The sequence below is a fragment of the Peromyscus maniculatus genome, chromosome 3 (genome assembly GCF_049852395.1).
Source record: "Peromyscus maniculatus bairdii isolate BWxNUB_F1_BW_parent chromosome 3, HU_Pman_BW_mat_3.1, whole genome shotgun sequence".
NCBI lineage: Eukaryota > Metazoa > Chordata > Mammalia > Rodentia > Cricetidae > Peromyscus > Peromyscus maniculatus.
Window position 1 is genome coordinate 165,184,351 of NC_134854.1, and position 144,179 is coordinate 165,328,529.

Sequence of the window (144,179 nt, forward strand, 5' to 3'; positions counted from 1 at the left end):
AGACCAATATTCAGGCAAATACCTGTGCACGTAAAATAAAAATTTTAAATTACTAAAAATTAAATTCACTTCTTGAATGTCCCTATTATATTCTATATTTCCCTCTGTGAGTATAGAAAAATTTAATGAATTTGGGGTAAGTACTGGTAGTATTTTTTAAATCTAAGTATTTTATTTTAAAAATTATTGTACAAAAAGTACATATATTTGTACTCAGATATGAATGTATAAAAGTAGTCATTTCAACATAAAAACAAGCTCTTGATGGTGACAAACAGCAAACCACACAATTATTCATATTAAGAGGAACGATCAAACAGATGGCGGCACATTTATGGTGAGAAATGCAGCACACCAGTTTGGTTTCCCCATTGTATCGGGAAGGAAGATCTGTATGTGCTGACATTTAACGAACTCCTGGTGGAAAAAAACCAAACTGCAGAACGGTATTACCATATTTATGAGAAAGACGATCTCATTTAAATATCTGTGTGCATGCACATATACAAACACGCATGTATCCATGGAAAGGGTATGCCCACAGTATCAGCCACGGTTCCCCTGAGGAAGAGAAGTGAGGATAGGTTCGAGAGAGGATGAGGTGGTTGGGAGTGGGAGTGACAGAGTTCTTTTTTAGTCTAAACATTCCTGTGTATTTTAATTTCTTCTAACATGCACATGTTTTCATCGCGTATTTAAATTTAAACCATACATCGGTTGCCAACATCTGAAATCTGATGCACAATCTTCTTGCTGTCACATTTCATCCATTGCTTTTGCTCCAACCTCTACTAGGAAAGTCACATTCACATGGAAGCTTCAACAAATATTGTAGCTGGCTTGGCAGGGATGGGGACATCCAGGGGACTACTGCGGCCTCCCTTTGGCTTTCAGACTATCATTGAAACAATGGACCCCAAAACTGGAATTCCCTCAGGAGTCTCATGCTGGGAAAATAGAATGCCTAAAGCCTGGGCCAGCTGGAGGGAAACTTTTATCTGGGGGAAAAAATTATAACTTGTTGGATCATCTTACTGCTGTGGATATTGTTCTGTATAAATAAAACACTGATTGACCAGTGGCCAGGCAGGAAGTATGGGTGGGACAAGGAGAGAGAAGAATTCTGGGAAGTGGAAGACTGAGTGAGGGAGACACTGCCAGCCGCCACCATGACAAGAAGCAAGTGAAGATGCTGGTAAGCCACAAGCCATGTGACAAGGTATAGATTTATAGAAATGGGTTAATTTAAGATATAAGAACATTTAGCAAGAAGCCTGCCACGGCCATACAGTTTGTAAATAATATAAGCGTCTGTGTGTTTATTTTATAAGTGGGCTGTCAGACTGCCGGGGTTGGTGGGACTCAGAGAGAAAAAACTCCAGCTACATCTTACAGAAGAAATAATGACCTGGGGCTGCTTAGATATGCATAACTGGGGCCTTTTCCCTTCATCTCACTCAGAACCCCCAGGTGGGCTTGGGATCTCACTGGATCTCACTCAGAACCCCTGACTGAGGTAGACTTGGGGACCTCTCTTGATCTCACTCAGAACCCCTGAGGTAGACTTGGGGCCTCTCTGGGTCTCACTCAGAACCCCTGAGGTGGACTTGGGGCCTCTCTGGATCTCACTCAGAACCCCCAAGGGGGGCTTGGGTCATCTCTGGATCTCACTCAGAACCCCCGAGGTGGGCTTGGAGCCTCTCTCGAGCTCTGACCTTCTTCTGCACGTGGCCACACCGGATGTATCTCCTTTGCTCTTTCTTGTTAACTTGGCTGTTTGAATCAGCTTATGGAGTAGGCAACCTGGCTTGTTGGGACACAGGCTGAGACCCTAAGTCCAGTGACAATACTAAAGAGCTTCGTGAGTGAGGCCCAGTTAGAGCACTGAGTCTCACGTATTTCCATCATCAGACCTTGGAGTGTCCTTAGAAACAATGTATGATGTCATTTTTCAGCTTCCAAGAAGATGTCATAAATACCCAGTGACCTTCATTTATGGTTAAGAACTGCTCAACTGTTTTACTCAGAGAGATTGTTGCTTATAAAAATTATGATTGGATTTCTATGAGTTTATTCTGTCTTTACCTAATAAATTTTAATTGTCTCCATTATTAACTGAACTGGTGTGCTTTCTTGTGATATATGACTCATTTGCCCAACTTTCAAAAAGTGAGAAAGGGAAGAGGGGAGCACATCCAGAACACGGGTTCGGATGACAATCAATGCAAACACCTCATGGATGAACTAAAGGCCTCGGTGTTTCATTGTCTAAAGAGACCCTGAACAAGTATACCTGGAGTGTACAAAACTGTGAAGTTCAACACTCCATATCTTGCCCAGAAATACTGATGCTCGGAGTACTGGATGCATTATGTCACCATGAGTAGTCATTGCTGCCAGTGACTGATAAACTGGGTCAACCTAACTCTAATCCCAGGAATGGCATGGACTTCATATCTAAGGATAGTTAATAAATTACATCCCTCACTCAAAAGTCTCCTTGCTTCTGGACACATATTTGTAGTTTACATGCCTGGCGCCTACAGTGCAGCCCTGTCTGCTTAAACAGCAGGAGCTTTACTCAGAATCAGAACCACCCTTGAGCGTCTCGGTCAGATCTCCCCCAGTTCAAACTCAATTTGGATGCTCTCCACTGCCGGGCTCTGTACCAGTTTCAGCTCAGTATGGGAGCCAAGGGCTTCTTCATCTGCAGGCACTTTATTGTGTCTCAGAGTGGCGTGAGGGTCCCGAAGAGCTGACCCAGAACCAAGTTCTGGGGAGGCACAGAACTCCACGGAAACCTGAAAGCAGTTTTCATCATTAAAGCTGGAGGTGTGACAATGGGATCCCCGCTTCTTTTAAGAGCCGCCCCTGGAACACCCACTGGCAGTGAACGTCGGGTATTGAAGGTTTGTCTCCCTTTTAACAAAGGTCACCTCCTTTATCTAACTGCCTTTTTGTTGGTAAGACAAAACTCAACTCAGCTCACATGAGATTTCCTTTATGTTTCTCTTGAATAACAGAGTTTAATGTCCACGACCGCGGCCAGGACAAATGACTGTGTGGATTTTGAAGCTGTTCTGGCTTCACCAACAGGAAGGAGAAGATAGAAGGCTTTGCACATTATGGTGTATTTCACCTAGAACTGACAAGTTCACTTTTGTGGTTGTGAGACTTGGGCTTTTTACAACCATGCAGTGATTGTCAATATGCACTAATTTGGTAAGCACATTCTGAGGTTTGGAGATTAAGCATACTTTCTGATATCAAGTGAGAGCAACTGGAAATTTGAAAAGAAAGCTCTGTGTTGGTGTCTTTAGTCAACAATGATGAGTGAGAGTGAGTTGCGGAGGGGGGGGCAGGCGGGGCAGGAGGCTACAATGATTAAACAATAGAGATCCGGTTAAGGGAAAGACACTTTCTTCACAGGCTGGCAAACCCACAGGATCTGCCAATACTAAGGTGTAAGCAACTGCTTGCTGCAAAGGGTCACAGAGACTTCTGTGAGCGGGAGACTGGCAAAATTAATTTTCCTAAAGGATAGGAAGATACCCATCTGGCCTGGATTTATGTTGTACAAGCCAGGAGCACTTGACCTTGGTGAGTTTATTCGGAGAACTCTCAGTTCTGCTGTGGGTAGCATGATCAAATAACATTTTCTCAGCTAATTAGTCAAACAACAATAGCATGCTATTTCACCCTCAGCCTTTACATGAAGACTGTGTGTTATAGTTAGACACTAAGAAACACGCCGTCACCACTTGCCCGAGTTAGCTCTTTTGTTGCCATGATAAAACATGAACCAAAGCCAACTTGGGGAGGAAAGGGTTTATTTCACCCTCAGGTTGCAGACCATTACTGAGGGAAGCCAAGGTAGGAGCTTAAAGCAGACACTACAGAGGAATGCTGTTCACTGGCTTTCTCAGCTACGTTTCTTATACAGCCCAGGCCCACCTGCCTAAGGATGACACCACCCACAGCTAGCCAGACACTCTACATCAATTAGCCATCAAGAAAATGGGCCAGCCTGACAGAAGCAGTTCCTCAGCTGAGGGTCTGTCTTCCCAGGTGACTTTAGGCCTGCGTCAGGCTGACGGGGGACACGATGACAGCACTCTGATACCTTAAGGTTAGAGTGGGAATCCAGACTCACTTTCAGGAGTAACACCACCATCTCCCTTCCCAGCTGATGGCAAACTTGCTCAGCCTGACTTTAATGGTCTCTTCTAACCTCAGAGTGACCTGCTGGTTTGCTATGGCGATGTTAAATGCTTTAAATATGAAAAAAAAACTGAGATCCCCAAAGTTTCAGATTCCCTAGGATTTGAACTCACTCACACCAGATTTTAACACCTATGCTCCTATCCCCTCGGTATAGACCGAGATTTAAGCAGCTCTTGCCTCCTAACTCAGAAACTCTACCGCTGAGACCCTAGAAGTCAGTAGCAATTGGGAAGGGGTGAAATGGCTTCGTTCTGAAAGATCTGTAGGTCCATTCCCCCTACCCCCGACCTGATGCAAAGAGACTTCCGGCATTGGCAAGGCAGCCTCAGCCCAGCCTCTGAGATGAGTCTCCTTCAGAGAGACTGCCAATGCTGTTCAGAACCTGAGCAGAGAAAGAGACGCAGCTGCAGGCCGGCAGAAAAGGAGAGACTGACACTGAGCAAAAGCCATGAGTCTGCTAGGCCAGGAGGGTTTGGGGACCCCTGAAAATACAGAGATTGTGCAGAAGGAACAGGAGAGTGTTTGGTGTTTGAGAATAGAGGAGAGAATAAACCATGATGACAAATATGAGCCAGTCCTTCATGTTGTTTATGTGTGCATGTGAGTATGTGTATGCATGTGCGTGCATACGTGTGCGTGCATACGTGTGTGTGTGTGTGTGTGTGTGTGTGTGTGTGTATGCGTGCATACGTGTGTGTGTGTGTGTGTGTGTGTGTGTGTGTGTGGTGTATATGCACATATACCCATACAGGTAGAGGCCAAAGCAAGGAGTAGGGGTATCCTGGTCTATCACTGTCCACCTTATTCCATTGAGACAGGGCCTCTCACTAATCCTGGAGGTCCACTGGCAGCCAGCAAGCCCCAGAAATTCTGTCTCTTCAACCTCCCATGCTCAGGATAGGCACACCTGGCCATATGCACATGGTGGCTGGAGATTTGAACTCAGATCCTCAAGTTTGCCTAGCAAGTTTATCTTATCTGATGAGCCATCCCCGAATTGTCTAGATCAGTCCTTTTAGGTGACTACAAAGAGCATGATTCTTTAGTTTTGCTTCATTTGGTTTTGGATTTGTTTTGTTGTTGGTGGTGGTGGTTTTTAACATAATTCAAGAGCATGATTCTTAGGGTATCAGTATCAAGATGGCAAGATGCTAGGGCCCAGCTGCTCTCCAGACCTATTCAACCTGAGTCTTGGAGGAAGAATGGCTATCCGGACTGTAGCAGGTCTGTGTAGGATTACATTCGAGAAACACTACCTCCATGGACATGGATGAAGATTGGGATGGCTTTCTGATGGATGCTGCCATGTGCAGCATCTGTGGATTTGGACTCTCACTGTGCACAGCTGTAGAACCACGCTACCTGACAGACAGGTGGAGAGTGTTATAGTTCCAGCCCCTCCCCTAAGTGCGTCCCATCACCAGTCAGAAACCAAACTACCCAACTGAGCATGTCTGTGGTGGTTTGAAAGAAAATGGCCCCCATAGGCCCATAGGGAGTGTTACTATTACGTTGGAGGAAGTGGGTCACTGTAGAGGGGGCTTTGGGGTCTCATATATGCTCAAGCCACACCCAGTGTCTCAGTTCACTTCCTGTTGCCTGCAGGTCAAGATGTGGGACTCTCAGCTCCTTCTTCATTACCATGCCTGCCTGCATGGCTGCCATGCTCCCCGTCATGACAATTGACTAAATATCTGAAATTGTAAGTGAGCCACCTCAATTAAATGCTGTCCTTTGTAAGAGTTGCTGTGGTCATGGAGTCTTTTCACGGCAATAGAACCCTGACCAAGTCAGTGTGGAGGGTTGAGCAGGTGGTGTGATACCTCCTGAATGAAATATAATAGAACCATTAAAATGGGTTTGATCACATTCTAAGAGAAAAGGGTGAACAAAATCTTATTGTATTCATTTATAGGACATGGAAACGGCAGAGCAAAAGGCCCCAGCAAAACATTTTGAAACAACCACATTTGTCCTTTTACAGATATAGACACTGTGCTTCTCCACCTGCGGTTTTTTCTTTTTTCTTGTTTTATTCCTAGGTTTCTTGTGTTTTGTAGAATGAGCACCCACTAATTTTTCATTCATTGAGTCCAGTCTCGGGCAGTTTCACACGTGTGTGCAGGATGTTCCCATCACTGCCACTCGACTCTCAGTTTTCCCCATCCTCATCAATCCCCTCCTCCCTACACATCCCTTACCTACACTCGTGAATCTTGTCTTATGACCCACTGAATTTAATCATGACCACTGGTTTAGAACTATCCAGTGGAGTCTGGAAGGCTTAACAATGGGCACACAGCTGAAAACAAGGACTCCTCAGCTCCCAGAATCTACCCATAGTTCGTAGTTCAGCAGTAAGGAGTGCAGCCCCACCTGTCCTGCCCACATCTATGACTGACTGTTGGCAGGGCCAATCTTGTGCAAGCCCAGAGGTAACATTTATATTAATTCAATTAACATACATAATAACTTTGTTTCTATCAGGAAGAGTTACATCCTTTCCTTGTGATCAATTCAAAACAGGGCCTGGAAAGCTCTGATGGGATGAGAGAAAGCTGTGGGCTGAAGAGGGTTGCTGGGAATTTCCCAGGAGCCAGACGCAGGCTCTGCTCTTACACTCCTAGAATTTCCTTATAATCATGAGGCCATATTGCATCATCAGGATGAAGCCCACTACACAGAATGCAAACTTCAAATAGTAGTGATTGTACACTGTGAGTATGTATGGCTCTCACTGGTTAATAAAAAGCTGACAGGCCAGTAGCTGGGCAGGAAGTGTACGTGGGACAGCCAGACACAGAGGACTCTGGGAGGAAGAATGGCGGAATCAAGAGACACCAGCCACTGAAGAAGCAGGACATATAGAAAATTAGGTAACAATCTATGAGCAACATGGCGAAACATAGATAAGAAATATGGGTTAATTTAAGTGTAAGAGTTAGCTAGTAACAAGTCTGAGCTATTGGCCAAGCATTTATAACTATAAAGCCTCTGTGTCTATTATTTGGGAGCAGGCAGTCAGGACAGGAAAACTCCACCTACAACCAAGCTTCATGCACTCAGCACCCAGTTACAGCAGACCACTTCAAAATATAGCTTTATTTGCCAGCCTAGGGAGAGGGCTGTCAGTCAAGTGCTCAGTATATGAAAGCAAGGGCCTGCCAGAGTCCACTAAAAGAGTTGTCATGAGGATGTGTGTAGCAGGAATCTTAGAGAGTCTTAATAAAATCAAACCTGGAGCCAAGTATTGGGGTGAACACTGGAAGATCAGAGAAACAGAACAAGCCACAGCTAACCTCACCTGGCCAACTTCTCAGCTGATCTTGTTTCCTCAGACTGGAAGCCTCTGTGTCCTCATCCCAATGGCTCTCAGCTGAACTGTGCTGCTCCAAACCTAAAAGCTTAACCAGCCAAATGCTTAACCAGCCAAATGCTTCTTGTTTCTGGTCTTCACGCCTTATATATCTTTCTGCTTTCAGCTATCACTCTGGGATTAAAGGCTCACTTTCTGGGATTAAAGGTGTGAGTCACCATTCCTTGAACAGATGGATTTCTGCCTCTGGAATGCTAGGAATAAAGGCGTGTGCTACCACTGCCTATCCTAAGTATCTAGTGGCTTTTCTGTTCTCTGACCCCAGATAAGTTTATTAGGATACACAATATTTTGGGGAACACAATACCACCACAGATGTTTGCCTCTAATCCAACACAGGAGAAAGAGACAGGAGGCCACCTGGGGCTCACTGACCAGTCAGTTGAAATGAGTTCTTGAGTTCCAGGCTCATCTAGAGACCCCATTTCAAAAAAATAAAAACTTCACTTAAGATTTATTTTTATTAATGTTTATGAGTGTGGGTATCTGTACATGGGTATATGAACCTGCTTGCAGGTACCCACAGAGGCCAGAAGAGGGCATCATATACCTGGGAGTTGGAGCAACAGGCAGTTGTGAACTTTTGTCTGGGTGCTGAGAACCGAATTCAGATTCTCTACAAGAGCAGTAAATGCTCTTGACCACTGTGCCATCTCTACCGCCCATTAATAAAATAAATTTTTAAAATGAACCTCTCAATTCCAAGATGTGAACCTGCATCTTAAGTAGGTTCACGGCAGGAAGTGACAAAAGGCAGGAACAATCTAAAGGTCGGGGGCCCTTTCCTGTGGGTCTCCGCCCCTGAGCACTGCATGTGAAGTAGCTAAGTTCACTACAGAACTTGGGTTTTTAGGATAACTTTTAGAAATTTCCATATTTCCCCGAAACTTCTCTAGGACTTTCAAAGGGTCATGACCCCAATTTTGGATTAAACGACTTTAGTCATTATTCCAAATAGAACCCTGGTGGCCCATCCTTCACCTAGTGAGAACTTCAATTATAAAGATTAAACCGTGAAGAAGAAATCCACGTGGAACAATGGACACGGCAGGACTTATCATTTTTTTTGAGACGATACCATCGCCTCGCTAGAGTAAAATATAAAGGCTAGTGCTGAAGAGGAGTATCTTCCCTGAAGGAAAAATAGAAATAAGTTCAATGAAAATTCTAAAATATTTCCCAGACATTATTTAGAATGTCACCAAAAACAAGAAGGGATTCAATAATTGAAGAAGACACATGGAATTTTCTCATGGATTAAGAAAATAATTTGTATGTCTTATGTGGCCAAGGAGATAAAATGAATAAATGTTGAACATGGTTAAAAGTGGTATCCATAGCCTGAAATTATGTGAAACTAATCATTTTGTGAATTTTACGAATTTCAATTGCCCTGATATCATCAAATGATTTCAAGACATTGTGCCAAGAATCAGCAAAGAGGCAAACGGCGGGCACTGTGGCTAAGGCATCTGCCCGTGCAGGGTGCCACCCTGACCATTGCCTTAGTGCACCTTCCGCCTTTGCTTAAGACAGTCTGGGACAGGCATGGTTGGAGAGACCGAGTGGATAAGACTGTGCACTGCTCTTTCAGGGGACCAGGTTTTGATTCCCAGCACCCATGTCAGGGGGGCTCAAAGCCACTCCTGTCTCCAGCTCCAGGAGATCCAGTGCCTCCCTCTGGCCTCTTCAAGTTACCTCAAGTACACACACACACACACACACACACACTTTAAAAATTATATATATATATATATGATTGCACATATTTAAGTCCCAGGGTCTGGAAAGAGGATTCTGAGTAAGGCACTTGCCACACACTCGTGAAGACTGAAGTCTGTTTCCAAAGAAGCTGTGTAAAGACCAGATGACAGACATGGCAGGCCTGAAATACCAGATGACAGACACGGTAGGCCTCTAGTGGAAACACATGAACTGTGAACCAATGGCTGAGGAGCCCCCATGGAACTGGACCAGGCCCTCTGGATAAGTGAGACAGTTGATGAGCTTGAACTATTTAGGAGGCCCCCAGGCAGTGGAATCAGGACCTGTCCTTGGTGCATGGGCTGGCTTTTTGGAACCTAGGGCCTATGCTGAGACATTTTGCTCAGCCTTGGTGTAGGGAGGAGGAGACTGGACCTGCCCCAACTGAATCTACCAGGCTGAGCTGAATCCCCAGGGGAGACCTTGCCTTGGAGGAGGTGAGAATGGGGAGAGGATTGGGGTTGGGGGAAGGCTGGGGAGTGGGAGGAGGGAGGACAGGGGAATCCGTGGCTGATATGTAAAATTAAATTAATTATAAAATTAAAAAATTAAAAAAAAAGACAGACATGATAGGCCTATAGCACCAGATGATAGGTAGGCCTGTAATACCAGTGCTGAGGAGGCAGAGAGAGAGGATCCCCACGAAAGCTAACCAGACAGAGTAGCCCATTCGGGTAGCTCTGGTTTCAATTGGGACGCCTTGCCTTAGTACATAAAGTGAAAAGCAATCGAGAACAACGTGTCTGTGTCTTTTGTCTCCACCCACCCACACATGCAAACATATTTACATATGCACACCAACCGCACACACTAGACAAAACCAAATATACAACTGGTTCCAGCAAAGCAGTCCCTACCACTCTTCTCGGCACACCATGCTGGAGTGGAATCCAGAGGCTTGTCTGAAGGTAAAGTGAGTTTCCCTGTTATCACAGATGGAGCTGTGCAAGCCAGGTCTGTGCGACTGTAGAAGGAAACGAAGGAAAAGTTTGTGCCATCAGGTTAGGTAGACAGCTCTTGGTAGAGACATTAAAATCACAATTCATAAGAGGAACAAATCAATAACTGGAATTACACCAAAGTTTAAATCTTCACTAATTGAAAGGTGTGTGTTAACCTAGGTGAGAAGGAAAGGCAGAACTAAGAGGAACATTTACAGAACACAAAATCCTTACACCAAGCACTGGGGAGCTGGCATGTGGATGAGAGCACTTCCAGAGGATGTTTCCTCACAACCACCTCCAGCTCTAGGGGATCTGACACCCTCTTCTGGCCTCCATGGGTACTGCACTCACAGGTACATACTCATACACAGAGATACACATATGTGAACATAATTAAACACAATTTTAAATGATTTTTTTAAAACATAAAAAATCTTTACATGTAGAATGCATAAAGAGTTGGTATACTAAAAATAAGAAAACAAAAGTAACAGAAATAAATGCCAAAAAATCAGTTGCTTGCATCACAAAAACATGATACACAGATAGCAAAGGAGAGAAAGAAAGATGCTTTGGTCATTGATTCCTAGAGGAACGCACAAGGAACAATGAAACACCGTTACATTCTCATTCTGATGGATGAATCAGAAAGATGGGCCACACCAAGTGCTGACAACACAGAGGAATGTAAGTTTCATGAACCCTCTGGAAAAAGTTGCATAGTCAGGTTTTCTTTTTTAACTGTATATGTGTGTGTATCTGTGTGTGGGTATGTGCATGTGAGTGCAACTGTCCCCAGAGAGCAAAGAGGGTGTTGGATCCTTGGGAGCTGAAGTCACAGGCTGCTGTGAACTAACTGATATGGGTGCTGGGATCTTAATTTGGGTCCTCTGGAAGAGCAGTGTGTACTCTCAGCTACTGGGCTAGCTCTCCAGCCCCCACACAGTGTTTTGACGTCTTCACCCAGTCATTCTGCTCTTAGATATCCGTCCAAGCAAATGCAAGCACACATGCAAATGAAAGTGTGTACATGTTGTGCACAGCGCTGTTTACTTATTATAGCCAAAATGACCCAGGCGTTCATGAACAGGTAAATACTAAACTGATAAATGGTCATTTGATAAAATACTACTCTGCAATAAAAATGAACTACAGAAACAGGCTATCATGTGAACCAACTATCAATCGATTATACCGAGTGAGTTGATTCTGGAGGGGAAGGAATGCATGGGAGTTACGGAAAACAAAAGCTAATTTGTAGTGGCGGTAAGTGAGTGGGTGGTTGCCTAGAGATGGGGACAGAGTGGGAGGGGTGGACACAGTGACCATGGAGCTCAGGAGAAAATGAGGTGATGGCCAGTGCATTACTTTCTATGGTGATATTTTATTTGTATTAAAATGTTATTTGTATATTAATAAATAAAGTTGCCCGGGGGTCAGAGCTATTAGCAAGCCATAGGAAAGCAGGGCAGTGGTGGCGTACACTTGTAATCCCAGCACTTGGTAGGCAGAGCTAGGTAAGTCTCTGTGTGTTCAAGGATACAGCCAGTATTGGATACACATGCCTTTAATCTCAATACCAACCATAGAAAACCTGGAGGTCTATACAGACAGGCCGTGATGAGGCAGTCATGTGAGAAGGCAGAACAGAAACTCTATATAAAGACTTTAACACAGGAAGTAGCTCTGGTTCGGAGAGGTAGGACCAACCGCAAGAGGAAGGGTAAGGTTTAAGCTCTTAGCTCTGATCTCTTGGCTTTCTTCTTTGCATTGGTTCTGTGTTTCTTATTTAATAAGACGGTTGGATACATCTACAACTTTCCTTGGGAATGATGATGCTTTCACAGATGTGGGGGTGTGTGGAGTAGAGCAAACATGTCAAGGCACACGTTCATGATGTGGTGTCACTGTAACAGCCATTGAGAAACACGGCAACTTCTTCCTGCCTGATGCCTCTACCAGTTTGTATTTTTTCAGTATTTGTTGATATTCAATCTTACACGGGTTTTCTTTTTCTTTCTCATCTCAAGTGCAGTTTCCCCTCTCCACTCCTCCCAGTCCCTACCCAACCTCGCTCTCCCCCACATCCACTCCTCCCTTCAGAAAAAAGAGCAGGCATCCCAGGAATATCCACCAACCAGGGCATAGCAAGTTATCATAAGAATAGGCACAAACGCTCAAATCAAGGCTGAACTGCAACCCAGTAGGAGGAAAAGGTCCCAAGCACAGGCAAAGGAGTCAGAGACATTCCTCCCACTGTTGGGAGTCCCACAAGGACACCAAGCTACACAACCGTAAGGTATATGCAGAGAGCCTAGCTCAGACCCACACAAGGTCCATATTTGTTGCTTCATTCTCTGTGAGCCCCTCTGAGCCCTTACATAGTTGATTCTGTGGCCTGTGTTCTTGTTGCACAGGTTTTCAATATTAAATTATCAGCACTCTGGTCTCTCTTCAGGTCATATCTTTTTTTCCCCCGTTTAAAATTACTGTAAGTTTTTCAAAGTTAACTTATTTTTAAAAAAACTGCCCAGGTATTTAAATTTTTTAATGTATTTTTCTTTTACGGATATGGGTGTTTTGCCTGCATGTGTGTATATGCATCACATGTATGTCTGGTGCCTGCAGAGCTCAGAGGGCATCAGCTCCTCAGAACCAGAGTTACAGATGGCTGGGAGCACCAGTGGGTGCTGGGAATAGAACCTGGGTCCTCTACAAGAGCAGCCAATGCTCTTAACCACTGAGTCATCTCTCCAGCCCCAAGAACTCTAATTTTTACATGATGTCCCTTGAATTGGTTCTACCATCCAAATAAGAATTGGTTCATCCTTTCTCCATGACCTTAAGGCAATTTGATTCTGTTCCTCTCCTATGAAGTGAAAGAAACTGCCTTTTACACAGGCCTCTGAGGATTAAATGAGATTTTTTAAATGCTAATGTATTATGCAAATGAGAAATTCTATTATCATGACTACAGCTAATGGTGGCCAGTGTGACTATTATCCTCTCTAGCTTCTAGAGAGCCATGGGCTTTCTACAATCAACAGCAACAGTGCAATAAAATCTGCAGGAACTGGGCTGGTAAGATAGCTCAGCTGGGTAAGGGTGCTTCTTGCCAAACTTGACCACCTGAGTTTGATCCCCAAAATGCACAAGATGGAGGGAGAAAAGTGACCCCTACAGGTTTTTCTATGACACACACTCACAATAAATAAATAAATAAACCACCCTGCAGAATTATACTTTTATTGCTCTCTCTCTCTGATAAATCTCAGTATATAATAAAGATTCAATGAATGCCTGGGTCATTAATGTTTTCTCCTCCTACTATACATAAGTGAAATATTGCAGGAGACAATAGAAGACTTCATTATTACAATTTTTATTTTTTGCCCTGGAAAAAAAATCTACTAAATACTGCATAAAGCTTAAGAATACTAGGGTGGGAATCATACCTGGATTGTCTGTCTGACAATGAACTTGGTGGCATTTCATGGAATCCCACTGTGCAGTTTGAATCTCAAATCATGACCTGAAAGTGTTCAGTCCGCTGAACTCAGCGCACATGTTTGCCATCGACACAAACACTGGTGGAGGGGACGGGTGGAGTGTTAGTTTTATGACCATTTTCCCTCCCTCAGTTCTACCCAATTCCATATTCATAGGGTGCTAGCAGAAGTGGAATTTTCAAAGTAAGAAAAAAAAGTAAGTACATTTTGGAAAGATTTTTATAGCAGATATATATTTTTTTTAAGATTCAGATGCATATCACAGGGAAAGAGTGAGTTTCCCTTCCTTTGTCTTGTGTCGTTTGTTTTATTTGAATGTAACACTTTAAAAATCTCTAGAGTGTGGATCTGAGAAGAGGGTCACTTTAAACCTTATGACTCCTGGGATCTTTGTTGACTGGAAGACCGTGTACAGACAGGAACCATCTTGTCAAGGCAGCAAGTGAGCTACCTGTGCAGACATGTCAACAGTTCTCACCGCCTCTGAGAGCAGACCTCTCTCCTACTGTAGCCGCCTGCTGGGTGCAGCATTAATCATATCAGGATACCCCTGGACTGTTTTCTACCAAGATTGGCAAGTATAAAACAGCCTTATGCAAAAGTCTCAATATAACAACAAAAAAAGTTAAATTAAGTGGTGTAACAATAAATGCCCACGCGTGGGTTGGAGATATAGCTCAACGGTAGAGAATGAGTCTGGAATGATCCAGACTCTGAGTTCAAGTCCTAGAAACACACACACAAAATATGTCCTAACATTTCAGGCTTGGTAAAGACCCAGCTATGCAGATTTGAAGAGCCTTATGACTTCATTTGCTACTTTAAACACTTCTAGACTGCAGCTCAGTCGATATTCATGGAACACTTAATATGGGCTGAGAATTATGGGTACAGAAATGAATGCTGAATATACAGAAAAGAGTGCTAAATAAAGGTAATAAAACCTAATGAAAGCCATGATCTCACACGGCCTAGTGTGCATGTGTGTGCATGTGTGTGCACGTGTGTGTACATGTTGCTATAGCTAAACATGTGCGTGCATGCGTACGAGTGTGGAAGCCGGAGGTCAATGTCTGTTGTCTTCCTCAATCACTCTCTAGCTCAATTTTTGAGACAGGATTTCTCTCAAAATCCAGAGCTCACCAACTGACTAGTCTAGCTGGCTACCAAGACCCTAACACCCTCCTCCTGTCTCCCCTCCCTCCCCAGTGCTGGGGTCACAGGCAGGAGCCATCACACCAGGTTTTTTATGTGGTAATGGCAATTCAAATGCATGCAGGAAGACACATGCTCACGTGGCAAGCACCTCACAGACCGAGCCACCTTCTCAGCCCCACAAACCATCCTCCTAAAGTAAATTAACATGTATGTCCCCAAATCTAAAATGAAGAATAACCTTTCAAAAGTCCCTATGCTCTCCCACCCTTTGTCCCAAATCCAGGAACATTTTCCTCCCCTCCTGGGTTTCTGCACTAGAACCCAACTCTATGTATTCACTTCGAAACATCCTTGTCACCAGGTTCTGTAACAAGCCCATCTAAGAAAATGTGTGCAGTGAGGAAAGCACCACATGTCGGGGGGACGGGTCCCCACGTTCATTTATCCCAGGAACTCTTGAGGAGTGAGGGGTAAGAGACTTAGAAATCGAGAGGGAGAAACAGAGAGAAAACACAGGCTAGACTCGGGTGGGCCCAGAACTTTATTCCAAAGGTCTATTTATAACAATGCCAAGGGGTGGTGCCGAAGACCTCCCCCTTGCTAGTTACAGTCACCAGGCCCACGGCCCAATCAACCTCCCATGCAGTCCTGCTGGGTACAGCGACGGAAACCTAGCGACGGAAACCTAGCGGTCTACAACACACATGTAGCCAGGATGGTCTTCTCTTCAGCAGCCAGAGTGGAGGGACGCCTGGGATTACCTTCCTGCTCTCTGTCTTCTTTCAGGTGCTGGGGACCAAACCCAGTATGTCACAGGCAGGACAAGCACCTCCCACTGAGTGCCAAGACTGAGCTAACTGTCACCTCACCCAGCAGTCTCAGGTGAAGTGAGAGCCCATGCTTGGGGCTCATGGGCACCCATGGAGATGGGCACCAGAGGGAACACAGAGACTATTCCATGAAACCCAGGCCCCTCGGGTGTTGATTGGTCATAAGTTTCTGAGGCAGGTGAGGAAGGTTAAAAATCTCTGGGGACCAGGAGGACTAATTTCATGTGTGTGAATCTTTAGAGTTAGGTAAACTAGGAAGAGTGGATAAATAAAAGACCTTGACAACAACCCATTTCTTCCAGTGGGAAGTTCCCTTCCTGCGAAGGGCGGGGAGAGACAGCGTCAGAGAGAAGTGAGGCATTTCCTTCCACACAAAGCGTGGTGATGCAAAGAGGTTTTGAACATAACAGGATGAAAACGAAAAACATGAAACACTAAAGCTCTCTCTAATTTCCATGTTATTTTCATTTCTGTGATTCCAAATGTCATTTTCATGCACATCGCTGCTGGGGAGATCAAATGCTGTGGTACTGAGACGCTTCAATTATCGCGGGAGCTCCTGGGAAAATCACCCTGTTAAAAGTGGGATGCTGGATAAATTCCTGGCCTGCCTGCTGACAGTGTCATTTTGCAGAAACAGGGGGTAGTAACAGAGGGAGTTGTGTCTCCAAAACTAATTCTGAATATGAGGGAAAACTGTCCTCAGTCAGCTGAGAAACAGGGAATTCGGACAAGCTAATTATGCCATGTTAGCAACCTCTAAGAAAGGACTGTAACGTATCTATATCCTCAGAAAATGACTGTGCTGCTTCAAGAATGAAAACAAGCACCTACTGAGTGCTCTACTTATGATTTAGGAGAGAGAGAGAGAGAGAGAGAGAGAGAGAGAGAGAGAGAGAGAGAGAGAGAGAGAGAGAGAGAACTCTGGGGTTCTTGTATGCTATGCAAATGCTCTGTCATTGAGTCAAATCCTCTGGCCCTTATAGTAAGTCTTCATTTCTGAAGACTTTCAGTAAGACCAAAGGAAAAACAAAACCATGATCCCCCTGACACGTGTGCATGCTACACACACACACACACACACACACACACACACACACAAGTCACCGTGCTGGGAACTGAAGCACGTTAATGATAATGGCTCACAAGTGCTGGCTCAGGCTTACAGGAGAGTTGAGCCTCTGCCATGCCATCCCCCAATGCCTTCCTTCTCTTCCTTTCCATACCTTTCCTTCCCAACTCCTCCCCTCCCTCTCCCTCTCTTCCCTTCTCTCCTCTCCTCTCTCTAGTGGCAGCCAGCACCCTCTGATGCACAGAATCAGTCTCTCCCCCACCCCTTCCCCTTCTAAGTAGACTTCATCCCACCAGAAATCTTGGACCAAGCTGTGATGACTAGTTCCTCCTGTTAGGTCCTGTTCCCTCCCAAGCCCTCCTGTGCCCCTCACTAAGTAGATGGACAGCAGGGCAGCCATAACAGCTCCTGAGATTTGTCCTAGTGGCCGCTTTAAGCCCAGGACAGGGACTCTACCACAAAGAAATTGATCTCTAGGGCTCAGATTGGCAGAGGTGGGGCATGCTCACATACAAGATCTTGGAGTTAATTTTAAATTATCTAAACACAGCCAAAGAGGGGGAGGGAGCTGAGGGCAGCAGAATGCTTGGGGCAATCAAAGGGCGTGCTCAAGAAGAATGCGGACAGAGAAAACCCACAGAATAGAATGTCAGACTACAGGAAAAGCAAGCCACATTCAATCAAGAACATTGAATTAGTTTGGTTTTGAAAAAAAGTCAAAAATTGGGTAGAAAAACTTTTCGAACTACCTGGGAGTGAAGGGGAGAAAGAAAAATAAGTGAAGTGTTTGATTTTCCTCTTATTATGCTAAATAAGATTACAGAAAGAAAAAAAAGAACCACTCAGCTCCTAATTTGCTTCTATTTTCTCGATCTAGGAAAATGATCTTCAAGCTGAAGGAGTAGAGCAAACACGGCTGAGAGGGAAATAAACTCCAGGAGGGTGAAGAGAGGACGAGAGCTCCTGGCTGCTTCAAGTGAGTTCAAGTCCCCAGATTAAGGGAAATTACTCCCGGGGAGAGGGTGAGACAGCACAGGTGCCTGTCAGCAGCAGCCATGAGTGGAGCGGGGCGGGCTGCGGTGGCAGAGCTGGGGGTGGGGGCTGGAGCTCATGGCACTCTACCATGGGGCACACCAGGAAACAGCTAAGTGCTGTGTTCGGCATCTACCTGTGGAAAAAAACATCAGAGAATTGTGCTAAATCGCTGTTTTGAAAGTTACACAGGAAAAAAAAAAATCAATCCTTGAGAATCCTCCTGCATCCTCTGAGACCAGAGTGAACCAAGATGACATTCAGACATCGTCAAGATGAGTGGGGACAACAGGATGGATGGACTGACGGACTCACTGACTGAAAGAAACAACCTATTTGAAAAGATGGGTTAGATGTGGGAAGCCGGACTGGTGTGTGCCTCTGTGTTTTATACATCTGCTTGCTAAAGGCAGAGTTGGAATAAGAGTTGGGAAAAAATAATAAAAAGTAATAATAAAAATGAACTCTGAAGCAAGCAGCCAAGTCCCGGGATGGAAGAGAAGCAGGCTAACATTAGCAACAAATGCTAAAATAGGCACAAGTATGGCTCGCACCCGACTGGAAACAGCGGGTCTGTGTGGAAGGATGGGCTAAGGCGTGCACGCTCCCCACGGCCATCATTGTGTGCTGATGATGAGGAAGAGTGCACATTTTCTGTATTGGGAAGAGGCACTGATTAATGACACCAGAGCAAAAAATTATCTCCTCCCACAATTTTTGTGCTAAAGCAATCTTTGCACCCCACAAAGTAGCAAAATTTGACTGGTGCCCAGGAAGAGCCACAGGCTGCACACTAAGCTCAGTCTGGTTTGGTCTGCTTGTCCGGTGAGGTGCAGCTGTTGCTGGAACTGTATTTCAAGAGGCCATTTAACAGATTTCTCATGCTGACCATTTATAAAGTGTCATTTTTCTGGGTCTCCTGTGTGTCATGCACTGTAGTGGTCCTTAGAGCTAGCACACTAATTCCTGCAGGAGCCCTAGGAAGAGAGGATGTCCTCAAATGACAGATAATGAAAACAAGTGTCTAGGAAGCTGCGTCATTTGCTGCCATTTCCAGCTATAAGCAGTGGAGGGGGTCTTTTAATCAGATCTGCCTGTGTTAAAGCTTCTCCCATGAGCCACATCTGTGCATTTACATTAGGAGGTTGCTACCTTGTCAATACATTCTCTAGACAAGTGAAGGCTAGCCAAAGGTGAAGGCTCTGGGGGTGCTCTGGGGAGGACTGTGCTCATGTGAGTGGGTGGGTGTGGGTTAGACAAACCTGGAGCCTGTGAGTTCTATGCATGTGTCATCTGGACTGTCCTGCCTTCAGCCTGGGGACAGCACAGCAGAATCCCTAGCCAGACACTAGCCCCCGGATAGTGGACTTCCCAGTCTCCAAAACTATAGGAAAGAATCATTTCTTTATAAGTTACTTTGTCTGTTCAGTGAAGCAGCACAAAACAGACTACAAAGATTTCTAAACAAATAATTATACTAAAAGAGCTTTGACAAATTTCACATATTAAAAAAACCAAAACAAAACAAGGCCAGTGTTCTTGAGTCCATTCAGTGTCACTGTCAAGAACTTGGGTAAAAAGCATACAGCACGAAGTCATAATATAAATGCTTCAAGTGAAAAACTAATCCATGTTTTAAAATGTGTACAGAGTACAACAATGGACCTCAGACTGGCTATGGAAAATTAAATAGGGATTAAGCAGTAAATCCTCCATTTAGAGTAAGTAATTATGATTTTTCTCAATATATCATGAAAATGTTTTAGTCCTGTAGAAATATATTTGAAAAACTAAGGCTTTGGGTTGAAGTATACATACTGCTCTTGCAGAAGAACTGAGTCTAGTTCCCAGCACCCACATCAGATGACTCACAGTCCTCTGCAACTCCAGCTCCAAAGGATCTGATGCCCTATTTTTGGAAGCTGAGCTTTGCACTCACAAGTGCACATACCCACATACAGACACACACATGTACATGTAACTAAAAATAAAATAAATCTTTAAAATAAATAAGGATTTTAATCAACCACACTTCAGTAGAACAGCCAGTGGCCTGTGACTGAAAATTTTAAGGTTACATTAATAATTATTCTTACTGTTTATTGTGTACTAATAAAAACAATTACGTTCTTAATGCCACACCCGCTACATGAATGACAATGTTAGATGTTGAACAGTTTCAAACCAACTCTTAGACATTTGTAATGTGACTAAGGATGGATGTGTCTTGGAGGAAGGATGAAAGAAAGGGTGGAAATCAAGTCCACTAAGAAAAAAAACACATGAATTCAGAATGCTGAGCTGGAAACCTCAGGTATTTGAAGGGAACAGATTCCATTAACTGGGTTGTTCATTCTGAATTCATTCAATGTATCTGCAGCTTTGACTTCAGGCTTATGCTAGGCACTGACCTTAGCAATGAGAAGAAAAAAAAGCCATTAAAGACATGGGTCGGCTTCCACTCTAAAAGGTGTTTTAGCCCAGTGAGGGGCAGACCAAAATGACCAGGCATCTGACCCTGTGGTGTTAGAAGTGTCTTGAGACCCATGTGGACCAGCGGGAAGCTTTCTCCCTGCAAGCTCATTTTCACAGTACCAGAAGGAGCTATGCAAGCTGATGTGGGTTAAGAACTCATCTGTAGGGAGCCGGGACAATCGCCATTATAAGATGGCGCTGACTTCTTTGCATTCTGAAGATTTATTACTTCTAAGACAATGCTTTGGACGAAATACGCGCCTCTGCTTTGCACATGCGCAAGCTATATATTGGTCCCCCACCAATCCTGTGGTGCCTGGTGGTGGCAGGCTAAGTTCAGCCAGCGATTCGTGCCTCTTTTTCCTATATAAAGCAGCCGCTTTTACTGCTCCCTCCCCTCGCTTCCAGCTCTCCCTTAACTAAAGGCTCTCCAATAAAAGTGTGATCCGAGAAGAATCCTTGTGTGGTGGTCGTTCTTCCTTGCTGGTCGAGAGGAGCGCGCCGCACTCATCAACAGTCTTACCCAGCTGTGAACTCTGTGAACTATAATAACAGAGGTGCTAAGCTATACCCATCGGTGTAATAGTGGCGTGAATATTATGGGGGTAACCAATCCCCTTTTGATTAAATTTAATGCCCACCCTACAGGAAGAAAGGCATATATGCCTGGTACTCTGAATCTGGCCAAGAACCCATGGTTGGGGAGCTCACAGGCCCCAGGGATGAACCTACTACTACTGTTTTGCTAAATTGATGTATTGTCAAAATACCCTCTAAAACTCAATCTATGAATCCATTCATTAGTGTAGAGTCATGATGATTTGATTCTTCCCTGAAAGGCTCCATCTTCCATGACATCCAATGAGGCTTAGGAGCCACTGTGACTTAGAGAAGGAACACACTCACACTGCAATGAAGACGATGTGGTGCCTTGTTCACCATAAGGGAGAGAGCAGGAAGAACAGACTAGGATCAAACCAAAAAGACAAGCTTGAGAAACCATCCGCTCGAGGAACCTGTCTAAAAAAAGACATACAAGCACAGAACTGAACCACCAGGCTCAGCTCTCAGAGTACTCCAAGTTAGAGACGAAGGATAGGGAATATTTTACTTATGTGATGCATATAGGACATGTATCTGCATGGAGAAACCATGTGACCAAGGAAGAAGGCAGAAAGTACTTGATGGGCAAATTAAGGGAAAGAAGAAGAAAAGGGAAAGTTGACAGGAAATAACAATTGATGCATAGAGGCTGAGGGGAGGTAGAGTTCTTCTTCGGTTTTTTTTATTTGTGTTTTGAGACAGGGTCTCACTATATGTACTTGCAGCAATCTTCCTACCCTTGCCTCGGAAGACACCACTAAACCCACCTGAGAGAAGACACAATTCTCAGGGCTGTTTTTGTCATGATAATCAAGTTACAGGAAAGTCACATAAACAAAGGACAAGGAAGGTCCTGGAGGGGAGAGGTACTTTTCTCTGCAAGGGGAATCACCTAATGGTGTGAGGAGCACAAACAGCAGGGTTTCCTTACAGGATGGCGCACACCACATCATGGGAAGCCTGGGGACTTCCACTCATCTATAACCAATCCTAAGACAACATGGGACAGAAGAGGTGGAGTAGAGCTTAGGCCGGAGGTCCTCCTGAAGACAATGAGGATTCAGTATTCCACTCGGATTTCCTGAAGACATCCTCAGGGTTCATGTGTGTGGCCGAGAAATTGGATGCTGTGATGGTCAAAGAGGAAATGAGGTCAGGATGCTAGAACTTCTTAGGTACAGTGTAGAATGAGAGGTTGTTTGAATGGCCTAAGATGCAAATCCTGAGACGTACCTCACATCTTGGCTGTGCACCTGAGACTAGCCAGGGTACACACACAGCAGTAGGCAGCAAGGTCCCTTGACCTAACATTGGATCCTCTCCTCTGCATCCCTCTGCACATGCCTAACTTCCTATCTCTGTAAATACACTTGACTGTAAAGTAGCAGCAGTGAGCGTCTCCCTTCTGGGGAGTCCATCCCATAGTAGTTTTTTTTTTTTTTTTGGTTTTTCAAGACAGGGTTTTTCTTGTGTAGCTTTGCGCCTTTCCTGGAACTCACTTGGTAGCCCAGGCTGGCCTCGAACTCACAGAGATCAGCCTGCCTCTGCCTCCCGAGTGCTGGGATTAAAGGCGTGCGCCACCACCGCCCGGCCTTTTTTTTTTTTTTTTTTTTTTTTTTTTTTTTTTTTTTTTTTTTAAAGATTTATTTATTTATTTTGTATACAGCATGTATGACCAGAAGAGGGCACCAGATCTCATTACAGATGGTTGTGAGCCACCATGTGGTTGCTGGGAATTGAACTCAGGACCTCTAGAAGAGCAGTCAGTGCTCTTAACCTCTGAGCCATCTCTCCAGCCCCTAGTAGTTTTATTATATGTATATTCTCAAGGGAAAAAATCCTTTCTTAGGATCCATAGATATGAAAGAATTAGCCTGTACCAACGTCTCATCCCACGCCCTCGTTTGGTTCCCTTTAGACGGTTATTCATGGTCCCCAGATAGAAGATAACTTTTCACTTGACTTGTCTCGCCCCCACGGGCATTTTCAGAGGATGTGTCAGTATTTTTGTTGGTATTATCCAGAAAGTTCCAAATTGAGCCTTGAGTTGATTTCCTGGCATTACTGCCTGCACCCTGGGATCTTTTGTGACATATCTCTTCCTTAACTGGAGTTTGCAGCGCCTTCCAATTTTGCATTGTCTGACAACTAAATAAATGTGAGCGAGGTCGAACTCAAACAGCTGTGTGTATTTAACTACAAGGTCGGATGCCCAATTCGGGCACTGCTCAGGCAACCACCAGGAGAATTCTGAAAGGAAAATCTGCGAAGCTTCCAGCATATTTTATTAATGACCAGCCAGACATCATAACCCACACCAGGGAAATGAGGACCTAATTAATTAGGCAGAATACTACTTAGCACTTAGCATTTTCAATAAATATTACTACATGAATGAAAGAATCCTCAAAAGACTCCTGGGAAGCAGGAAATGTTAATCCTCTTTTATAGCCAGGGAAACAGAAACAGAATGGTTCTCAGCCTTTCTCAGAGCCACAGAGTGCTACTGGAATCAGTTTCCAACCTGGCTTTCTCAGAGCTGGCTCCCTACGCTATGTTTAGAACACAGTCAAGGGGCAGTAGAAGGCCTTGGATGTGGTTCAGTTGGTAGAGTTCTAGCCTGGTATTTGTGGGACCTGGTTTTGATGCCCAGCACCGCATCCATCAGGTTCAGTGGCAGACTCCTGTAATTCCAGTCAGCAAAAGATGTATTCCAAGGCTACATAATGAGTCCAAGGCCAGCCTAGGATGAGTGACATTCTGTCACACACACACACACACACACACACACAAACACACACAGAGCACTGTACTAGATGTTAGAGAATTTACATGGAAGCCTCACACTTGCCTCTACTACTTCCTTTGAGGGCAGGCGATATGTATCACATATATGTGCTAGCTAGGAAATGTTTCTCTATCCATACTTTAAACAAAACATTTAACAAATCCCTGCTGTACTGTAGGCATATCTCCTCGCTCTTGTGGTGATAAGAGACTAGTGACCAAGAACGTATGATAAACTAGTAACTAAAATGTGTAGACCAATAATTATAAACAGACTAACAGTGATGTAAGCCATGGAGCCATCAAGAACAGAGGACTAAGCAGGGTGGGCGCATGGACACCTGTAACCCCAGAACTTGGGAGAGAAAGCTGAGGCAGGAGCACTGAGGTCATCTTGGATCCATAGGGAGTTCCAAGACAGCGTGGCCTGCAGCGCAAGATCCTGCCTCAGGAGACACAAACAAAACAGCATACTTCAGCTAGAAGGGACATCGTGTGCAAGCTCCTGAGTCAGGAGAGTCCACAGCAGCTCAGTGCAGGAAGAACAGGAGAGAGGTCCCAGGGAGTGAGGGAGGGTGTGGAGGAAGGCACAGCTGGAGGTCCTCCTGCCCCAAGCCTGCGGGTGTGTGCACCCCTGATACAAGCTGTCCTGCTTCACAACTAGGAGGCCGGAGAGTACCACAGAGTGCTATGGCCTCGGGCGAGTGGCTTACATCTTAATGAAATCATTCTTGCCACAGAGCTAGCAAGTGTGAGGCAGGAAAGTTGGGAAATTGTTTCAATAGTTTTGAGGAATAGTGGTGATTTACTTCAGAACCACAGTGATAGAGCCTGGTCCCAAGTGTATTTCTAAGGTGTATGTAAAATGGGATTGGATTTAATGAATTAGACAGACTCTCTGGTTATGAAGAGGGATGGGAGTCAAGATGTCTTCGTTCTTTAGACTGATTTATTAATTAATTGTGTGTGTGCATACCGTGGCACCTGTGTAAGACAGAGGTTACCTTTCTGGGTCAGTTCTCTCCTTCCACCATGTGGGTTCTGGAAATCAAACTCAGGTGACAAATGAGCCACCTCAGTAACCCATCAAGCTTTCTTCTAAAGTTTTATCTGGGGAAAGCATGAAGAATTTGCTTCTACCTACTAAGATGAAAAAAAAAAATCTCAGGAAACAGATCAGTGCGGGTAGCAATGTGTTGAGTTTGAGAAGTGTTTACACTTTACACTGTCTGGGAGAGACACTGAATGGAGGACGGCATGTCCTGGATAAAGGAAACTATCTCAGAGAAGGAAAGGGATCTGCAGGGCCTAAAGTTCCTGACAGGAAGGAGGCAATGGGGGGGGATTTGAACATGGGACTCAGAAAATAGAAGGGTGTTACTACAGCTAAAGACAATGAGAGTGCTGGTGTGAACCAACCTTAGTTCCCTTTCCATTGCTGAACGCCTGAGGCATCGACTTATAAAAGGTTGTATGTGGCTCTCACAGCTCCCATATTCCTACTTGCCAAGCATTGTGCTGAAGCTGCCCCTTCCTTTCTCTCTCGTTCCCGCCCCCTGCTGCCTGACAGAACGTCTGTGAGAACTTTCATCCTTTTCTTGTTCTCTTTATTATTGTTGTTTTGGAAAATATTTCTCAAGATCTCCAGCAAAATGAGAAGTAGAAGCAGGTGGCAGGGTGGCTTTCCTGCTGAACGAGGCTGTCACTTGCTCCTCCCAGTTTAACGATGCTAGGCCACTCTGCTCTGTGTCTCAGAGTGGAGAGGGGTCCCCTCTTTCCTCTCCGGCACATTCAGTGATTCTTGCCTCCTGCCCTCTAAAGCGCTGTGGTTACCTGAGGCTCAGTGCACAACAATGGCCCCCACTTGGGGATGCTGTTTGGAAAGGCTGCGCAACCTTTTGGGGTGACACATGGCTGGAGGAAGTGGACCACTGGGGGTGGCTTCGAGGCTCGATAGGCTGACCCACTTTCTGTTCACTCTCTGCTTCCTGACTGCGGACATGATGTGACCGGCTGCCTCGTGTCCCTCATGCCATGAATTTCCCACCATGATACTCATTGTCTCCTCAAACAATGAGCCAGGATAAAGATGTCCCCACTCAAGTGGCTTCTTGTCTGGTGTTTGTCATAGCAAGGAGAAAATTAATGAATATAAAGAGCCAAAGACATTGCCTTAGCTTTCTGATAGAGACTGATTTAAATACCTAAAAATCTCACCAAGAAGTGCTACTGCCCCAACCTGGGACGGATGAGAGCTGGAGATCGGCACCTCAGTTGTTTCCCTCGTTTTGCCTGCATTTGTTCTTGTTTTCTCTGTCCCATGGTCCGTTCTTGGCAGAAAACTCAAGCCTTAGAAATCTCGGTCTATTCATAAATGTACTGTGTTCAGTTACTATGGCAATGTTGAAGGAATCCGTCATGGCCAAACAGGATCACAAAAGGATCATTTTTATTTTTATTCTCAGTGTTTCCAGCAACAAACAAATAAATAAAGGCTGCCAGCAGCCAGAGTCACATTTGCTACTTGGGAAACAACTCACGCGGGCTGATTCCATACTTCTTTTTTTTTCTGCTTTGTTTCCTCTTTTCATGGAGTTCTTGTTTTCCCAGATATTTCCTTAGAAAAGACCACTCCGAGTGGCATTTTCTGAATCCTGATGATCTTTTTTCTCTTACCTCTTCACTGTTAATAAAGCAGCTTAAGTTGCAATGACTTTGAAGCAGTCTAGATCCCCAGATGAGTGCTGAAGATTCATTCAATAAACACACACCTTGAATCATCTCAGAAGCAAGGCTAACTCTCCCCCAGAAAGCTGCTGTGTTGTCTACACGTCTCACCTCTGTGCTTCTGTGACACAGGGAATAAAGGAATCCCTCAGTGTAAGCTACTGAAGCGAGATGGTCGCCCTGCCTCATCCCTCAGGTACAGGTGACATCTCAGTTGACACCAAAGCTGACAGATGAGCCCTTAGCCACTTTGCAAGTCATGGCTCCTGCACAGAGTCTGCCCAGCAACACATTTGCTCTGAACAACCTCTAATCTGTCAACTTCCATAGCAGCTTCCAAGAAAGGATGGGTTCTTGGTCTTTAGGGGCTATACAATGCTGCTGTGGAGATTGCTCTATATAAATAAAACACTGATTGCCAGTGACCAGACAGGAAGTATAGGCAGGACAAGGAGAGAGGAGAATTGGGGAAACAGGAAGAAGGAGGGAGAGACACTGCAGCCACCGCCAGGACAAGCCGCATGTGAAGACACCGGTAAGCCACCAGCCACGTGGCAAGGTATAGATTTATAGAAATGGGTTAATTTAAGATATAAGAACAGTTAGCAAGAAGCCTGCCACGGCCATACAGTTTGTATGCAATATAAGTCTCTGTGTTTACTTGGTTGGGTCTGAGCAGCTGTGGGACTGGCGGGTGACAAAGATTTGTCCTGACTGTGGGCAAGGCAGGAAAACTCTAGCAACAAATGGCGCCCAATGGCTCAAGTTTCTACCTTAAACCTGAAAATATTTAATAACCAATTCTAAACAGAGTCAAAACCAGGTTCCTGCTTCTTGTCTCATATGGGCAGCTAGATGCAGCAAAACGCAGGTTTGAACACTGGCGGGTTCCTAGCGTTTGCGTTTGACCAGCAGTATGGCGGTAATGAGGTGTCTGCCAGCGGCACATTACGCTGTGTGGTAGATTTAGTCTTTACTAGTATTAAAAAAAGAGAGAGAGAGAGGTTTCTGAGCTACACGCTGCTTTGATAAAAGTGTAGACCCACTATTTCTGAGAATTGATGGCTCCCAGAGCTGGCAGAAAACGTACCACTGCCATGTTAAAAAGCTGAAGTGGGCAGAGCCAGCAGCCACAGCACTGTTTCAGGCTTAGAAGGCTACAGTTTAAAGCAATAGGTTCGCAATAGGACTGATTCAGATAAAATAGTTTATAATACATATAAAAATGTACGTAGGCTTAAAAGACAAAAAAAAAATACCGTTATATAAACAAATAGTATCTAAAAATAAAGTGTTTTTTTTAAAAAAAAAAAAATAAGTAAAGGTAATAAGCCAGGTAAAGATGGCTATCACACACAAAATCTGGATTATGTTGTCTTTGATATTCATAACTAAAGAAAAACATTTGATTGTAAAAGCTGTTCAGTTATGCCAAAATGTAAATTTTAAAGGTACCTTGACTTGAAATTTTGGATATAAGGATATGTTACTTTAGGAAAGAGGTTCTGCTTTTGTTTCCACAGAAAGCCAGAGGCTATGGATTTGTTCCAGATTAAGATACATCAGGTTTCACCAGCCAAGACCCCCTGAAAGGTCTCCAATGACACCATGGCCCAGATGATCCAACATCCAGAGCGGTTTCAAGGCAACTGGTTCACACAATACAGCCTCAAGGACTACACTATAGGCCTAAAATTTTCTTTGCGTCCCCATAAGATACAGTGCCCCCCTCCAGCAGGAAGTAGTAAGAGATACTACACCCAAATTCCCAAATATACCAAGCTGGCTTTAGAGGTGGAATTGGCTCACTCCCCCTCTAAACCCAGACATATTGCTTTAAAAAAAAATAGTTAAGAGATTCTTGTGTCCCAAATCAGAAGAGCCCTCTGGTGTGGGACAGAAAAAAAACAATATTTTTATTTAAAACAGGTTGATTATAAATGTGATCTCTTTCTAAAAAAGAAAAGGGGATATGATATAGATATATAGGAGGATATAGAGATGATAAGATAAAAGGGTAGATTAATGAACCTACTTTTAAAGAACAACTTGTTTAAAATGTTTTACATTGGTATGGATTTTAGTTTATGTTTAAAATGTTTTACATTGGTATAAGTTTTAGTTTATTGATACAAACTTTAAGTTAATTTTGTTATACTGTACATATATATTTCTATTCTTGTTTGAGGTATTATGTTATGTAACTCATTTAAAATTGTAATGGATAATTAAAAATAGATTAATAATTAGTCATCTATGATAATCATATTTGTAACCATGTTAGTTAAGTCTTCTAGGTATACATAGATATATTTCAGATAGATAGGTAATCTTCAAACACTTCATAGACCTAGAGAATATGGCATTTAAATAACTTAGAATTCTGTTGACTTGAGACACAATTGATCCTGGCTGCACCAATTCTCTCTGATCCCGAGAGAATGTTGGGCTTCTAAGACATTTCCATTTGGAAGTTTGTCTTTTTGGCACAAAATGGCCTACTGGGCAAAGAACTGCCCTTGCCTTGATGGCTGACAGTATGAATACAATGCTGTCCTTCCTGGACAAGCGGGACACAAGAAAAACGACCACTGTACTCTGCCAAGACAGGGTAAGATGGTCTTTCAGAATTCCTGCTTATGAAAATGGTCTGTCAGATACTCTAGGCCTGTAGCCAATTTGATTGCACCAACAATGCTGAGAAACATGAGGTGGCTGTCCAGGCTACCAGCTGTCTTGGTCTACTCTTGCAAGATTCCCGAAAGTTGCTTGCATCCATCTACCATTTCTCAGGTACCATTAAGTTCCTTCTCAGGTCTTTGATGTGGTTAAAAACTAGATAGTTATAATTTCCTCAGTTATGATAAAAGATAAGTTAGATATAAAACCTTAAACTCACAAATATAAGATAGATAGGACATCTTCTTTAATATTGTAACTGTAATTCTTGCTCGGTAATTGTTTTGTTATATGTAATTTTACCATGTTAAAATTAAAACCTTCCTTTTAAAAAAAGAAAAAAAGGGGGAAGTGCTGTGGAGATTGCCCTATATAAATAAAACACTGATGGCCAGACAGGAAGTATAGGCGGGACAAGGAGAGAGGAGAATTGGGGAAACAGGAAGAAGGAGGGAGAGACACTGCAGCCAGGGCCAGAATAAGCAGCATGTAAAGATGCCAGTAAGCCACCAGCCACATGGCAAGGTACAGATTTATAGAAATGGGTTAATTTAAGATATAAGAACAGTTAGCAAGAAGCCTGCCACGGCCATACAGTTTGTAAGCAATATAAGTCTCTGTGTTTACTTGGTTGGGTCTGAGCGGCTGTGGGACTGGCGGGTGACAAAGATTTGTCCTGACTGTGGGCAAGGAAGGAAAACTCTAGCAACACAATGCTTTACAGGTTGCAAGACAAAGGGAAGCCTTTTGAACCCAGTATGGGGGCAAGATCCCCAGATTATCAGAAAGAGGTCATGGAATGGCACAGCCTGCCTACATTTGTAGGTGTAGAAGGAAGACCCTGCTTGACAGAGGAGGGAAGAAGGTTCCCACTGGGACCAATCGGGTGTCCTGGGGTTGGACCTTCTACTGGTCACACTGTGCTTGTCCAACTGTACACACAAATATGGTGGTCACAGAACAAAAGAAAAGAGTAAGACATTGAAAATTATCTTGTCTATCCTTGCTCCTAACAGCCACTCATCACCTCCTCTGGGTGTGACTTAACATCCTGGTAACTGTTAGGAAAACCCCTTGGAATGTTTGAAGAGACCTCCATCTTCCACTAATGCAAACACTGAGATGCCATCTGGTGGCCTCTGATGCCTAGAGCGGATGCTTGCCCTGCTTACTATAACCACCTACCTGATCTGAGAAGTATCTTGATTTATTGTTCTCTTTGTCACTATAAAAACCTCATGAAACTGTTACCACATTTACATGGTATTTGTGGCAACCTGAATCTGTGTCCCCGAGTCATGGTCACTCATATATGACTATGGAAAAATCCTCTTACTCTCTCAACAAAGTAATGTTGATACTAAATGAGATACGGCTGTGCCTGAATCCTCCTTATCTGTCACTTTGAACATGATGCTACTTAATATCTGCAATCTTGTGTTATTATCCCAGGGGAAAGGGCTAATAATAACACCTGCAGGAAAGGGAGGCTGCTGGCATTGAGCTGGGAAAAGCATACAATGTCCTTAGCATGGTGCAGTCTCAACAACCCTGAGTTCTAAATAAATACTGATGATTATTAGGTTTGTTACTATAATTTTAACAGAAGAATGCATACTCAAGCCTCTTTCTACACATATATTTTATATTTGTTATTTATTATATAGATACATTTATTTATATTTTAGCAGTTCTTATGGTGCTCTGGATTATTGTGAAAATACAGAAAGCTGTTCTTTCCTTCACCCTATGTGGTGTCTTGGAAGTAGCTCCTTACCCCTCCCATGCTGTGGACATACTAAACAAAAGGCAGCCTGCTCCCTACCGGCTCCCATGCCATGCATATACTGGGCAGGATGTAGATTGTTCATTTTACACATCAGAGAATTGGTACTAAAGCTGAGTCCACTTGACTAAATCTAGAAATATGAATGAAAACATTTCCAATAACATTTTTATCAATCAAAAAGCACCATGAGGGAATGCCAGGAGCTGGTAGAATATGCATCCATTCTACCCTTCTTTTTTTCATGATGAAAACATGAGCAAAGTCACATTTGTTTTCTGCAATCACAGGTCAGGGAAGGTTTGCTGCTGTAGCTAGGATGGATGGAAAGTCACAAACACTGTGAGAAAAGCTAATAGTGCACGAGCAAGAATCAGGATATGGTGCTATTAATATTAATCCCATTGTGCCCTATGACTCAGGTTGTGTATGTGGGAAGTAACTTCAACTTGCAACATTCAGTGTTATTTCAACTTCCACATAGATCAGCTTTAGCATACTAAATACGAACACCAAGGAGCAGCTAGAAATCAGGTGCTCAAAATCATTTTCTGAACATGTGTGTGGATAGTATGTGTGTGTGTGTGTGTGTGTGTGTGTGTGTGTGTGTGTGTGTATGCATATGCATGTGGGTACACATATGCACAGGTACGTGCACATGTGGTGTCTCCACTTCGTTTACTGAGGCAGGCTCTTTCACTGAACCCAGAGCTAGTCTATTTCACTAGTCTTGTAGCCAGCTTGCCTAAAGTCACCAATTCCCCAGCACTGATATTACAGGCAGGCCACCATACCCACCTGTTTTGTATGTGGTTGTTAGGGGCCCAGACTCTGTTCCTTATACTTGCACAGGAAGCCTGTGGTGGTTTGAAGGAGAATGGTCCCTATAGGCTCATATATTAGAATAACTGGTCCCCAGTTGGTAGAACTGTTTGGGAAGGATTACGAGGTGAGGTCCTGTTGGAGAAGGTGTGTCTCTTTCTCTGGGGATGGGATTTGAAGTTTTAAAAAGGCTATGCCATTTGCAGTCTCTCTCTCTCTCTCTCTCTCTCTCTCTCTCTCTCTCTCTCTCTCTCTCACACACACACACACACACACACACACACACACACACACACACACACCATTGCCACCTCACACTTATGGATCATACATTAACTCTCAGCTGTTTCCCCAGGGCCATGCCAGCCTGCCTTCTGCCATGCTCCCCAACAAGATGGCCATGGACTCACCCTCTAAAAATGTAAGCAAGCCCCCAGTTAAATGCTTTCTGCTGTAAGTTGTCTTGGTCATGGTTTCTCTTCACAGCTATCGACCAGTAACTAAGACAAAGCACGTTATCTCCTGAGCTATCTCCCTGGGCCAGTGACAAGCATATGTTTCCCACAAGGAAAAGCAACAAATGACGGGAACAGCCAACTTCAGAGCCCGGTGCCAAGTTCGCTCAGATCAGTTGTGCTGCTGTTCATGCTCAATGCTCCATGCATTCTCTACAAAAATTTAATTTTGAAGTTACTTTTTATATTTAAGGGGGAAAATCGTGGAAAGTTGACATTTATCTAAATAAAAATGTGAAGCACAATGAGTCCATGGCACCCTAATCTGCCATCTGGGGTTTTGAGTTAATCTGTCGACTTTAGGAATAAGATAAGCATGAAGAGCTCTTTGTGGAGAAGGGGGCGGGTCTGAGGGCTTGCTTGTGAGCAGGGGACAATCTGCAGCCACTCTCTGTCCCCACATCAGAGAGAAGAGCTGGAATCACACACACACACACACACACACACACACACACACACACGCCCAGGTGTGTTTTCCAAAGTGGAAGTTTTATCCCATCTGCCACCAGGCAAACCCAACAATATCATTTGGAAATGTCATAATGTGGGTTTCTGTAGGAGAGTCATAAAAGCACAGACCAACACATCCACCAGTTGATCTGTCCTAAACTGCTCTGAAGCTCTGGTACTGTTCACATGTTCTCACTAGCTCTATGAAGCTTTCTTTGCCCACCTCTGCTGTGGGATGTTCTGTATGTTAAATGTGTTGCTCTGATTGGTTAATAAATAAAACACTGATTGGCCAGTTGCCAGGCAGGAAGTATAGGCAGGACAAGGAGAGAGGAGAATGTTAGGAAGTGGAAGGCTGAGGCAGAGAGATGCTGCCAGCCGCCGCCATGACAAGCAAGATGTAAGGTACTGGTAAGCCACAAGCCATGTGGCAACTTATAGACTAATAGAAATGGGTTGATTTAAGATATAAAAACTAGATAATAAGAAGCCTGCTGCAGCCACATAGTTTGTAAGCGATATAAGTCTCTGAGTGTTTACTTGGTTGGGTCTGAGTGGCTGTAGGACTGGTGAGTGACAGAGATTTGTCCTGACCATGGGCCAGGCAGGACTAGAAAAACTCTAGCTACACACCTCCCCATGACCTTGAGAACTGTATAAGATCGGAACTCAGAAAATTTGGTTCTGGTTTAAGAATTTGCACATGCACATATGAATGCACACAAACACTGCCCATGCACCAGGGAGACTTAGACCAGTTTATTGAGAGTTCAGGCAAAGGCTGAAGAGAAGATTCCTGGGTGGAGATAAGACTAGCCGAAGCCTACAGGCCCGGTGGCTCTGCCAGACCGAGCACCCCAATGACTTCTTCCTCTTCCCACACAGAGCCTTGGGGACAGAGGACATTGAAATACATGTTAGAAAAAGGGGGGTTCACAGATATAGAGTCCCTTAAATCAGTAATGTGCGTACAGCTTTGGATGGGAAGTAATGGGTGTCGTTAGGCCCTCGGGAAATACTGAAGCCAACAATGCCATACGTAGGAAGTGCTTATACTCCTTCTGAAGCGGGAGATCACAATTCTAACAACTCAGATCACATATGCTAATGAAAGATCTTTTGTCTAATTTGTGTTCAGCACTTTGGCAGAAATGTATGGAATTTGGGTTGCAGTTGTATAATTCCATACAGGGTTTGTGACTGTCTAGGCACCACCTGCTCTTCATGAACACTGTGACTGACATGGGGTTCGTCTCCATCTGGTGATAACATCTTTGATCATTATTTGTCTTCTTACATTTTAATGGTGATTTGACTTAACATAGTTTGAAGTTTGTTTCCCTACCACTTCATATAACTAAACAGTATTGTTGATGTATTTTGAGTCAACGCTAATTTTTTTTTTTTAAGAAACTAGCTGCAGAACATTAGCACTGAAGGCCTGAATGAGTCATTTTTCAGTTGTGAGTAAAAATCAAGAATAGAATCAATATGAGCACCTCTGTAATTGAAAACCAGTGGGTGATAATTCTGCACCGAAAACAAGATAATAAGAATAAAGATGAGCTATTGGTGGGAGAAAATAAGATTAGAGATGTGATCTCAATTAAATATCAACTACTACTAATGCTGAAAAAACAACTTCCACTTCTCATTTGTCCTGATTTTTCATTTTTGGAGTGTAATTATGAAAGTATATAAAAATATTTAAGCAAATCAGAGTTGAATCAATTTAATTTATTACTATTTCTCCTAATTTAATATTTAAGGCATCATTAATAGTCAAATATTTCGGTAAGCAGAAATCATTGGGTTTCTTTGGTGTGTCAAGATTTATTTCACTGGCTTTCTGGTTTGTTACTCAGTGAACAAGGTCTCAACAACCAAAGGCAGTGCAAAGCACCTGCCATTGAGAGCTGCAAGGGAAGAAAAAGTCGGTTTCCCTTACCTCCACCCCTGACTGTGGTTTTCTTTTTTCTGTTGGCTAAAAAACTATATGTTTGTGTATTTAAAAGAAAAACACTCATAAGAAAGTAAGCACATTCCTGTTTCTGCTAAGTCTCCATTTTCCTTAGTCACAAGCTGCCTAATTAACATCCATCCATCGGTTTGATGCTGAGAAACTCAAAAACAGCTGTTCCCTGCCCTTGGTTTTGAGGAACTCTGTACATATTCTTAGTGTCTTTAGTTTCCTGAATTTATGCTACCAAACTCCAAATTCATTTCCTACTCAGATCCACAAGCTTTTGACATGATGTTTAGGTGAAGAGCCAACGAGAATCATCGAGCTAGGGCAACAGAAACAAAGGCCTTGCTTTCTTGGTACTTGTGTTGGGAAATAAACACTAGGGAGTTTGATTTCACAAGGAAATATGTGTTTTCACACATGGTAAGGGATGCAAGTTGGGTCTTCCTTACCTGATATGACTAATTGTATTAAGTAACTGGAAATTCAGGCCAAAAGATCTTTAAAATAAGCCAGAGTACACAGTCCTGCTCAAACCTACTTAATTCCCAACGGACTCTATAACTCTATTGATTATTCCCAAAATGTGTTTGCATTAATAATATGCATTCTAGTTTTTAAATTTTGGCATATTCAGAAATGAAGAATGTTTAGCTTCTTACTACAGATTATTTCTTCTTCTTCTTCTTCTCCTCCTCCTCCTCCTCCTCCTCCTCCTCCTCCTCCTTCTTCTTCTTCTTCTTCTTCTTCTTTTCTGTTTTTCAAGACAGGGTTTCTCCATACAGTTTTGGTGTCTGCCCTGGATTTCGCTCTGTAGACCAAGCTGGCCTCAAACTCACAGAAGCTCTGCCTCCTAAGTGCTGAGATTAAAGGTGTGCACCACCACTGCCCAGCCTTTACTACAGATTCTTATGGGTGGCTATCTGAAAAAAAAACTTTGTGGCCACCTACTGGGTAGATTTGGTTGCGCCTGGCATGGGTGGCCAGGGAGACGGTCAATATGACCATAGCGGCGGCTTTGTAAAGATAGCTTCCATGTAAATCTATTTGGCTAAGTTCTGGCCAAACACACACAGTGACACCCATGATTATGTTTGCATCAGCCCCGTGACTCTCTCTTAGAAATGGACACCTCCTGATGTGCCAAGAAGAATTCTTCAAACCGGTACCCTGTGGTGGCACTCGCAGGAAAGCAGAGACAGGCCATCCGAAATTTCACCGGGGACTTTCCAAATTTCAGTTCTTTATACAGTGAGCTTTAATCCTCACCCCAATCACAGAACAAAATCATGTCAAACCTTTTTTAAACATTTCCCATGTGTAGCTCAAGGACTTTACTTGAGGTGAGAATTCATGTTGGTAGACTAAGCAGCAAATTGAGGTTTTCACAAGTTATAGAACAGGTGTGTATTAATGAAGAGGAAAGCATCTTATACAAAAGACATATGGAAATGAATTGTTACAATTCTATGGAAGTCATATAATGAAACAAGTAAGCAGCTGCGACAATATTTTGGCTGCCTGTCCAACACAGTGGTAGCTCGATGCAGCCTTGCTTGCCTTGTTAAGAGGGACAACCAGACGGCAAAGCTGACTTGTCCCAATACAAAAAAATAACAGAGAAAGAGCAACCATGCTGAATGGATCCACATCTTTCATGTCTGTGTCTAATAACTTTGGTGATCTCAGAAGTATGTGTTTTACCTATTGAAAAACTACAGATGATAAATCGAGTTATAGAGAGGTTTTCAATGTGTCAAAGATTATGCACAGACCAATCACACTATGCCTAGCACACAGATTCATCCACTGGACACACGTTGCATGAGTCAATATTCAAGCAAATTCATGGTGAAGAATACTGGCTCTGACATTTTTTCTGTGTTCACATATAAAACTAACTTGGATTATTCAGTATATGGTTCTGAGAAGTTGGTGAGAAATTCAAGGAAAGCATCATAGCTTTTCTATGGGAGAAACATCATTCCTTGTACAAACCCAAATTTCTGCTGGGTGTACTAGTCTCAGAGTGAAGCCCCAAAACAGCTCACACCGACAGCAGCAAGCTCTAGACAGTTCAGCTCTGCCAGATAATAATTCCCCTGGGTTTGACCAAGAGCTTGTAAGCCAACAGTTTCCCAACTCACAGGAAATGTGCTAAGACCAGGCTAAAGAGATAAGAAGGAATGGAGTGAAAACAAGGAAGCAGCAACTGTGTTCTGAGCACCTTGTGCAGCAACCGTGTTCTGAGCACCTCACGTTCTTTTCCTTTCTTTTTTTTTTTTCAGCTCATGTTCTTAACATTGGTACTTGCAAAGAGCAATCAGGAACTGATGGTCAGGCATCTTTGTGCCCTCCTTTCTCTTCAGCCTCCAACAGACATCTCCTGAAGTTTCTAAACTCAATCCAAACATTACCTGTCATTAGAAAGGCTCCTATGGGACAACCAATTTTCTCCTTTCCTTTTTCTTGACTCCACTGCATTTTATAAAGAACTCAGTCATGATTTTCCCCATCTGCTCAAGTCAGTGGCTCATTTCATCTCTCTGACATGATATCATATATGAATTGTCACATGTAAGAGGATGCTCAACACAAAACTCAAAGCTAGTAAATCTTTACAGAAGGAATGAGTGGACTGGATGGATATAATATTGGTAATAGCACTGAAAAGAAACTGCTGACCTAAGAGCTGTAGAGATGTCTCAGTGCTGTAGAGGACCCTGGTTCAGTTCCCAGCACCCACGCCAGGCAGCTGTATCTCCAAAGGGACCCAACACCTGCTGCTGGAATCTGTAGGCACCTGCACCCACACCTGTGCTCACACCTGCATTCACACATACACACACACAATTAAAAATGAACCCTAACAACTTTTTAAAATTCTATTGGTCTGATAATAATTTGATTATGGCCCTGGGACTGGTGGTGTGTGCCTGTAATCCTAATACTTGAGAGGTGGAGGCAGAAAGATCAGTAACTGAAAGCCAGCCTCAGCTCTATCAAGAACTTAAGGACAGCTGAACTGCAAGAGACCCTGTCTCCAAAATAGAGGGATGGAAAGAAAGAGAGAGAAAGAGAGAAAGAGAGAAAGAGAGAAAGAAAGAAAGAAAGAAAGAAAGAAAGAAAGAAAGAAAGAAAGAAGGGAGGGAGGGAGGGAGGGAGGGAGGGAGGGAGGGAGGGAGGGAGGGAGGGAGGGAGGGAGGGAGGGTGAAAGGTTTGAGGGAGGGAAAGAAAGAAAGAGAGGGAGGAAGGAAGGAAAGAAGGAAGAAGGGGGTGGGAAGAAGGGGGAGGAAGGAAGGAATTTATTTTGTGACCCAAGTGTGTTAGTTTTCTTGGGGTCTAAATGCCATGTCCATTATTTGTAGGAGGCCGTGTGACTCCCTTATTATTTTCCGTGAACTTCCTGGCACATTTTCAGGGAGGGTTTTAAGAAGGTGAGTTTTGTCTCATTAATTATGAAAATGAAGCCCAGCGCCTTCCCTCCCTTCGGAGCCTGGCTGCCAGACCCCATGTGTCCTGTGCGTTCCCACCCTCATCTGGGAGAAAATGTGTGTGGAGTTCTGTTCACGCCTCGGTCTTCTTAATAGTAACAAGTCTCTCCGTCAACATAACTGTTTCCTTTCTTTTTAACAATGGCATATGCTTCGCATGCTTGCAGTAAATCCCTTTTAAAAACACACTTTTCCTTTTTATAGGAAGGTTGGGTTACGAACTTTTCATCTGTACCTCGCTTCCTACACACGAAGCCGATGTCCTTGGCACTGAGCGGGCTACGGACACCTTCGCTGGGGAAGCAGATGGAAATTTATTGCAGAGAGTTTGCTGCAAGCACGCCGGCTTGGTTTTTTTTTTTGTTTTTTAAATTGGTATTGGTAAGTGTTAAATGCCTAATTATCTTCATATAAATGACACCGTATCGTCTGGAAGAGCTGTATTCCGTGCCCTGCACTGTTTATTATCTTACATTACGATTATCATGCAAAACAGAGAAGGTGACTTTAACCAGCTCCTTTAAAGTGGTTTTTTTTTTTTTTCTTAAGTGTAAAATCTTGGGGAGGCTGTTTACATAGTTGTTTATCATTGGATATTAAAAAATCAGCCCAATTATAAGAACACAAAAGTTTGTATCACGGTCTTAATTTTGAAATGTAAATGGGCACCGCACAATGCCTGCTGAAAGTTTAATTTGTGCATTAGCAAGCCATTCTGCATGGATTAATTAGAGAGACACAGAGACGTTCAAAGGGAACAGAACCCATGAGGCGGAATCACCTGAAGGTGGAGCTTGGACTTCTTTGAGTTGGACGTTAGAGACAGAGTAAGAAAGCTGCCTGCCACCCAAGCCACTAACGACACTGTGCAGACGACATGCTTCTGCTTCCCATGGCATTCTGTTGCCATGGCTATGATGGTCTTAATGCTGCGTGCTCACAGCAAGGCTGCAATTAGTATTTGGATTTAGAAGAGACACATAATGATCTCATATTGAAGAAACACTTGTTTAATACTATTTGGATCTAGGCGTCCTTTCAAGTCACTGACAAAAAGCTTTGTTGGTGAGGATAAAATAATCCTTCGGCCATTTTGTGTCTGTTTCCTCACTCTCTTCCAAACAAGCTTCACTGGGATAGAAAGTGATGCTGCTTGTCCCCCCATGGGACTTCAGAACATTCCTCAGACTTTTAGCACCGTCGTGGGACTTACATGTGGTTTCCCAGCTAAGATCACTGAGGAAGGGCCGTGGCCTTGACAAACAAATTGAATACACACTGGGTGCCCTTGAAAGTGCAGCCAAGGTGTGGACCTGGAGGGTTTGGTGTCTGCATAGTTCATCTCATGAGATGCAGCTGGAGGGTCAGCCAAGAGACACGCTTCTCACTTCTTAGAGGAAGTAGCTGCGTTTCCGTTAGTGGTCAATGATCATATGCTATGGGTTCTTTACCCTGTCGGCCACTTTCAGGGTTTGATTTCCCATCACACACTCAGAAGTGGAAAAGGTAAGGCCTTGAGCAGGGGGACCGGGAGGCAGCAACAAGAATATTGTGAGGCAGGGGCATCATGCTCATGAATCATCAGAAGGACTTGAAGGAGCGGGGTGGTTCCCCAAGTTCTCTACCTACCGACTATAGGCATACAGTCCGAGTCATGATTCCAGGACTGTAGCCACAGAGAATGAAGAGAAGGTCAAGAGATGAAGCCAGGAGTGAGGAAAGATCAGAGGAAAGTGGGTAGAAGTTTCTGGGGCCACAGCTCAAATATTGGAATTTTTTTTTTTAATGGAATATCAGGTTTGTTACAAAAGAAAGGGTTTTGTGGTTTGGCTCTTTGAAGATAAGTTGTTATATTTTCACTTAGTTATTTTGGAGAGTACAGGTGTGCGCATGCCACAGCGCATGTGTGGGGGTCAGAGGACCCTTGTGGCAGGTCCCCCTCCACTGTGCAGGTCGCAGGGACTGAACTCAGGCTGTCAGGTGTGACCGCAAACATCGTTACTCAGTACTCGGTACTCAGTACTGAGCCACCATACAAGCCCTGTTTGCTTGTCTGTAAAACATAGATTGTCTCAGGGTGTGGCCTCACAGTGACACACAGAAGAGGTAAAGTAGTCCCCATGTTTTGTACGGTAGCATCATAAATACCCGAGACATCTAACCCATGCCATTATGAACGACTGAACCCTCCTATCACGCCTATGTGCTGGCTTCCTTAGAATCACACCACTGGGACCAAAAGCAGTAAACATTCTACATGAATAGAAGGCCTGTGTTTCTTCATCTGTTTGTTAGTTCAATGTTTTCCTTTATTCACAGTAGTGACTTGATACAGAAACAGGAATACGACAACACTCTCACAATTTTTTATCCACGTGCACAATAAGGGGAGTATTCTGTTGTCTATAACATAGTCAAATGACTATGTGGTGCGTGTGTAATTAGCCTCAGTTATTTCTAGTTTGTTATGATCCCCCCCTTCCCACCAACTGGAGCCTCCCATAAAGAAATTTTCTATCTGTTCCAAGCCCAGCCCAGCCTTGCACATCTTGCACCAAGGTCCAACCTGATAAGTGAAGGTCTCACCCCTCATCAAAGAAGCTTCCCTTTGCAGCAAACAGGGACCCTTACAGAAAACCACAACTGGTCAAATTGCAAAGACCAGCTGCCCTGGGGGGCCAGCTCCGGTGGCTACTTCTACAGCACAACTCTGCCCTTAAGACTCGGGAACATCATGAAAGGAGCAGGAAGACTGAGAGCCAGGGACCAGGAAGTCTGCTGTGAGGTTTTACCTTCTCGAAATGACAGGGAATCATCACTCATGATAGCACAACAATATGGCTGCCTACAAAAGACCAATAAACAGAGTAACATGAAAGGGGGAAACCTCAAGGATCACACCATAAATGAAGTAGCACAGGCAACTAGTGACTGCTGAAGAGGGAGAGTTAGTCTCTCCCAGGGATGAGCCCCTAATCAGTTATAAAATATGAAGTAGTCAGCCCTGAAATTATATCCATACAAGTAACACTGAATGAACTCAGCAGGTTATAGTTATGTATTTAGGCATACATATGTAATATATGTGTTATATATTATTTGTATATATGTTATATATAAAACAATTATACATAGAAAGAGAGATCATAAATCTGAGAGGGAGTGGTAGGGACATGGGAGTAGCTGAAGGGAGAAAAAGAAAAGGGGAAATAATGTAATCCTATTTTAATTTCAAATCATTTTAAAGAAACTCTATGTTCATCTTGTCTAACCTGTTAGCTTCTTTTTGTGTTATGCAAAATATCTGAGAAAAGCAACTTAAGAAATGGGGGGCTATTTTGGTTCACATTTGGGGGGCCAGCTTCATGGTGTAGAAGCTACTCACACTGCAGCAGCATCAGGAAGCAGAGAGAGATGGATGCTGGTACTCAGCTCACTTTCTCCTTTGTGTTCAGGACCCCAGCCACGGCATGGTGTCACCCACATTCAGAGTGAGTCATTCCATCTCAGTTAATCCTGTCCAGAAACAATGCCCCCCCCCCCCGCATACAACTTTGGGTGTGATAAATAATGAAAAGTTTCGGATAGGCAATGCCAAGCACCAGGCTAGAAGCCTATGGTTTCCATTGTTTAATGCCTAGTGAACTGTCTCAAAGGAAGCTTAGATTTCAAGTTCAGTGAACTACAGCTGTAGCACCAGTTTGATCCAACACCTTGAGAACACTGCCTCTCAGCGCAGGCCTGAGGAGCGCAGAGAAAACACAATGGAAAAGTGTTTTTCTCCAAAGCCTGATGAACAAGTCACATAAAAGAAGCCCTTCCGATGACTATCACCATCATTGTCTGAAGCAGGGACAAGGGGATACACTATGGAGCCAGATGACTCGATATTTATCAGTCAGAAATGTCTTTAAAAATACAGCTTGATTAGCGAATTGCAGTATGTTCAGCAATTAATTAAGAGTTTGATTTGTAAAAACAAAGCATGATATCTCCCACACACACCATGTGTCCCCCGAGCAAATGAAGACAGAGCTGAATGCTGAGGCCCCAGTTCAGCTAAGCAGTCACAGATGTGCCTGGAATTAGACAAATGAACTTGGAATAGCAATAACACCCTTCAAATTAGCATGTAGTCTCTGAAATTTCTCCTGGAAAAGCAGAGGGCTCAGTCAAAGTCCAGGATGGTGAGCCTGATTTTCTTTAAAACCTGCATTTTGGATGATCCTCAGCTGGGCCACATTGCATGGGAATCTTCATGGAAATGAAAACATGTTCTTACTGTCGAGCAGGACCAATAGCTGAGAACTCCGGAAAGGCTAGTCTATTGTTCAGAGGGAGAAAACTGCCCGACTTCTTTCAGGGAACTGTACGGATGTGTGTATCTGTCTGTCCGTCTGTCTGTCTTTGGGTATAACAGAAGTATCATGTTAGTAGCATACAAAGGAACAGTTTGAAAACTGACTTGTAAAAAGACTCCTGCTGTAAGAGGTCACTTTTAGGAGTGGGAAAAGCATAATTTCGCTTGGTTTTAATTTTCTATATGCCTATTCAACTTTTTAAAAAGTGTGTGTGCATGTACACAAGCATGTGGGTATGTTCACATGACTGCAGGTGCCTGTGGAGGCCAGAGCCGTTAAAGTTAAAGGTGGTTGTGAGTCACCCAGTGTGGGTGCTGAGAACCTAACTCAGGTCTTTGGCAACAGCAGCATGTGTTCCAATGCAGAGTCATCATTAGCTCCTATTGAGCTTGTTAAAGTATGCACATGTTTGATTTGACAGGTGCCATGTACATGTTAGACACCCAGCAAACAAATTTCTCACCCAGAAGCACGTTCTCTTCCTTATAGCAGCCATGTTGCTTTCTAGTGTGATGAGTTAAGGGGACACAGTACCCTGACTCAAGTCTGCTTCTGCTACCTATTACTCACATCGCTCAGGTTCACCTCCCATTTGCTCTTGGCCATGTACTCTTTCTTCCCCCCGCCCCCCTCTCTCAGTCCTGCCTCTGATGAGGGCCATTCTGCTTAAGTCTCTTCCTTGCTTGCCACTTTTCAGCCATTCTCCTTGTATCAGTTGAAAGACTGGCAAAGCTCACTTCTGACTAGTCCATCAGATGGATGGAATGTGCCTGCGGCTTGGCCAGGCCATTCCTTTACCAGAGGACTGCCTTTGTGTCTTCACTTCCATATCCTCAGTTGGGATCAAGATGGCATTTTGTGAAGAAAAGGAAATCCACAGACTCCTGAAGTTCGTAAATAGATTTTGGAGGAGGAGTTCAAATGTGCCTTTGAATTTTCAGTGGTATGAAACACATTTGAAAATCCAAGACAAAAGTTCAACAGACAGTTGCATTCTATCCTCTGAAGTTGAAAGCACTCAACACTCTCCACAGCAGGAAAAATGCATCCTCCAGAGCTTGCTATAATTTGCTTTTTTGACAGGCACAGACATACCTCTCATGGTACTTGCTTTTATCATATCACAGCCCCAAAATGTCTGAGTCAGTCTGGGGGAACGTATGCCTACAGCTATGAAGTTCAAGGACATGGTCTGACCCAAGGATCATCTAGAAGTATTGTCTTTCAGCAAATAGCAACACATGGGTACCTGGGGAAAGAAGGGAGCTGCTTCGGGGCAGGGTGGGAGGGAGGGAGGGAGAGATACAGAGCACACAGAGCGGGAAGTAAATGTGTGTGCATGTGCATGCATGTGAAGCCAGCGGACCGTCTTAAATAGCGTTCCTCATATGCCATCCACCTCTTGCCTTCTTTCGTTTTATTGAAATAGCATCTCTTAATGTCCTAGAACTCATCAAGTAGACTATGCTGTCAGGCTCCCCCGACTCTGCCTTTCCAGAGCTGGGATAACAAGTACACACTGATCCACTTGACGTTTTATTTTATTTTATGGACATGGGATCGAACTCATGTCCTCATGCTTAGAAAGCAAGCATGGTAGCAGCTGAGCCACCTCCCAGCCCTCATTTTGCTTTATAAGAATGAGCTAAAGGTTAGCCTGCAGCCTTGCTCTCTAGACCTCGGACCTTTGGTGGGAGCTGACTGCCTTGGAACCCCCCAGACATCCTTGGGTTGGTTGTAGTTGACAAGCCTCCATCCTAGTCATCAAATCTCAGTTCTAACTTGTTTATAATGACAGAGAGGAGCTGGTCGCCTGTGTACGAGGTCTCCATTAGGCCAGGGAAATTAAGAGACAATCTACCCTCTGTCTTTAGTCATTTAAAAATGAGTTTCCTTTTTTCCTGCCCCAGATGAGCTCTGCATTGTTTTAATGAACGTATTCACAGTGTGCGGGCACACAGCACTGAAGAGACCTCAAGCGCTTTCACATACAGGCACTGACAGGGCGCGTGGGGGATCTTCAAAGCCTTCCCTGCTTTACCACTTCATCTTTTCTGAATTAGTTTTAGGCTGTCATGCTGCCACCACCCCCTTTCCTTTTTGAACAGTAACACACATAGGCACATACAAACACAAACACACACAAGCAAACAAATACACACACACACACACACACAAAATTAATGAAATTAAAAGCCAAGCAAATGATATGAACTATATGTACTGTTTAGAAAACACATCAAATAGTGTGTAACTGATGGGGTTCCTAGCAAAAAGATTTGCCTCGTTTGTGAAATGACAGGAAAGAGGAAATTGAAGTGACCGAACTGTGAATGCTCTCCCTCTCTCCAAAGCAGTAGACACCTATTTTAGAAGATACAATACCATCTACAGATGCCCCGCTCTACCTTTTGGCAGGTTTCTGAGCCCCTTGGTAAACCCTTAAGACGAAATGCTGGAACAGGCCCCTCCTGGCACACATTGCTGAGCCAAACTCTCCCGCTCAACAGAAATGTGGCTAAGTACTTCTATCACAGCTGGAATCACGAGGGTCAGTGAAGCTCAGGGCCTGTCTCAAGACACTCGTGGGATCCTGGGTTCTGAAGACCGTGACCCACTGTGCATGCACCCCATTTTCTTGGAAAAGCCAAAACATCCCTTTTTTCTCTCCCCCCTCTCTCTCAGAATAACATGGACCTCTGTGACCAGTTTCTACTGGTTATTACTCAATGAATCCTCACTGAACAAATTTATTGAGTGAATAATAGCATTTGAGTTAACTAAATGGGAGACTGAGTAAAATAATGGATAATATACTGAGTGAATGAATTTAGTCTAAGGAGAATAGTAGACTCAATATAACAGCTTAAAATAAATATCACCCTTCCGAGCTGTTAGGCAAGCTTCTGTATAGTAAAATAGTAACAATAATAATAATAAATGTCCTTGCTTGTCAGTTCCCCTGGACCAAGCAGCAGTCACAATCTGCAGAGGAAATTCTATCTTCTCTGAAACCGTAGACCATGAGAAGTACCCAGCCCCAATGGATGAGCGGCATGTGGTTTGAAATAAGGGAAAGGATGTTTAATGGTGCTTAAATGTGAACTTTTTTAGATGCCCAAGCCTTTTAAGGCTTCCTACCTTCAGATAGTAACCTATAGCCCCAGAGTGTCCAAAAACAGCAAAGTAAGCCAGTAGCCTGCGCAGGTTAAGTTGAGAGCACACAGATCTCTTCTGCTTTCTTCCCACAGGCTGGGCTCTGCCTGGATCTCCTTCTGTTTTAATGACACCATCCAGCAAGCTGTCCCAGCAACTATGATTGGCCAAAGGTCAGTAAGGAGATCAGTGTCTCCAGACAGCCCAGCAGAATGTCCATGAGAACACTGAGTGGCAGCTTGGAGAGACTTCCAGAATTCACATTGGCCAGTAGCTGCTCTGTCCAGATAAACTGTGCCTCAACCCATCTGCAAAGTCCTTGTATCACTTTTCAAAATTCTACTAGGCCAAAAGACCCATTTTTACTAGAATTATCCTTCGGTTCACTCGCTTTGGAAAGTGAAATCACAGATGACTAAAATGACACTGGATATAAACTTACCAGACCCGGTAAATGACTCAATGCAACTGAATTCCTTTTTGGTGGAGAATAGTTAGTTACATGTTACAAAGAGTATTCAAGATGTATGTGTGTGGGGGGGGAGAGGTGGTAGAGAGAAAAGAGAGACAGAGACAGAGATTTCTGTCTCCAATCAGCAAAATGGTTAGCACTAATCCACACATGAGTCATACTCACATAGAGTGTGGTAAATCTATTTAGAACCCACTCAAACCATTTTAACAAAAGGCAAGAGTACAGGACAAGGTTCCCACCCACTGGATGGAATAAAACAGTTGTTTTAATATTTTTAACATTGATTTCTTGTATCTGTGTGTGTGCACACATGCTCTTGCACACTCAGAAGTCAGAGGACAACTTCCAGGCCTCTGTTCTTTCTTTATATGCTACAGGTTCTAGGGCTTGAACTCAGCTCATGAGCCTTGGTGGCAGACACCTTTACCCACTGAACCATCTCACCAGGCCAACAGTCATTTAAAACAATCCCCAAAACATCAGTGGAGGAAAGTCTTGCTGCTAAATGAGGCTATTTAATCCACAAAGCCATATTGATATAACTATGGAAAAACAGAAAATTTAAAACAATCCATTTAAAAAACTCCACATTTCTTTTAAAGGAGATACTAATGCCTGTTGATCCTTACAGATCTCTTCCAAACTGAAGGAGGCTTTGATGGGTGATGTTGTGGTATGCTGTGAATATGTTGCTCTGATAAATAAAATGCTGGTTGGCCAGTAGCCAGGCAGGAAATATAGGCAGAATAAGCAGACAAGAAAAAGTCTGGGAAGAGGAAGGCTGAGTGAGGAGACATAAGCCCACTGCCCAGGGAGTAGCACGGTAAAGCCACAGAAAATGTGGCAACATATAGATTAACAGAAATGGGCTGAATTTAAGTGTGAGAGCTAGTCAGTAGTAAGCCTGAGCTAATGCTGAGCAGTTTTTAATTAATATAAACCTCTGTGTGTTTACTTGGGTCTGAGCAGCTGTGGACTGGGTGGGACACAGGAAAAACTTCCAGCTATAAGGCTTGGTATTCCAATTTAGATGCTTGATTATTACTGCTACTCAAACCATCTTTGTATCCATAAAATATATGATATTCTAAAACTGAATTTAAATACATACAATACAAATTATCTAATAAATATAAAGATATTATATATAACATATATGATATCTGTCTTCCAATAGAGTTCTAAGAGAGCAATTTGAAGTTTAAGTGGACACTTTCTCTAATTGGGACCAAGAAACATATCAAGCTCAGACTGACTATCAAATACTTGTCTCAAAAGAGAAAATCTAAAACTTCAGAGTATCTATCTTCCACATTCTTCAAGGAGAAATGACAATTGCTCACTCATTGGTATTAACTGAAAAACACTTCACTAAAAGTGAAGATAGAGGGGCATTTAAGAGGAAGACCATTCAAATGTGCATCAAAATTCAAACCAATCAAAACAGTTTGAAAACATCTTCCACCATGTGTAAATATGAACTTAGAGTAGATCAAAGACTACAGTTTATAAGGTTAAAAGGATGAGACTCTTAGAAGAATACGTAACCACACAGACATTACTCACTGCCTCATACAGACAGTGACTCCTTAGTTAAGACCCCAGAATCATGGACAGTGAAAGAAAAAAAGATAAATTGGATTTCTCCAAATTTACATTTTTTTTCTCTGCTTCACAATTCCACGTTACAGTTCATCTCTAAAGCATCAGGAGTTTAACAGGAGTCACAATATGTTCCCAAGAGCAGAGACCAGCGGTTCAGGCACTGCAAGGGCTCAGCTCACTTTCTCCACTCTTTCACGGTTTCCCTGACTAGGGAATGGTGCCACTCATGGTGGGCAGATCTCCCCACCTCAGTTACCATAATCAGGATGCTCTCTCACAGACACGCCCCACAGGCCAGCCTGATGCAGACAGTCTTTCCCTGGGACTCCCTTCTCCAGTGATTCAAGATTCTGTCAAGTTGACAATTAAAACTAACCACAACTGCCGGGCGGTGGTGGCGCACGCCTTTAATCCCAGCACTCGGGAGGCAGAGCCAGGCGGATCTCTGTGAGTTCGAGGCCAGCCTGGGCTACCAAGTGAGCTCCAGGAAAGGCGCAAAGCTACACAGAGAAACCCTGTCTCGAAAAACCAAAAAAAAAAAAAAAAAAAAAAACTAACCACAACAGCTAAAGCTAAAAGTGAGCACGTGTGTACATACAAAGCAGTGCATAAATGTTCATAATAGTGCCGTGCATAGTGATAACAACCCGATAGCCATCACGGGAGGAGTGGAGAAACACAGCGGGAAATCCACACCATGCGATTTATTTCGTCCATAAAATCAAATACAAGTTCCAACATGGTGACCATGAACATGCTGTGCTAAGTGAGCAAAGGCAGACATGTTGTACAATTTTGTTTATCTGAAAAGCAAGTAGGTAAAACCATAGAGAGAAGGGTAAATTGTAGTTTCCAGGAGCTAGGAGGAGGAAGAGAGAATGAGCAAGGATGGATATGTGCTTTCCTTTACCATTGAGAGTGGGGAAGGCTTTAAATACATCGTCTATAGTACGCAAAGCAGGAGAATGCTAACCGCATATTACAAGATGTGAATTTATGAGCCAGTGAGATGAGTCTGTGGGTATAGGTGCCTGCTACTGAGGCTGATCCTCAGGACCTACATGGTAGAAGGAGAGAACTGACTCCAGAGAGTTGTCCTCTGACCTCTACACTCACACCATGGCATGGGTGCATGTTCACACACACACACACACACACACACACACACACACACACACACACACATACTCATACATGTGCACACATATGCACACACATGCATGTGCACACATATGCACACACACATGCATGTGCATTCACACACTCAATAAATAAGTGTAACATAAATTTTTAAAGAGGTGACTACTCTCAGGTGCTATTCATTCCTTTTCAGTACCATGGATCAAAGCCAGGGCTTTACACACGTTAATTATATCTCCATTTTTAAATGCTTGGGATGGCATTTTAACCTTTCTTGAACAAGCACACTAGAAAAGAGGCTCACTTTTCAGAAAAAAATCTGATTTATCAGGCAGACACCGCTCATTTGTGGCACTGTTCCCATGGCGTCTGACCCCACTGAATCCTATTTTCTACACTCTGGGGTCATTGCAGAGAGCTGTCCTTAGTGGGGGAAGGATGCCTGATTCTTCCTGTTGATGGTTTTTAAATAATTACAGTAATGTATAATCATGGTGAGCAATGTCTGAATATGCTGGAAGAAATGTGTAATGTCATGCAGTGAGATTTTTTTGGACAGTCACAAGATAGCTCTCCCATCATGGGAAACTATGGATGTGTTCCATGGAGCAACTGTTTTCAGATCAGACTCTGAACAACAGGTATGCTAGGACTACAGCACTTGAAAGAAAAGGGACAGGTAAGATGAGACATTTTCAAAACAAAGTACAAAATCCTAGAACTTGGCAAGCAAAAACAGGAGGATCAAAGTGAGTTCAAAGCCAGCCTGGTGTATATAGAAAGTATCAGGCTATCCTCAAATATAGAGTGAAACCCTGTCTCATATCTCTCTCTCTCTCTCTCTCTCTCTCTCTCTCTCTCTCTCTCTCTCTCTCTCTCTCTCTCTCTCTCTCTCTCCACACACACACACACACACACACACAAAATGTAGCGGAACTTCAAAAGAGTGTTTATATGTCTAGGAGAGGCAGTAGAAAAACATTTGGGGAAAGAATGCCCTAAACCTTTTCCAGTTCAAAGATTTGGAAGTTCCCTCAAGTCTCCAACATTATAAACACCTGGGAAACAAAACCGCAGCACATCAGCTGCTAAAATCTAGGAATAAAGAAAAAATGGCTGGTGTCTTCTGACCTAAGGGATCTGCAATAAATGAGCAAAGACTGAAGATGGGGATGACCGTGGTTTTCTGGGCAGAGCTTTGTAGCCAGATGACAATGGAAAAGCATCTTTAAAGTGTTGAAGGAGAGCAAAGGCAGCAAAATCTGAAAGGTCCCAGAACGCCCAGAACGCTGTGTCCGTGAAATGTTCTTCAAGAAACGAAGGTCCAATAAAAGATTCAGAACAGCAAAATTTGAGAGAATTTTTCATCATAGAACTGCACTACAAGAGATCTTGGAGGCTGCTTACATGGGATGGAAATGATACAAGGAAATGGATCTACACAGAGTTGTAATACCTTCCCAGACATGGGATTGCCAGGGTTTCTTAAAGGTGTCGAAGTACACATGAGTATAGATGTTTGGATTAAGAACAAAGAGTGCTACACAGAAGGGTCTGCTGTCAGAGCGTATACTGATGCCGCAAAAGACCTGAGTTTGGTTCCCGGCACTCACAGCCGGCAGCTCACAATAGGCAGTAACTCCAGCTGCAGGGGAGTCTGATGCCTCTGGCCTCTATGGGCTCCTGAACTCCTGTGTGTGCGTGCGCGCACACATACACACACACACACACACACACACACACACACACACACACACACACAATTAAAAAGAAAGTAAAAGTTAAAAAATAATAAAACAGGTGCATCTTTGTATATGTTCCACTTTAGTCTTCTAGTGTTTTGCTTTGTTTTTGGTTTTGTTTTGTTTTGTTTTTTTTTTTTTTTCTTTTTTTGAGACAAGTTGTCTCATGTAGCTCATGCTGGACTTAAACTTTCTATGTAGTTGAGGATGACCTTGAACTTCTGGCCATCCTGCTGCCACCTGCCCAGTATTGGGATTACCAGTATGTACCACCAGGTCCAGTTTATATAGTACTGCAGATCAAGTTCAGGGCCTTGTGCATGCTATCAGAGCACTGACCCACATGTCCAGTCTGAGATCTCCTTATGAATGAACTTGCTCTAGAGCTCTCAACTGACCCACACATCCAGTCTGAGATCTCCTTATGAATGGACTTGCTCTAGAGCTCTCAACTGACCCACACATGCAGTCTGAGATCCCCTTATGAATGGACTTGCTCTAGAGCACTCTACTGACCCACATGTCCAGTCTGAGGAACCCCTATGAATGGACTTGCTCTAGAGCTTTCTACTGGCCCATACATCCAGTCCAAGATTCCCTTATGAATGGACTTGCTCTAGAGCTTTCTACTGACCCACACATCTGGTCTGAGATTCCCTTATGAATGGACTTGCTATAGAACACTCTACTGACCCACATGTCCAGTCTGAGATTCCCTTATGAATGGACTTGCTCTAGAACACTCTACTGACCCACATGTCCAGTCTGAGATTCCCTTATGAATAGACTTGCTCTAGAGCTCTCTACTGACCCACATGTCCAGTCTGAGATCTCCTTATGAATAGACTTACTCTCTGTACATATAACTTCAAGAGTACTCTGAAGTCCTCTTCAGACCACCTCATGGTGCTTACACTTAAGTGTAGGAATCCAAAGCTGGGAGGTTTTCCTTTTTACCCTTTTTATTTCCTGAGGTATTTAACTGGCTTAAAACCTGGAAACAAAACATCTGAGGAAGAGAAATATGCAGCATTGACTTCCTTCCTCTATAGTACTGTCCTTCCTAAGTTTGGGAGTCAAACTGGCCCTTGATGCATTTTATTTTTGAGAGACAACAAAGAAAACCCGAGAAGGGTGAAGCAGGACTGCCCACACCCACACCCTCCTCAGTTTCCTGTCTTGAAACACTTTGTTAAGAGTTCGAGCTAAAGGGCCTGACAATGTCATTCACAGCTGTGACAAGGCAATGGGAAGTGGATTTCTGTGGCCAAGTTTCCTCTGAATGGTGTTGTAACAGTGCTCTCCAGTGCTGGGGCTACTCCCAAGGCCATCATCCTCAGGTCGTGAATTCCTTCCCTGCTACAAACCCACAGTGACAGCCAAGGAAAACAGACTTCACTGTGATTTGATGAGAAGAACCAAATGGCTGCCAACTGGGAGAGGGTTGTGGAAAGATAGTTGTTGGTTTTTTTTTTTTTTTTTTTTCAAAAGAAATAGAACTTTCCAGGAAGGCATACACCTGCATGAAAATTCATGAAGTGCTGGGATGTGGTGACCATTTGGGTGATGATGAAGAGAGGAGTGAGTGATATTGTCCTGGACACAAGTCTCCCACTAAATGGCTAAGAGAGAAGACGCCTAAGGACTTATGAATGTCATCAGTGATGCTGGCCCAGACGGGATCCAGGAGAGCAGAAGAATGCAGGCCTTTAGCTAGATGAACCCACTGAGCTTGCTTAGTTCTGATGCTTGAAAGCGCTAAGGAAGAAGGAAGGGGAACTGAGACTCAACTATGAATTTCAGGGAAGAATTAACTAAAGGCTGATGTCACAGGGATGGGAAACTTATGTCGTGGCTGCTCCTGCATAGTGGAGATTTGTGAAAATGAGGGATGCCAGCCCCAGGAATAATCAGAAAGATGCCTGACTTCCAGAAAACAAATTTCAAAGACACTTGTTCACTTTTAGTGGTACAATGTCTCTAGAGAGAGGGTGTGTCCTAAAGCTGAATGGGGAAGAACATTTCACTACACGGCTGTGACTCTTTACTCAAGAATTGCAACGTGTGTGTGTATGTGTGTGTGTGTGTGTGTGTATGTGTGTGTGTGTGTGTGTGTGTGTGTGTGTGTGTGTGTTTTATTTTATGTTTTGTTGGTATTCTTTAGTTTGTTTTTTTTGTTTTTTGTTTTTTGTTTTTAAGATGAGGGCTCGTGTAACCTATGCTGGCCCATAGCTCACTATTTATAACAAAGAATGGCCTGGAAACTCTGATCCTATTGCTCCTTGAGTACTGCAGTTAAGGGCATGTGTCACCACACCCAGGGTATGCAGTGGTGGAGAGGGAACCTGGGGCTTTCTGGAGATTGGCACCCTACCAACCTAGCTATATCCCCAGCCCTAACTTCAAATTTTAAAGAAGGGAAAAGTATTGTGTTTATTACATAATGAATTTCCCATCACTGGAAATCAAAATTCTACAGAGTAGCCATTAGGTAATGGAATCCAAGATGGATAGTGTGTACTCCATGACTAACCTCCTCTTTAAAGCCATCGGCCAAAGACCCACATTATGAATGGACTGAATCTGGGCCTTTCCACTCTGGAGAAGCTCCTAGATCTCTTCTCCTAGTAATGATTTTAAATAGACTCAGTTACAAAAGAAACTGATTATATTGAAACAGCGTTATCAAGATTTAGGGAGCAAATTCATACTATAGTAACATGTGCTTTTATTAATGTGTTAAATAATAAAATGGAACACTAGGTCTAAAACTGTTATAACCTTGAGTAGTAATCAAGTAATCAGTATAAATGATTTTTAAAGATATTTGAAGTAAATTTGATATGATGTGATTAGTATCTCAGCCACCACTGATACTTGTTACCAACATTCAGATTTTAGGAGCCATCACAGTATAGTCAGACATTTGAATAAATAAATATGTAAGCCTTTTCCATGCAAACTCTAGATACCATGAGTTTTATGTAGGGAATTGTGATAAGCCAGGAAAATGGGAACATTTAAAGTGACATGAGGTTTTTATTGCCTACAGATGGAAATCCAACCTTAGTCCAGCGGCATGAGATGCCCTTAGTATGAGATTTGAAATACAGGGCTCAGAAGCCAGTTTGCATGGGTTCAAATCCAAATGTGGACATATAACAGCTGTGTGACCCCAAGACAAATTGCTTAAAATTTCAATGTCTCAGCTTCTTACAGATAAATGGATGAATTGGTGGATGAGTGGGTAGATACATGGATGAGTGATGGATGGGTACAAGGATGGGTGGATACTTAAAAGAAGGGCTTAATGGATATGTGAATGGAAGGGCAGATGGATTGGTTGATACATGCATGAAAGATACTTGCATGTATGGATACTTAGAAGAATGGTAAATGGATATGTGGGAAGATATGTAAATAGATTGTGCTTGGGTGAATGAGTGGGTGAGTGGGCACTGCTGTGGAATATTCCTTTACACTGTGTGACTATATGTTGCTGTGATTGATTTAATAAAGAAGCTGACTAGCCAATAGCTGAACAGAATAAAGTTCGACAGGAGAGCCAGACTAGAAGAATGTTGGAAGGAAGAAGGGCAGAGTCTGGAGTTCCCAGCCAGCCAGAGAACAAGGCAGACACATAAAATGGGGTAGAGGTAAAAGCCATGAGCCTCAGAGAAGCACATAGATTAATAGAAATGGATTAAGTTGTAAGAGATAGTAACAAGCCTGAGCTATTGGCCGAGCATTTACAATTTATATTAAGTCTCCAAGTCAGTTATTTGGGAAGTAGCTGCTGCTTATTCAGGAGCAGGCAGTTGGGACAGGAAAACTCAGTTGGGACAGGAAGGCTTTGTAGATAAATACATAAATGAATGCTATAATGCTATAAGGGTTTCAAGCATTCTTACATATGAGGATAGATCAAACTAACTATGCTGACTGAAAACAAAGCAAGAGTTATTGGATTCTCAAGGTATGGATGCTGTTACAACTCTAATCTTCAGTCAGTGTGTATCATGAATTACTACTTAGGTGTAGGGAGCAATGAAGTTCTGAATGAATGAATGTATATTGTTGACATGAATATAGCCATGTCAAGGACCCCAGGGACTCAGCCCCATGGCAGTGGCAAAGCCTTCCCCAGGAGAGAATCAGAGGGACAGCAAAGTCATCCTCTTGTCTGAGTGTAAGTCACTTTTCCTATCATACTTTGCCCCACAGTGCCTGTCTGGTTAGTGTTTCATAGCTTTCCTCTGAAGCAGAAAACATTTCCATCTCACTGGCTTTCTGGTGCCACCTGGCCTTGGTGACTCATAGAAGAGGAAGTGGAAATGGCTACCTTTCCCTGGACAGAGTTCCATCTGAGGAAACCTCTGAAGCCAGGTGATCCCGCTCAGCCTTGCTTTTGTGGTCACCGTTGTCTGCTCACTTCTCATTTCTCGCTGGACTTGTCATCGCCTGTCATCACCAGCTGACACAGGGCATCACTTTTCCCCTCTTGGAGATTCCACTTTCCCACTTCTGCAGCTACTTTATCAACCCCTCCCTTTAATTCCTCCACTGGGACCTTTCCTCCTAACCTTCAAGTGTTAGAGAGACTTGGGACTCAGGCCAGCCTCTCTTGTCTTCTTCAACTATATCTCTGACTGTAATGCATCATTTAATTCCAAGCCTTCAGCTACTACCACAAGCCAAAATGATAATAATGTCCATATGTGCGCCTCCCTTTCTGACTCGTGAGTGTTTGATGCACATGTCCAACAGCATATCTTTAAGGAAAGCCTAAAAAAACAAATCTCTAAACTTCCCCTGACCAATACCTACCTAAACAAACAACCCCCACTTTCCCCAACTCCACTTGCCTTCTTTAGTATGACATGACTTAATTTGTCACACTAAAAAAAGAATCAACCTTCATTGTCCTCTAGTCACCATCACCCATATCACCTTCAATTCCTAAAAGTCTTGCACACCAAAATCCCCCTGCAACTGTTCTGAATACTGAAATATTTCTGTTTTCATTTGTAGTGGTCTAAGCTATCATGACCTTCCTCCTGAGCTATTCAATGATCATGTTAATATGCATTGTTTTACTGTAACACACTGTATATTACTGTAACAAATGGCATCAGCCAATCAACTTATAGAGAGAAAAACATCACTCACAGTTTTAGAAGATCCAGTTCATGATTGACAGGTCCTGGTGCCCTGAGGCCATATGGTGCTGAGACAGCATAGTCAAATGAAATTGTTCATAGCATGGCTGGAAAATGAAGGACAGGAGACTGAGGTCCCACAATCCCCTTTAAGGCTATACCTACTATGACCCAAATTGCCACTGATAGGCCCCCACATTCTAAAAGCTCAACCAACTCCTAACTGCACCATGGGCTGGAAATCCAAGGTTTACCACATGGGCCATCTGGAGGGATGTTTATCCAAACCATGACAATAGTCCTATAATCCATTAATAATCCAGGATACCTACAATTTATTCTCCACAGTGACCTTTCAAATTGTAGATCAGAATAGGCCACTCCTCCGTTGTGATCCTCAGGATCTAATCTAAATCCCCTCTATTACCCATAAGGTATTACAATCCCTCTGACATCACCCTGACCTAACGCTATGCCTTTCCTATGCTCTAGACATTGGCTTCCCACATCTTTCTGTTAATTTAGCAATAGCCCTAAAACTACTACACTTACTGTTCTCTTCTTCTAGAATTTTCTTCTCCTAGATATTTTTATGCCTGACTTTTTCTTATCACTTAAGTTATTGTTTTTCTTATCATTTAGACCTCAAAGATGTCTTCCCTGATCATCCTGTTTAATATCAGTCTTTCTGAAACTAGCCTGATTAATGATTCTTGTGTCACTTGCTGCTGCCTCAAATGACCCCATGGATGTTCCTGTCAATCACACATTTCCTTGGCTACACTTCAAGGTCAGTCATACCTGCATCTTATTCAATACTGCCTGGATTACCTGTCACATATAGAAGACACCTCGGCCGCGGCGGCGGCGGCGGGGGGGGGGGGGGGGGGGGTGTTCATAGAATGATTGACTGGAAGGACACAGCTGGATGCTGTCATGATGTGAGGTAGTTAGAGAATTCAACGAGATGATGTGTGTAACTTGTCCAACACATGTTTTGGTGCATAAACAGTCCACAATACTCAGTAATGATTTAATCTATGTTAGTTCTTGTTTCTACACCTGTGTGTGTGTGTGTGTGTGTGTGTGTGTGTGTATGCATATGGCTTGTATGCAGGTGTGCACCAGTGCACGTGGAGGCTGGGGACAACCTCAGGTATCTTTCCTCAGGCACTTTTTGAAGCAGAGTCTCTCATTAGCTCGGAACTCGTTAATTTGGCTAGCCGGACAAACCCAGTCCACGGATCACATGTCTGCCTCCCAGCTGCTGGGATTACAAGACCTGCTACCGGGCCTAGATTTTTTCACGAGTTCTGAAGATCAAACTCGGGTGGTCAGGTTTATTCGTCAAGTACTTTACTGACTGATAGGTCTCCCCTGCCCCTACAGTTAGATTTTTTGCCAGGTATCTTCCTAGAAAGCATGAAAATGTAAGTTATTTACTTAAGAATGAGTAAGTATCATATTGGAGGGAGGGGGAGAAGCCCAGTTGTGTTGACAAGCTCTAGAGTGGTGGAAACACTGGTCTAAGAGATCAACTCTAGGGTAAAATGATGTCTATATAAAGTCAAGTTAATTATTAATCCAACCCTCCATTTATGACTACAAGAAAGGCTTTCACTCATATAAATATCTCTGTGCTGGTGGGAAAGGGATGGGGCAGGATGAGGACCCACAGGAGGGGCTCGTCTCTGTTTGATGCTATCAGATTCAGTGCTCCACTTTGGAAGTCACCTTAAAGTCACCTTGCAGGACATTTTGCAAATGGCTTGGCCAGATTTGGTGCTGAGCTTAAAATCCTGGGCATTGGGTAGGACACTAGTCTTGAGTGTCCCTCAAACATCTTTGAGAATAGGGGAAGCAATGTGGAATTGATGACCACCACACATGGGAGACACATTCAAATAAGGACATGAGAGGTGTGACAAGAGAAGATGTGTGTCTTAGAGGTGACAGTGAGTCACCAGGGAGCTGGTTTAACATCCAGTGTGATCTGAACATGAAGTGTCCCTCCACAGGTTCACATGTTGGAAATCTTGGTCACAGTTGATGGTGTTAGTTTTCAAGACTGAGGAATCTTTAGGAGGTGAAGTCTCACTGAAGAAGGTGGGTCACCAGGAGTGGGCCATGATGCTCACAGCTGGAACCCACTTCCTGTTCCTGCTGTGTTTCCTCATTAGCCCAGGTATGAGTGATTGAGAGTCACTCCCTTGGCCACACTTTCTCCACCATGGTGGACTGAGCCCTCAAACCGTGAGCCAAACTCTCCTCTCTCACATGGTTCCTTGTAAGCATTTGGTCACAGAAACAGGGAAGGTCACCAGTCAATATGATACAGCGTGAAGGAAAGCAAAATTCATATAGACATCTGTGGAGCCTAGATTTATCACACAAAACAGTAGTTTTTAGACCAACAACATACCTTAGCTGATAGAGGGGCTTGCCACCAAGACTGACATCGTGAGTTCAATCCCCAGGATAACATTTGTTAGAAGGAGAGAACCGATTCTCACAAGTGGCTCTTTGACTTTCATATACACACCATGGTGGATGCGCGCGCGCGCGCGCGCGCGCGCGCGCGCACACACACACACACACACACACACACACACAATAAAGAAAGAAAGAAAGAAAGAAAGAAAGAAAGAAAGAAAGAAAGAAAGAAAGAAAGAAAGAAAGAAATATAAATAAATAAATAAATAATGGTAAACAGAAAAACCTAGTTATGACGTTCGTCTCATAATCGCTCTATTTAATGAAGTCCAGGCCATGTTCACACCACAGTGACAATATGACCCAGTGACCAGTGACCCATCTTGCTGTGGAGAGAACCGAATGGAAGACTGTATTTGACTCTGTACATCTCTGACTACCCTGATATTAGAATTCTGGTATCTGGAGGTGCTATATGAACCTGTCAGTTATACTTGGCCACACAGTGTCCTCCCAAAGCTCAATGGATTTGAGGATTTGTTGCTAACAAAAATACAGTCTGTTGACCCCAGGGCGGGGGATTCATCTCTGCTGACTGGGAACAGACGTATGGTACAACAGAGAGAATGATCTGAACTTGGGTGACTCTACCAAGAAAACCAGGATAAAAGGACATCTGCCCTGTCCTAATGTGAGCACTAAAGACAAGCTTGTTGAACTCCTGAATACAGACTGGTAAGTTGTATCTCCTGTGCTCTGCCTTCATCCCCAGCATGTGTCTCCTTGTGACCACCCCTACTACTGAATTCCTGGGTACTGCCAAGCTCAAAACATCCACCTGCCATGTGAACTATGTCTTGATGACTCTTAGGATAGAGAGCCTGTGTCACACATTTGTACCCTTCTTTTCAGGGTTTGCAGGACATTCTTTCTGATCTCATTGGGAAAAAATATTTATGTGATAGGATCTCACTATGTATCTCTGTCTGTCCTCAACTTACTACGTACACCAGGCTGGCCTCCAACTCATAGAGACCTACCTGCCTCTGTCTCCTGGGCACCAAAACGATCTGTGCACCACTATGACTCAATTCATATGTATTCAGTCTATTATATGTAGACTGGCTGTGGATAGGTATGTAAGGATTTAATTGCCTAGTTAGTATGTTCAGGTACATAGGAAATAAATGCTGCATGTTTCTTCTTAATTTACCAGTTTCTCTAAACAGCATTTCGTCTGACACTATTCTTAAATCTTTACAACATAAAAAAATGTGGGGCCCCTGACATTCTAGAGAAAGCTCATGTGCAGGATGGAGAATCAGCTCTGTGGTGAACAGCACACGCTCCTCTTGCTGAGGACCTTGTTCAAATGTGAACACCAACCTCGCCCATGTCACACCAGAGAGGACATCGCCTCCCTGCCACAGCTAGCATTAAGTGGCATTTGGCTGCATCTTTTGCCTTCTGAAAATAAGCAGATTCCTCTTGGTGGCCCATAGAGTAAAGTCCCAGCTCCCAAGATCTCTGCCCAGGATCTGTCCCAGCCCTCCTTCCCACTTCCCTCTCTAGCCACACCCTCTCTCTGCCCTATGCTCCAGATCAAGGCGCTCTTAATGAGTCTCCCATCTTGCCTCTGCCTGTCCACAAGCTTCTCTGTGGGCCTGCGTCTCTCCCACCTTGACCTCCCTCCTGCTCCCCTGAGGACCTGCTTCCTGGGAGAAGCCTTTAGTGAGAGTATTCCTCACCTTGTCTCTGCTATCTTCCATGTCCACTCGCCCACGGAGTACAATCCTCTGATTTTGTTTTTTCAACTGTGTACACCAGCAGAAAAGCATGTCTGGGTCACAGGGAGCTTGCTCTTATCACATTGATAGCACCGGGTGTACCTCAGTGACTGAGGGGTTGGCGCATTCTCAGCTTGTCCCTCACACCTTTTCTTCACCCTGACAATTCTGGGAAGCTAGATTGTTAGCCACCCTGGTATTGGCCTCCAGATGTGATGGACAATAGAGGTCCCCTGCTGGAGATCAGAGAACAGAACTGTCTGAAGATGAGCCGCCCTGCCGTGCACCGTGGGTCCCTCTCTCAGAAGGTGGCTCCTCTTGCAAGGCCTGCTCCACTCCCCAGTGTCCCTTTCTCAGTTGCTGGAAGTACCTTTTCTAACTCCAGCTCCTGCTAAGGAGCTGTAGGGATTCCTGCTGTTGCAAGAACCAGAGTTCATAGCACATCTGACATTGCCCCAAACTTCACAGGTTCCTTCTGCTAATTAAGCTCTATGTCAATCCCAACACTTCATTGTCCCGATTTCTGTCCTGGACTTCAATGATCACCTTGAGTGGAAGGAGAGAAAAGAACTCCTCAGAGGTCCAGGCAGGGTCCTGTGTGCGTCTGACGTAGGTCACTCACTGGGCACCACCTGCATTTTCCAGTAATACCTGTGAGGATGGCACTGTGGTCTCCAAGAAGAAAAGAAAGAAAAGAAAAGAAAAAAAATGGCTACAGCTTCAAGTCCATACTCTGGTCAGGGGACAGGAAGCAACAATCATGAGAAAAAACAAGGCCAGCTGGGAATGCTGGGACAGACCAAGGGCCACAGTTCTGGGTGGAGGTGAGAAGACCTCACAGCTCAGGATGACTCAGGAGCTCAGCCTGGCCTGGCAAAGCAGGCTGAGTGGAGAGCATGAGCTCCGGGCCAGCCTGGGCTACAGTGTGAGTCCAGACCTGCCTGGGCTACAGTGTGAGTTCTGACCTGCCTGGGCTGCAGAGTGAGTTCCAGGCCAGCCTTGGCTATGTAGCAAAAAGAGAGAAGGGGAAGGGGGAGGGGGAGAAGGTGAGAGAGAAGGGAAGGGGGAGGGGGAGAAGGTGAGAGAGAAGGGAAGGGGGAGGGGGAGAAGGTGAGAGAGAAGGGAAGGGGGGGGGAGAAGGTGAGAGAGAAGGGAAGGGGGAGGGGGAGAAGGTGAGAGAGAAGGGAAGGGGGAGGGGGAGAAGGTGAGAGAGAAGGGAAGGGGAAAAATTAAAAGCCAAAGAAGAAAACAAGTCCAGTGCGGAGGAGAGCTGGTAGAGTTAAGCACAAAGATAAATTAATGTAAAATAGTTGCCATGATTCCTGCTCAGCTGTCCTGAAGGTTTCTGCCATGGGAAGATTCTTCAACTCAGAGCCCTCTAAGGGATGACACCCCAGGGTCCCTCAGCAGCCAGTCAACACAGGCTTTAGCCACGAGAGACCAGCGGCCTGGGGTTCCAGGATCCCAGGCAAGGGTGGCAGTCCGGGTGAAGCCTGGAGATTCTGATGGCAAATGCTGTTTCAGCTGCTCCCACACCCAGGCTTTTCCATTTGAACCCGTCATTTGGGCTGGGGCTAGGCCTGGTGGTAGGGCCTGGCAGAGGACCTTGGTTCTGACTCCCCACCCCCAGGGCCACAAGAAGAAAAGCAAACAAACAAGAGTAAGAATTAAATTTTCAGCTCAGGGCATCATCATCCCTTCCCCTAAATACCCCCTTTTCCTGAATTTTATCCATAAAAAGGTGATTTACACAAGCATCAAACGTGCTGTCACGGTTTTCTGAGTTTTTTGTTTGTTTTTTTGTTTTTGTTTTTTACAACTGAATGATTGATTTGTGTTTTCATCAAATCTCTGTCCCCATTCTGCTACAATGGTGAGTTTTCCAAAACACCTGTCCTGTGATCCCAACCCTTCTGTGCTCAAACTTGGTGGAAACCGACACACAGACAGCGTGAAAGAGGCCCAGCGCCCGGATCCGAGTGGCATTTGGAATCCTAATCCCTTGAGAAGTGTTTACACCACCCTCTCCTGACTAGAAAGCATCAGAAGGGAATTCACGCTGCACAGTTTTTCTATGATTCAGAAAAGGGGTCATGGATCGCTTTGCAGGGTGTCCATGCTTGTTGGCAGGTGTGTGTGCCAGCCTGTGGCTCTAACACACCAGCATCACACCAGCATCAAGAGCCACCCAGGTGGCTCAGGTGGTCCTGAGTACCTCTCTGCTTAGGGTTTTAGGCATCCGTCCACATCTGTATGGCTTGGCAGCCAGCGGCAGCTGCGAGTTTGTGGTGGGAGGCCTTCAAGTAGAGCTGTCTTCTGAAGCATGGAGAGGAATCAGTTAATCAGGGCATGGTGTGCCCTCTTCAGAACACCTGTGCTTTCCATCTCTGCCCTCTGCCTAGGTCCTGTCTGTCACTCCTTCTGAAAAGAGTTCTACAAACGTGTGTAACCGTGGCCAGGAAGGGTTCTGCGGGAAAACCAAGAGAGATTAAGGAGTAGAGCCTCACTCACTCCAGAGCAGCAGGGCCCCTCACAGTGGAGGGGAACCAGGCTTCCATTCCAGAATGACACTACTGGGGAGCCCCATTTCCTTACGCTATGTCTTCACTGATTATTGTAATGAGTTGAGTTTACACTGCTATTGTTATGAGCCAAACAAAAGACTCCGGGGTGATACTTCTCCATAAATAATGCTCCCATCACTGAGTCAAAACCTGGGGCCAGCAGCTCAACATGGTGTCGGTGAGAAACAAAGGTGGGGTTGGGTATGTGTACAGGAAATCAGACGCCAAACTCAGCCCTGTCCATCAAAGCTTCTGAAGGACAGAAGCCCTGGCTTCAGCATAAGAAAATTGGCTGAGTGTGGCGTCTGTACACTGAGTCTGGGGACACAAAACAGGCTGAGTTTGAATCCTGAGATGGAAAGAGAAGGAATTCCCTCCCCGCGCCTGAGACACAGACGCATAGCGTGAGATTGTTTGTCTTCAACATCTATTAACACATTTTAAAATACTTTACTCTGGACCTGGTAGTGCAAGCCTGTAATCCCAAGTACTTGGGAGGTAGAAGCAGGGGATTAAGAGTTCAAAGCCAGTCTCAAATACATAGTGAGTCTGAGGCCAGCCTGAGCTTCATTAAGACTTGGCTCAAAATAGAAAAGAAAAAAAAAGTTTTACCTCTGATATACTTAAGTTCAAAGAAATGTTTTTCAGCCTAAAGTAACTTTACAAACTTGGACATAGTTGACCTTCAAAGTTGTCTGCATAAGAGATCAAAGTGTTCAAACTGTTTTTATATACACTACCCTATCTCTTTTCTTTTTATAACCTGAGAAACAGGTAAGACAGATAATATTCTGTTGAAGGTCATGTAATTTCCTCAAGGTCACACGCTAATTAGTAGTTCAACTATTTCGAGAGAGCGCATCTCTCTGTAACTTGTTGGTGGGGACACATCGTCACTGGGCAGGTCACCTATTGATCAGATTGCTGATGGCACTTCAGGGTGACTGCTGAGAACCTGGGGTGGGTGTCTATATTTAGAAGGCTGGTGGGTAGCCCTCTCTGTGGAAACACTCTCGGAGCTTCTTGGTGATGAGCGGAGTTAGTTTTGCACAACTGACAGAGAATGGGTGGGCAAGAGAAGACACAGAGATTTTAGTTTACTTTAGTTTAGTTTAGTTTAGTTTGGAAACCATTAAATACAATCATCTGAGGAGAGAGAGAGAGAGAGAGAGAGAGAGAGAGAGAGAGAGAGAGAGAGAGAGGAAGTGAGGGAGACTTGAGAGATGGAGAAATAACACATTCCTGCCTATGATATGCTGTAGCTCTCTGTGTCACACAATCCATGAAGAGCAGTGAGACACCATAGGTCAATCAAAGCCAGGAAGGCTGAAATGTGTGTTAAAGTGTAGGGATTAAAATATTATGCCTGACACTGTATAATGCATGGTGGAAAAAAAACTTTGTGAGTATAAATTAGCTTTACTGTTGAGTGTAAAAGTCTTCCTTTTGGTTATTTATGAAGCTTCATTTTGAAGATTGCCTTCCCTGCCTAACAAGCAAATCAGAATTTGTCATGTGCAAATCTTGTAAAGATTGCAGGCCAGTACATAATTAGCCTCAGAAGAGTGTGGCCAAATTGGGTGAAAAATAAAAACACTATGTAAAGGAGCAAGGCTGGGAAAGGAGGTCAGGGTGTGGCCAGGCGGTGGAGACCTCTCCACTTTGAGTTTTTTTGACATGGTGATATATGTTCAAAGTCTGTGGAGAAAGTGAAATTATGTAACAAGCATTTCTCTTCTGCTATTCAGACGGCTGCTATTGTTCCTAGATCAAAGAATTTGGTGATGAAGTGCTTATGATGCTCGGAGGAGGAAAAATATTCAAATTGGGAAGAACAGAGAGTGAGCTGGCAGAGGAAGAAAATAAGGAGTGGGGGAGGGAAGGCGGGCACAGTGACTCCCCCATGGTGAACACCCATGGAAATGCGTGCCTAAGGCTATAGGGGCTTCCTCCCTCAGACTGGAGCAAGCCCGCCTTTCCTCGTGACAACCCCACCCACCTTCCAGCAGTATTTCTGCTCTAAAAACCAGAGGCGAGGTCCCGGTGCCACACATGTGCCCTTCTGGCTAATGCAGTATGTAATGTTCTGAAGTCATGTTTGAGTTTCCTGTAAGGCGCGAACCGCCCTTCCTTGCCAGAGAAAGTCTTGTTTTGAGGTCACATGGTTCTTGCCAATGACACTGAGAACATTCCGGGCTAGCTGCTGCAGTGCCAACCGTCTTCCATCTCCGTCTCGAGGGATGGGAGCCTGGTGCCCACAGGGACCATTACATAGCAGTCTGTCCAGGCCTTAGCGTAGGAGCCCTGTTGAGATCATCCTCTGGCAGGGTGGGGTGCAGGCCAAGCTTGGGTGTGAAGGCTTTGAGGGGGAAAACCCAGGAAGTGGTCAGATGACTCAGTGGTGGTGCTTTGTTGAGTCAGACCCAAGATGGTTTCAGCGCAAGGCAGACACCCAGCTTGCAGAGAGACATGTCCTGCCCATTGTCATGTAGATACTCCTTAGCTCTCAGAACCTCTTTCCTCCATGCTAGGTGACTGTGGAGTCTGTGCCTTCAAAGTCACTGTTCTGTCCCAGCCAGGGTACCTGGAGAAGTGAGCTGAAGTGTTGCTAGGAATACACTCATTGTCTGCATATGTCTGGTTAGTGCGACGAACGTCCGCTCTGGAATCTGCTCTTCAGTTACACAGAGTCACCGGCAGCCCACATTCTCCTGAGAATGCCTTCTGAATCAGTTGCCTCTCTTTATCACTGTGACAAAAGAAGACAGTTAAAGAGGAACGGCTCTTTGGGTCTCATGGTTTGAAGGGTCCAGAGGGAAAGACACAGAGTTCACAGCTGAGAGAGTGAAGGGTATGACTGGGACTCTTCATCTCTCCACTGACCAGCAGGCAGGAAGTGGGGTCAGGCCATAAACCTCAAGGCCAGCCCCACCAGTAGCCCACTTCCTCCAGATAAGCTTCAGCGCCTGAAGGCTCCACAACCTCCCCCAACAGTACTGCCAGCTGGGAACAGGTGTTCAGCTGCACGAGCCTGGGGGGCCATTTCACATCCAAACCATAACACACGCCTTAATTAAGTTGTGTCTGTCCTCTGAGCAGCACTGCTGAACCAATGTCTTAATCTTGTCTCTTGAGCAGAGTGGTTGCAGTATAATTCATACCGAGAAGGCATCTCATAGAGACAGCAAGTCCCTCACAGAGCAAACTGAGGGTCTTTCAGAACTGACCAGGCAAAAGCGTAAAAGGCAGCAGGGAGGGGTGGGGGGAAGAATAGCTGTGCTCTACCCATGCATCCAGATAGCACATTGCTAAGAAAGAAAGAGTCAGTTTCCCTATAGCTAGACCCTTTCTTGGTATGATTGTGGAATATTTTGTGGTCTCTCTATACTGTAAATCTGGATGTGACAAAGCTTTTTAAACAGTTTAGTAAAAATATTTTTTTAATGAAAAACCATAGCCCAGAAGTCAGAAGGCCTAAATTCTGTGGGTTCCAGTAATGATCCCTAAAAATACCCTGAGAGCAATTTCTTAGACAGATTGATGACTCCCCAGTGAGGTTGACACCCAAGTTAGCAAAAGTTCTTACTTATTAGAAGTTTTGCAGGTGGGACTAAGTTTCAAAAGATGGAGACCTTGTGCATTGTTAGCTGAGAAGGCCCACTGCAGTCCTAACATCTGTATAAGGTGGAGGCAAGAAGGTCAGAAAAATGGAGAAGGGATAAATGAATTCAAGGTTGGAGTGATGTGTTTCATATGACAGAAGAAGGAGCCACTAGCCAAGGAGATAACTAATAACTAAGCTAGAAAAGACCAGGAAGGGTATTCTCTCTTGAAGCATGCAGAGGAACTGTAAGCCTCCTGACACTGTAGTCCAGGAAAGCTCAGAGATCCCATTCTCACAGGCGCAATTTCCATGGCCGAGCTTGCAGTGACTTCTGCCTCACCCCTGAGAAGCCCCAGCCAACAGCTGTGACAGAGAGAGGTCATAGGAGCCCTGGCTCACCTGCTGTGTTTTCTCCTGGACTTACCCAGGGAAGACTGGGTCCAGCTCTGGTGTGAATGTCAGGACAGAAAGTGTGCTCTGGGCAGCTTTCTACCACTGTGCCAACTCAAGAAAGCCAGCACAAAGGAAAAAGGATGTGTTATGGCTGACAGATTCCGGTATCACAGGCCACAGTCACTTGGCTCCATAGCTCTGACCTGTGATGGAGCAAACAAATGTCAGGATAGATAGAGGTGGCAAGAAAAGCTGCTTCTTCATGCAGACAAGAGCAGAGAGCAGAGAAAGGGGAGAGGAGGGAAGGCAGGAGAGAAGCAAAGGATGGAGGGGGAGGGAGGGAGGGAGGGAGGGAGGGGGGGAGGGAGGGAGGGAGGGAGGGAGGGAGGGAGGGAGGGCAGATGGAGACTATTGAAAGTCACTGTTTTCTATAAACCATTACATTTGTGTAAGAGAGAAGGCTTTGTGCATTCAGTGAAAACACTGGGGTGGGGGTGGAGGTGAGGCTGGAGGGATGGTTAAGGGCACTGGCAGAGGATGTAGGTTTGATTCCCAGCACCTACACAGTGGCTCACGACCACCTGTAACTCCTGTTCCAGAAGATCTGGTGCCCTCTTCTGACCTCCACAGCGACCAGACACACACATGGCAAAAAAAAAAAAAATGCACATGGAAGTACAACTTTTAAACAATAAAAATAAAGAGATCAAATTTAAAAAATAAAAAAATAAAGTAAAAACACTGTAATTCATAACATGTAGTAGTCTGGAATCTGAGCTGTGTTCTAGGCAGGGTGGTGCTCATTGGCACTGCGTGGCAGGGTGGTACATGCAGGGCAAGTACACCTGTTCTGCATTTAGAAGCAAGGCTTCCCTGAGGTCACGTGTTGTATCACAGGCAACTGTCTAGGAACACCTGTCCATTAGTTGCATATTTGACTTTGAAACAAATTGTGGTCACTGCTCATTCCGCAGCCTCTTACTACTGCCACTGCGTGTGTGGCACTCTCCTTCACTTGGGCGACCCTAACGGCCTCAGTTTAAGGACTGCTCCACTGCGTGTGTGGCACTCTCCTTCACTTGGGCGACCCTAACGGCCTCAGTTTAAGGACTGCTTTAGAGAGCTGGGCACGTAACTCTGGTAGAGCAGTTCCTCACAAGCACAAGGCCCTGGGTTTGCTCCTCAGCTCCAGAGAAGCAAAGCAAAGGAATTGCCCTGTGAGCTGGGGAGATGGCAGAGCAGTTAAGGATGTTGACTCCCAGCACCCAGGTGGCTGCTCACAACTCCCTGTGTCCAGTTCCAGGGGATCTGACACCCTCTTCTGACCTCTGGCCTGTGGTGCACAGACTTACACCCACACATACAATTGTACATAAAAGAAATACTTAGATTGGTCCACTGAAGTTGGGACAGAAACCTCTGCCCATCCTTTCTTTACTTCTTCCCAAATATGTTCTGACATTCTCAGACTGTGAGCAAAACAATGTCCTTAAGAGGTGGTGACCGAAGTTCAGAAGGAAATAAACAGGACAGAAGTGATTAGTCGTTCAGGGCATAGAGGAAGGTCTGTGGAGGTGGCAGGCATTCTGGCTCTCCTGAGAAAGAAAACAGAAATTAACATTCCAGAGAATAAGTCTAATAGTTTTGTCATAAACGTACTTTTGAAAACGTGGGCCCTTTGAAATCAAAACAGTTTAAACTGGAAACAGAAGCATGCCCTTGGTTCAATATATGTGTGTATTTGCATAACGAGATTTAAAGCCCCCATCTTGCCTGTTTTTTAAGAGATGGCTACCAGGCAATGTGACTATAGGAACTAATACATCTATTCATTTAGAGCCTAAGTGTTTATTGTTTAAGCTGTCAGGTTCTATTTTCTACAAAATAATCAAAAGATATTTTCCCATCCTCTTTCTTATCTGACCCACTAAAGGTTTAAAATCTAGAAAAGGCTGGCATGACTTGACCCCAGCACTTAGAAGACAAGCAGGTGGTTCTGTCAGTTTGAGGCCAGCCCGGTCTATATAGCAAGTTTTGTTCTAGCCAGAGCTACACAGCGAGACTCTGTCTCAAAATAAATAGGCAAACTAATAAACTAAGTTTAAAAGGCTATCAGATACAACCATTTGACCCTTCCCCATGGTGAACCCCTCATCAGAGATTTAAACTATCCACTGTGGCAGTCTCAGATTTCTGAAACTGCCTGCATTCCAAGGTAGACATTGTATCCTGAGGACCCATCACAAGAAGTCAGATCTAGAAGATACAGATGCCTAAAACTTTGACTATCTCTACTTTTGGATGCCCCCAAATCAAAATGTCATAATCCCCATAAGAAGTGTGCTGGTCAGCCTCTCTGGATGCTATGACAGGTGCCTGGAAGACTGTAAAGACGAAAGGATGTGCTTGGCTCCTGGCCCCAGAGTGTTCAGCCCATTAAGGTGGGGAGGATGGGGCAGAGCAGGACCACTAGTCCAAGCCAGCCAGGAAGTGGACAGAGCTTGTGTTCAGTGGTTTTCAGACTCCCAGCCTGTGGAGCAGGTCTTTGCTCTCCTAGTTCATGTTCTCTGGAATACCAGAAGTTTACTCTACAAATCTCCTAGATGATTTTTAAACCAATCAGTCTGACAATGGAGACTAACTATCCCAGGAAGAAACAGATTTATTTGGAAGACAGATCCACATTACAAATTACTATTAGCCCATACATACACTATCAGCTAATTTTCTTTTGTGATTTATATCAAGACTCTGAACTTCTCTTCCTCCCCTAAGTTATTCTGGTAAAACCACTGTGTTCCAGGCTGAGGCTGAATAGAGTGTTTGCCAGGCATGTATGACATCCTGGGTTTGATCTCCAGCACAATAAGGAAGAGAGAGAGAGAGAGAGAGAGAGAGAGAGAGAGAGAGAGAGAGAGAGAGAGAGAGAGAGAGAGAGAGAGAGAGAGAAGCACTGTTTTCCTATGATGTGGATGCCAAACACTCAGCACTGGTGCTGGTCTCCAAGGCCTCGTCCCTTCTTGCTTGACATGGGATACACTGTGTCACCTCTGCAGCTTTTCTCCAGCACTTCTACATAAAAGGGGCCCCTTTCTCCTCCCCAGCTTTCCATGAGGGGCCCCGTGCTCCCCTTTGCAGTGCTCCGGTCTTGCCGAAGACTCTGCAGTGAACATAGAGAGAACACCGTGGTCTCACGCTGGGGCTCCTGTGCCTCCTTCCCAGCCTTGCTGCTCAGTGCTCCCCACACAGCACACTGTCCACAGAGCATTCACAGCCACCACAGACCCTCGTCTGAGAAAAGCTTTCTTTCATTACCCTAAGTACAGCTATCCTCACCACCAGTCCTCTCCACAGCTTCCAAGTGTCTTGTCTCCACTCTCTGCCTTATTTCTCCTTTCTTTGAGATCCATTTCATTTTTTAATTGTGTGTATATGTGTGGGTATGTGCACATGAGTGTAGGTGACTGTGGAGGACAGAAGAGGGCATCAGATTCCCCTGGAGCTGGAGTTACCTAATGTGGGTGCTGGGAACAGAACTTGAGTCTCACAAGAGAGGTGTGTACTCTTAGTCACTGGGCGTCATCACTCTGCTTTATTTCTCAGTGTGTGTCATTTCAAGTATTCTATGTCTCCATTCATCTTATTTATCTGGTTTACTTTTTGTGTCTGTTGGATCATAAGAATATTTTGGGATTTTATTTACCGTCTACAGTTGGCAAACAGTAAACACTTGCCACACATTTGAAAAGCGTGTGGACATCATGCTGCTGTTCTCACATACATGTCTGCTCCCTCTTTCCCCTCCTGGTTCCTTCATTACCTGGCACAATGTTGGGTACAAAGACAGAGATCACAGATCCTTTCTGAAGTGAGAGACTACACGGATGAATAGAGTTGGCTGTGCCTTTCCTAGCACTGACATGGAAAGGAAGTTGCATCTTTACCCAGGGTGGACTTTGTGATTCCATAAGTCACGTCTTTCCAGATGCTCTAGTCCCATTGCTTGGCTGCAAGAGAGGAAGATAAAAACCAGAAAGCCAAATTCAAACCTCGAATAAAAGAGTCAAATCAAAAATGACAGCAGAAATGACTGCAAAGCAGTTGAGCAAGAAGGCCATGCCACCTTGTGGGGGCTGGGAGTATTTTACAGCCCTCAGGACTGAACTCTGCAGAGAGCGGCAGAATGAGGGAAGACCTGCACCACTTCTGTGTGTTTTGGGTTAAGCACATGGTACCTGGTTTTAATATTGAGAACTGACAGAAGGCATTCTTAGAAATGTAATATATTTTAACTGTTTTACTCAAAAGAATGAAGCAGCGTGCTATGAGGGTGTAATTTTTAAATAAAAAGTTATCTTCCTTATCACGCACTCTGCCCTTTTTGTATGTCTAAATAAAGGCATAGATGCTCAAGGGGGGAAATGCATTCTAATAATAAGTGAAACCAATAACAACTGTTCTGATGAGGCAGGCTTATGAATAATCCGATGTTTCGATGCCTGTGCAAACTTGTACCAACCCAGAGCTTAAAACTCAATTCATCCAAATGTCCTACATGATTTTTAAGAAATGGGGTGGGAGAATGAATGGCTTGGCACATACTGCTCTTGCAGAGGGTCCAAGTTTGTTTCCTAACACAGTGTCTAATGTCTCCTAACCACCGATAACTCCAGCTCCAGGAGATCCGACGCCCCCTTCTGGCCTCCTCAGGCACTGGCATTCATGAGTGAACACACACACACACACACACACACACACGCTTTAATTTTTTTAATCTTAAAAATAAAAGAAGTATGATTTTTTTTCCCAAAGAAATTCTCAATAATACCCAAGAGGTTTCAATGCCTCCATTCTGTATAAATGAGTTTTTCTGTATTCCAACAAGAATTTAGAGGAGAATATGCCACACTAAACACTTGTGCATGTTCCTAGGCATATGAAGTAATATAGGGCCTTTTAGAAGGTTATAAAATACAATTCACTTTTCTTACTGAAAGAATTGTCTATGGTCCCAAATTAGAATCTTAGACCAGAAACTCTAATACTGGAAAGTACCTTGAGCTGAGGCAGAGGGGGTGTGATGACTCATTCCATGAATTCTTACGCTGTTATATCATTTCATGTCCTGTTAACCTTTGTCTAAGAAGTCACCAAACGTCAACACAGAAAACCTCTCTCCTGGACAAAACATTAAATATATATATATGTACATACATGTATATACATACATACACACACACACACACACACACACACACACACACACACACACATATATATATATATAATAACTGAAGTATGGCGGGAAAGGGTCTTACAGATCATTTGAGTTCAAGACTCCCAGCAGGCGTTTGCGGTACTCTGTTCCCAGGGGATGGTAAGGTGCAATCCCTGGAGGATATAGGGAAACACCACCCTCAAGCTGGGCTGGACTCTGTGACCACATGTCCTTTCGCAGACTTCAGTACACGGATCTGCACTCGGAGGAGAGATGACTGCATTTCCTGCTTTTCTTTATCCCAGAAGTAATTCTTGTCTCACAATTTCACAGGCCTAAGGCACACATCTGAGGAGCTGTGGTCTAAACCTGCTTCTTACACTGTCAAGAAGGACTGATACCAGATCAGTACATAACTTGCCCAACCCAACAAAACTAAAATCCAACAGCACCGCAGAGCCAGGCTTCAATTATTACTGATCCCTCAATTTGGTAACTTTCTTTTCATGATGTCATGTGGCATTCATTCTTTCCAAATTGCCATGATTCAAAGTGAAAAACAAAATGTTCACTCAAAAAGCACTATTCAAAATCATTTTTATGTTGGGTTTTATATGATCGGTGGCTATGAAAAGACCCAACACCCCCAGATCAGCTCCACCCCTAAAGCTGAGACTTCTCCAGTGACATCTTTGTGGTTTCCTCAAAGTGAGACCACTCAGTAAGAATAGCAATACAAATGAGTTTGATAAACTATAGCATTTCTGCCTCTCTGGGGCTTGAACCCAGCTGTGCAGTCAAATGAGTTGGCTCTAGAATGTTCATTTTGAGAAAGTATCCTTGACTACAGATGAAATGATTCAAATATTTAGAGAGAACTCTTCATGGTTACTCAGTGATGTGGAAAACCATGGCATTTACCAAAAATACAATGGCCTGGCTCTGGCTCTCATGAGAAACAGTGGAGCAGGGGAGGAGGAGGGTTGTGGGGCTGCCCGCAGTCAGTGTGGGGGATCTGGACCCTGGAAGAAGGGGTGGGCGAGTGCCCTGCGGCATCTATAGAACCTTCCGGAGGTACCGGCCTGGAGACCCAGAGCCAACCTACAGATGATTCTGGACGCCTCTTCAGAAAGCAAGGGCTGCAAACTCAATAACTATAACCAGAGCTTCAGTATAAAACCTGCAGGGACCCTGTCTCTGCATTCAAGATGGTAGGTGCCTACTGTGGTCATGTGTTCCCTGAGAAAGCTTTACATGGCACTCTTGTTCTCTGTGAACCAAGGAAACTCAAGATTACATTCTTAACATTCCTAAAGCCTTTTTTGTTTTTAATGCAAAAACTGCATAGAGGGCTGAGCTGCGGCCTCAGACAGTAGAGCACCCATGGCCAAGACTGATGACCAGAGATCCACTCTGGAATTCAGATGGTGGACGGAGAGAACCAACTCCCACAAGTTGTCTTCTGACGTCCACACATGTGTAGTGCCGTGTGTGTACCCACATAACACACACACCATGAATAAAATGTAAAATAATAATAATAAAAGCAAAATTGCTGACAATTTGAGCCCTGAAGCCTGCTGTAAGAAGTGTGTTAACATTGTATTGTGTTTTGTTTATCTATTAGTTCATCATTGTACACAACTGTGTGCATTAGGTGTGTACCATTTCTCTCAGAAGCTGTCTTGCTTTTTCTTTTCCTGAGACAGGGTCTGGAGTCCCAGGCATCTGCCTGTCTCTGCCTCACTGGCTCTGGGATTGCAGTGACATGCCACCACCTCTGGATTTGGGCTTTGTTCTGTAAATTCTGGGGTCTGTACTCAGGCAAGCACTTTACCCCAAGCCAAGTCCTGAACACTTACTGCATTTTTAGCTGTTTCAAATTCTTATCTTTTTTTTTTTTTCTTTTCTTTTTGGTTTTTCAAGACAGGGTTTCTCTGTGTAGCTTTGCGCCTTTCCTGGAGCTCACTTGGTAGACCAGGCTGGCCTCGAACTCACAGAGATCCGCCTGGCTCTGCCTCCCGAGTGCTGGGATTAAAGGCGTGCGCCACCAACGCCCGGCTCAAATTCTTATCTTAATTGAATGCTTCAACTGTACAATTGCCCAGTTTTCAAGGGAGACTTCTCAAGTTTCTGTCAACCCAACTCTAATCAAAGAAACACCAAAAAATAGGGGGAAAGATACGCTGGATATTAAATCTTTTCAGCCCTCTGATTCTCTTAATGTATATAAGATATTTTAAGGCTTTGAGCGCATATAAAATTTCATGGCTGTCTTAATATATATACAGGCTTGAGACAGATGAAAGCTCCCATCTGAGTGATATAGACCCCTGCGCCCACACACCGTCCTCAGACAAAACACTCGAGACTAAGTTTAACTTTCCAAATTAAAAAAGAGAGAGCGGGAGAGAAGCTAATTCAGTCCTGCCAGGATCTGAAGCTGAGATTCTGAGCAGTTTTCCGTTTTGCAAATCTGTTCTCAAGCTTTTGAACACACTCGCCTCTGTCGGGAGTTCTCACATGGAATCACATCCCAGCCCTATTCTGCTGCGGACATAATGAGTTGTCACTAGTCAAAGATACGTTCCTGGAGGCGGTGATGGCCAATAGAATGACAAATAGGTGGACAGGGAGGCTCATGGCCCACGTTAAGAAGATCAGGTTAGGGTGGATCTGGAGAGATGGCTCAGGGGTGAAGAGCACTTGATGCTCTAGAACAGAGGACCTCCGTTCCATTCCCAGCACCCACATGGAGGCTCACAACTGCCTGTAGCTCCCATTCCAGGAGACCCTATGCCCTCTTCTGGCCTTGACAGGGTACACATACATGCAGACAAAATAAATACACTGAAAATAAAAATAAATATATTGGCTCCGAGGAGGAAGCAGGGTCCTATCCAGTGCCACGATGTACCGAGTGGGACGATGAAACCCACACACAGCAAGGAGGCCTGCCTTGAGCTCTGAGGAGAAAACATGGGCCCGCCCATAGACCAGCACTATTATGGTGAGCAAATGTATGGTGTGGAATGGGAGAGAGAGACAGAATGGTTCATGTCTTGTGGACAGACAGAAGCATATCTGAAAAGGTAAAAGCAGTGAGGAGCAGGCTGATGTGTGTGGCTTAGTTGCCACCCAGGTCATGGTAATGTCTGGGCCTGGGCTGCCGGGGCCCATGTCTGGGTTCATGGCCCTGGATCTGTATTGATACCAGGCTCCTGATACCACCGAAGGCCAAGAGGGTAGGGCTGTACAGAGTTGGCCCTGCCCCTCACTGGCTGCAACACTAGGGAGAACTAGCCCTGGCCCTCACTGATTGATACCCTCAGGAGAAAGGGTCCTACACCTGGCCTGTGCAGCACAACAGAGCTGACTCTGTTTGAGGGGGCACAGGCGAGCTGGCCCTGAGGGTGTGAGAATGGGAGAGCAGGTAGCACCTGCCCTGTGGTGATGGAAAGATGCCTCCCCTTGATTCTCACCACCTGCAGCAGGTGGGAGACCTGACCTCACCCAACCCTTCACCAGCTGCAGCATTCAGGAGAATGAGCCCTGTGCCTCAACCTGGGCACTGAGGTAGAGTTGACCCTGTAGACAGGGGCAAGGGTGAACCAGCCCTGAGGGCATGAGAGGGCCATAGCTGGTACTGCCCCCTTGTCTGGAGTGTGGTGGTGGGGACAAGGGAAAGATTGGTGGAGGTGTGGGTGAGCCAGTCCCGAAGGTGTGAGTGTGGGAGATCTGTCCCCACTCCTCACCTGTTCATCTGTCGTGTGGAGGCATGGGTGAGGTTCCACCTAACCAGCTGCAGCACTCAGGAAAGCACCCTGCCCCCTGCCTGGGCAGCACAGTAGAGCTGACCCTATCTATGGACAGGTGTGCAGGTGAACTGGAAACAAGAGCCTGGGAGAGGCCCTGTAGCTGAAGTTTTCCTGTGTCCTGCCCAGTCCACAGCTGCTCAGACACAAGTAAACACACAGAGGCTTATACTAATTAAAACCTCTCAGCCATTAGCTCAGGCTAACTACTGACTAGCTCTTACACTTAAACTCGGCCCATTTCTGTTAATCTGTATGTCACCACATGTTCCATGGCTTTACCTGTGTGCCATTACATGTTGCTCCCTGGATGGCAGGCTGGTGTCTCCTGACTCAGCCTTCCTCTTCTCAGAATTCTCCTTGTCTGCTTATCCCACCTATACTTCCTGCCTAGCTACTGACCAATCAGCATTTTATTTATCAACCAATCAGAGCAGCACATTCACAGCATACAGAGAGATATCAACAGCAAGGCCCCATCCTTCACCTGCCATATGGTGGTGCGGAAGGGAGAGAGACCGCCTTCACTGCCTGTGGTGGGTGGGAGAACTGGCCCTAAGATCATAAGAGTTGGAGAGCTGTCCTTGCCCCTCACCAGCTGCAGCACTTGGGAGTGGCCCCTGTACCTCACCTGGACACAGTAGAGCTGGCCCTGAAGGTGTAGGTGTGGGAGAGCCAACCCTGAGGATGTGAAAGCAGGAGAACCAGCCCCGCCCCTTGCTCATCACGGCAAGGGGTGACCTAGCCTGGGCAATGCTGGAGGGGAGAGCTGGAGGGCTGACCAACCCTGCAGCTACCCAGGCCCAGAACCAGGGTTATCAGTTGGCCCACCCCAACACCCACCCCATCTGTGATCTGCTGGAGCATGTGAAGGGGCGTGACCCACAGACCCAAAACTGTAAGACCTCCATGTAACAGGGCAGCAACAGGATATCTAAGAGGAGCTCCAGTGAGGGCCGAGCATCGATAGTGTAGCAGAAACCAGAGGCCTTGAACCAAGAGACTAATGACTCTTTGCAATAAACACTTACAAGTAAAGATAGGTGGATAAAAGGACATACTGCGTGACTCACTGTGTCACACTGCAGCTTCCATGATGAGATTGATTTTTCCTTTTTTTTTCTTTTCTCTCTTAAATTTTCTTTTATTTTAGTGGGGAGGTTGCAAGGGCAGAGGAAAGATACAAAGGGACAGGAAAATGAACGGGATTGAGATGTATGATGTGAAAAACACAAAGAATAAATTATATATATATATATAATTTTTATATATATTAATAAGAGAGGGTATCTCTGTGTACTCCTGGCTATCCAAGAACTCATTGTATAGATCATGCTGGCCTTGAACTCACAGAGATTTCTATCTCTGGAATGCTGGGACAGAAGTCATGTGTCAGCACTCCCAGGAATAAACAGAAAAAAAAGTCTTGTGTTTCAGGGAGAATTAATTCATTTTCTTCCTTCCTTCCATTTTTATTTTTCTTTTGTTTATTTGCTTGTTTGTAAGCCTGTCTTTCTATACTCTGCTCATGGCAGGGTCCTGTTACGTAACTGTGGGTGATCTGGAATGCACTATGCAAAATAGGCTGGCCTCAAATTGATGGTCATTCTCCTGCATCAGCCTCTCAAGCAATTGCAGACATTTATCACCACTTGTGGCTGAGAATTATTTCCTGGTTTGGGGCCTCTGAGAAATCTGAACTGAAGGAAAGTGTGGCCAGAAAGAGTAGGGACTTCTCCCTGAAACTTGTCTGCCACAGGGGCAAAAAGACGAATATATCACTAGGCACCTCACTTTATCTCAATATTGATCATAAGTTTGCTACAAGTGACTTTTCAATCCTGCCCTTTGGGGAGCAAGAACAAAGGCTCACTGGTGCAGCGGCACATGCCCAGAGTTCCAGCTCTTGGGATCAACAATTCTGGGCCAGTATATGATTACATTAAGTTAGGTAGCGCGACTCAGAAAGACAAACACCGTGTGCCCTCTCACAGGCAGACCTGGACTTGTGGGTGTGGGTTCAGATCTCATGATGAGACAATTCCTGTGAGTTGGGCCAGGACTTCTGGCTAAATGCTGCTCTCCTGCTGCCTGTGAAGTAGGGGCTGCAGACAATACGTCTCATCTCTTCCAGGCACCTCTCTTCTTAATGTAACACCGGATAAACAGCTGAACACACAGCTCACTGAACTTCACTTTCTACCAGTCAGAAAACAAAATTCAGGCCGAGCAGATGGCTCAGTCAGCAAAACACTTCCTGTGAAGCATAAGGACCCAAATGTGACATAGGTCCTGATGTGATCCCCAGGACACACACACACACACACACACACACACACACACACACACACACACACAATCTGGGTGTGTGGAGTGCCATCATTCCAGTGATGGGGAGGCAGACACAGGTGGATCTTTGGGGCCCGCTGGCCAGACGGTCTAAGAAAATCATTGAGCTCCAGGTCCAGTGAGACGCTGATTCAAAGAAAATGCAGATGGCTTCTGCGGAATGGCACTCGAGTCTGAACTCTGGCAGCAGGTGTTCAAAGGGAGACATGCTTGCCAGCCTCCAGCTAGCAAGCTTGTTCCTTGCTTTGAGATTCTGTCCCTGTATTCAAAGATTTCAAAAACTTCCTTGGAAAGATACACACATGCACAGACACATGCACATGCATGCATGTACACACTAAACACACACACACACACACACACACACACACACACACACACACACACACACTAATGTTCCCAAAGTTCCAATTTCTGTGTTGTTCCAACTGGATCACAATCATGAAATAAGAGCCACCTTGCAGGTCTAAGGAAATATCCTCCATGCTCTGTTTACTTCTGTTCTTAAACCTTTGTTCCAGACCGTCTTTCCAGGAAGTTTGTGCCACTTTGCATACAGAGACTGCCCCTCAGAGCACACATGAGTTTGCCAGCTGGAGGCTGCCAACTGTGTCTGCCTCTGGACAAATAGCAGGTATGCTTATGGAGACTTCACATCACTTTAGTCTCCAAAATACTGGCTCCTCCCCCGCAACATGGTGCTGTCTGGAGCCACTCGGGGCTCACCAGTCACCCTGTGGAGAGCAAAGCTTCAGGAAGCATCTCAAAGATGCCATGCCTGGGACTCCATGTACTTGGTGAATAATAAGTTGCTTCTTGTCTCTGACCCAGGAGTCTGGTGTCTTCTAGCTGCATCTAGGAAACCCGCAGTGAAGGAAAATAAATTCTCAGACCCTTCCTGGCTCCTTAATATCAGACAAAGGTGTGACTTCTCCAAGGATTTAAGAAGGAAAGGATGTGTGTGCCTTCCACTATTTTCATTGCAGCTATTGAGAACGGGGTATAAGATAGGGGAAAAAATCATGGGAATGAGTATAATAGAGTGGGAGGAAATGCAATAGTGATTATTTCAGAATTAGATTCAGAGCCTTTCCAGTGTTCAACTCCTGGCATCCATGTGAGAAAACGCATAGCCACCCCTATCTCCAGATCCAGGGGCCCTATGCTCTGGCCTCCACGGGCACCTTCACATGCATGCACATACCCACACACAGCTGATGGCTTCAGGAGGAGGACAAACGTCTCCTGGCAGATGAACCACACTCCGGTGTCTGGCCCCTCGTCTAGGAGTATATAGGTAGCACAAACTGGAGTAGGCAGGTTATTAAAAGGGGGGGCATGAAGTGGGGGGTAAGGAGTAGAAGTAGATTCGGAGGAGTTTGAGAGTAAATATGCTCAAAATACACTGCATAAAATTCTCAAAGAATTAATAAAAACTTTTTCAAAACTCAGTGTGAAGGACCCATGTCTGCACAAAGTTGAGATGGCTTAAACTTTATGAAATTTAAAGTCTTTGTTAAAATTGCTAAATGAGATACTTAAGTTGTATCCAGCTGGGTAGAAATACTCAAGCAAGAAGTATTGCTTGAGATTCTGAAAAATATTGCTGGAGAGAAAAACAGGTTTATGGATCTGTCATATAAATCTTATTTTTTTTTCTTTAACTGAGTGGAACAAAATATATTTCTTTCCGATAATCAAAAAAGACAATCTGTAAAACTGCTTTGCAAACCTATTTACTCCCCCCTCCCAGAGATGAAACAAATTACTTGTACACAGTGGGCTTTGTCAATATCGTCAATTCCAATTAAATTTCACTTTATAGGGAGGAGCATGTAGCAGTTAACTCTGTGCTCAACTCTCTTTAAACACGGGCTTTCTTTTAATATTCCCTTTACTAAAATGGAGCAAGATAAAGTGTCTTGATCTTGTGGCTTCTTGGGCCATATACATTATATTTTGTCATCAAACATCACTTTTCTTTTGGGCAGAGGATAGTGCATAGGGCCAAGGCCTCATACATGTGAGGCAAGCTGACCTCTATTCCCAGCCCAAGCATATTTCTCAAAGACAAACGATGAACATCTACATGAAACGTCTTGTAGTATTCCATAGACTGGGGCTGTATTGTCCATTATGGCAAAATGATCTAGTTTAAGAATCCAAAACTTAGGGGAAGAGTAGACATGAATCAATCACAGCCCTGGAAACTCTTTTGAGTCCATTGTCTGGTTATTGTTTCTCCTCTCTCACAGCCTGTAGCTCTAAGCTTTCGCCAAGCACTGTAGCATCATTAGCTAAGATGGAAAAACACTGGGGGGAGGAACAGTATTTGGGGTTGGCGCATGTTTCTGTGCATGTGTGTTTCTCCTGAGGAAGTCCAAGGAATATCTCTATCTATAGCTGCACTTAGCCTTCTAGGAGTATAATTTCCAGTGGTGAGATCTCATACAAAAACTATCCAGTAACCTCAGCAGTGGTACCACTTGCCTTTAATCCCAGAACTTGGGTAGCAAAGGTAGGCAGAACTCTGAGTTCGAGGCCAGCCTGGTCTATAGAATGAGTTCCAAGGGAACCAGGGTTACACAGAAAAACCCTGTCTTGGAAAAAGAAACATTATCCAGTATATAATTTATTGTAGAATGATAGAAAGAATAATAGATGATAGGTGATACATAAATGATAGGTAGATAGATGGGTAGACAAAGAGAGAGATGGTTGATATATAGATAGGCAAACCATAGATGAATAGATATATATAGGATAAATGATAGACAAATAATAGATTGATAGATAAAAGATAGATAGATAATAGATAGATGATAGATAATTAGATAATGATAGACAAATAATAGCTTGATAGACAGAAGATAGGTAGATAAATGATAAACAGATGATAGGCAAATGACAGATGACATATGGATACATGACAGGAGATAAAGATGATGCATGATAAACAAATGACAGTTGAAAGAGATCACAGCTAAATGACAGAGAGATGATAATTATATAGAAAATACAAGAAGATACAGGTCGTCAAAGCTGACCCTGGCCTTGAGAACAGCTGCGGAATATAACACTCTACACAGGGAACTTCTCAGTGCCAGGCTGCCCTAGACCTATGCAGTGAAGGATGGCCTGAAACTTGTGAGCCTCCTGCCTCCCCTTTAGTGCTGGGATCAAAGGTGTGTGCCACCACACCCAGCCCTGAGAATGTTAACTTTCTAAGATATGGCAGTTTGTTGAATGGGGTGGTGTCTGCCTTTAATCCAAGCACTGAGGAAGCAGAGGCAGGTGGATCTCTCTAGTTCTGTGACAGCCAGGGCTACAGAGAGAGGCCCTGTCTCAGATGAATGACAGTTTGGGGGATGAGAGATGCCCCCACTATGGAAGTCACAGATGTTTAAGGGGTGTCATTGGCTCATCACATAATCAAGAAGGAAGTGGCTGAGAGAAGCCCAGGCTTTCTCTTTCTTGACCATTTCCTCCGTGGTGGGCTGACCCAGACCTCCACAGTGTGTTTTAGCTCCTGCAGTCTGAAGATTCTCATGTGGTAAAGTGGGAAGGTCAACCCAAGTGCCTGTGTTTGTACAAAGCAAATCTGAGTCAGCCAGCTCTGAGGTTATGCCCATTGTCATCTACTCAGCAGGAAGGGGACTCTTTTAGCCAAACTGCAGACTTGCTGCCACAGAACAGTCAAAGGGCAGGGGGCAGGTAGGGTCAACTAAAACAAACAAATAAAAAAAGCAACAAAGCAAATTTCTTAAAAACCTGCATCTTAGATTCTGGAGTCTCCGAATCTTCCTGACAATAAGCTGCATCCCCAGTAAATCCAACTGGCACAGCTCTGTGCCACTGAGCACCATTTCCTCCGGGCTCCGCCCTAGGGAAGCTTTCAAACTCCAGCCCTGTGTGGGAGGGTGGTAATCATAAAAGAACTGCAGTATGTTGAGGCTTGAACCAACCTTCTCTTTCCTTCTTTGTACAAACAGAAAAACTGAGGCTCACAGACTGACTTCTGGCCCCCTCCATCATCCCAGATCCCAGTCACATTGGCTACTACGTTATCATCTCTTGAAGGTGATTGCCTTAGAAAATAAGTGCTTGCCACAGCGACCTGAGGTGCTGAGAATACGTGAAAGTTGAGTCCAACCCAAACAAACTGTTGTTCTCACCTTCCCCAAGGCTCAGAGAACACTGTAGAGGACGGTGTAGAAATGACGTAAGGGCCGGGTGATAGGGAGAAGGGCTGCAAATGCCATCTTCTAGACATGACACAGCCTGTGAGATCACAAACTCACAGCAGTGACAACAGTTACTGGCACTGGGCCTGCACGAGACTGGCCCTGCTGATGGTCAATCATGGGTCTGCTGGCTACCAACTCTGGGGACCTGGACAAGTCTTTGATTCTGTCTTCAGTGTGTAGCCAGCAGTGAACTCCCCCAGGGGATGGGCCCAAACCTGTGGTCGGTCACACAGACAGCGCTGGTCAAGGTCACACAGCAAAACAAAAAGATGTGAATATAAGAAAGAGATTTTTAGGGTGAGAGGAGATTAGCAAGGGTCAGAGAGAGATAAGAGGATGGGGTAAGAGTAATCAGGATATGGTGTGTGCGTGTGTGTGTATCCGTGAGTCCGTGTGTCCGTGTGTGTGTGTGTGTGTGCGTGTGTGTGTGTGTGTGTGTGTATCCGTGAGTCCGTGTGTCCGTGTGTGTGTGTGTGTGTGTGTGTGTGTGTGTGTGTGTGTGTGTATGAAAGTGTCAAGGAACAGATTTAATTAATTAAAAAGGAAAATATTAAGAGCCATGTGTGACTTAATATTGGAGTCCAACCTACCAAAACTATTTCAAAAGAAGAAAGAAATTGTCATTTCCATAAAGACTAGAAATGATGTGCTCTAGCAAAAGAGGGAGATGTGGGCAGAGGGAACACGGTTGAAAAGAGAGAGGGGATTTCTCTTTTTTGGTGGTTTGCCATTCTTTGGGCTGAGAGCAAGGGAAGTGCAGTATCAGACTCTCCTAAAATAAACCATAACAGACTTTAAAAAAAATAGCCCTAAAAGAGCACTTTGTTCTTTTCCTCTGAAGCGAGTCCAAAACCAGCCACAGTGAAGACAAAGGCGCTGGGGGTGCAGAGTCTTAATCTGGGTCAGTTTGGACACTGCGTGACTCGATTTAATTTAACGCAACAAACTCTGGTGGAGTGTGTGCTATGTGGAGAGCATCCACTTTTCTGTCCTGTGACTTATCTCTGCACATCAGAAGTGAGTTGAGCAGGTGATGGGATACTCGGAAGTCAGATTATACTTGACCCTGACTCATTGGCATAGGATGGCGGTGTGATGCTGGAGGGGGAAATAGCAGCGCAGTGCAGGGTGGTGACTCCCATTATATACTTTACTTAACATTTACTGAGTTAAGGAGTCCCGGCCCCTTGGTGTTGGGAGCGGGTCTAACAAGAATTTGAGTGTATATGTATGTGTGATTATCTTGATTACTTCAGCGCCACACTCAAAAGCCACCTCTCAATTACTTCAGTAATTATTAAGTAAGATATAACACTTCCTACTTAAATACACAGGACAATCCTCCAAGGGACTCAGTGGAAATGGCCCCAACTCTAACAGCAGCATTAAAGGCACCTCATCCAACTCATCTGGAGCAGGTAGGAGCACCAAGTTTCTGAAGGACATTTCAACCTCCACATGCCTAAGATGATTTATAATTACTATAGTTTGGATTCATAGACATAAATGAAACAGATAAGACTTGCAAACTCGACAGTTCTTTGAGTTTTGAGTTCACAAAGTTGATGCCAACTGCCTATGCAAGTATATATTCATTAACATGTTTCTGTTATTTTTTAAGATTTATTTCTATATGTGTGGTCTCCGGTGTATCTATGGGCACCATGTGTGCCCAGGTACCCAAGGAGGTCAAATGAGCGTACCTGAATCCCTTGGAACTAAAGTTACAGGTGTTTGTGAGCCACCATGTGGTTTCTGGGAACCAAACCCTGGTCCTCTACAAGAGAAGTAAGTACTCTTAATTGTTGAATCAGCCAGCCAGCCAGCCTCTGTGTGTGTGTGTGTGTGTGTGTGTGTGTGTGTGTGTGTGTGTGTGCATGTGTGCATGTGCCAGGTGAGAGACTCTTGGGCTTGATGGTCAGCCAGTTTAGCCAACCAGGAGGCTCCAGAACCAAGGTAGAGAGTAGTTGAGGAAGTACCCTACATGAACCTCTGGCCCATACACAGGCATACACATACACAAACAAATACGTAAAAACAAATTATTGTCGCAGGCGTTTACTCTTAAGTGGCTGTCTTGATACTTGTATGAGATGCTATATCCATTTAGCACATTGCTCCCCCTATGACAGCTAGGACTTTACAGATATTAACAAAGGCCCATTCAGTGTCTGAAGTACAAGATGACAGACAGTGTGGCCTTCATCAAAGGATGGAAGAAAGTACTCCAATACTGAGAACTGATCACTACAATAAGCAGATGGCACAGTTCAGAGCTGCATGGGACCAACAGGTGGGAGTCCAAGAGCTCCTACCCCAGGACACTGGCACCACAGTCTGCCTGTCATCATCCCCAGAACATCATCACAAGTTCAAGGACTTACATTGGGCCATTATTGGTAGCACTTTTATGCAATCCCACTCAGGGGGTCCAGGCAGGAAGATTGACAAGAAGTCTGGGCTACATGAATACCAGGCAAGCCTTCACCATAGACTTCAACTCTGGTCAAAGGAGAAAAAAGGAAGAATGCATATTGTAAGTGTAAGGAGGAATGGTATACATGTGTGTGCATGTGCACGCGCACCCCCCCCCCCCCACACACACACACATCTTATCAGTCTGTTCTTTTCTAGTCCAAAAGATGGAAGAGGACTTCTTACTCTCACCTCATCAGCAATCTCAACCAATCCACACAGAGTGCCAAGGAGCTACGGTCCCTGAGAGATGGGGCTCTACTCCTGACAGCCTTTTTTTTAAAAAAAAAAAAAAACTTTCTTGGCCCCTGGTTTCATTCTGGAGTATTAATACCATGAAGAACAAGCTGGGGTCTGTAGCTAGAAGTTTCTCCGGTCCTGCCTTGCCCCACAGTTAGGATGAATCTCTTACCTGTGTCCTGCAGCCACTTGATCTCAAGTAAACACACAGAGAATTGCATTACTTACAAACTGTATGACCCATGGGTCAGGCTTCTTGCTAGCTAGCTCTTATAACTTAACCCAGTCAATTTCTATTCATCTATATGTTGCCACATGGCTGTGGCACTACTAGTCTGTAGGGATCTTGCTCCTCGGGTGGTGGGCTGGCATCTCCCTCACTCCACCCTTCTAGTCTTCAGTTTGACAGAAAGACATCCCACAGCAGGAGTCATGTAAGCATGCTATCTGGGCTTGCATACCATGCTCAAAGCCCTGAATTCAACACCAAGTGCTGTACAAACTGGGCATGGTACTACACAACTGTAATCCCAACATTCAGGACGTGGAGGCAGGAAAATCAAAACGTCAAGGTCCAGAAGGGCAGGAGAGCTGCCTGTGCCTGCCACCAGCTGCAACACTCAGGAGAGCAGGCCCTGCATCTCGTGTGGGCAGCACAATAGAGCCAACCCCATTGGCAGAGGTGTGGGCGAGCCAGCCCTGATATTGTGAGCATGGAAGAGCTGTATCTGTTACACACCTGTCATGTGGCAGCATGTGGGGGACAGAGATGTCCCTTCCCCCATCAATGTCTGAGGCAGGTGGGAGAGCTGGCCCTGAGGTCGTAAGAGTGTAAGAGCTGTCCCTACCCTTCACCAGCTGCAGCACTTGAGAGTGGCCACTATGCCATGCCTCGGCAACACAGAAGAGGTGGCCCTGGTGGTCTAGGTGTAGGAGATCTGAACCTGAGGGTGTGAAAGCAGGAGAACTGGTCCCTCCCCTTGCTCATCACTGCAAAGCGTGAACCTGCTCAGGCAATGCAGGAGAGCTCACCCCAGTGGTGAGAACCAGAAAGAGCCAGAGGACTGATGAACCTTGAAACTACCCACACCCAGAACCAGGGTTATTGGTTGGTCCACTCCAGCATCCACCCCATCTATGATCTGCTGGAGCATGTGAAGAGACCAGTCCTGCAGATCCAAAGCTGCAGGATCTCCACAACATAGGACAACAGCAGGATAACCAGGAGGAGTTCCAGTGAGGGCAGAGCATCAATAATGCAGCAGAAACCAGAGGCCTTCAACCAGACCAATGGTTCTGCAGTGAACATTTGCAAGTAAAGATATTTGGACAAAAGAGTTTACTACATGATGTGGTGATATATGTGTACCCTAATAAACTTTGCCTGAAGATCAGAGAACAGAACAAGCCACTAGATTAAACATAGAGGCCAGGCAGTGGTGACACACACCTTTAATCCTAGCACTCAGGAGGCAGAGATCCATCTGGATCTCTGTGAGTTCAAAGCCACCCTGGATTACATGAGATTGACTCAGTCTAGGAGAGAAAGAGAGCCAGGCAGTGGTGGCACACACCATTAATCCTAGTACATGGGAGTCACACACCTTAAACCCCAGCACTAAGAAAGTTGAGACAGGAAATAATATGGGTGGGTAAGAAAGGTATATAAGGCAAGAGGAGACAGGAACTAAAGTCTTTCAGCTGAGGAAAGATTTTCAAGCTGAGGAATCCTAGAGGAAAGAGGTGCCTTGTTCCTTTGTCTCTCTGATCTTTCAGCATTCACCCCAATATTAGGCTCTGGGTGTTTTTTTTTTTTTTTTATTAAAAGACCTTTTGAAAAGTCATGTTACATCTGTCGTTCAACTTTTGAGGCACAAATTTATGAAAAAGCCTCTTGTCTATGACTTTGCAGTTGACTCAGGCCCAGACTTGGCCTCCAATAATGCTGGAATTAGCCACTTTTGCACACTTCCCCCATGCAGACAGCTGGATCTTTTGTTTCTTTCCTCTCCAGGTAGGTTTTGGCTTTCTCTGGGCCCCCTCCTCAGGCTGCTTCCACACCATCATCTGAATCATCATTGTCAGCAGATTTGGTGAGTCAATTGGGGTTTCTTAAAGGGAGGAATTAGTTAAAAGAAAATTTTTCCCCACATTAAAAAATGGAAAACATTTTTACAATGGAAGGCATTTGGTCTCTGTTTCACTCTACATTAAATGGTCTGAAAATGGAACAATTAAATGAGAGGGTAATTAATGCTGATGGGATAGATGTAATGTCAATTATAAACATTATTTGTTTGGTCATTTTTGTTTTATCATTTAAAAAAATTGGTTAATATGAGTGCCAAGATAAAGGTTTTAGAAAAACTTGTTAAAACAGATCATAGAGATAACCAGACCCAGACAGAAGAATTTAAAGGGGAACCAATCTCAACATTGCATTATAAGGTTACAGAGAAACAGTCTAAGGCTTTTAAACAGCCAACCTTAATCTATACAGTAACCTTAAAGGAGCTACCCAGTGATAGATATTCTTAAGGCTGTGTAAGAGCTGACTGGACTCCTGTGCAAATGTTAGATTTGAGGAGATTCAAAGAAGCAATAGTCTCATATGGCATCCACTCATGTTTTGTGAAACAGATGTTAAGCTCATGGTTAACTTGTAATAGAATTATCCCTCAAGACTAAAGATATTTGGTTACAGCAGTCTTAGAGGCTGGTCCCCAGTTACAGTGGTGGATCTGGTAGAAGGATGTGGCTATGACCAATGAACAAGGAAATAGAGCTAGAGGTATGTAAATTTGGCAAGATCAACTTCTTGGAGAAGGCAATTATGCTTATATACAAAGACAATCTTTATATGATGACCACACCCTGGCTTTATGCTGTATGGCAGCCTTGAATGCTTGGGACAGAATTTTAGAAGTATGAAAAAAATTGAGTCATTTACAAAAGTTATACAGGACCCAAAAGAAACCTTCACTGATATCTTACAAAGGCTGTCTTCAGCAGTAATAGAATGATACCAAATTCAGCAGCTAGACAGATAATAATTGAATCTCTGGTTTTTTGAGAATGCTAATGCAAAATGGTTATTAGGCCATTAAATCCAAGATCAGCACCCTTGGAGGAATGGATCCGAGATACAATTAATATTGAATTTCTTGACCATGATGATGCTTGGATAGGAGAGGTGATTTCCAGAGGTTTGAAGAAGAATAGTAACTCAGTGTTCTGAGTTACCTCTGATTTATTAGTGTTGGTTTGGTTTTATGGGGAGTGGGGCTGTTGTTTTGGGGTTTGTTTTGTAAATGTTTCAATGTGGTAAACAAGGTCACCTAAAAAGGGACTGTAAACAGGGCTTTCCTAGAAACAATGTTTTCTCAAGGAATAATCCCAACAAAATGCTCCTTCCTTCTGGATTATGCAGAAGGTGTGGCAAAGGTAGACATTGTACTGATGAATGTAGATCAAGAAGGGACAGAGAAGGTAATCCTTTGCCTTTACCACTGGGAAACTCCCTGAGGGGCCTCTCAAAGGCCCCCATATCAAATTTGGTTCAGTCTTTTCCTGTCACCATGGAAGAAACTCCTTCCATGATCAATTAAAGAACCTAATGCCTATTGTAACAAACCATATTATTCTGGATAATAGGATACCTTTAGAAAATAAAACAAAAGTTTTAAAGAGGAACCATAAATCAAAATTGGTAAAGATTATTCAAGGGAAACTCCCCAAAGTTAGGATTGGGGAAGGATTTTGTTGTTGTGTAGTTGTTGTTGTTGTTGTTGTTTTTCAGGAAAATGAAGGCTAAGGAATCTGAAGAACACTGGACAAATGAGACTTTTGAAGAAAAGGACAAATCATCTAGAAAAAAAATGTCCCAAGAAAAGAATAAATTGGCCTAATGGTATATCATATATCTAACAGGATAAAAATTAATGAGTCTTCCTAAATATTTGTTTCTGCTGTTCTCTACAGACACATAATGCAAATGGTCTTTATGTAGTCCAGTTCAATTAAAAATTAGATCTGGCTTTGGAGTTGGAGTGTGGCTTTCTCCTTCTCTAAACCCAAGCATGCTTGTTAAAAGAAAATTCAAAATCTCTGGATCATGTCAGAAGAGCCACCTGATATAGGACAGAAGAAAAACAATAATTAAGGAACTATTCTATTGCTATTAATCTCACGATCCTTTGGTTTTATTTTGAATCTTTAAAACTTTTCTTAAAGTATGAATTTTATATCAAAATTTATAAGACAAATTTGTGTATATATATATCAGTACTAGAGGAAAGAGATGGCTTGTTCCTTTGTCTCTCTGATCTTTCAGCATTCACCCCAATATCAGGCTCTGGGTTTTTACCAAAAGACCATTTAGGGGGCTGGAGAGATGGCTCAGAGGTTAAGAGCACTGACTGTTCTTCCAGAGGTCCTGAGTTCAATTCCCAGCAACCACATGGTGGCTCACAACCATCTGTAACAAGATCTGATGCCCTCTTCTGGCCTGCAGTCATACATGCTGTATACATAATAAATAAATAAATATTTTAAAAAAGACCATTTAGAAAGCCATGTTACAGAGTGATTCACTGTGACACACTACAGCTTCCATGATGAGATTTTTGTTTCTCTTTTTTTTTCTTTCCTTTTTCTCTTAATTTTTATTTGGGGAGGGTTGTGCTACAAAGGCAGAGAGAGGATACACGGGGACAGAAAATGAATGGGATGGAGATTCATGATGTGAAAGACACAAAAAATAAATAAAAAGTAAGTTAAAAAATTAAAGGTCATCCTCAGCTACATGGGGTGTTTGAGGTCAACCTGGGCTATGTGAGACCTGTTTTTTTTTTTTAATTTTTAATGCTATAAAGAACTTTGAACCCAGCTTTGTTGGTCTAACTAATTGAGAGGTTGTCCTTAAGCAAGTGTGGCTGGAAGGCAGAGGAACTTAAGACTAGCCAGGACCTACAGAATGTCAAGTTACAGGATGTCTCACAGGGATGCAGTGTTCAGGAGGAATCCTAGGTCTGTTCCAGAGGGCTCCAAACAAGGAAATGTGACTTGTCACAATACCACACCCTGCAGGCCTATGCCCTGGTGTCTGACTCTGCGTTTTCCAGCATCTTCCTTTACACAGGACTCCACCACCCAGAAATAAAATGCTCTCAAATTCTTTTTTTTTTCTTGCCTCTTGATAGAGCTAAAATAAAACCCAATTATGGATGAAAGCAAGAGGGAGCACCAAGAAAGAAACAAACCTTTAATTTTTATTTCTCAACTGACACACAAATCTCAACTGTCTAGTTCTTACAGCGATTAGAGAGACTTAAACACTACAGAGGGAGTGTAGAATTCCTAGGCTGGTAACAAGAAATGTGTACTCTTTACAAAACATTCCTTAGGAAGGTGAAAAACAATTTTGGACTATCTCAAATGCTATTAACATGATTCTGACTGCAAGATATCCAACGTGGAAACAAGCAACCGCCTGCAAAAGATTATCCTTCTGGATGGCACAGACTCCAAGTGGGTTGTCAAAGGCTTCGTTCCTTCTACTCTGACTTCATCTTCCACTCCATGTATCCTTTTCCCCCTTTCTGTTTGGTCAAAACAGGGTCTCTCTGTAGCCAAAGTTGGCCTGGAACTCACTGTCCAGCCAAGGTGATTTCAGTTCCATAATTCTGCTTCCACCTCCCAAGTGTTGGCTTTACAGCAACCCGGTTTATATCTCAATGTTCTGAGTTACCTCTGATTTATTAGTGTTGGTTTCGTTTTATGGGGAGGGGGCTGTTGTTTTGGGGTTTGTTTGGTTTTTGTTTTTGGATTTTTTTTCCAACTAAGCCACTTAGGTCTGACTCAAACAAGTTTCCCAGGTTAATTTTGAAAGTTTTAAATTCAGTTCACAGTTAAGAAATAACAATAAAGTCAAGGCCATACTGGCTTTAAGCAAACCTTGCAAGTTCTTATGGTTTGAGAGTGAAAGGTGTGGCCTGACTGTATCTCGGCTTCAGAGGCTGGGAGGGGGGTGTGAGTGGGCAGATACTGAGTTTTATGCATGCCTTGTAGGCACAGGGTGAAGGGGGTGGCCATGTGTGAAGAGCGGGGGAAGTGCCCGGCCCTTTGAACTTCACCCTGAAGTCGCTCTAGCATGGCTTCCTCGGCCACCCTGACACACGAGTTCCTGGCAGTTGGACCGAGAGGTCATGGGAGCTGGTAGGGAGAAAGTAGGGACAGCCAGCCTCGATTGGAAGTCAGTTTCTTCTCTTTCCAAGCCCACCCCACCTTGCCCCAAGCAAGTCTTCCAAGAGCAACATCGTGTCTACTACTGAGAAGAGCTTTCTCCTCCTTTATCTCTTCCCAGGCTGAATTTAATGTCAATGTTACATCCCAGACTCTTGTCTTTTGAAGAGAAGTCTTTGTGTTAAATGTCTTCATGTCTCCTTGTGATTTTCCTTTGCAATAATTTTAGCTACGTGAACATTTATCTGTTTATTCTTCTGGGTTGTTCTATCATGTTTGCATTGCTATAACAACATACCTGAGAGATACTAACTTTATAAAGAAAAAGTTTATTTAATATACAGCTTTGAAGGCTGATGGTTCAAATGGCACAACACAAGCTCTGGGGAGGGCTTGCACCCTAACATATTGAGGGTGCAAGTGTATTTCTATGCATGTTCTCTCTCCATTTCCTCCTAAACCCACCAGAATTTGGTTCCATCATGGGGGATTCACCCAAATGAACTCCTCAAATCAAATCACTTCCCAGGGGCCTGCGTAGAACAATGGTAGTAACATTAAGTTTCTGTTTTCTTATTACCATTGTTGTAAGACTTTGGGAATTAAAGTCCTGCCTTCGTTACGGATGGACAGACCTATAACTGCCCGTTGCTAGACCATTTTCTCCCTGGAGGGAAGCAAAATGAGCATTATTGGATCCTTGAGTCCCAGCCCCAGGCAGAGGGTGTATGTTAGAGCAGCAGGAGCCCAATCAATGACTGTGGCATGCATAGCTCTCCGCTTGCAAGTATCAGTCACATCAACAAGTTGTTTTTCCCATTCTTGTATTCTGCACACCTTTGGATGGGTTATTCATCTAGAAGTCAACTCTGGAGGGGACTTTTGGAGAGATGGCTCAGTGGCTAAGAGCAAGTACTGCTTTTCCGTATGACCTGAATTCAGATCCCAGCACCCACGTTGAGTGACTCACAACTACCCCGGGGGAATCCCACATCTCTGTTCTCCACATGAACTTGTGTATTGTCTGCATGAGCTCCTGTGTGTGCATGCACATACACACACACACACACACACACACACACACACACACACACACACAGACAGATAGACACACACAGAGACAGAGAGAGAGAGAGAGAGAGAGAGAGAGAGAGAGAGAGAGAGAGATGAGCAATGCTCAGTCAGTAAAGAATTCACCACCTGAATTCCGTTCTCAGAACCCGTGTAAAAAACTGAGTGTAACGAAGTACAGTTACAAATCTATCACTGAAGAGGAGGAGATGGGGTGAGAGGGTGACCGCCAGCCCAGCCAATTGATGAGCTCCAGGTTCAGTAAGAGACCTTGTCTCAAAAATATAAGGTGCAGAGCAATTGAAGAAGACATCCCACCCAGAATAGACCTCTCACCTCCACAGCAGACACAACCCCCACCCCCGCACAGTAACACTGTATTTACTGGGGTCTCAATAACTGAGATCTTCCTGATGGACAGGGAACTAATGACATTATAAAAATGATTTCATGTAATTACCTTACCACTGTGAAGCACATGATATTATTATTTGTACATTATTGGAGAAGCAATCAAGGCAAGGACACACCTAGGGGTGAAAATCTTGGTGTAGAGAAAGGGGGGGCTGGTGAGCAGGGTAGAGGGACCAGCGGGACGGTGAAGGGGGTATCAACCAGTGTTCCCACCTCAGTCTGCCTATCTAGACCATTCAACAGCAATGTGCATCTCCCACATGCTGCTGCTACATTCCACAGCTGAGTCCCCTGAGAGCCGAAGAAGGAGATGGGCAGGAAGAGCCACAGGAGCTTGTGGTGATGGATTGTTTATAATCTAGGAAATAAAGCCTGCCTGAAGATCAGAGGACAGAGCCAGCCACAGAGTCAGCCGCAGAGGCCAGGCAGTTGGGGCACACACCTTTAATACTAGCACTGGAAGGCAGAGGCGGAGATCTGTCTGGATTTCTGTGAGTTCAAGACCACACTGGGCTACACAAGATTAATCCAGTCTAAAAGAGAAACAGAGCCAGGCAGTGCTGACTCACACCTTTAATTCCAGCACTTGGGATCACACACCTTTAATCCCAGCACCAGGAAGATGAAGACAGGAAGTGATATGGCTGGGTAGAGAAAGGAATATAAGGTGGGAGGAGACAGGAACTCTTGCTCTTTTAGGCTGAGGAGTTGGTGAGGTCAGAGGTGGTGGCTGTGGGTTGCTCTGCTTCTCTGATCTTTCAGCTTTCACCCTCATGTCTGGCCCTGGGCTTTTATTATATAGGACCAATTGGGATTTGTGCAACAAGAGCTAGCTCAGCAGCCACTGCATTCAGTAACTATGAAACCCGCTGTGGTCTCCCTGCCTGTGAGAGGTCAGCTGAGACCTGGGTGGTCAGAACTACCTGTCTGAGACTCTGATGGTCCAGCGAGCCTATGATTCTGTTTCCATTTCCAATGCCCACACAGGCTATACTATACCATAGGAATTTTTTTAATGCCATCAAGGTAAGTCAGGATTTGGTGAGTAAAAAGCTAATGTGGTGCTCTGAGGCAACAATGTTCTCCTAGTTTCTTCTTCCCATCCTTGAAGCAGTGAAGAGGTAAGATTTGCTCAGGGAGATTCCCTGGGGTTTGTCTGTAGCACTTGAACCCTGTGATGCCAAGGGAACTCGCGTGAAGGGGCTGCACTGAGCAGCTCTCTCCCCTGTAAAACTGCACCGGCGATCTGGGTGTGGGTGCTGCCGACTGTAAGCATGGCACTGCAGTCACTGCAAGTTTATGGCAGCATGGACTACACAGCGAGTTCAAGACCGGCCTGTGCTACAGACTGAGCATCTTTAAAAGGAAACTAATGAGGAGAGAGATGGCCCAGCAGTTAAGACCACATACTGCTCTTACAGGGGACCTCCATTTGGTCCCAGCAGCCTGTAACTCCAGCTTCAGGAGATCTGATGCCCTCTTCTGGCCTCTGTCGTCACTGCACCCACATGAACACACACATACATACAACTAAAAACAAACAAACAAAATTAAATAAATTTTAAAACCCTGCTTATGTTAAGTCTTGACAGCAACATTTTGTTCTAGTGTAACTCTTTGAGAGTCGCTGAATGTTTTTAATTAACAGGACTAATTATTTTAGTGCAACATGAAATTAATGGATGAGAAATGTATTTGAGGCATAAAGATGTTTGAAAAAACAAGAAATTTATGGAGGGAGAGATAGATTCTCATTATTTTGAGTTCTAAAAGGTTTTTTGTTTATTTTTCTTCTAAAAGTGTTTTTGGGGGATATTTTGTTTTGTTTTGGTTATGTGTGTGGCTGTTTTGCCTGCATACATGTCTGTGTACCTCTTGTGCCCCTGGTGCCTGAGGCCAGAAGATATCAAATCTCCTGAAACTGGAGTTATAGATGATTTGAATGACCATGTAGGTGCTAGGAACCAAACTCTGATTCTCTGCAAGAGCAGCCAGTGTTCTTAGCTACTGAGCCATCTTTTCAGCCCCAAAATGTATTAGTTTTTTCAAGCTCACATGTACTAGTAGATTTCATTATGGGATCTTCACACATTATCAGTGGAGTTTCTTTAGTCAACAATAACAGAGTTTTTATATTAAAACAATAAGAAAATTCTGTGTTTTTATAACTGCCTATTATTTTAACTGAGTTTTATGAGACAGAGTCTGACTGGGCAGTGCACGCTAGCCTGGACTCTTGTATTACAAACCCCTGGATAGCCTTGAACTCAAGGTCCTCCTACCCCAGACTTCCCAGTGCTAGGACAATGGTCGGGTGCCAGAACCCCCACCCCATCCTGGCAATACCCATAATATCTGAAATTTCCAACCCAATGGGAAAAAATAACACAAAAGTTACTTGGTTTAGATAAAGATATGCTTCCGTGAAGGATAACAGATCCTGTGCTCAGGGCTCCATCATTTGATGGTTTCTTTACTTGTCACCAATGAAAGTCCAGGAAAGCATTGAGCACCTAGAACCAAGGGTCAACTCTCACCTCTTATTTTGTACTGTTTTTCTCCTCATAAACTATTTTTTTGAGACAGGGTCACACTCTGTACCCCTGGCTCACCTAGAACTGACTATGTAGACCAGGCTGTGTGGTGATATTTTATTTGTGCTCTAACAAATAAAGCTTGACTGGGGATCAGAGGACAAAGCCAGCCACTATATTCAACATAGAGGCCAGGCAGTGGTAACACACACCTTTAATCCTAGCATCTGGAAGACAGAGATTCATCCAGATCTCTGTGAGTTCAAAGCCACACCAGGAACAGAGCCAGATATGGTGGCACATGCCTTTAATCCCAGCACTAGTTAACCATAGAGGTCTGGAAATCTGTACAGACAGACAGGAAGTGCTAGAGCTGGGTGGAAAGAAGAAGTGATGTAGCTAGGTGGAAAGAGGAAATGAGATGGCAGGGCACAGAAAGGTATATAGGCGTGAGTGTACAGGAAGTAGCTCTCTCTTGGGCTGAGGATTTCCTAGCAGTAATAGCTTGTGGCTGTGGCTTGTTCTATTCCTCTGATCTTTCAGCTTTCAACCCATATCCAGCTCTGGGCTTTTTATTAATAAGACCGTTTAGCAATTTGTGTTATAAGGCTGGCCTCAAACTCACAAATATCTGCCTGCCTCTGCCTTCCAAGTGCTAGGATTAAAGATCCTAAAGGATCCTAGAGGATTTTTAATCCTCTCTCTCCTTCACAACCAGCTAACTTCTTACTACTGAAAAGAGCATACCTTAGGAATGAGAATGAAGCTTGTTTGGTAGAATGATTGCCTACAATGCTGGAAGCCCTGGATTTGATGACCCAATGTAAACCAGGCATGGCAACATATGCCTGTGATCCCAGCATTTGGGGGAAAAGGGCAATTGAATCAAAAGTTCAAGGTTCTCAGATACAGAGCAACTTTGAAACTGGTCTGCTCTACATGAGACCATATGTCAAATAAATAAATGTTTTAACAAAGAGGGAAAAATCAAAGAAATGGCAGTGGTACACGTATATTACATCATTACATCTGATTTTTACAAGAGTTTTTAAGAAGAAAAATCCATCAGTATACCAAAGGAAAGGGCTGACAAACAAATCACTTCCATTTGGCCCATACGATGGCTTTCAAGTTCACAAACACACACACCCATATACAGATTTGCTTAACATGTAAAAACAATCAGTTTTAGAAAGGAAAAAGATATACAGCACATTCGTAATGTTAAATTCAGTAACAGAAATTGAACATACCACAGTTTAAGCTTGAGTGAGTCTCTTTAAATGCTTTTATTGCATTATTATTTCATCAAAAAGTAGTAGTATCAGCACAAATTCCTCTTCTCAGAGCTTGCCCGGCCGCAGCACTCACTGAGGTTGTGTTGTCTGGCAGGAGAAGAGCTCGTGTCTACATTAAAGCTGGGATCTTAGAAGTGACATAAACAGGCCTTTCTCTATAAAGATAAAAGGCTAAGCTTTAAAGGGCTTTATATTTATAGATAAATGTTTCCACAGTAATCAGTATGATAAAACTTGCTGGTGTCAGCGCTCCTTTGCATACAAAAAATGGCTTATTAAAATAAGCCCAATGCAATGAGTCAAACATAAATTAATCTACCTTAAAAAAATGTTTTGACTGTGAGAAAATCAGAAATCGTTGAGTTTTGTTGGAAAGCACACCACTTTTGGTCACAGGCTCCATGTACTCCCAGGAACACACAATAGACAATGATCTGACCTTTGAAGGCCATGAGGCCCCTGGAGGAGAGCAGCTCACCTCAGCAAATCTAGAGCACGCCCTCTGCCCCTGAGCCCAGAGCTCTGCATTTCATCTCCTCCTTCAGTCAGTTTGGCTTTAGGAAGAACATTAATTCAGGAAACAGAAAAAAAAATGTTCAGAAGAAATCAAGACCAAATAGGAAGCAACACAATAGTGTAGCTTTTATAGCAGAGTCGCCAGCCACGTTTATTGCGGTAAACAGGTATGAAATAATCTGTTTATACTCGTGGCAATTCAGCATACATGGGTCTCCACTAGAAGCAAGTGCAGAAATGTCTAGTAATCCCCACTGAAAGCCACATGGGAGTCCATCCATAACAGGAGGGGCCATCGGATAAGGCCCATTTATGAGATAAAACATCACAAAATGAAAGCAAATAAACTATAGTCCTATGCAAACACACAGATACAGTGTTGAGACAAAGAAAGCAGACACAAATCAAGACCGCTCAGGACTGGATGCAAAGTTTGAAGTCGAGATAATGATAACCTGGGGTATAGACAGCAATGGGGTGTGGCGGGAGACATGTGAGGGTGCTGGGGCCCTACTGATGTTTCCTCACTAACCTACTGGGCACAGTGGTATCTAAGTTGTGTGGGAAGTTTTCAAGTTGCTCGCCCATGCTTGTTGCATGGTTTGCATCTGTCACGCTTTACTAACAATGGAAAAGCACAATCCGAGGCTGTCTGAGCTCTTCCCAGTGCATATGAATAGACACCCCCACTGTAAGCAGCTCAGCTGTCTGTCCATGACACCTCCTCCTTCTGCCTCTGTTGGCTAGTGACCATCTGACATTCATAAGAGATCACTGATATAATGCAAAGTGTGTTGGGGTGTGCATACCCACTCCTACCCCAGGTGCCCACAGTTTTTATATTTCTGGAGACATCTGTTTAGTTGTTTGGCCATCCAAAGTCTGCAGATACTTCTAGGGGGAAAAAAAGCAATAAAAAGTGTGAGTGTGTGTGTGTTATGTACATTTTCATATGTACTTATGCGCACAAGTATGGGCATGTTCTTATGTGCACATATACGTGTGGAGGACATCAGGTATCTTCCTTAATCACTTTCCATCTTGGCTTTTGAGACAGGGTCTCTCACCAAAACTGGAGCTCACTGATGCCACAGACTGGCTGCCCACAGAACCCTGGAGATCCTGCTTTCTCAGTCTTCCCAGGGATAAGTTTGCAGGTCCATGCTGCCACATCCAACTCTAATGTAGGTGCCAGGCTCTGAAGTCCGGTCTTTAGGTTTGCACAGCAGTTCACCAACTGGATCATCTTCTCAGCCTTCAAAGAACAGGTTTTAAATGAACAAGGATACTGTTCTGAACTCCACGGTGTTAACACTTTACAAGAGGTCAAGGACAGACAAGTAAGGGCACTACAGCTGCAAAAATGGAAACTTGCAACTGGCCACCCACGGGCTGCGAGGGACCAGCAGATAGAGTGTGCAATGGCGGCCTTGTGCCCCCACCCCAGGTCTTATTTAGTTTGACATTCTCATGACTTCCCGTGTGGCACTCCAATATTTGATAAATGGGAAATTAAACCGGAACTGTTCAAAACGTTTCAGGAAGTTCTCCTGCTCTGTCTGTTTGCGTGTTTGCATGTCTGTCTTCTCATCCTCCAGTGTGAGCCACAGCTGGTGTGCAGAGGAAATGGTGAGGCTCGTGACACAGCAGTAGAGAAGCACCTTGAGAGTCCCAGGCGACTGTGACCTCTGGCACAACTCTTCATCTCCACCTCCAAGACCCTTAGCTAGCTTCCTCGTGGTGAAGCAAGGGCCACCCTGGAGTGCTCTCAAGAGACCAGAGTGAGGATCGCCTGACAAGAGAGGAGAATGAGAGCGTCACTCCATCCACATGCATCATTACTGCTCTTCCATTATAGGTCTTAAAGACCTGTTCAGCGTCTGCATTTGTCCACTACATGGGGCCATAAAACATGGATTCCTCGCTGCCCACATCAGAAGGCCACCAAACACTTTGCATTGCTTTCAAGAAACCACGGATGCACTAACAACTATTTTTACTTCTGGAGGTTGGACACTGGGGCACAGAACCCCTGTGACAGGAGTGTGTGTAGAAAGCTCCAAACGACCAGAAGAAAGAAGTCTCCAGAATCAATGCTGCCTTTGATCTGTCTTATCACCCCACCTGCTTACTTTAAGACATTGAAAAGGGTTTTCGAGGTGAAATGCAAGAGGACTCGAGAGGCTAGGATTGAAAGGAGGTGTGAAGGAAGGCTGCAATGGAGGGCGGTGATTGGCAGGATCCAGCTCGCTCACAAAATGCCTTTTGGTGGTCTCCAGAGAAAAGCTGCATGGCAATTTGCCGCCTGTATTCAAATATATTTAATAGTCCTTGTTGCCTTCCTAATCACGCTGCTCATAAGGGAATTCCTATCCTGAGATGTGACAGAGGCTCGGCAAACATCAGGAATAAATACCAGCAAAACAGAGAGCGCAGACGCTTCACCACAACGCTTTACAAAAGTAAGGGGAAATGAAAGCCGGGACACAGCCGAGTGTTTCCTAAGAATCCAAGAAAATACCCGTCTGACTGGTGCTTGGGCTAGGATTTCTTTTCCCTTCTTTCCTCGTCTTCCTTCCTCAAGCAAAATGAACAAAGAGCTCGCTGGACAGACAGATGCTCTTTCATTCTGTTAGCTCCCCATCCACAGTCAGCAGAGAGGGAACTCGGGACACTAACTGAGACCTGGGCTCTTCCGTTTTGTGCATAAGAACTCCGGGCAAAGGATAAACTCCCACAGAGCATGGCGGGAGAAACAGAACGGAAGGAATGGGGAGGAGCGCAGTTCCCATGGCCGCTCTTACACCACACTCCGGCCCAACAAGGTGTCACACTGTAATCAATCATATTTTTATTGCAGTGCTAGAGATTGTAGCCAGAACTTTGTGCATGTGAGACACATACTCTGTGACTAAACTGCTTGAAATATCTTGTGTTCTTTCCTATGAGAATATAATTTAATTGTGCATACAATTACATACATATATATGCTTACACACATGTATACAGGACATGCCAGCATAGCGGAGTGTGGAAGAAGGAAGGGAACCGCAAGCTGAAAACAAGAGAGGGGTGTAAGGGTGCAAATACAAGCAAAGTACAATGACACACGTGTAGGAAGCTTTCCTAGTGCAGCCCATTATTTTGTACGCTAACTGAAAAATTAATTCAAACAAATTTAGGGCTGGAGAGATGGTCCAGTGGTTTAAGAGCTTTGGCTGCTCTTCCAGAGGACCCAGGTTTGATCCACAGCACCCACAAGGCAGTTCACAACCATCTGTAACTCCAGGCCCAAGGAACCCAATGCCGTCTTCTGTTCTCCACAGGGTCCTGCACAGGCGTACACACACACACACACACACACACACACACACACACACACGTAAACATAAGCAATTTAAGAAATCTGTATAAATCAAATCCATATATGTGAATGCTAACAAATTGTAGGGGAAGGGTCAGGATCCGGCTACGCACTGAATTATTTAGCAAACACTGCCACCATGCCACAATGCTAGACATAACTTCCAAGTACATGTACTGAGGCCACAGCTGGTGGGTTCCTCATTAGGAAATGGTATGGGTGATGAGCTCAATAGCTTTGCAAGCCCTGGACCAATGGCAGTGACCCCACAGGAAGCCCCCACACAAACCTTAACCCCAGAGTGAACTTTGCCTTAAGCCAAACTATATTACCAATAAGATGTCACCGCCTGTCTATATAAGAAAACACTTGTTTAATTTTAAGAAAAGAAGAACTAAAGAGTATAAGATGAAAACAAGTCTTACAATTCACCAGCGTGCAGATGGAACTGGAAAGAAAGCTCTACTAGGAAGCAACCTCTTCTGAATATAGATGAGCTGTGTAAAAGGAAATTACACAACCAAGTTTTCAAGATTTATTTTTATGTGTATGAATGATTTGCAGTATGGTTTTATGTGTACCATATGCGTGCAATACCCAAAATGGCCAGAAGAGAAAAACAGAGTCCCTGAACTGTGCTCGGGCCCTCTGCAAGAGCAGCAAGTGCTCCTAGCTACCTCGCTGTCTATCCAGCTACATAACCAATTTCGAATGAGACAAAGCAGAGAATGCCGAGGATTCTCTGCAAATAAACAGCCATGCCTCTCGGAGCAGTCACACGCAGTTGCCTGTAGTGCAGGACAACGCGGGCCTGACTGTGGAGCAGATGAGCTCTATCTTGTCACTTCTTCCTATTTTCCAACATGGAAACCATTGCACTATCCTCTCTTTTCTCCATGCACCTTGTCAGTGTCAGCAAAGAAACAAAAAACCTCAGCCTTTGGCTTTGGAGAGTTTCAACAGTTTAGATTGAAGGTGACGGCTGAGTAATTCTGTGACTATCTCAAAAACCCAGGAACCATGCCTGAGCATGGGAGTTGTGGGGTATGCAGATCACATTTCATTAAAGTTGCTTTTTAGGAGCTATAAGGTTTAGTTTGGGCCATAGCCACAAGTTTAGAAGAGGAAACAAAGTACATAATACAACAAATGCTCTCCCCTTCTGACAGGACGGGAACATGAAGCTCCAGGCACTCAAGGCTCTTCCAGTGACTCAGGGAGGGGACCCAGTGCAGCCTGGTGGCATCTACTGCAGCCCAGGTCTTAGAAGAATGCTTCCCAGGTAACCCAGAGGTTCTCAGAGGAGGCACAGAAGGCCCTGGGGCCAACAGGGACAAGGAGCTGACAGGAGCAATCCCAGGAATGGATGACAGAAGATTGATTGGGAGAAGGACTCCTCACAGGCTCCAGCCCGGAAGCCGCACCACGCCATGTTTCCTCTGCCACATCTTAGCGTTTCCTAAAAACAATCCTAAGGCAGATAAAGGAAGGTTTGTGTAAGTTTTCACCCTGTGTCCAAATGTAGGATTAAATTCAAGTTTTGAAAAATGAGAAAATACTGACAATGATGGAGATGGAGTCAAGGGAGGGAAATTTTATCTATAGACGGACTTTTTTAAAACCAGCACAGGAAATCATGACAGCCTGGTGTCTTGAATGGTACAAGCCGTTGTATTATACATAGCATAATGTAGCAGACTGGTTTTTATAAAGGGTGGAGAGGGAGTTCCTGCCATCCACGCCTCTTGAGGCAGATCAACAGACATCCCACACTCAAAAGGGAGAGCCAAAAAATTAAGTGGACACTGACATTTCCTTTTAAGAAACACTGTGGTTTGAATTACGTGCTCAGTAAAGACCTCTCCCTCCCTGAAAGGTTACCCGCCAATGACTTTAAGCACCTCCTGGGTTGAAGTATTCCATTAAACCTTGAACAATGTGCTCAGACTGGCTTAGAGTCCAAGAGGGAAAGCGTATTATGATGCTCATTATCGGCTTTTCCATGAGTCATACCAGAAACCGCCTTGTAGTGCAACCATGTGGATTCCACTCCAACTTCTCTACTAGCTTAAGAATTGCTGGTTGGGTTGGCAATATGGTTCAGAGGGTGAAGGTTCCTGCCACCAAGGCTGACAACCTAAATTCCATCCCTGGAACCCGCATCGTAGGAAGACAGGACAGGCTCCTGTGGGTTATCCCCTGACCTCTGTGTGCGCACGCGCGCGCGCGCGCACACACACACACACACACACACACACACACACACACACACACGAACAGTTAGTTGTTGCTTTCTTATGCATCCAAATGCAATGTTAGCAGGAACTATACACCTTGGTTTGTAACATTATAAACAGTATCAATTCAGCTGTGATGACATGTCTTTATGCCCAGAATTTGGGTGGCAGAGGTGGGCAACTCCCTGAGTTCAAGGACAGCCTGATCTACATAGTAAGTTCAACCAGTGGAGACTACATAGTGAGGTCCTGACATGAACAAATATAATAAAATCACGTCTTTCCTCCCATTGCCCCATGCGTCTCCTCTTCTTCATATACTAATTGCTCCAAAGAAAGATTTATATACATTGCTCTCTGCCTCCTCAAGTTCTGTTGGTGCACTGGATTTTCTGCTTTGCTTATTTATATGAGATGTTCTACAAACATTTTAAACATAACAAATCTAAAAGGAAACCCTGGGTTTAACCCTTGGGGCTTGTTCCCACATCCTAGGCAAGTCTTCTTCACAGCAGACATCCATCAGCCTCCCAGTTGCTCAAGAGAGACATATAGATGTCACCCTGAGTTTTATACTTCTTGCGCCTCCCATCTGTTCAACAGCATGTGTTATCAAAGTTATTTTTGAATGAATCTTGTTTAGACATGTTGGGTTTCATTGTATCTCTTTGTCCATCTCCTTAGACAAGCCCCTCTTCATCTCATTTCATGGACTCTCTTCAGTTGAGTCCATCACTCCTGTTACCTGTTACCTGTTCAAACCATGTTCAGCCAGCAGTGATAATGCCCTTATCCAATTCTCACCCTCATCTGGTATCACTCCACTGCCCTGTCTTCTCATAGATCATTGAGGAGACTCCGAAGCTCTTGTGATTATTTCTGGGTCTCAGCTCATAGCATCTCTGGTCTGTGTCTGTCTATATGGGTGCCTGCAGTGTTCGCAGGGCATTGGAGGCCAGAAGCGGGTATCAGATCCCTCAGAGCTGAAGCTACAGGTGGTTCTAAGTTACCCAACATGGGTGCTAGGAACCAAATTTGGGCCCTCGGAAGAGCAGCAAGCACTCCTAACTGTGAGCCATCTCTCCAATGGTTTGATTTTCGCTTTTAATGAACCAAGTCCTCATCCTATGCCACAAAGGGCTTCAGGTAGCTCTCTCCTCTGTCAGAATCTCTTCACGCATTGGCCCTAAGGACCAAATATCAACACCTCAGCAATTTCCTTCCTGACCTCTCTATTTAAAGGAGGGCTCTGTGTTTTCTCTTCTAAGCCCTTTGGTGCTACACAGAGAAATCCTGTCTCAAAAGACAGCAACAAACAAACAACCAAAAATTTACATACAAGGTAAAGCATGACCACTATGTGATATTCCTAGAAGTTATCACAAATGGTACATAGAAACTGTATTAAATGCATACATAATTTATATACATATGTGTGTATATTATGTGTTTATATGTATATGTAGGTGGGACTGGGGAGATAACTCATGTGTTAATAGCACTTGCTGCTCTTGCAGAAGACTCAAGCTGGTTCCCAGTACGCATGTTGGGTGGCTCACAACCACCTGTAACTCTAGCTGCAGGGGATCTGACACTCTCTTCCTGCATCATAGGGTACCCATATACACACGACATATACTCACACAGACGGGCACACATATATATATATAAATAAAAACACAACTAAGAACTAGCTATCGATAGTAAGTATCAGTCAAGATCATACCCTGTGCACAATATGTACATGTAAGGGAGAGAGAGAAAGTTCACCAGCTGCAGTTAGCTTCACTCATGCAAGACAGTGGCCATAGCCTCGGATTCTTCTCATGTCTAAACAATGCAGAGAGAACTCACATACAGCGACACCTCATTCTCCACCTGTGAGATTTGCACCAAGCACAATCCCTGCTCTTAGTTTCTATCTTTCACGCAAAGAAAGCGTGCAAAACTCTACCCTTAGAGTATTTACCAAGGGGAATAACTAACCAGGAAGTGGCAACAGACTCCATGACAGTAGGAACTAAACAGGTTTTTTGTTTGGGGACTTTTGAGTATTTTTGTTTTGTTTTGTTTTGTTTTGTTTTGTTTTGTTTTGTTTTGTTTTGTTTTGTAACAGTCTCATTTAGCCCAGGCTGGCATTGAGCTTGATATATGACCCAAGATGACCCTAAGCCTCTGATCCTTCTGCTTCTACCTCCTGGATGCCTGTAAACAGACTTTTATAGAGACCATATTTTGAGTGTTTATTTCATTTTTCATGCAACTGGCTCTATTTAGAAATGGTTTACTTACTTCAAATGTGGAGTCAGTGCTTGGTGGATTCATAGACATGCTTTCATGCTATACAATAATAGATAGATGGCCATCTCCTGATATAAATTTCCAGCCTGCCTCCCTTCTTCCCATGACACTGTTTTCTTTGGGGTACAAAATCTACTCTAAGTGGCTTTCAGACAACTTCTCATTACCAGTAAAAGAGGACAAGATGCGTTTCCCCAGCTCCTGTGTGCTGTAAGAGTCCCAGCACTCAGCATCCCTGGGAAATCACCCACCCCAACTCTTACCCTGTTTTTAGTCACTACACAATGATTGTTTTAAGTGTTTATTTGACTGGACCACAGTACCTAGATATTGGGTCAAACATCATCCTAGAAGTTTCTATGAAGTGTTTTTATTTAACTCACTAGATCCTGAAGAAACCAATTCACCATCCGTTATGTGAGCAGTTCATTTCGGTTCCATTGAAGGCATTGAGAGCAAGAGTATGGCCAGGAGGTCACTCACTCGGTGAAGAGTTCGCCCTGCACGCGTGAGAACGTGGGTTTGATCCCTAGGCACCACATTAAAAAGCTGTGGCGTGGCATGCTCTTGTAATCTCAGTGCCGGGGAGATGGAGACAGGCATGTGGATTCCCAGGGTTCGCTGTCCAGCCATCATAACCAGAGTGATGAGTTCCAGGCCACTGAGCAGTTCTGTCTCAAAAGAGAAGGAAGCTGTCAACTGAGGCAGCTTCTGAAACAAGAAGGCAGAGGTTGACCTCTGGCCTCATAGACACACTAACATACACACCAGCATACACACACACACACACACACACACACACACACACACACACATACTACTGACCTCCCTCACATAAGAGGGAATTGTGCCAACGGGCTGCCTGCTGGTTTACATAGCATCATCTAGGTCTCCAGCCTGATACTCAACACTGCAGATTCAGGAATTAACTCCAGAGTGAACCTAGTTTTTATAATTGATCTATTTTCAATAGAATTCTAGTTTTAGGGGTGCCATGGAGGAACTAGAGAGGTGACTCAATGGTTGTGAGTACACCTCCACTCACAGCACATGCCCACACACAGACACACAGTTAAAAATAAACTAAACCTTGAATGGAAAGAGAGAGGGCAAGAGAGCATGGAGGGACCACTAACAAGACGGAGTTTCCTTTCTGTTGGAAACATTCACAGAGTGTAAGAGCAACTGCAATTCAGAGACATGGAGAACTTACCTCTCTATATAACATTCATCTCTGCAACCGCAAAACTCACCCTGACACCTTCTGTGGCAACTCAGTTCACAGGACCGTCACTTCACTGCAGCAGACTGCAGGGAGATGATGCAGGCCATCTCGCAGTCTGCAGGGAGATGCAGTCCTCTGCTCTCTGCTCCTCTGACCAGGCTGACCGACCGCCAAGGGTCAAGAACTGGTTGCTGAGCTTCCTCGTTTGTTTGTGGGATGGTTATTTCCCCGATACTCCAAACTACTGTAAACAGGTGTCCCAGAAGAGCAAGCTATCAATCTGCCACTCACCCCAAGAAGGGCTGAGTGACATGCCTGAGCCCAGGACTCTACTTTGCCACATACTGAATGTTTAGAGATTGCCAGAAGTGTTTGGTTTGGGTGGCTCCATGAAAGATATTCTATCACCACAAATATTCATAAAACACTCGTGGAGGACTCTAAAGTCACAAAGGAAGGCCCTTGCACTATAACATAATCTTTGATGGCCCTGAAGAATGTGTTTACTCAAGCTCACAAAGTGGGTTGGGGTTGCTGGGTTTCAGCAACAGATTGGGGTTTCAAAGAAATACTGGCAATGTAGGTCATTGTTTTATTCTTTTTTTAACAGGCTTTGAAGCTTTGCTGAAATCTTATCAGTGTGTCAAGATTTAAAATCTCCCACCTGCACCTCGCTCTTCCTGGAACTCTTTTGAACAGCTGCCGCCTCCTCCTTAGTTGATTAAGCGCATACACACTCGGCTCTATGTATCAGAAACCTCTGCCAGCCATTTCTCCATCTTTACTGCCTATCAGAGTAGGCAGATTCAAAGCAAACATGAATTCCTAGGGATCGATTATAAGATATATTATGTGATTAAATTGTGCTGGCTCACCTGCCACGTATTTGCACTCAGGCTCTCTCAGACCCTCCATTTTTCCAGCTGTAATCGTCCCAGAGGGAAGGCTTACTCACTGGGCTCCTTTTAAAAGGAGCGCAAATCTCAACACTGCGACCATTGAATGCCACAAATGTGATTGTAAAGAGAGCACAACAGAATGAAAATACCGTGCATTCCCATTTGTCAACAGGAGGCTTCTGTGCAATGTACCTTCGGCAGGCAGGTCTGTGTGTCTGTTCCTCTGTTTGGGCAATGAACACATCAAACCATCGCACACGAGAAGCTGCACAAAGGTCAAAAACAGCCGAAAGTAAGTTCTTCAAACTCCCAGTCTTCCAACACAGCAACCTGCCTTCCTGGTTCTTTGGACCACAACTTTGTCCCTAGTAGATGGTTTCTCTGTAAACCAACTGATCAACCCTAATTCCTATAAGGACAAGCAGCCCACATTCTCACATGACCTTGGAGTGCTCACTCATTGCTAACTTCTGGCACTCTTTGGAAGGAATGGAGTTCTTCCTAAGGCCTCAGATTGCATTCTCTCCAAGCCTCAGACTGCTGGATGTCAGCATAACACTACACCAACACCCAACAAAGCAGACCCAGAGAGAGGTAGACAGAACTCACAGCACGCCTCTGATCTAGCTCAACACTTACATACTTATATTTTCAAAAGAAAAAACTCAAAGCAAGCAGGGTGTGGAATTTACATCCCAGCCCACATGGTAATACTTCCCTTTCACCCTCCCGGAAAGCTGGGGAAAACTTTTTATCAAATAACACCCAAGAAGAACTTGCCATAGAAGTGTGATTTTCCCAGCTCAATGTCACAATTATTTAGCCTGCTGAGCATGATATATCTTTGAATTTTCTATAATCCCTACCCTCAATATAGTGTGGAATTCTATTAATTCTGTTTTCATAGGGATGAAGTCATCCAGGGTGGAAACTATGACCTAACTGAGAGCATTGAAACACTGCCGTGTCTCAGCCTGGGCTCTGGCACACAGGGAGTATGAATTTAAGCCTTCTGCAGGCATCATCTCTCGCTATGAAAAGCAGATATTGTGTTTCCTCTGCCTAACAGCGTTCTCTGACCACTGTGGAAAGAAGCCTGTTTGCTTTAAAAAGTGTGGCACGTTTTTTCCACTCCTGGTATCAAGGAAGATGAAATCAAGCACTCACTGAGTGTAATTACCGTTATCTATGTGAATCATCCCTCTATCACAAGAAGCCAAGGTTGAAATATGGACTCTACATATGAGATGAGGGGCTCCATAATAAGATGTTGAGGTTGGCAGACTTTCCGGGGTGTCCACTTGTAGGCAACCCTGTACAGAGCCAGCTCAGATCCATCTTACCGCACTTAGAGGTGGCCCACATCCCAAGAGAGAGTCCTCCATGATGATAGGGCCTTATCCTGAAAGTATCTGCATACTTTATCAGTCATGCATCCACCTTCTCTTCCATATCCACCCACAGATTCTACTTGCTTTGTGATGTTTCTTATATTTGCTGGTGGCATGACACAGGCCACAGATTCCATGAGAGCACATGATGCAGACATCCAACTGGGAACCCTCCATCTGTGTCTAGCAGGTGGCAGGCACTGCACTGAAATTCCATCTTTGGAGAAAACTACTGCAAAGGTTTTCTATATTGTTTGAGAATTTTATGCACTCATATACTGTGGTTAGATCAAGTTCATCGCCCACTTAGGGTAGTCTGCTGCTCTAGAGGCAGTGAAACTTGGGAGAATGGAACCTAAAACTGAGGTGGACTAAAGTCTCATGTGATGGCCAGCTTTACTTAGAGCATCAGACAACTTATACCCTGAGGGTTAAGAAAGTTCTCATGTGTTCAAGCTATATATGACCACAAGGATGAGCTGCACATGGCTAAAACATGATCTTCTACAGAGGCTTGTAAGCAAATAACAATAGCCAGGCGTAATGAATAATCTGAGGTAAACTCTCTCTGAAGCAATACACTGGGGAGGGGCATGGAAGCACATTCCAAGAACAACCGACTCTTATTTTCTTGGAGTTTTCTCACAAGCTCAGAATTCCCCTCCCATGGCTCTATTCTTGAACCATGTTCTGACACAGGATGATTGCCCAGGTTAGCCAACTTTCTTCCACTCATTCTGTTCCCAGGAGTACCAAAGCATGGACGCACAGGTATAAGCTCTTTGGTATTCCAAATGACTTTGCATCTCCTATCTTGGTGAGGCTGGTAAATCAGAGGTCAGTAGTTGGTACTGGTAAGAGCTTAGAACCCCCCCCCTTCTCCCTTTACCCCAGGATCTGAGGACACATCTGCGCCTAACTAGGCCTTTGGGAGCTAGAAACACAGTTTGATAGTTAAGAGCACTTGTGGCTATTGCAGAGGACCTAGGTTCAGTTCCCAGCACCCACATGGTGGCTCACAACCATCTGTAACTCCAGTTCCAGGAGATATGATGGCCTCTCTGACCCCCAAAGGCACTACACATATGTGGTGCACATATATATGTTCAATCAAAATACCCATACTAAAATAATAACTGTAGCAGGAATCTTAAAAGTTCTTATTAATAAAATCAAACCCGAGGCGAGTTATTGGGGTCCATGCTGGTAGATCAGAGAGACAGAACAAGCCACAGCTATCTCACCTCACCAGATCCTCAGCTGGTCTTGTCTCCTCAGACTGGAGGCCTCTGAGTCCTCATCCGGAATGGGTCTCAGCTGAATTACTGCTCAAAAGCCTGAATGCTTAACCAGCCAAAATGCTTCTAGTTTCTGGTCCCACACCTTATATATCTTTCTGCTTTCTACCACCACTCCCTGGGATTAAAGGCTGGCTTTCTGGGATTAAAGGCGTGTGTCACCATGCTTGGCTATTTCCAATGTGGCCTTGAACTCACAGAGATCCAGAGGGATTTCTATCTCTGGAATGCTAGAATTAAAGGTGTGAGTGCCACCATTTTCTAGCCTTTGTATCTAGTGGCTGTCTGTTCTCTGACCCCAGATAAATTTATTAGAGTACACAATATTTTGGGGAACACAATACCACCACAAATAACAATACTAATAATAAAGTGGGGCTTTGAGGAAAATCCCAGTGAACTGTTGCTGCAGATTAGAATTAAAATCATTGATGGAAAATCATTTTAAAGACTTATTTTATGTTTAACTTTGTGTATGTGTCTGCATGGGTGGGTAGGTATATTAGTGTGAGTGCTGGTGTCCTTGAAGACCAGAGCATTGCTCTCCTGGAGCTGAAGTGGCAGGCAGTGTGGGTGCTAAGAACAGAACTCAAGTCCTCTGGAAGAACAGTGTATATGCTCCACCAAGGAGCCATGTTTCCAGCCCCAGAAAGCCGTATTTTTATACCTCACCTGAGTTTCAGTTTTTAGTGCCTTACGTGGAGAGATAGCACAGATCAAATTGCTTGGCAGATGCTACAGACCCAGATGATCACCTCCTGTCGCAAGCAGGGAATAAAGTGTGTTCGGAAGAACAGTGGCTTTATTTCTCTTCAGTTAAGAATACCAGGTTTATTCCACTTTTGAAAGGGAAGTATGGAAACACACACACGATTTTTCCCACCACTACGGAGGGCCAGTGTTTATGCTAGCATATTGATCTGAGGCCCAGTTCAGAATCATGTTTCCCTCCCCCAATTCAGCCCCAATCCTCCGCCAGCTCCCTTCCCACCCAACTTTGTTTTCTCTCAAACAAAAACAAAAAACAAGTAACACACATGAAACTGCCCCAAAAAAAGAGAAATCAAAAGAAACAAGCAAAACACCAATAAAACAAAACAAAGCAAAACGAAACGAAAAGTCTTCAAAACTACCAGTGAGTTCATTTTTGTGTTAGCCATATTTGTTTTGTGTGTGTGAGCGCATGCACGAGCATGTATGTGTATGTGTGTGTAGTATGTGTGTAGTGTATGTGTGTGAGCTCAGGGGTGGTGGAGGTGTTCAGGTATGTGTGTGTGTATAGGAGCTTGGGTGGGGAGGTGTGTGTGTGTGTGTGTGTGTGTGTGTGTGTGTGTGTGTGTGTGAGCTCGGGGTGGTGGAGGTGTTCGGGTATGTGTGTGTGTGTGTGTGTGTGTGTATGTGTGTGAGCTCCAGGGTGGGGAGGCACCCATATGCCACAGCAGGCATGTGGAAATCCAAGGATAGCTTTCGAGTCACTTCTCCCACCATGTAGGTCCCAGGATTGAACTCGGGTCGTCAGGCTTGGCAGCAAGCACCTTTAGTAGCTGAGCTATCTTGCCGGCCCCTGGGTCCTTTTTATACTGTTCTCACTCTTTGTACTAACGTGGCTTGGAAAATGACAGAAAGTGGGACTCCAAATAGTCCCTCATTCGTCGATGCTCAGTGGATCACAGTGGGTTTGTGTTTAATTGTAAACAGTGCGTCCGTGAGAGCGGTGCCATCGGTATGTGTAAACACTGTTCAGAGGGTCTCCTGAAGAGCAGAAGCACTGGACCACCAGCACAAACAGGCTCCTGGGCCCCAAACAGACTCCATAATCAGAATCTGTAAGGGACATGGGTGTTCTCTGGAACTCCAGACACTTTGATGGCTCCTTTCCTCATGGTGGTTTTTTGTTTTTTGTTTTTTGTTTTTTAAGGACAGAGCCTAATCAAGTTCATGTTGTTGTTGTTGCTCTTTGGGGGTCCACCACACAGCTCCCAAATAAATCACACACCAGGGCTTATGCTTAGTTATAAATGCCTGACCTTAGTTTGGCTTAGTTTCTAGCCAGCTTTCCTTAATTTATCCCGCCACCCTTATGCCTCTGTGTTTTTCCTCTTCTCTTACTTCTTTAAATCTTACTTTTACTCCATGGTTTGTTGTGTAGCTGGGCTTCTGGCCCCTGGGTCCTCCTTCTCTGGCTACTTCTTTTTCTTCTTCCCAGCTTTTTTTCCCTCTCTGCCTGTCAGCCCCACCTATTTCTCTTTCCTGCCTCACTACTGGCCGTTCAGTTATTAGACCATCGGGTGTTTTAGACAGGCACAGTAACACAGCTTCACAGAGTTAAGCAAATGCAACATAAACAAAAGTAACACACCTTAAAATAGCATTCTACAACCAGTTCAGGCTCACCCAACCCACCCGCCTCCATTCTACCCCACTGTGATTCTCCGCTGAAGAAAGTTACAAGTGTGGAGTTAGACCAGATGTGGGTGCTGGGACTGCAGGACCCACAGGCCACAGCAAGGGACTGTGGGGTTGAAGGCCAGTGGAAATCTTGCCTCCAAAATCCAAACAAAGCAAAAGACAGCTTGGAGTTCTGGAAAGTTCCCTAGCTGTCCTGCCAGCCACCAGATTAGAGGCCGCCATCAGTTTGAGGATCAGAAGTGAAAGGCTCAACTTTTCTGGAACGTGCGACTCTAAGAGCTTCTGCCTTGTGCAAACCTCCTTCTGAGGTCACTCAGATGGGGGCAGTCGGAGGGGGAGGCTGGAGAGCACTCACCTCATTTTGGAAAGTTTCACTGTATAACTTTTCACAGTGCCCACCAATCTTGGAGGCCGCTCTTGGGTGTAAACTCCCAAGGCCTCTGTTCTCCAGATACTCACAAGCTGAAGCTGTCACATAGCCTTTGAAAACTCCTATTTTATAATTGGTATGTGTCGTCTGTGTGAGTGACAGGATGCTTCTCCCAACCAATGACACACTGAGTTTCCCAGAAAAGTTAGCTCTTGAGTGAATTTCTGGTAAATGCAAACAAAACAGCTGATAAACTGAGGAAAAATGAAAAAAAAAAGTGTGGAGTCAAGAGATGTGCTCTGGGACCCTGAATGCAGAGCTGACCTTTCAGTCCCTGGGCAGAGTGGTTTATGCAGACTGGGCAGTTTTTAGCTGGCCTCCCACCCCTCGGTGCCTTCAGACTTTACAGTCCCCCGGAGTACAGGATGGAGAGCAGACGTTCAGTCTGGGGCAGGAGCGGCCTCTCCTTCCTCTTTGTCTCACTTCAGCCCAAACCTATACCAAGTGGCTCAGGGATTGGAGCTTCCTGCGGAGGGGTGGGGGTGGGGGCGGGAGATGGGGGGCTGTGTTCCCCAACCTTTTGTTCATATAATCACTGTAGCTGGAATTCCTGTCCCAGCCCTGTCTTTAGGAGTCAGCTTAAGGATCATCTTCTCCAAGATGGTGTCCTTTTTCCTGCTCCATGTGGCCACTGAAGCCACCAAGGCCAAGACAGCAGGCGTCCATCCTCTGAAGTGTAAGCTGTTGGAGTTAGGGAGGCAGTAAAACGCTTGCATGTGAGGACCTGGGTGGGATGTCTTAGTTAGGGTTACCCAAAGTCAGCTGGGGAGGAAAGGGTTTATTTTGATTACCCTTCTACATCTCTGCTCATCATCAAAGGAAGTCAGGACAGGAACTCAAACAGAGCAGGAACCTGAAGGTAGGAAGTGATGAAGAGGCCATGGAGGGATGCTGCTTGCTGGCTTGCTCTCCATAGCTTGCTCAGCTTGCTTTCGTCTAGAACCCCAGGACCACCAGGCTAGGGATGGTACCACCCACAATGTGCTGGGCCCTTCCACATCAGTCGCTAATTAAGCTTGTCTACAGCCTGATTTTAGGGAGGCATTTTTTCAATTGAGATTCCCTTCTCTCAAATAACTCTAGCTCGTGTCAAATTGACACAAAAATTCCCCAGGACAGATTCCATACTCAGAACTCACATTTTTAAAAGCCAGGTAAAGTGGAACATACTTGTATTAGCACCAGCAAATGGATCCCTGGTACTCACTGGCTGGCCAGCCTAGCTTACTTGGCAAGCTCTGGGCCAGTGAGAAACTCTGTCTCCAAAAAACAAAAGATGGAAAGCACCTGACCAATGACACCTGTGGCGTCCTCTGGCCTCTGCATCCACACAAGCTCGAGTGCACACACACCCTGGTTAATTACTAAGTGATTGATTTTAAAATGTAAGCTATAATAGTAACAAGTGGAAGGTGGAAGATCCTGCTGTTTATGTCAGTGGAGGCCAGCCTAGGAAGAATCTCAAAGCAATGCTCATAGAAGCAAAACACAGGCACCCAAACTGACAGTGATTGCAAGGAGTTACAGTGATGAGACCAGGCAATCCACCAACATGGCTTTTCTTTGGTCTGATATCATTCAGAAATGACCACAGTCATTTTTCACTAGATCCCTGGAAAGAAGGCTGCAGTACCAAAAAACTAAGTAAAACCCTTCTCCTTGTGACATTGATGGAATATGTTTGGTATGTGGTGAGATTTTGTGTGTGCCTGTTCCATGTACACTTAAAAAAAAAAAAAAAAGCTGCACCTTTCAGAAGAAGATGCTTGGTAACCATGGTGCTTCAGATGGAAAGGCCCACAGAGCCATGCCCACTGCCCTGTGAATGGGGCCTTTGTTCTCAGCACTGTTTTGGTAGGAAATGGTTGCTATTTAGGTTTCCAAGAGGGAATATAAATTACGCTCACCTAATCAAACAGACCAGTAAATACAGCAGTTAATCTGACAGCTTCAAATTCCTGAGTTGCATTCTAAAACACAATTTAACACCAGCCATCCTTTAAAGCCTGCGAGCATCGGGAGCCTTTGCCTGCTACGAGCCTTGCTGTCTTCTGTTTCATCTGATTAATTACTGCAAATGCCCGGTTCTAAATCTCAGTTCAGTGTGAAGATTTCTTGGTGTCAGAAAAGAAGAGAGAAGGCCTTAGAAAACACAGCATTCAACCTAAAAGTAAATAAATAAAACCTGCTTCTGGGATGCGTCAGGGAGGAAAGCCTGTAATGGCCACATGAAAACAGACCATCAAGTGGCTTCGCTCAGCACCGCAAGGGTGTCTGCCATGTCCACTGTCCTGCCTCCAGCAGTGTCTTCCAGCTGAGCAGCCCTGTGGCTGGGAACACAGCAGCGAACCTGTTTATCCAGGTTATGAACAGTCTTGCAATCCATTCTTCTTGAGACTCCACCCTCCACTGTAGGGACAAAAGTTCTGAAGCATGCAAAAAAACCAAATAACCAAATTCAGCTTGCTCTGAAATGCAACACAGAAGGACTCTTTAAAGCCAAGCCCCCCAAAATGTGTTTATTTAGTCCCTGTGAACAAATACCCACTACCGGATTCTGTTTGCAAACAACTGCAAGACTCTCTTAAAACTTTTGTCCTTGGAGTGTTTTTAGGGGTCAGGGTCCAATGTACACACAGCAAGCACTAGAGGCCTTATCTGAACTATCCCTGCTCTTTTGAAGGGAAAAAAAAGTAGTTTCTGGCTTTAAAAGGAGTCATTGTCACTTCTGGCTGATGTTTATTTTATTGTCTCCTGGGCAGTGGGGAGCAATTCACCTATAAAGCCTGATTGCAGCGCGCTGGGGCAGTCTGAATACGGTAATCAATGCCGGTTAAACTAGGAATAAATAAACCTTTATGGCACCAGGGTTCCTACCCTCAATGGAAATTATTGTTAATTTATTGAATCAATAATCTCAAAACAATAAATTATGATGTCCTTTGTTTTACTAAGCCCTTCTCACGGTGTGTTAAAAAGCAAAGGCTTTGTAAATATCACAGCACACTAGAAAGAGGGGTTTGAAGCCAAGTCTTTGTATGTGGTCCGTTAAGAGGCTAGACTATAAATCTGAAAAGTCTACTGGGCAAGGGTGAGCTTGAACATAGGCAGTATGAACTTGAACATGGGCAGGGGCGAACTTGAGCATGGCCATCGTGAGCTTGGGCATGGGCAGGGGTGAACACAGGCAGGCAGGGGTGAGCTTGGGCATGGGCAGGGGTGAACACGGGCATGGGCAGGGGTGAACACGGGCAGGCACTAACAAAACAGTAACAGCTACACTCCCTCCCTCTGCTACTTAAAGTGGTGAGAAGGAGCTTGGATTCTCTCCTCATTAACTCTGTCGCTGCTCAAGACAACTTGATTTTATGTCAGTTGTTTGAGAATTACTATGTGTGTGAGAGACAGAGAGAAACAGAGACAGACACAGAAAGGGGAGACAAGAGAGAAAGAGAGCAAGAGAGAGATTGAGAGAGAGAAAGAGAGAGAGAGAGAGAGAAATATGCTAGGCGTTGTGCATGTACTTGTGTGGCTGTGTGCATCTGTATGTGCAGGCACACATGCATGTGTATGAGCATATACGTGGAGGTCAGAGGTCAATGGCAAGTGTCTTCCTTGGTTGAACTTTTTATTTAATATTGTCATTGTGTGTGCATGATGTGTGCATGTGTGTAAGTGAGTTCTCTCCTTCCACCTGTAGGTGGCTTCCAGGGATCAAGCTCGGGTGGTTAGGCTATACCCAACAAGCCATCTGCAAGTCCCAGCTGCCTTGTTTTTGAGACAGGGTCTCACCCTGAAACTGGAGCCCACTAGCTCCTCTAGATTGCCTGGACCGTGAGCTTCAAGGATCTGCCTGCCTCTGCCTCTCCAGCACTGGGGTCGCAGACATGTGTGCCCTGTTTTGTACATGGGTGCTGGGGACCCAAACTCGGGTTATCATGCTTACAGGACAAACACTTGGCCAGCTGAGCCATCTCCCAGTCCCCAAATTATTAAAATCGGAATGAGATGCTTTTAGCTGGTGGGCTACACGTGACCAGTGAACAGGCTTGTCCTCACTGTATTTCTATGAGCTGGTCTCATTTTCAATCTGTTCTCCACCAAAATCCCTGGGGAAGATGAAACTCCTAGGCTTATTTTGGATGTTGAACCTGCTACTATCCTGACTTACTGATGGTAAGAAAGGGGAGTTAAAACAGTGTCTGGCCCTGTGGTTGAGGCTAAACAAAATGTAATGGCCTCCCTCTCTGGGGCCATCAGGCTGTTGCCTCTCCACCACGCACAAGTTTAACAGGTCATGAGAATTGTACCCTGGAAATCTTAAGCAGTTTTCTCATTATGTTTTTACCTTTCGTGACTATCAAAGTATCTTTTGGGTACCTATTCATCCTGTTACAAAATCGTACCCAAATGCGAGCTCCCCAGCTCTAAAAAATATATATAATATAATGGGGAAAGCACACATATGGGGTAATATCTGCAGATGAGACATTACTGTACAAGCGGCGTCCCAGAAGCCCCTAATATCCGAAGCTTTCTGTAGATTAAGCTGTTCTAACGGCCCTGCAGCTCCTATACGCAATTATCTGCTCACTTATGGAGGCCCTTAAAGCCGATGTGAGGGATCTTCCTAGCCGAGATCTGCATACCTTAATTACGGAACCAATTTGGGACACTGTTTGTTCCAATGTTTTTTAAAGGCCTTCCCTGGATTATAAGAACACGTCTAACTCAGGATTGTTTTCTTGTGTGCTTGGAGACTCAGAGACTTGAATGCAGGCCGCTGCAATGGCTCCCTAGAGTACCTGGTCACCAGCACGGTCTGCTGGGGGCTTGCGGGGTTTGTCAGAGACTGACCTAAAACCAGAAATATTAGTCCCCAGAGCTGAACTTGTGACAGGAGCGTGCCCTCTTTGAGACCCAGCTCTGATGATGGGACTGTAATGATTTAGCAGTAGGGAGCTGAAAATAATGATCTGTGGAATGCCCATCAATCTTGGACAGAGTTCCTTAAAGAGCTGCAGGTGGATTTGTAAGAGCGCCTTGAGAACCCACGGGGCTCAACGGACATCCCTGGACCCAAGGAGGGAAGGGGACCCACCTATGTAGATTGCCCGCTCCAGGTCACAAGTGACACAAAGATTAGCAAGTCCCCCTGGGCTCCATCCTTGGCAGAGGCCTTAGTCTGATCCAATTGTAAAGGATTGTTCCAGGCAAGGCGATATTGCTTTCCTGAAGAGGCCGTGGCTGAGCTAAGAATCCTATGGGGTCCTGGTTCATCCCTGCCGCAGGTCTAGTGCCCTGGTAACCCGGCTGCAGACGAGGGAGAGCACAAGCCTGGCTGTCTTCTTTACATACACCTGCTACGTCAGGCCAATTAGCATTCTGGGAAGTCAGTGGTGTCTGGTTGTAACGTAAAAGGGTGGCTTCTGTGCACAGGGAGCCTTTCCAAGCACCACCACGAGAGATTTCCATAGGAATGCACTTGATAGTTACATTGGTAAAACACTCAGTCTCGACTTCAGGAGCAAAGGATGGAGATTCAGATTGGGTTAGGAACTTGCCTAAGGCCACAGGGTGACGGAGTCACAAAGTTGCAGATGTCACAAATAGACCTCCCTAGATCCATCGCCCATCCTCCCACCTGTAGAAAAGTGGACGGACTTCCCCTGAAGTTAGTTTGTCTCTTCTGTCTAGGTCTCAGTTAACTTCTTTATCACCCATAGGGATTAATTAAAATCTTCTCCCATGGGTACTCAGCACTCTGACATTCTCAAAGGAAAAAGAGTCAAGCTGAGCATGGTGGCTGTATCAGCCAGGGCTCTTCAAAAGCCAAACCGAGAGAAGAGTGTGCAATCAAAGGGAATCTACTAACTTGCCTTACATGTTGTCTGGGTCCGACCATGCTGTCCTCATACTGGTGAGGCTGAGAACCCAGCAAATATTCAGTCCACAAACAGGAGGCCTCAAGCATCCCAACCTGATGCTGAAGGCCTGGAGGATTCCCAGGGAGCTGCTGATCTTCTGGCCGTGATAGAAACCAGCAGAAGCTGGGTTCCACTACCAGCAAAGGAATGTAGGAACCATGGAGGAGGCAGCTACAGAGTGAAGGAACTCACCAGGGAAACGCTGAAGGAATGAGGCAAAGGGCAACGGTTTGCTCCCAACCTTCTTCCAGCTGCTACTAGAAGCTGCTGCCCACATTTAGGGTGGGTTTCCCACTCTGAATAACCTTTACAGGTTATCCAGCACCTGCTCTCTTAGTTAATTAAGTATCCAGTCAGGCAGATAGCCAAGAATAATCATCACAGTGGCTTATGCCTCTTATCCCAGCTCTGGGGAGGCTGAGGCAGGAGAATTGCCGTGAGTTCAAGGCTAGCCTGAGCTACATAGCATGTACCAGATTAGAGCTATAAAGCAAGAACAAGTACATGAATAAAATCAGTATCTACTATGCAAAATCCTACATGCCTGTGAATTCGTTCATATAAGGAAAGGCAAATTCTGACCTCACACCTGCTTGTTCATACTGAACAAATATTAACTTCTTACATGATAACTCTCTTCTATGATAGGTAAGAGATTCATGTAACCTTTAAAAAGGAGAGAGAAGGGGCTGGAGAGATAGTTCAGCCATTGAGAGCACTTTCTGCTCTCCCAGAGGACCTGAATTGGGTTCCCAGCACCCACATCAGGTGCCCACAGCTGCCAGTAACTTCAGCTCCTCATGTGTACATCCCCATACACAGAGACACATAGTTAAAAATAAAAATAAATCTTAAAGACATATGCATGAGAGGTGAGCTTGTTAGTATGGATAGATATGTAAAAGGCAGGGCAGAGATGGAGTTAGGTGGTGACTCCATGCTGTAGAAACCAGAGTTCAGCATTCAGACTCCCCCTCAGGACTGAGGCTCCTGCTCCCCACATCCACACTGAGCTTTGGAGCTTTGGTTGCCACTGCATGTTGATAGAGACCGTGGTGGTTTGAATAGGAATGCCCCCCATAGACTCATGTTTGATGCCTGGTCCATAGAAAGTGGCACTATTAAGAGGTGTGGCCTTGTTAGAAGAGGTATGGGCCTTGTTGGAGGAAGTGTGTCACTGTGCAGGTGGGTTTTGAGGTCTCATATGCTCAAGCTTCACCCAGTGTGGTAGACAGTTCACTTCCTGCTTCCTTCAGATCAAGACGTAGAACTCTCAGCTCCTTCTCCAGCACCGTGTCTGCCTGCACAGCTCCATGTCCTGCTATGATGATGACTAAGCCTCTGAAACAGTAAGCCAGCTCCAGTTCAAGGCTTTCTTTTATAAGACCTGCCATGGTCATGGTGTCTCTTCACAGCAATGGAAACCCTAACTAAGACAGAGACCTTCTCCATGAGTCACTATGAGCCAAAGTAACTGCCTCTCTAGGTTTACACACCTCGGGAAGCAGCCCATGGCTGCCCCTTGTCTCACTTGGGTATGACATCGACAGGACATCCTCCTGGAGAACTTTGACTGGAACCCCTCCTCCCTTCCTGTGGCTCATGCTGAAGAGAAGCACCTCTTGTGTGAGATGTTTCCTGGGGAGATGTGAGCAGACATCTACTCACCTCAGAGAAGACACCACAATGAACAAAGGAGACAACTTTACTCAAGTCCAATTTAGCAAAGCAAGTTTGTCGGGGTGCTTAGAGAATACAGGTGAGGTGTGGGTGAGGGGCTGCTCACAGTGAGTGTGACAGCAGTGTGGTGAGGGCTTGCTCACTGAGTGTGACAGGAGTGTGGTGAGGGCTTGCTCACAGTGAGTGTCACAGGAGTGTGGTGAGGGCTTGCTCACAGTGAGTGTCACAGGAGTGTGGTGAGGGCTTGCTCACTGAGTGTCACAGGTGTGTGGTGAGGGCTTGCTCACAGGAGTGTGAAAGATTTGCAGGCAACTGCATCACTGGAAAGCCCACCCCAGCCTGGGTGGTGACCCACGAAAGCTGTAGCCTGGAGCCCTATGCTTGAGGTACAGGCAGCTCAACAGGTCAGTCCTCCCTCCTCCTTAGTCCCCTGTGGGTTTGAAGACATCCGAGATCGATCTGGGGCTGGAGAGGTGGCCCAGCAGTTAAGAGTAGCAGCTGCTCTTGCAGAGGATCTAGGTTTTTGTTCCCAGCACCCACATGGTGGCTCACAACTGCCTGTAACTCCAGTCCAGGGGATCCCACACTCGCTTCTTGTAAGAGGGCCTCGGAGTTGGCACAGAACACACCCAGACACCAAAATTCTCACCCCAGAGGGACAAGCCGGGGGTGGGGGGCTGCCAGCAAAGGTACAGAGCTGGGGTTTTTGCAGGTGTAGGTTTTTATAAAGAAAAAAGGGGAAGTCTGTGTTAGGATAAGCTGGTAAATCCTGATTGGACCTATTAGCTGGTATAGGTAATATATGAATTTTGCTGCTGGACCTTGTTGTTTTGATAGTTGGACCTTGGAGTTTTAGTCAGCCATAAGGGAGTAGACCTTGGGGGCTAGCTTTAGGAACGTAATCTAATGGTTTAGCAAGGGAGAGGGAAGGGAGAAGGGCAAGGCCTACCTGGGCCATGTTTGTTATGCTTGGACCTGTTAGCCCTTCAATTCTGACCCAAGGGCACTGAACACACAGGATACACATACATACAGACAAAACATACACACAAAAAAGTATTTAGAAATAGATAAACACATCATCTTAGTGGATCTTGACTCAAACAAATCAACTATAAAAATTTTTTGTGTAAAACAATTGGACAAATTCATTTTATTGATATGATGTAGCACATTCATTGACTTGAATCTAATAAATCACCAATGAACCCCTGGGGTGAATCTTATTATGTGAAGAATTTGTTAATGTGCTATTGGATTTGATTTTCTGGTGTTTTGTTTCTGGAGCTTTTAACGTCAACTTCCAACAAGTACACTGACCTATAGTGTTCTATTTATGCTGTGTTCTTAATCTTGTTTTGGCATGAAGATGATAGTGGCCATCTAGTTGTTTGGAAGAATTTCATCCTCTTTTATTGTTCATATAACATAAGGAGAATTGGTATTAGCTGTTCTTATGGTTTTAGGTAGAATTCAACATTGATGCCACCTGGTCCTGTGGTGATATATTGTGATAAAAATTGCCTGATAATTAGAGAACAGAACAAGCCACTAGATAATACACAGAGGCCAGGCAGTGATGGCACACACCTCTAATCCTAGCACTTGGGAGACAGAGATCTGTCTGGATCTCTGTGAGTTCAAAGCCACCCTGGACTACATGAGATTGATTCAGTCTAGGAGAGAAACTGAGCCAGGCAGTGGTGGCACACACCTTTAATCCCAGTACTGGGAAGCACACACGCCTTTAATCTCAGGAAGTGATGGCTGGGTGGAGAAAGGTATATAAGGCGTGAGGAGACAGGAACTAAAGGCTTTTCAACTGAGGAAGCCCTTTTGGCTAGAGGGCTTTCTGTTAGGCTCTTTCAGCTGAAGCCTTTCAGCTGAGAACTAAGAGACATTCAAACAGATGCATGAAATTGGCGAGGTGAGACGTGCCATTAGCTTGTTCCTTTGTCTCTCTGATCTTTTAGCATTTACCCTAATATTTGGCTCCAGATTTTTATTAAAAGATCATTTAGAAATTCATGTTACATGGCCCTAAACTTGCTTTGATGGGAAATTTTTTGTTACTTTTCAATTTTATAACCCGCAGTTCTGTTAGAGTTTTCTAAATCTTCATGATTCCTTCTTGGTAAGGTGTAATAAGTTTTCCATGTCTTCTAATTATGAAACTTGTGTGCAGATATTTCTAGAAATCACTAACAGCCTTATGGGTTTCTATAGTGTATGGTAAAACCTCCACTCGCTTCTGTTTCTATTTGAGTGATGTTTCTCTCTCTTCAGTTACGCTAGTTAAAGAGTGTCTATTTTTGTTTTTTATTTTGTTTTCTTTACCTTCCTGAAGAAGCAACTCTTTGTCTCTATGATGTTCTGCACTGGGGTCCCCATTTCACTGCTTTATGTGATTATCTTTATTTTTTTCCATCTATAATTTTTGAATTCAGTTTGTTCTACTGGCAGTTTCGTTGCTTCAAATCTATTTATACATAGCCATTGATTTGCAGAAACTTCTTTTTTAGCACTGCCTTAGCTGCATCCTATACGCATTGGTATGCTGAGTATTTTCAAGAAAATACTGATTCTTTTCTTATTTCTTCCTAGATCCATTGAGTGTCAAAAATCAGTAGTTTTGTTATAATGTTTTCCTCATTGTTGACTTCTAGCTGAATTGCATTCTAAGTAAAAAAGATACTTGACATGGTTTTGGTTTTTTAAAGTTTTGTTAGGCTTGTTTTGTGCCCTGTAAAGAATGTATCCTGTACAGAGTTCTCTGTAATGATGTGGAGAATGTGTATTAGACAACTATTGAATGGAATGTTCTGTAGATGTGTTGGGTTTATTTTATGCAAGATGAAATCTCACTGTCTTGCTTCTTTGTGGCCTGTTTGGATTATCTGTCACTGCTAAAAAGTGTGTGTTAAGATCCTCAGCTGTTCCAGTAGTGGAGTGTAGCTATCTCTTTGGGTCTATTATTACTTTGCTTTATACATATACAGCTCCCCAAATACTGGGTTCATATATGTTTAGAATTGACAAATTGATGAGTTTGTTATTATATAACAACCTCTTTTACCTATTTTTACTCTTCAGATATAGGGTCTATTTTATTGATATTAATATGGATAATCACGTTTTCTCTACATTCATGTTATGTATGTCTTTAGAGGTCCAGTAAGTTTTTGTAACTTATAGTTGGGTGTTATTGTTTATCAACTCAGTCATTCTGTGTCTTCAAATAGAAGAATTTGATCCACTTATGTTTAAGGTAATTATTGACAATAAAGATTTTATAATCAACCTTATATAACTTGGTTTTCTAATGATATTTCTCTCATTCTCTTGCACTTTTCCTTAGTGGATATTTATACTCTACACACGTTTCCATGCTGCCTCCTTACCCATTAAAGTCTCTCCTTTTTGGTTCAAGATCTTCTTTAACATTGCTGGTCAAGCAGACCAAATGTAGGCACACTCTTTCAGCTTTCATTTTTCTGGGAAAATCTCTCTCTCATTTCTAAGGGATTGTTTTTCTTAATACAATGCTCTTGGCTGATTTTTGCAGTTCTTCTTACTGGAAAAAAGTCTGGTACCTCTCTCTCCTGGCCCATGAAATTTCCCCTGGAGGGTGTGGTCATGTGAATGGGGTTGCCTGAATGCTGTTTCTTTTCTGTTGAAACCCTGAAACCTTTCTCTTTATCTTTCACCCATGAAAGCTTGATTAGAAGATGTCTTAGGACAGACTTAACTGAATTAAATCTGGATGCTGATCTTTGACCTCAATATTTGTAACTTCCATTTTTTGGTATTGTTTCTTTGGAAATGCTTTCTGACCCTTGGGCATCCTCAAGTCAATCTTCAACCCCAATAACCTCAATATTTGCTCCTTTAACAGTGCTCCCACATTCCTATAAGCTTCCTTCACACCTTTCCAGTTTTCCCCTCCACTTGTGTACCTTCAAAGTCTGCACTAGTTCTTTCTCATGTTTGATTTCTCTTGCCTCACATACCAGCGATGACATTGTGAAATTCACTGAAAGGATTTTTCAACTCAAGGATTTCTGATCCATTTGTTTGTTTGTTTGTTTGTTTGTTTGTTTTGCTTTTGTATCTTTATTAACTTCTTCTGTTAGATTCATAAAACATTTCTGCTTTCTCCACGTTTATTGGGTTCCCTTAAAACAGCTGTTTCATACTCTCAAGGTGTCTCCCAACTGATTGGCAGCTACTCGTGTCTGGGACCTAACTGTGAGTCCTACGTGAGATCAAGGTTTCCCAAAAGCTCCAGGCACTTTGGTGTATGGCAGCTCTGGGCACTGATTCCAATGTTCTGTACTGGTTAAACTCGAAGAAAATCTCCTCATTTTCTCTGAGCCTGCATCCTCCTCCTTCACCACCAAATGCATCTGTGTCTGACTCTGTCAGGAGCCTGTCATGGTATTTTGTTACTATTTTGGTACTAGAAGCCACCCCAAGACCAGATTTATCCATGATACACTGCTGGCTGGTAACTTAACATAAGCTAGAGTCATTTGTGACAAGAATGTCAATTAAGTAATTGCTTCCATCAGATTGGCCTGTAGGTATATCTGTGGGGCCTTTTCTTGATTAATGACTGATGTAAGAGGGCCCAGCACACTGTGAGTGGTGACCATCCCTGAGCAGGTAGTTGTGGGTAGTATAAGAAAGCAGGTTGAGCCAGTAAATAGCACTCCTCCAAGATCTCTGTTTCAGTTCCCGCTTCTGGAATCCTGCCTCTGAGTTCCTGCCCATGGGTTCTTGCATGGCTTCTTTTAATGATGGACTGAGATGGATTGAATGAGAACAGTCCCCATATTTGCATGCCTAGTCTCCAGTTGATGAAATGTTTGGGAAGGATTAGGAGGTGTGGCCTTATTGGAGGAGATGTGTTACTGAAGGTGGGCTTTGAGGTTTCCAAGTCCCACACCAGGCTCAGTTTCTTTCTCTGCTGCCTATGGATCAGGATGTAAAGTTCTCAGCTTCTGCTCCAACATCATACCTGTCTGCTTCTCACCATGATGATCATGGACTACCCCTCTAAAACTGTGGGCAAGCCCCCAATTTAATGCTTTCTTTTATAAGAATTGCCATGGTCATGGTGTCTGTTCACAACAATAGAACAGTGGCTAAGACATGTACTGTAACCTGTAAGCCAAGTAGACCCCTTGTTCCACAGGTTTCTTTATCACAGCAATAGGAAGCAAACTGGAATGCTGATATATTTAAAGATCCATTTTGAAGTATTCTTCACAGAGAAGGAGGGGGCAACCTGTAAGAACAGTCTATCCTCATAAAACTTCAGCTGGAGCCCAGGCAGAGCTTCATGCCTCATTCTGCCCTTGGTTAGACAATGAGGATTCTTTCTGGCTCTGTGAAGATTTCACTTAATATGAACCAGCCTTGGCCTCCCATGCCATCCTTGTGTGGAATGAGGTTTTTTGTTTTGTTTTGTTTTGTTTTGTCTCCTAACAAATAATGGCCCAGCTCCCAAATAATGGCCCAGAGACTTGTTATTAATTATGAAAACTTGACCTTTAGCCTAGACTTGTCTCTACTAGCTCTTATAACTTAACCCATAGGTTTTAATCTATGTTCTGCCACATGTCATTACCTCTCTTCCATCTAGTACCTCCTCTCCAAGATTAGCTAGTGACTCTGGCTTTCTTCTTCCCAGTGTCCTCTCTGCCTCTGAAAGTCTCACTTAACCTCTTCCTGCCTAGCTATTGGCCATTCAGATCTTTATTACATGAATCACAGCAATACACCGTCACACAGTATAAAAATATCCCAGGACATTTCCCCCTTTTTGTCTAAATAACATGAAAGGTTTTAACTCTAACACAGTAAAACTATATACAATAAGAACAATTATCAGGTAAGAATTACATTCACAATGCCCAGTCTATTTGTATTTGACAAATTTGGGGACAGTACTAAATTATCTATCCTATCTTAGTGAATCCACACTTTTGTACCTAATTTCCTCTCTACCCTAACTTGTATTACCATCCTAAAAATATCTTCTTAGACCTTAAAACATCTTCTTAGATAAACAACTTAAGCTTTTATGTTTCTCAACCTTACAAACTTTGCATCTCTTATTCAGTTTCTTTTCTGAATTTGGTAACAAGGAAAACTATAATTATAATTATTTCTTCTTCAACTCTATCAGAGATCTGAGAAGGATATAATATTACCTGAATAAATAGGAAACACAGAGCAAATAATTTCCAAAACTATAGTAACACCGAGATATTTAGTTGCCTGGACAGTCACCCAAGGTTCCTCTGTGACACTGGGGCATCGATCCTCAGCCTACAGGCCTAGGATATCTGACAGACTTTTCTGTGAAGCAGGAATTTTGAAGGACAGGCCTACCTTGTCTTGGTAAAGTTCAGCAGTCACTTTTTTGTGTCCTGCTTATCCAGTTTTGACAGCATATTGTCAGCAGTCAAGGCAAGGGCAGTTTCTTGCCCAAATGGCTAGCTTTGCCACATTGAAAGCAAACTCTATATGGAGGTTCTTCTATGCCCATCATCCTTTTTTGAAGTAATTGGTATTTCCAGGAACAGACATATCTCACTGTCATGAAAAGCCTTATGTTATTAAAACATTTTAAATGCCATATTCTGTAGGTCTCTGAAGTGTTTGAAGACAATCTATTGATTTAAAATATGTCTCTGTTTGACCTTGAAAACATAGCTAACATAACTATAAGTTTGATTGTTATAGATGACTAACTACTAACCTGCCTTTTTTATTATACTAAATAGCATTCAAGGACTAAAACCTCACATTACATATTTAAATGAGCTGTATAGGTACAATACCTTAAACAAGCATATATATATATATATATATATATATATATATATATATATATATACAAAAACAACCTTAAGTTTATATCAATATACAAAAATCCATACCAACGCAAGTATTTGTTCAAAAGTAGACTCAACAATCCACCCTTTTATCCCATCTTTCCTATATTATATCCCCCATTTTTTCCTTCAGAAAGAGATCCCTGAATCCAATCTCCTTTGTTTAGCTTTTTTTCTGACCATGACAAGTAACAACTTGTAACCAACCTCCCTAAATGATGACAAATATCCATAACCCACAGAATGATTTAAAAAAAAAACAAAACACCCACCCACCTCTTGGGAATGTGGTTGTTGTGTTCTCTAGATTACTTCCTGTTGTCTGGGAGCAATGGAATATTTAAGGAGGTGACCCTGAGAAAATTGGGATAATGATCAAGTCCTAGGAGATCTAGTTGTATTATTTTTGTTTATTCTCTGTGTAGAGCTTATCTGAGGTCTTGGATGCATAGTCTGTGAGGGAAGACCATCTCAGCTAGCAGCTTTGAAATTGTTCTGGATGCAGAATTTTGAGGAAACTGTAACCGAGGCATGCTGAGAGGCTGGATCAACTAGGTCACCTGTTTTCATTGGTGTCTGGTCCTTTTCTCCTGAAAACACACAAACTTTTAAAGGTAACATATGTATCTGCATTAACAGAAGTATGGAATATGGTGTGCACAAGTCAGTTAAAGATTATCTTTTGTTCTATGTTTGAGCAGGTAAAAGGCATCTATTAATTTTGTTTACTATATAAACAAACCTCTATCCATGCCATATGAGATGATAAAATGTAATAACAAGTCATGAAGTAATTTTTCATGACTCATCCAATCTCAGAGTTGTTCCCATGTTGAGGTTTCAGGATATACAACACCTGTCCTGTAGTCTTTCCTGGCTTTTTCCCTCATGTTTGTAGCTAAGATCCTCAGGCAATCTCACCTGGTCAAATCTGATCATTATTAATTTTGAAGAGAACTATAACTTTTTGTTTCCTGTGGAAACAAGGTTAAAATCTCTCCCCCAATGCAACATATTTTCTAATTTTCATTCTGAAGTTAAAACATTCTTAAAATATACAGGTTGGTTTAATGTAGCAGTTTCCATAATCCAGTGTCTCTCAGCAGCTATTGGTTTTTGTTCATTAGCATTTAAAAAATTCAAAGTCAACAAAGCAACATACAGGATACTGAAACCTTGTGTATTTCCCATTCTTATGTGGCTTATTCTTTTTATATTACTTTATTTTTTATTTAAAGACTTTATTGTCTTTAAGCTTTTTTGTATGACTGTCTATACCCATTTTCTTCTTTTTTTTTATTTTCCTTCAGCACCTAAGCCTATTCAAACATGTTGTATCTGTTTAGAAGTTTTTTCAGTCTGGACCTGTCCTAACTAAGTACCTGCAGTGTTCTCTGACCACATTAGACAAATCTTAAACTGTTTGGCTAGGCTCTCTGCCAAGTGGCTTTCACTTAGAATGCTGATGACTAAATATGACACCTTTGGGTCCACCTAACTGTCCCAGCTCCTTGTCCCTGTGCTGCAGCAGGGGCTTCTATCTGGTCTCCTGTTGTGGAGTAGCGCATCAGTTGCTCCTAGCAGGGCCTCTTAAGCAAGGTAGGCCTCTGTACATTGTGAGTAGTTGCCTCTGTATAGATTCCACATGTTGGATGCCAAATGTAGCAAGTCTTTTTCTCTCCCACTATCCAGCTTCCAAATAATGACCCAGAAACTTTTTATTAATTGTCAAAACTTGACCTTTAGCTTAGGCTTGTCTCAACTAGCTCTTATAACTTAAATTAACCCATTTTTTAAAATCTGTGTTCTGCCACATGGCATCACCTCTCTTACACCTTGTATCTCCTGTCTCCTCTCCATGTCTAGCTAGAGACTCTGCCTTTCTTCTTACCAGAGTCCTCTCTGTCTCCAGAAGTCTCCCTAACCTTTTCCTGCCTAGCTATTGGACGTTCATCTCTTTATTACACCAATCACAGCAGTGTGCAGATATCCTACAATACCTGTGCACATCAGTGACATCAAGTTGTGTCACAGCCTGAGCTGACAACCCACTAGAGGCAGTACAACACGGGCCTGAGACCATGGCCCACATGACTGCTGTCTACCTACAGCGTCAGTGGACCTGTGGCTGGCTCTACCCAGTGAGTTGATACCTCATTAGGACAAATGTTGACACACTGTGGCCATGTGTCAGTACCAGAGCCACATCTACAGGAAGACCTGGTAATGGGGGTGGGGGAGCTTATGGTTTCCCTGCTTTTGCCAATCCAACACTAAGTTCCATGGGCAATCTGATACTTGCTTTTCTGTCCTAACCCTGGTTCTGTCCCTTGTACATTGCCTGAGGGTAGAGTTGTGATGGCACAAGCCATCCCTTGGCCACACAGGTGGTTGCTAAGTAGATTGTGCCAAAGTCTCCCAGTTCCAAGAACCTACATGCTCTTAGGAATGTACATCAGTCCCACATAGCTGGTGATGATGTGGTCCAAGGCATCTGTCCCTTGAGCTCAGGTGGCTTCCTGAGATAGGGAAAATGTTAAGGTCCCAACTGTGAGCCCTGGCTTGACAGAGCCATGCTGCCCAAGGTAGAGAGATGGATGGCTGGAAATAGTCCTTCGGCTGCCAACACTGTTAAAATGGGTCACACCTGAGTCTCACACAGGCCTACATGGTCTCAGATGGAGGAAGGCTATGACCCAGACCCATTCCAAGGCTGGCATTGATATGGTCAGAAATTGGGTCTGTCTCCCAGTGCACAGGTCTTTGTCAGATGCCAGGTGGTCTAAAGCCTCTCTGTGAGCTTCTGTTTGCATGTGGGGCGTTCAGTTTCTAGTGAGTGCCTGGTCTCACCTCAGCAGGCCTGTCACTAGGTCCCCAAACTGTCCTGTGTGGGCTTTTGTGCTCTGATCCTCAGCAAATGGAGTCTTGCTTCTCCTCTGCCATCTGAGGGAGAAGAAGGTGGATGCTGGCAGCTGCCCTGTGCAATGCATTTACACTCTCAGTCTCTGGGGTTTAGCCAAAGATTGGGGTCCTAGGCTCTGCCCAGTATTTATTATGCTATGACAGGTCCACCACTACGGGTTTAGTTTTTTACGATTATTTTAATTCATTTGCATGTGTGTGAATCTACCTGGGATTACATGCACCTCATGTATATGGGTGCCTACGGGGTGCTGGATCCTTTGATGTGTGCTGCCATGTGGGTGCTGGGACCTGAAGCCACAGCCTCTGCAGGAGCACTAAGTATTCCGAATCGAGTGTCTCCAGCCCCTGCTGTGGTTTAATTGTAAGTCAGGAGCTACTATGAAGTGGGAGATGTCCTTCTCCCTGGAGTGTGCTGCGAGATAATAATCCTCTTTGGCTTCTTCAGTGAATTTTTGCTTTGTTTCACTAAACTGGGCACTGACTCTCTCTCCTGATTCTTGAGCACTAGTGATGGGTCATTGGGCGCACGAACACCTGTTGGCCTTGGACTGTCTCTGGGGAAACGACAGTTAGAGGACCCTACTCAGCTGCCCTCTCTCCCTCTCTGACCTCTCACCTTTCAACTGAAATACCTATGGCCAAAGTGTTGCCTAAGGCTCTGCTTTGGGCTTTAGATGAAGCATCCCATTAGACTGTGAACATTAAGTGTAGCAGATGTGAACTGGGGTATGAACAGGGTGAGTGCACACAAAGAATCCGGTTGACTATAATGGCACTGGAGTCTCAATAGATATGAGGTGGACTTCACAGCACACTTGTCATGCATTGAGAATCGAAAGATGCCAAGAACTTTCTTTCTCGTGGTGTAAATTATCCCTAGGTTTCTAAGCCCCATATCTTTCCTTTTACTGGTCCAGAATGAACAAGAGAAGAATAATTTTATCTTAACAACCAGCGCTTCCCACTCCCATGACCAAGAAGTGAAGGTGACTGCCAGGGCTTACAAGCGGCAGAACAGCAGGTGTGGCTTGGGGGAAGTTTGCCCAGTTCAGCTGGTTCCCTCACTTAGAGACTCATCAGGGTGTGTGCTGCCAGAAGAGTCAGCTGACTTCTCAGGCAAAGGCAACAGCACGCTGATTCGGCTGGCCACCTGGATATCTGTGGCTCTATGAGTTAACATGAAGCTAATTTCTTGGCAAAGAACCTTCTGACCACATAGACTTGAATTTTAAAATCGATATGCACAGCATGCCTCTGCCCTGCTCTGAAGAAGCCCAGGGGTCTCTGTTTAACAACCGCCCTAAGGATTAGAAATGTGTGTTGTGGGTGTGGGACTGGCAATGTCACTCAGTTGGTAGTGTGCTTGTCTGGCACAAACAAAAGCCTGAGTTCAGGCTCCACACTGCATAAACCAGGCATGGTATATGCACCTGTAATCCCAGTACTTGACAGGTAGAGACCAGGAGATCAGAAGTTCGAATCCAAGTTCATCCTCAGCTACATAGTACTGTGGGATGGTCTGTATGTCAAATTGCTCTGATTGGTTAATAAATAAAACACTGATTGGCCAGTGGCTAGGCAGGAAGTATAGGCAGGACTAACAGAGAGGAGAAAAGAAAGAACAGGAAGGCAGAAGGAGTCACTGCCAGCTGCTGCCATGACAAGCAGCATGTGAAGATGCTGGTAAGCCACAAGCCACATGGCAAGGTATAGTTTTATAGAAATGGATTAATTTAAGCTATAAGAACAGTTAGCAAGAAGCCTGCCATGACCATACAGTTTGTAGGCAATATAAGTCTCTGTGTTTACTTGGTTGGGTCTGAGCGGCTGTGGGACTGGCGGGTGACAGAGATTTGTTCTGACTGTGGGCAAGGCAGGAAAACTCTAGTTACAACATATTAAGCCCAAGCCTTGTCTGTCCAAATATGTGTGTGTGTGTGTGTGTGTGTGTGTGTGTATGTGTGTGTGTTGTATCCAAATCAGACAAATCTACCTATTTTAATAGTCTTTCCTATGCTGGTCATGTGCCCTGGGGAAGGATGAGTTTCTGTTCAGTTTGCTCACTGTGATCACTGTTTCCACAGCGGAACTCAGGAAAGGAGGCAAAGCTATGGCTAGCTGTCAACATTCCATCACGGAAGTGGGGAGGAGCTCATGAGGTGCCACCCCTGCCTGAGGAGCTTTAGGCAGCTCACTTGCTGCAGGACAGACAGTCCTATTCCTCAGTGGTGTGAGCCCTGGCAAGCTGTTCTTGCTCAAGTACATAAGCCCTGGTCATCCTCATGTAGGCACCTTGATTAAATGCAGTGGGCCACCGTCAACCAAAGACATGAAACAGAGGGGAGTTAGTGGGAAGACATGCAGTAGGAGGGGGGAGCAGGGGGAAAGAGAGGATGGCGGAGGTGATGATCAAAGTCCTGTGTGCCTGTGTGTGTGCATGTGTGTGTGCCTGTGTGGGTGCGTGTACGTGTACCTGTGTGTGTGTGTGTGTGTGTGTGCCTGTGTATGTGTGTGTGTGTGTGTGTGTGTGTGCCTGTGTGGGTGTGTGTACGTGTGCCTGTATGTGTGTGTGTGTGTGTGTGTGTGTGTGCCTGTGTGTGTGAGAGAGCCTGTGTGTGTGTGTGTGTGCCTGTGTGTGTGTGTTCCTGTGTGTGTGTGCCTGTGTGTGTGTGCCTGTGTGTGCATGTGCCTGTGTGTGTGTGTTCCTGTGTGTGTGTGTGCCCATGTGTGTGCCTGTGTAAGTGTGTGTACGTGTGCCTGTGTGTGTGTGTGCCTGTGTGTGTGCCTGTGTGTGTGTGCCTGTGTGTGTGCCTGTGTGTGTGTGTGCCTGTGTGTGTGCCTGTGTGTGTGTGTGCCTGTGTGTGTGTGCCTGTGTGTGCGTGTGCCTGTGTGTGTGTGTTCCTGTGTGTGTGTGTGCCTGTGTGTGTGTGTGTGTGCCTGTGTGTATGTGATTATGAAAAGATAAACAATTTTAGTGGGTTAAAAAAGAAAAATCAAAGAATAAAATAGAATGGAAGAAAAGAAAGAAGGTAGAGAAGGAAAAGGAGAGAGGGAGGGGGAAGGAAGGGGAGAGGGAAGGAAAGGGGATAGGAGGAAGGGGAAGGGAGGAAGGGAGGGAGAGGGAGAGGGAGGGAGGAAATTGGTTGCTGGTTTTTAACTCCTCTTTCCAACTGACAGATGAAGTAGATGTGTTTACCACAGACAACATAATAACGTTTGGAAGTGCATGGACACAGTGATGAGACTAAGCCAGCTACCTAGCATGGGCGTCACCTCACATGGTTTTCATTCTCGTGGTGGGAACTACAGTCACCATATTGTAGAGCCTTTTCAGCTCCCCTGTTTAACTTTTGTCCTGGGTGGAGAATCATCCCACACCTCTGAGCTAGACGCCAACCTGCCCTCCCCTGTGAGTACTGTGACCTGTGCTGGCAAATGAGGGCTGCCTCCAAGTTCAGGAGACAGACAGGACTGCTCACAGGCATGAGGATGGAGTGTTCCCACCCTACAGAAGTGGACGAACAGCTGTACTATTGAGACAAAGTTCCCACACGCATCTTCACTGGCGCAGATTCTGTTTTGTTTGGAGATGGACGATGAGGAAGTCACAGTTTATAGTGCGTCTTCTTTAAAGATTTACTATTATCACTTTTATCCTTATATGGCCTGCCCTGCCCATGTCCTCTGACCGTGGAGGACTCTGGTGAATTAGAGACATTCTCTTAGTCTGGGGTCACACAACCAGCTAAAGGAACAGGGACAGTTTATGAGCACATGGCACATGCTCTGTGACTCTGTGGTGAACCAGGGCTGAAGGGTTTGATCACTCCCCTGGACCCAAATACCGTGATGTCATGACAAGAAAAAAAACATGACATTATAAGCATACTCACCCACACGTTTCTTCCAGCTGTCCCTGGCTTTGCTGGAAGAGAAGTAGGAACATGGGAAATGTGACTGCATCCCACCTTGTTTTATAGTCTACTGTTTTTAGCTAATACATAAAACACAAACATTGCTTGTATCAATGCAGAATGGGATGATATTTTGAAATGTATGTGCCTTGTGTCCCAATGTCATCTCTGCTGTGTGACAAATGCCCTGAGAAAAGCAATGTGAGGGAGGAAGGGCTTATTTGGTTTATAATTCTGGGTTTCAGTCCACCACATTTCAGAAAAAAGTCAGGGCAGGCTCACAAGCAGCCAGTCACATCCCACCCACAGTAAAGAGGAGTGAGAGACGAAGGTGCCCACACTGCCAGTCAAGTGTCACTTAGCTTTCTCCTGTCCTGTATAGTTCAGGACCCCTTTGTGGTCCAGGAAATGGAGCTGTGCACAGTATCCTGGATTTCCATGCATCAATTAACAATCAAGACCCTCTCCTACAGGCATGCATGCCCACAGGCCAAGCTGATCTAGGCAGTCTCTCATTCAGGCTCCTCCTAGGTGCTCTAAGTGGTAGCAAGTAGACATTGGAAACCATGTTTAATGTTTAAATCAGCTGAGCACATTTCTCTCTTTACTTGTCATTTCTGTGATAAAAGCTGTTTCACTCCTTTCTTCCAGCTTTCTGAAATGCAAGCTACATCATCTTCTGGAGTCACACCAAGACCTCTGCCTCCCATGTGACTGTGAGTTAGTACCCATCCAACACCCTCTCCCTCGACTTCCCTCCAATTCTCCCCAGTTCCTGGCGACCAACAGTCCACTCTCGGTGTCTGTAAAAGCAGCCTCTTCAGATTCCACAAGTCATATCACGGTAAACAAACCTGTATTATTCTTTATTTGGGTTTTTTCCACTTAATCACAATCTCTTCCATCCAGATTACAAGATCTTTTTCATGGCTGAACAGCATTCAGATACATACACACACACACACACACACACACACACACACACACACACATACATGCACACACACACACACATGTGCACACATGCACACTCTACAGATGTTAATCAGTTGATGGACACTTGGATATTTTCCATTTCTTTGCTCTATTCATCATTAGATGATGATGCAGGCAGTTGTATTTTATTTAGATCTGTAAGAAAATTATTTTGATACATGTTCTTAATAATTTTTTAAATCAATGAGGATTAATAACCTTTCTTGATTCCTATAGTCTGAGATAGAGAAAAGGGGAAAATGCTTTTTTTTTTTTGCTTGCCCTGATGACTACATGACAGGCCTTCATCATGGCCAAAATCAAATTCACAGCACAAAGTGTAGCATTCTTGTCTCTGTGACTGCACACTGGCTCTGAATGTGCACATGGGAAAGCTGGAGTGATGGGGATCTTCCAACAAGAAATGTAGGAAAGGGGAAAAGAAGAGAGAGAGAAAAAAGAGGAAGAAAGGAGGGAAGGAAGGAGGGAGGGAGGTGAGGGGAAGAGGAAGGAAATGGAAGGGAAAGGAAAAAAGGAAGAACAAAACGAAGGAATGGAAAGAAGGAAGGCTACAATATCTGTAATAAAAAAAATTCCATTTCCTGCTGTGAAAATTGCACATCCCCACTTAACACAGAAAGTAACACTGAGCAGGCACTAGCCCACAGGCCTTCTATGGTCTTAGACCTTTGCAGGAGACAGTCAGGCACCGTGGATCAGTTCTTACTTTGCCTACATGAACACCCATTAGCAAAGGCTGAGGTTAATTTTTTTCTCTGACAAATTCTGGTGTGTGGAGCATTCTAATGCTGTGAACAAATGTCTATGCAGCCCTGAGGATGCACCAACAGCACCAAAAATTAATTCCACACAAGCCCAACTTGGCGAGCCAATGAAAGGATCAGGCTTATGAGCAGGAGAAACGGTGAGGGTGGCTCCTAGGTATGTGGTTAATTCCAAAAGAGCTCGCCTTCAAAATCCCCACCCTGTAATGAGTCTTTCTCTGCCCCACCAGCCAGCTCCCAAATAATGATGCGGAGACTTATTGTTGATTATGAAAGCTCGGCCTGTAGCTTAGGCTTGTCCCACTAGCTCTTATAACAAATTAACCCATTTTTATTAATCTATGCTTTGCCTCATGGCTTTTTACCTCTCTTTCAGTTGTACCTTCTGTTTCCTCTTTGTGTCCTCAGCATCTCTCTTGTGGCTGACCAATTTCTCTTTCAGAAGTCCCACCTATACCTTCTGCTTAGCTATTGGCTGTTCAGCTTTTTATTAGACCAATCACAGTGACATATCTTTACATAGTGCAATCAAATATCTCACAACACCACCCCATCACGATGAACACTGTACAGGAGTTACATGGATGGGGTTCCACTTCAGTCCGCCTTGGACCTCCTCTGTCCTCTAGCATCTTCCAAGGTCCACCAGGGCTTAGGAAGAAATGGTTGGACTCCCAGGAATCATTCGTATGATCCTTCCCTTCCTTCCACTAGGAAGTGCCAAAGCGCCCCTCACTGTCAGTCAAGGCCCAGTCACCACTGATTCCCCACCACCACCACTGTCACTCAAGACCCAATCATCACTGATTCCCCACCACCACCACTGTCACTCAAGACCCAGTCACCACTGATTCCCCACCACCACCACTGTCACTCAAGACCCAGTCGTTACTGCATCAGATTGGCCTGTAGGCAAGCCTGTGAGGCATTTTCTTGATTGGTGATTGATGTGGGTGGTACCATCCTTGGGCTGATGGTCCTGGGAGGAATAGGAACTCCAACTCACAATCCATGGGGAACAACCCAGTAAGCAGCACTCCTGGTCTCTGTTTGAGTTCCTGACTCCAGGTTCCCGCCTTGAGGTTCTGCCCTGACTTCCCATCATGATGGACTGTGAACAGGACACATGAGTCAAAATAAACCCTTTCCTTCCCCATTTACTTTTGGTCATTGTGTTTTATCACAGCAGTAGAAGCCATAACTGAGACACTTGGCAAGGACAAATGTGGTCCAAGACGGTGAAAGAGCATCCAGCTGTGTTTTGGGCTTGGGCTGAGAAACATTTTTCTTCATGCACATTCTCCTAAATCAGGCAAGACAAAGAAAGGGGAGACAAGAAAAGAGGGAGAAAGGAGAGAATTCCAACATGTTCCAAGAAGGGCTGTATGAGTGCTATAAGAGACCAGGCTCCTTTCTTGATATTTCTTGATGATTCCTCAAAATGTGAAACTGTGACAAGCCTCTTGTTCACCACAGTGATGAGTGCATACATTCACTAAGCAATCAAATAAGGTTTCTCTTCTGAAAGCCACAAAGGAATAGAATTGGTAGAAAACTATTGAAGGGATTTAAAACTGAGTTAGAAGTATTTGAACTTGCTGTACACCATTAAACGACAAAAATGGAAATGATAATTTTTCAGTACATTTTTAAAATTGAGGTGTTATTTCAAAATATTTTGCTAATGAGAATAACAATGGTATTTAATCACCCACTCAATGAATATTTGTTGAGGACCAGCTATGTGCAAGGTGCAATCCAAGGCTGGAGAGGGTAGTGAGAAAGACAGAGTCCTTCCCCTCCTGTAAGGAGCATGCATTTTTGCACAGGAAGATAGTGACCATGTGCAACCCTCAAGTGGTCAAAGATGAGTTCAAACATACATGAATACCAAGATAATAATAAATACAGTCATGGAAGGTAGGGGATGGATGTCAGTGTGGGAGGTTGGGGGTTGTTGGTATGATCAAGGAAGAGCTCCCTGAGCTGAGACAAGAGAAAAGCAGGAAGATGTGTCATGAAGCAAGGCAAAGGAGACTCAGGCAGTGATCACAGGTAACAGGGTCCTAGACAGTGAGCAGTCATGAGCAGAATATATTTTTATTTGGAAGGAGTCTGGTGGAAGATCCACCTCAACTCCCCTCCCCATCTTTTCCCCTAAACTTGCCCTTTCAAAGCCCACCAAACACAGCTCCTCCCCACCAAACCCACCCCTTCAAAGCTGGTCAAACACAGCTCCTCCCCCAGAGAGGCTCAAGACCACTCCCACAGGGTATATAAGCTGCTGTGGGATGTTCTATATGTCAAATTGCTCTGATTGGTCAATAAATAAAACACTGATTGACCAGTGGCCAGGCAGGAAGTAGGTGGGACAAGGAGAGAGGAGAATTGTGGGAAGCAGAAGGCTGAGGCGGAGAGACACTGCAGCATGTGAAGACGCCGGTAAGCCACCAGCCACGTGGCAAGGTATAGATTTATGGAAATGGATTAATTTAAGCTATAAGAACAGTTAGCAAGAAGCCTGCCACGGCCATACAGTTTGTAAGCAATATAAGTCTCTGTGTTTACTTGACTGGGTCTGAGCGGCTATGGAACTGGCAGGTGACAAAGATTTGTCCTGACTGTGGGCAAGGCAGGAAAACTCCAGCTACAATAAGCAATATCCCAGAAAACAGACACTTGATTCTTCTGGTCTCTCATCCCCATCTCCTCTCTGCGGGACCAGGGAATCACCCGGGAGCACTTTACCCATTAAACCTGGGCTTTTCCTGATTTGATCTGATTCAGTTTGTTGCAGTGGTGGAGGTCTTCAAGAGGCCTAAAACTTATCATCTGGAGGTTCCACTGAGAGGGGGTGATTTTTTTCCCCCTGGCCCAGGGCCATGTGATGGAAAAACAGGCCTCTCCCCCACACCTGCTCTCTGCCAGACTAAGATCAGCTGTCAGCTGATTAAGTTGCCCTTTCCAAGTCCTTGCCTAGGAGGCCCATGGCTTCTTTGTTTTTCAGGGTGTCTTGCTGTGGATATCACTCTATATAAATAAAACACTGATGGCCAGTGACCAGACAGGAAGTATAGGCGGGACAAGGAGAGAGGAGAATTGGGAAAACAGGAAGAAGGAGGGAGAGACACTACAGCCACCACCAGGATAAGCAGCATGTAAAGACGCCGGTAAGCCACCAGCCATGTGGCAAGGTATAGATTTATAAAAATGGGTTAATTTAAGATAAAAGAACGGTTAGTAAAAAGCCTGCCACGGCCATACAGTTTATAAGTAATATAAGCGTCTGAGTGATTATACGTGGATTGTGGGACTGCAGGGCTTGGTGGAACCTGGAGAGAAGCCCTCCAGGAACAGTGTCTTGCTAGAGACACAGTCGTGCCAGGCCCCTGACCCATTCTGGAGCACAGGGCTGCCTTTGCTCCACACCTTTATCCTCAGGAAAGGTTGAGAAGGCCAATGTACTCATCAAACGACAGCTCATCACGCTCTCCATTGGACTCAAGTTATCTTGGCCCTCCCTTTTCCCCATTGCCCTTACCCGCCTCTGGGCCACCCCATGCTCTCCTACATGTTTGAGTCCTTTTGAGCTCCTTTACAGAAGGCCCTTCCTCACCACCTCCCAGCCCAAACTTCCCCACTGGCCAGGTATCTCCCCTACCTCTCTCTTCTGAGGTCTCTTATCCATTCATACTGTGATTCTCACCACCCCCTTGGCTGCCAAGCTCCTGGGACATTCATGCTGGTACCATCTCTCCAGGCTTAAGTGGGCATCTATTCAGGATACATGGTCTGTCCAGCAGCTGGGACCCCCTACCCTTCGGTTTTCCAAAATGTCCCACTAAAGGGCCTATCTGCTCTTCTGCTCTGTACATTCATCTTTATAGTACAACTAGGGCAGATATTAATGATCTATTTTTTCCTAGAAACTTGCTGCCTTTTCTTCCTCAAAAAACAAAAAACAAAAAACAAAACAAAACAACAACAACAAAAAACCCAGACACCTGAGGTCTCCAGGATGACAATTAACTAGATGCTCTGCCACTCACACCTCCTGCTGAATGTGAGCTCACCAATTCCCAACTCCTCTTCCCCATGCTGCCCCATGCCTGCAGGAAGTAGTCAGACTTGAACCTCTCTCTGTTCCTATACCCAAAGAGTCTGGAATGTTTGGAAGGAATCTGGTGGAAGATCTACCTCAACTCCCCTCCCCATCTCTTTCCCTAAACCCACCCCTTCAAAGCCTGCCAAACACAGCTCCTCCCCAAACCCACCCCTTCAAAGCCTGCCAAACACAGCTCCTCCCCCAGAGAGGCTCAAGACCACTCCCACAGGATATATAAGTGGCATCCCAGAAAACAGACACGAGGTTCTTCTGGTCTTGCATCCCTCTCTATTCTCTGCGGGACCAGGGAATCACCCAGGAGCACTTTACCCATTAAACCTGGGCTTTCCAATTTGGTCTGATTCAGTTTGCTGCATCAGTGGAGAGGCCTTCAGGAAGCCTAAAACTTTTCAATTTTGTGTAGCTTTTTATTTATTTCTGTTTAAGTTAGGGTTTGGTGGCACTTTGGGGTTAGTCGTTCCCCATCTGTGCCACATCCCAAGACCTGGGGATCTCTGAAATCATAGAGGCCCAACTCTTCTGCCTGCCATGTAACCTCCTTCAGGGACATCCCTGAGATACGAGCAAGGCAAAGGAAGAGAGGAACGTGGTCTTCCTGAGTTTAGTAATAAAGTAAAAGGGTTTCTTTTCCTTACTGAGAACTTTGACCTTTTCAATTAAACTGAGCACTTCACAACCTTTCTTTGGTTTATTTCAGTTCCCAGTTAATTACTGTGCTTTGAGCCATTATTAAGTAAATAAAGGTCACTTGAATGCAGCACTTATATAGCTGAGATAAAGCAGTCTACTGTGGAGCAAGCTTGCTAAGACACCAGATGTTCTCAAAGAAGGTGAAACAGGGCATCCTCCAGGGAAGTTTGGTAAACTTAGGAAATAAACAACTCAACGGCTTCAGGAAGTCCCTGAAACTGACTAGATACACTAGGTTCTTCCCACCTCAAGCAAATATGAAGAGTGAGGACTGCTACAAGACAATCTTAGCTAAACCAAACTGCCTGGAAGAGGCTCAGACGAACTGAACTGCTTGAAATAGACACCCTCCACCCTGTTGAGTTGGCTGCAGATTGTACAGTGCACCCCAGGTTTCCAGTTTTTGTTGGCTGCCACTAATGCTGGGGTGGGCTTTGGTGATGCAGCTGTCTCTGAGTCATTTCTGCTCCTATAAGTAGCCTCTCACCCACACTCCTGTAAGTAATCCCAGTGAAACTCACTTGTAACACAAATTGCTAAACAGTCTTATTAATAAAAACCCAGAGCCAGATATTGAGGTAAAAGCTGAAAGATCAGAGAGACAGAGCAGCATACCACTAGTTCTCATCCCTATGAAATCCTCCACCAAAAGAGAGCAAGCTCCTTTCTCCACCCTGCCTTATTACTTCCTCTCTCCACCCAGCTCTGTCACTTCTTGTCTGTCTGTACAGACCTCCAGAACTCTATGGTTAACTAGTGGCTAGCTCCTCCTTATGATTTTCAGGCAAGCTTTAATTGTTAGATCATAAATAAAATATCACTACATTTCCCTTTTGTCTAAAATAAAGAAAAGTTTATAACTAATATAAGAAAAACTATATACAATTAGTACAGGCAATAAATACATCAACAATGTCTAGTCCATTTGCATTTGACAAATTCAGAAAAAATACTTCATTATCTATCTGATCTGTGTGAATACAAAGGATTGTATCTAATTTATCTTGTACCAACCAAAAACTATCTTTTGATATCTTTCAAACTTATACACTTTATATCTCTTTAGTGAGTTTCTTTTCTGAATTTCTTAACAAGGAATACTATAACTATCTAATCTTCAACTCCCTCAGAAGCCCAAGAAGGAAATGATATTAACTGAGTAAACAGGAAGTGCAAACAAGTGACTTCCAAAAAATGTGAGAAATGACAGAAACAGCTGGTTGCCTGGACAGTCACCCAAGGTTCCTCTGTAACATTGAGGCATCCATCTTCAGCCTACAGGCTTAGCATACCTGACAGACTTTTCTGTGAATCAGGACTTTCTAAAGGGCCTTCCTACCTTGTCTTGGCAAAGATCAGCAGTCCTTTCTTTTGTGTTCTGCTTGTCCATTTTTGGACAGAATACTGTCAGCAGTCAATACAAGGGCATTTTCTTGCCTAGTGGCTTTTGCCACAAAGAAAGTAAACTCCATATGGAGTTTCTTCAATGCCCATCATCTTCTCTGAAGCATATTGGTGCTGCCAAGAGTGGACATGTCTCACTGTTATTAAAAAAAAAGAAAAGAAAAAATGTGTAATTAAAACATCTTAAATGCCATATTCTGAAGATCTCTGAAGTGTTTGAAGATGACCTGTCTATCTAAAATATACTTCTGTTTAACCTTGAAAACATACCTAATATGACTACAAGTTTGATTGTAATGACTAACTACTAACCTGCATTTCTTTATTATCCTAAATAGTTGGTAACTTTCAAGGACTAGCAATTCACATTACATTGTTAAATGAACTGTATAGGTACAATACCTTGAACAAGATTGGAAATATATGTACAGTATTTTCTAACAAAATTAATCTCAAATTTGTATCAATATACATAATTTGTATACAATATACAAAAATCCAATCCAATGTAAAATATTTAAAAATAGTAGTTACTTTCTAAAAAATAGATTCAATAATCTACCTTTTTTCTGTATCATATCTATATCCTCTTTTTTTCTTTCCAGAGTAGATTCAATAATTTACCCTTTATCTATCATTTCTATATCTTTTTTCAAAGTAGATTCAATAATCTACCTCTTATCTATATCCTCTTTTTATTTCAAACAAGAACCCTGAATTTAATTTTCTTTATTTAGCTTTTTTCCTGACTATTATCAATTAACATAGTAACCAACCATCCCAAACAATGACAATTATCCATAACCCATTGAATAACCAAAAACCACCCTCTCCACCTCTAGCAATTCATGGTTATATCTGGCCCCATGTTGGGTGACAGATGTAACATGAATTGCTAATTGGTCTTATAATAAAAAACTCAGAGCCAAATATTGGGTAAAAGCTGAAAGATCAGAGAGACAGAGCAGCATACCACTAGTTCTTATCCCTATGAAATCATCCACCAAAAGAGAGCAAGCTCCTTTCTCCACCCCACCTTATCATTTCTCCTCTCTGCCCAGCTCTATCACTTCCTGTCTGTACAGACCTCCAGACCTCTATGGTTAACTAGTGGCTAGCTCCTCCTTCTGATTTTCAGGCAAGCTTTATTTGTTAGAGCACAAATAAAATATCAACACACTCACTGGTTCATCAAGTTGAATTTGGGAGGTAAAGCAATAAATCCACAGGAGTCTAAGAAGTATTAGGGAATTTTATTAAAGTAAATTGAAGAAATACACTCACAAATACAGAGTGGAGTAGACAGCAGATGTTGTCCCCTGATCTGATGTGGAATGGATCCACCTCACAAGCAGGAGCAGGGAGAAGACATGTGACACTTCTCTTCCTTTTAAGAGATCACATACAATGGCAGGAACCCATTCCAACCCAATTCCTTTTGGTCATATAGGCCAAGGTCATGGGCAGAGCAAATACCACTACATTTCCTCTTTTTGTCTAAATAAGAAGGTTCTAAACTTAATACAAACTGTATATGATAAAAAATGTTGATCAGCCATGTGGTGGTGTACACACCTTTAATCCCAGCACTTGGGAGGCAGAGCCAGGTGGATCTTTGTGAGTTCAAGGCCAGCCTGGTCTACAGAGCAAGATCCAGGAAAGGCCCAAAGCTACACAGAGAAACTCGGTCTCGAAAACAAAAACAAAAACAAAACAAACAAAAACAAATGATGATCAAGTATTGTCCAGAAAAAACAAAAGGTAATAACATAAATAAAAATGAAACTACAACCAACAAGAAGAACATCAAACAAGAAAGACATACTTAATGTCCAGAAATTTCCAGAACATAGGTAAATGGTAAATACTGTTACTCCAATAGCTGTCCTATCTTGAAGATTCTAAATCTAGTACTGATATGTTCTAACTAAGATACGAGAAGATTGTAACTGTAACTATCTAGTCTTCAACTCCATCAAAGACCTGAGAAGGAAAATAATAATACCTGAGAAAACGGAAAATGCAAGCAAGCAATTTCCAAAATTCTTGTGAGGATAGACAGAGACAGCCAGCAACCTGGAGTGTTACCTAAAGTTTCTCAGCATCATTGGGAAATCCAATTTGGCTACAGGCTTAGAATATCTGACAGACCATTTTCAGAAGCAGGAATTTTGAAAGTCCATCTTACCCTGTCTTGGCAGAGTTCAATAGTCACTTTTTTTTGTGTCCTGCTTGTCCAGAA